The sequence below is a fragment of the Pongo abelii genome, chromosome 7 (assembly GCF_028885655.2).
Source record: "Pongo abelii isolate AG06213 chromosome 7, NHGRI_mPonAbe1-v2.0_pri, whole genome shotgun sequence".
Lineage (NCBI taxonomy): Eukaryota > Metazoa > Chordata > Mammalia > Primates > Hominidae > Pongo > Pongo abelii.
In genome coordinates this window covers 25,365,242-25,498,164 of record NC_071992.2, presented here as the reverse complement: position 1 = coordinate 25,498,164, position 132,923 = coordinate 25,365,242, and the positions used below count along the sequence as shown (strand labels likewise).

Here is a 132,923-nt window from a genome sequence, read left to right as displayed (position 1 = left end):
AAGCTGTTAAGAAAAGTTAACAGTGGCTTTTGTGTTATGTAATTTTCTCAAACTTAGATACAGAATTAATACCCACCATCACATGAGAATCTATGAAGTTTTAAATGTTAAAAGAGTCTTTTTCCATAAGCCATGAAAGAAAAAATTGGTGAACTGTTCTTTATCACATTTAAAACACCTGCTCATCAAAATACCCCGTTAAGAAATTGAAAAGCCTAACTACAGACTGGGAGATGATATTTGCAATACATCTATCTAACCAAAAAACTTATATACAAAATATACAGAGAACTCATAAATCAATAGGAGAAAAAGAATCCAATTAAAAATTGGCAAAAGATGTCAATAGACAGAAGATGTACAAATGGCTAATAAGTTCATGGAAAGACATCCAATACAGTTACTCCTCTGAGAAATACAAATTAAAAGTGTAGTAAGATGCCACCACATATCCACTAGCATTAGTGAGGACGAGGAGTAAGCAGAACTCTCAGACACTGCTGGTAATAATGTACAACCACTCACCAGCAGTGGTACAACCACTCTGGAAAATCTCACAGTTTCTTAAGAAGTTAAATATACACTTATATATGATGCAGCAATTCCATTCTTAGGCATTTACTCAAGATATAGGAAAACTATGTTCACACAAAGATTTGTGTATGAAAGTTCATTAGAAGCTTTGTTTGTAATAGAAAAAAAACAGAAGTCCATCAGGAGGTAAATGGATAAATAAATTGTGGTATATCCATACAATGGAAGAGTATTCAGCAGTAAAAAGAAACAAACTGTTGATTCATGGAGCAACACAGTTGAATCTCGAAAATATCATGCTAGGCAAAAGAAGCCAGACACAACAGAGGACATGCTATGTAATTCTATCTAGAAAAGAGGGTTAAGTGGCAGAAATCAGGCCATTCTTGTCCTTGGCTGCAGCGGAGGTGAGATTGATTGGCAAGAGGCACAAGGGAGCTTTCTGGGGCGATGGAAATGCTCTCCATTTTGATTGTGGAGGTGGTTACATGACTGTATTACTTGTCAATATTTACTAAACTATATATTTAAAATGAGTACATTTTATTGTATGTAAAGTATACCTCAATACAGTTGACTTCGAAAGTGTTTTTCTCACTCATTTTGACTTTCTTTACCCTAGACCAGAGAGGTCAAGAAACTCTGGACCACAAGGTAAATCCAGCCTGCCACCTGGATGACTGTGAGCTAAGAATGGTTCTGACATTTTTTAACGGCAGGAAAAAAAAAAGGCAAAAGAAAGACATTATTTCATGACACATAAAATATATGTGTCGTTCCAATAATAATAAAGTTTTATTGAAGCAGAACCACAGGCATGGCTTTCAGACTGCAGTGGCAGGAGACTATATGGCCTGCACAGCCTGAAATACTTACTGTCTGGCCCTTTCCAGAAAAGGTCTCCTGACCCCTGCTCCAAACAGTAATCTCTTCTCAATGACACCATCCCTTTGCAGGCTATAAGGAACAAAGGAGTGCTCCTGTTTGTACTTTTGAAACAAAAAAGAGGCAACATTTAGTGAGAAAAGCAACCAGGGTAAACCAGCAACAATTTTTTTTCTTGCCAGTGGCTTGGCTATTCGAAATTATGAGTGTTCTTTGGAGTTCTGTCACCTTTGTGAGAAATTGATCAGGCTTTGAGTGGCATTCCACAGACACAACATCCCCTCTTCTCCTTAGTCAGCTTTATGGGGCAGCCAACTGCTGGCCTTTGAGGGGAAGGACAATAGACTATTATACAGCTCCTCTCCAGGCCCGCTGTTTTCCGACACTTTCTTTTTCTCTTAGACCACCTGTGACTTGTGATTCAGAGACGCACTTCAGAAACAATCAGACACAAGACATCTTCACTCAGTCTTCTATGTCAGCTGCCTACCTTCAGAAGAGACTCCATTTTCCCCCATCAGTTCTCGTCTTAATGGAAGGAGCAGGAGCTAGAGCAGAGATTTGCTTTCTTGTCTCTCTTCCCCATCACAAGCCTGCTTGTGTCCCCAGGGCCCAAGCCTGTTCCAAGAGACTCCAAGGGTCAGAAGCAAATCGTGTCCCATTGCTCTCTGATCCTTCACCTCCACAATGTTTTTATTTAAGGGAATCCAGGTTCAATGATCTTCCAGGTAAGTTTAAAGGGGGAAAATAATCAAAACACACAGCTCAAGAGGTGTCTGTGAAAATAAGAAAAGACCATTAACTTTACCTCACTGATATATTCAGGTGGTTACAAGTTCATTATCTCATTGAAACCTGAGATCTTTTTTTTTCTTTTTCTCCTGGTGGTGACTTTCTCAATTCAGCGGCCACCTCTCTGTGTCAGGACCAAGGGTACTGATTCAGTTTTTCCTTCCTTAGGAGCATGTCTGTAAACTAACTCAGATTTATAGTCAGAGAAATGCTGCCTGCTGGTTGACAAAGTTAAAACCAGAAGCCTCAGCTCAGAAATGTTCTTGTGAAGCAAATGCCTCATCTCCTGCTAAAAACATTTTGTCTCCCATGAACCCACATGAGGAACAATTTGGTGAGGTGAGTGGGTCGTTTCCTTTGGCAAAGGAGGAGAAAGGACAAAAGGCTGGACGTCTTTGTATTTATTCTGATGTAAAGGTGACTTACTGCTTTGTTTACCTAATAAAATCTTTCTCCAGGTGAACACACTGAGATGGAAGTGTCTTATTTGCATGGCAGACCTATGGCATTGAATGCATAGCCCTGTTCACATAAACCCCTTTTCAAAGAAACACAGGAGAGGAGGACTTCAAATAGAATGAAAACAAGCTCACAATGAGAGATGATACTGAATCATATGCTATTGGCTGGAACTGCGACTTGGAACCCATAAACTGCAATAAAAACTGCTCTTGTTATTTCTTTAGGGATACATCTTCCTCTGAGTACTACATTTTCTATAGGAGAGAATGAGAATGGGACCTATCTGTGGTTCCTGGAAGACCTACCAGAGCAGACTCATCATCTGAAGGAGTCCCACCTCCAACTGGAAACTCAAAGTCACACTATCGGCCTGGCGTGGTGGCTCATGCCTGTAATCCCAGCACTTTGGGAGGCCGAGGTGGGCAGATCACCTGAGGTTAGGAGTTCGAGACCAGCTTGGCCACCATGGTGAAATCCCGTCTCTACTAAAACAGAAAAATTAGCCAGGCGTGGTGGCACGTGCCTGTAATCCCAGCTACTAAGGAGGCTGAGGCAGGAGAATTGCTTGAACAACCTGGGAGGCAAAGGTTGCCGTGAGCCAAGATCATGCCACTGCACTCCAGCCTGGACAACAAGAGTAAGACTCCGTCTCAAAAAAAAAAAGTCACACTATCTAACGTTCATGAAAAATGCCAATGGAAGATCAGATGTTTGTAATTCATTGCCATCTTCTTGACTTTCTTCTAATACACTAACATACAGGGGTGCCAGTAGGCCACGCTTATACTGACTTACAAATTTGCTCACTTGGGAGTCTGCTTCCCACATACCCCAAACTCTTTTCTGCTTCCTTTTTTCCCCCATATCCAATATCCACAGCTGCCCAGCGCATAAATAAGATCATGCTGACTGGTGTTTCCCTATAAATGAATACGTATTATGGTGTTAGGACTCAATATGTAACTCCTCACATTTTAAAGGTATTACTAAGGAGCATTTTTAAAAATGCAACTTGAAGACGGCAATGATAGATTAGAGGAACGAATCTTCAGAATCTTCAGTCTTCTGAAAGTGGAATTTCAGGCATTAGTGGAGGATCTATTCAAATACAGTAGGGAGGAACTTTCCTGGTGACTTTAAGTCACCCCTAGCTCTTCCTAGAAGCTGAGTTCATAGCCTCTCTAACTGCTGCTGTTGAACTCATGTTCAACCACCATTTTTGAATGGCTACTGCGTGCTAGGCACTGTAATAAGTACTTTCCAACATCCTACTTGGTTAATTTAAAATAGACATTTTAATTTAAATTTTATGGACATAGAGGTCAAGTAAATTACCCAAAGTCACCCACAGAAAGAAAGAAAGAGAGAGAGAGAAAGAGAGAGAGAGAGAAAGAAGGAAGGAAGGAAGGAAAGAGAAGGAAAGAAAGAAAGAAAGAAAGAAAGAAAGAAAGAAAGAAAGAAAGAAAGAGAGAGAGAGAGAGAGAGAGAGAGAGAGGGAGGGAGGGAGGGAGGGAGGGAGGGAAGGAAGGAAGGAAGGAAGGAAGGAAGGAAGGAAGGAAGGAAGGAAGGAAGGAAGGAAAGGAAGGAAGGAAGGAAGGAAGGAAGGAAGGAAGGAAGGAAGGAAGGAAGGAAGGAAGGAAGGAAGGAAAGAAGAGAAAGGAGCATGATTGGTCATGAAGTCAAAAGACCGGTATCTGATTGATGTTTCCAGTGTGCTGTTTCCACAACGGTCAGCTCCACTATCCAGAGCCCTAAAGGTCCAGGGATAGTAAACAAATATGTTCTGAGGCATTGTTTATTATGGCCATTGTCAAACGCTAAGTGGTAAGGTGAGACCTTTAATACAGAAAATTGGGGCTTTATAAATAGAAAATTCTGAGTTGAGAGTAATGCTCTAATTAAAAAGAAATTAACTCATTTCCCACACCTGCAGGTCAAGCAGAGCTTTATGCATGGTCCCGAAACTCAGAACACAGCCCCCTCACACAGTCTCAAGACAGGCAGCAAAACCTGATGGGATGGATTCACATTCAATCAACCAATACATATTTATTGAGCAACTAGTATATGTTCATCAGAGATCTAGGTACTGGGGGAGATATAACAAGCCTAAGACTCAGTTCCTGTTCACAGCTTATTTGGAAACCAAACCATACATTTTAAAAAGATAACTAAGAGATAAAGTGGAATACTAAATTGGGGGATGGGGGCAGAAAATCAGCACTACAGGGGTTTAAAAGAAACACAAATCTCTTGAAGTTGGAGCAATTAGGAAAGTCTTCAAATAGCTATTTGGGGTTGGATTAGAGGGGGTTAAAAGGGAAAAGGGGTGGGGTGTGGTGGCTCACACCTGTAATCCCAGCACTTTGGGAGGCCAAGGTAGGTAGATTGCCTAAGGTCAGACCAGCCTGGCCAACATGGCGAAAGCCCGTCTCTACTAAAAACACAAAAAATTAACTGGGTGTGGTGGTGCATGCCTGTAATCCCAGCTACTAGGGAGGCTGAGGCAGGAGAATCGCTTGAACCTGGGAGGCTGAGGTTGCAGTGAGCCAAGATTGTGCCACTGCACTCCAGCCTGGGTTACAGAGTGAGACTCCATCTTAAAAAAAGAAAAAGGCAGGAGGAGAAGGACTCACTGAAAGGAAGTCTGTGGGTGGGGAGCTATTGCAATGATCTGGCATGGGACAATAAAAAACAAAAAACTAAGAGAATTTAGTAACTCACTGGATGTGGGCAACAAGGCAAAAGCCTCTAGACTCGAAAGTAGCACCAGGGTTTCTCCAGAAATAAGAAGTTGGGAAGATTTGGAAGTTTGATTGAGGATCAACTGAGTTGGAAGTGGCATTCGAGTGTCCTAGATGTCCAGGGCAGAGATAGAGGATTCTAGTTCTCTGGAGGAAGGCTGGAGCCACAGTTAAAGATCTTGGCGTCCTGTGCCTAGAGGCATGGGAGTAGATAAGGCTGCAGAGAAACCAAGTACAATAATCTAATTCATGTTTACAAGGCACAGTCTATGTTCTAAGCATTGTGTTTAACACTTTAAAAGAGTCACCTGAGTTATCCTCACAGCCCCACTAGGTAGACAGAGTACCCTAGAACCATTATGACTCGTGTTTTTATAGATACACACACTGAGTCTTAGAGAGTTTTTATTTTTATACTTTTTAAAGCATTTTATCACATGGACACATAGAAGGGAACAACACACATTGGGGCCCATCGGAGAGTGGAGGGTGGGAGGAGGGAGAGGATCAGGAAAAATAACTCATGGGTATGAGGCTTCATACCTGGGTGATGAAATAATCTGCACAACAAACCCCCATGACACGAGTTTACCTCTGTAACAATCTGCACATGTACCCCTGAACTTAAAAGTTCAAAAATAAAAATAATTAATTATGCTTTATTATCTTAGCCAGAGATGTTTCCACTGAATGTGTGGATTAAACTTAGCTTCCTGGTTTGACAGACTTATATAATTCAAAAATATTATTAATGATTTAATAGCCTCTAATTAAAGTACAAAGTTAGCTAAACAAAAACAATAAGCTCATCTGATTGGGATAAGAGTAAATATAGGTAAGAATGACCAATTTGTTAATTATTCTTATATCTGGCTTATGACTTATTGTTTCTATTAAAAATGTAAAGCAACTAAAGGTTTAGTCCATTTTTTTCTTGTCAGGGAAATAAAAACAAATAGAGCAAAAAAACCATTTTATTGTATTTATTATTTTTAACTTTTTTATTTCAATAGCTTTAGGTGTGTACGTGGTTTTGGCTACACATATGAATAGTCTGGTGAAGTCTGGGCTTTTCATGTACCTGTCACCCAAATAGCATGCCCAATTATTGTACCCAAGAGAGAGTTTTTATTAATATAATTTTCCCAAAGTCACTCGGTAGATAAGCAAATGATGGAGGTGGGGTTAGAGGCCAATTTCTCTGACTCCAAACTCATAGTCTTCAATAGAACATTCTCCTGCAAGGCAGAAGATGAGATGAGCTGGCTCACTGATGACTATCAAGGCTGTGGGAGATTGCCAAGGCCAGAGAAGATGGGAAGGGTGGGAAGAGGACCAAGCCCTCCAACACCTGGCAAGTGCCTCCCTCCTAGCTGAGCACCAGCAAAACTTCTTTTGCTAAGAACACATGCCCACGCCAGAGGGTTGAACCTATCATATCGAGGTCATCTTGATCCCCTCTGTTTATCTTCTCTCTTAGGCACTTCCTGAGCAAACTTGCTTACTTACCCTATATAGCCTCATGTACTTTTGAACCGATCACCTCCCTCCCAAATCCCTAGATGCTCTTTGCCAGTCTCCCAGATTGGCTTTACCATTGAACTGGGCTCATGATTTCTGCTTGAAACCTTGTTCGTCTTCTGTGAGTAAACTAAGGCAGCATAGTATGACCTAAGAGTCAATAAGAAAAGTGTCTTGGGCAAGATCCAAGCCAAGCCTAACAAAATTGTGAGGTGGAGAAAATTTGCCTTTTTCATCTGACCTTTTTGTCTTTTCTCCTGAACTCACTCATGTTCAGGCTTTTGATCCAATTTATTTGGGGGGGAGGAAGAGTTCAGATTCTTTATACCCACTTCTTCCTTTATAACCCCTTTGACAAAACTCTCCCATAGAAAAAGACACGATACACTCATTTACTTTAATATATAAATGACTGATATTGATTCTATACATGAGCTCTACCAGGTATTTAACTCAACACAAAGCCATTTGATTTATGCCAAAGGGATAAAGCTCTAATGATAAACATCTGAAATCCAAGTCAAAGGGGAATCCTTAAAGAAGGAAAATTGGGCAACTTTAATTTGTAGAGTAGAAATTCCCCAAGATAAAATTCCAAAGAATGAACTGGGCTCATGACAATCAATATGACAGTAAAAATTACAAAACACACAAGAAAATAAGCAATCGTGAGTGACATCAAGCACACACAACACACAGCTAAATCAGATCTGAAACGATTGTCAGAGTTGAAAAAGAACAAACTACAACTTCAAGAAATAAAAATTTCATGACAAAATTAAAATTTAATAAATCAGATTACAGCATATTGAAAGCAACTGGAGACAGATTTGTTTAACTTAGATCTTAAAAATTATCCAAATACAGCACAAGGACTCAAAGGGATGGAAAATACAAAAGAGAGATCAAAAGACATGGAGGAAGAAGTATGAAGATTTAACAGATGTGTCATCAGAGTTCAAAGAGAAGAGGACAGAGATAATGGGAGAGAGCCAGCATCTGAAGGAATAAAGTCTAAGAATTTTTCAGAACTTATACAAAGGCCCTAGTCCAAATAATTCAGGATAAAAAAGAATCAGAAGAAATAAAAAGAAATCTACACCCAAGTACAACATGAGCGAACTGCCGAAACCAAAGACAAAGAGAAGATTATAAAAGCAGCCAGAAAAAGAATAAAGTGGGAAGCAGATTGCCTTCAAATAAAGCTGACAGCTGACTTCTCAACAAAAATAGGAGTGCAAAAGCCAATGAATGACTACCTTTAATATGCTAAGGGGAACACAACACTTTCTTCGTAAAAATAATTCTAAAGGGTGTAATTCAGGCAGAAAGAAATCCTGAATAGAAATTCTGAGATGCAAAAAGAATGATGAGTAAAGAATGCAATCATGTGGGTAAATCACACCACTGATTAAAACAGTAATAATAATGTCAGTGGGCTTTAAACAAAATAGTAAAATAAAGGCAATAATGTCTTACTAGTCAGGATTGAAGTTGAATGAGTGTTCTAAGGTTCTTATATTGATGTGGAGGATGGCAAAGAATGATTAACTTTAGACCTTGCAAGTTACATTATGCATCTTAATTTTACAGGGTAATATCTAAAAGAATGGAAATAGTATACAATTTCCAAATAATGAGGGTGTGGGGAGAGAGAGAGAGAGAGATGGAGGGAATACATTTAAAATATAAAAGAAACAAAAAATGTAAGACACAGTAAGCACATAATAAGATAGTAGATTTAAATTCAAATGTACTAGTAATTTCAATAAATATAAAAGAAATAAATCTTTCAGTTAAAATTTTATATTTTTCAAACTGTATTATAAAAAATGTTATCCATAGATAATATGCTTATCTATGTAGAAAACCCTAAGGTACACACAAATCATTAGAATTATAGAAAATTTAGTAATGTTGTTGGATACTAAGTCAATGTTCAAAAATCAGTTATACCATCCACACAAAAACCTGCATGTGAATGCTTATAGCAACTTTATTTATAATTGTCTAAATGTAGAAGCAATGAAGATGCTCTTCAGTAAGTGAATGGATAAATACATTGTGATGCATCCAGACAATGGAATATTATTCGGTGCTGGAAAGAAATGAGCTAATAAGCCATGAAAAGACATGGAGAAACCTTAAGTACATATTACTGAGTGAAAGAAGCCAATCTGAAATGGCTATCTATTGTATGATTCCAGTTATATGACATTCTGAAAAAGGCACAAGTGGAGACAGACAGTTAACAAAAAAAAAAAAAAAAAAATCTGTGGTTGCCAGGGGTTGTGGGGAGGAAAGGATAAATAGGGGAAGCCCAGGGGATTTTTAGAGCAGTGAAACTACTCTGTATGATGCTGTAATAATGAACATATATCAAAATACATTTTTCCAAACCTATAGAATGTACAACACCAAGAGTAAACTGTAACGTAAACTATGGATTTGGGGTGGTAATGATGTGTTGATGTAGGTTCATTGACTGTGATAAATGCACCACTCTGGTGGGGGATGTTGACGGTGGCAGAGGCGGTGCCTGTGTGGGAACAGGGGTAGAAAGGAGCTCTCTGTATCGTCTGCTCAATTTTGCTGTGAACCTAAAACTGCTCTAAAAATTGAAGTCCATTTAATAAATCAGTTATACACCCGAAATCTTTGAGTCAAAAATAACTATAATTCTATATATCAGCAGCAAACAGATAGGAGATATAATTTTTTAAAAGAGATAACATTTACCATAGCCTAAAAAACATAAAGATATACCTATGAATACAAAAGATGTCCATTCTCTTGTAAAGAAAAATAAAAAAGAGAAATACTACTGATAGACACTAAAGAAGGCCTACATTAGTAGAGAGATATACTATATTTGTGGAGAGAAAGAGTTAATCTTACAAAAGTGTTAGCTACCTTCAAATTTAATGAAATCATTCTAAAACATCAATGGATGAGCAAAGAACCAATAATAGCCAGCAAACTCTTGAAGAAGAACAAAGTAGAAGAAGTTGTGTCTACTCCTAATTCTTAGATATCAAGAATTAATATAGAGCTATAATATTTAAGGCAGTGGATGGACAAATTGACAAAGAAAACAGAATAGTGAAAATTTGATTTATAACAGAACTGGCCCTGCAGATCAATGGAGACTGGATAGAAAATTTGATATCCTATAGAAAAACTGAAATTGTACCCCTATTGCACACAATTCACAAAAATCAATTCCAGCTAGATTAAAGACTTATATGTGAAGGGCAAAACGATAATAGTTTCAGAGGTTCATATAGGCTAATATATTTATTATCTTGGGGTGGGAAAGGATTTCTTTTTTTTTTTTTTTTTTGTCTCTCTTTTTTTTTTTTTTCTTTTATTATTATTATTATTATTATACTTTAGGTTTTATGGTACATGTGCGCAATGTGCAGGTAAGTTACATATGTATACATGTGCCATGCTGGTGCGCTGCACCCACCAACTCGTCATCTCGCATTAGGTATATCTCCCAATGCTATCCCTCCCCCCTCCCCCCACCCCACAACAGTCCCCAGAGTGTGATGTTCCCCTTCCTGTGTCCATGTGTTCTCATTGTTCAATTCCCACCTATGAGTGAGAATATGCGGTGTTTGGTTTTTTGTTCTTGCGATAGTTTACTGAGAATGATGATTTCCAATTTCATCCATGTCCCTACAAAGGACGTGAACTCATCATTTTTTATGGCTGCATAGTATTCCATGGTGTATATGTGCCACATTTTCTTAATCCAGTCTATCATTGTTGGACATTTGGGTTGGTTCCAAGTCTTTGCTATTGTGAATAATGCCGCAATAAACATACGTGTGCATGTGTCTTTATAGCAGCATGATTTACAGTCCTTTGGGTATATACCCAGTAATGGGATGGCTGGGTCGAATGGAATTTCTAGTTCTAGATCCCTGAGGAATCGCCACACTGACTTCCACAAGGGTTGAACTAGTTTACAGTCCCACCAACAGTGTAAAAGTGTTCCTATTTCTCCACATCCTCTCCAGCACCTGTTGTTTCCTGACTTTTTAATGATTGCCATTCTAACTGGTGTGAGATGGTATCTCATTGTGGTTTTGATTTGCATTTCTCTGATGGCCAGTGATGGTGAGCATTTTTTCATGTGTTTTTTGGCTGCATAAATGTCTTCTTTTGAGAAGTGTCTGTTCATGTCCTTCGCCCACTTTTTCATGGGGTTGTTTGTTTTTTTCTTGTAAATTTGTTGGAGTTCATTGTAGATTCTGGATATTAGCCCTTTGTCAGATGAGTAGGTTGCAAAAATTTTCTCCCATTTTGTAGGTTTCCTGTTCACTCTGATGGTAGTTTCTTTTGCTGTGCAGAAGCTCTTGAGTTTAATTAGATCCCATTTGTCAATTTTGGCTTTTGTTGCCATTGCTTTTGGTGTTTTAGACATGAAGTCCTTGCCCATGCCTATGTCCTGAATGGTAATGCCTAGGTTTTCTTCTAGGGTTTTTATGGTTTTAGGTCTAACATTTAAGTCTTTAATCCATCTTGAATTGATTTTTGTATAAGGTGTAAGGAAGGGATCCAGTTTCAGCTTTCTACATATGGCTAGCCAGTTTTCCCAGCACCATTTATTAAATAGGGAATCCTTTCCCCATTTCTTGTTTTTGTCAGGTTTGTCAAAGATCAGATACTTGTAGATATGTGGCATTATTTCTGATGGCTCTGTTCTGTTCCATTGATCTATATCTCTGTTTTGGTACCAGTACCATGCTGTTTTGGTTACTGTAGCCTTGTAGTATAGTTTGAAGTCAGGTAGTGTGATGCCTCCAGCTTTGTTCTTTTGGCTTAGGATTGACTTGGCGATGCGGGCTCTTTTTTGGTTCCATATGAACTTTAGAGTAGTTTTTTCCAATTCTGTGAAGAAAGTCATTGGTAGCTTGATGGGGATGGCATTGAATCTGTAAATTACCTTGGGAAGGATGGCCATTTTCATGATATTGATTCTTCCTACCCATGAGCATGGAATGTTCTTCCATTTGTTTGTATCCTCTTTTATTTCCTTGAGCAGTGGTTTGTAGTTCTCCTTGAAGAGGTCCTTCACATCCCTTGTAAGTTGGATTCCTAGGTATTTTATTCTCTTTGAAGCAATTGTGAATGGGAGTTCACTCATGATTTGGCTCTCTGTTTGTCTGTTATTGATGTATACGAATGCTTGTGATTTTTGCACATTGATTTTGTATCCTGAGACTTTGCTGAAGTTGCTTATCAGCTTAAGGAGATTTTGGGCTGAGACAATGGGGTTTTCTAGATATACTATCATGTCATCTGCAAACAGGGACAATTTGACTTCCTCTTTTCCTAATTGAATACCCTTGATTTCCTTCTCCTGCCTAATTGCCCTGGCCAGAACTTCCAACACTATGTTGAATAGAAGTGGTGAGAGAGGGCATCCCTGTCTTGTGCCAGTTTTCAAAGGGAATGCTTCCAGTTTTTGCCCATTCAGTATGATATTGGCTGTGGGTTTGTCATAAATAGCTCTTATTATTTTGAGATACATCCCATCAATTCCTAATTTATTGAGAGTTTTTAGCATGAAGGGTTGTTGAATTTTGTCAAAGGCCTTTTCTGCATCTATTGAGATAATCACGTGGTTTTTGTCTTTCGTTCTGTTTATATGCTGGATTACATTTATTGATTTGCGTATATTGAACCAGCCTTGCATCCCAGGGATGAAGCCCACTTGATCAGGGTGGATAAGCTTTTTGATGTGCTGCTGGATTCTGTTTGCCAGTATTTTATTGAGGATTTTTGCATCAATGTTCATCAAGGATATTGGTCTAAAATTCTCTTTTTTTGTTGTGTCTCTGCCAGGCTTTGGTATCAGGATGATGCTGGCCTCACATAACCCAGGGATGCGTAGGAAAGAATGGCATAGGAGACATCTCTCAGGGCAACAAAGCAGAAATAACACATCTCCCTCAACAATGTTATTAATTAAAATATTATTATATGTGATTTTCTTAAAGTACTTCATTGCAGAGAAGCAACTGAATTACAATTACATGCCACAACAAGGTTGAATTTTTGGGAACATAATATTAAGCAAGAAAAGCAAGTCAAGAATAGAATTATAGTTGCTGGGGATAGGAAGGATGAATAAATAAGGAGTTGCTAATCAATAGGTATGAAGTTTCAGTTATGCAAGATAAATATGGTCTGAGCTCCACTGTATGCTATTGGACCAATAGTTAACCAAACTGTATTGTCTACTTTAAAAATCTGTTAAGAGGGCACATCTCACATTAAGTGTTCTTACCACAATAGAATAAAAATAATAATAAAAGAGAAATTAATGTTAAAAAAGAAAAGTGAATCTAAAGAGAATGCCTACAGTATCATGTAATGATGTACATATACACAAATATACATATATACTACATATACAACAAACAAGCATAAATCTGAATATTATATTGTTTAGGAACGCTAACATATCTGGTAAAACTGAAGAAAAGCAAAGAAATGATGAAATAAAAATGCAAGGTTCCTCTCTGAGTGGTAAGAAAACAGGATATAATTGAAGGAGGTACACAGAGGTCTTCAAAGGTGACAGTTATGTTATTTTTTAGTAAACTAGTTAGTGGATACAGTATTTATTGTATTGATATTTATATCTAGATATTATTGTTCATCTATTTCATGTTCAGTTACAGCAATTAAAAAAAAAAAGCATTCATTCAACAAATATATATTGAGTCACTACTATGGCTCTGGCACTGTTCTAGAGGCTTAGGATACACCAGTGAATGAAACCAATGAAGTCCTTCCCTGCTTACCTGCCAGCTGGAGGGCAGTGGCATATCATTACAAATGATAAACAATAAACATAATAGTAAGCAAACCATATAGCATGTTAGAATATGATAAGTGCTATAAAGAAAAAAAAAAAGAAAATGTTGAGCCAGGTAAATGAGAATGGTAGGGTGCGATGGACAGTTTTACCAAGAAAATATCTGGGAGATGAGTAACCTAGGTAAAAAGTTAGAGCCAAGCAAAGGCTCCAGGGCAGGAAGACGTCTTGAAGTATAAAGAACTGCTAGGAGGCTTGTGTGGTTGAGATCAAGTGATCAAAGAGGGGAAAGACTAGAACATGTGCTCAGGGAGGTACTGGATGGAGGGAGAGAAGAAGAGGGAGGAGGAGGAGAAGTGGGACTACAGATTATGTACGGATTTTGAGCCAAAGAATGATATATAAATTTCCCATTGCTGCTGCAACAAATTACCACAAACAGTGGTTCTAAGAAATTTGGATTTATTATCTTATAGTTCTAGAGGTAAGATGTTCAAAATCAGTCTCCCTGGAGGCTGCAGGAGAGAATCTGCTTTCTTGCCTTTTCCACCTTCTCGAGTCAGTCCTCATGCCTTGGCTCAGGGTTCCTTCCTCCATCTTTTTTTTTTTTTTTTTTTTTTTTGAGACAGAGTTTCACTCTTGTTGCCCAGGCTGGAACGCAATGGCGCGATCTTGGCTCACTGCAACCTCTGCCTCCCGGGTTCAAGCGATTCTCCTGCCTCAGCCTCCTGAGTAGCTGGGATTACAGGTGCTCACCACTATGCCTGGCTAATTTTTGGTATTTTTAGTAGAGATGGGGTTTCACCATGTTGGCCAGGCTGGTCTCGAACTCCCGACCTCAGGTGATCTGCCCACTTCAGCCTCCCAAAGTACTGGGATTACAGGCATAAACCACCACACCGGGTCCCCTTCTTCCATCTTTAAAGCCAGCTATGTGGTATCTTCAAGCCTCTCTCTGCTTTCGTCATGAAGCTGTCCTCTCTCTCAGCATCTGTCTACTGCTTGCCTCTTATATGGGCCCTTGTGGGTCTACTTAGAACACTCCCCATCTGCAAAGTCCCTTTTGCCATATAAGCAACATATTCACAGATTCCAGGGATTAGGATGTGGATATCTGGGAGAGAGGGACATGTTTCAACCTACTGCAAGGAACATAATTAAATTTTTCCTTTTCTTTTCTTTTCTTTTCTTTTTTTTTTTTTTGAGATGGGGTCTTGCTATGTTGCCCAGGTTGGTCTTGAACTCCTTGGCTCAAGCAGTCTTCCCACCTTCACCTCCCAAGTAGCTGGGATTACAGGCATGAGTCACCATGCCCAGCTGAATATTTTTCTCAAAGGAGGATTTTGCAAGGGTGGAAGTAAGAAAAGCAATTAGGGAGCTATCTCAATAATCCAAGTGAGAGTTTATGGTGGTTCCCATCCAACCCATAGCAGTGGGGGTAGTTAGAAGTGGTAGGACACTGGATATAGTTCTGATATAGTGTGAACATTATCTCATAATGGGTAGGGTGTGGGATTTGAGAGAAAGAGAAAAGTTAAGAATAAATCCAAAGTTTTTCACTTGAGCAACCAGAAACCTCAAAATCCCATCAATTTAGATGGGGATGAACAGGAACAACACATTTTTAGGGGTAAGTTTAGGAGTTCCGTTTTGTACATTGAGGGAGATTGCAAAAAATGACCACAACTTTTTTTCTCATCCCTCTATGCAGGCCTCTTTGCAATGTGGTTTTACTGCTCATGCCATGAAGAGGTGACAGCTATTTCTCCATCTCTTGAATCTGGAAGAGTCTTGTTACTTGCTTTGACCAACAGAATGTTGCAGAGGTGACACTAGGTGACTTTCAAGCCCAAGTCTCAATAGCCTGTACTCCCACTACCTTGGAAAGCTTCCCTGATACTCCATCCTGATCTAGAGGATGAGAGACCAAATGGAGCGGAGATGAGTTGTCCCGGTGAGATCCTCCAGATCAGCCAGCCAACAGCCAGCAGCAACCACTAGATCTGGGAATGAGCCATCCTAGACTACCCAGCCCCAGGTGAGTTTCCAGTGAACTCATACTGTTCATCTACCTTTGCAACTTCTTTTTTCCTCATTCAGTATTGTTTTTAAGATGTATCTGTAAATAAAGAGATCCACTTCAGTAATTTTTAACTACCCGGTAGAATCCAATATGTTGCATATTCATTCTCCTACAAAAGGGATGACAATCCTTGCATAGGTTCCCGTTTGTGAGTTTCTTAAGACAGGTACCAAGAAATGGAAGTGCTGAGTCCGAGGGGATGCTCATTATTCAACTGTATTAGGTGTTGTCAAATTCTTGTCCAAAGTGGTTCTTTCAGTACACCCACCCACCAGCAAAGGATGAAAATTCCTTTTTCCATACATCTTCCCTAACACTTTGTGTAATTAGACTTTCATTTTCTCAATCTTACAGGAATAAAATTGATCTCACTGTTATTCTAATTTTCTTATTCCAGATTGGTGTGAGGTAGAGAATAATTTTATAAATGTATTAGCCATTAGCATTAGGGATTCCCCTTCATATCATGCCTCTTCATGTCATTTGTCTATTTTTCTATTAGATTTTTTTGCTTTGCCTCATCTATTTTTAGTCATTCTCTGTGGATCCTAGTAACATGGATTACAAATTTCTTCTCCTGATCAGTGGATTTTCTTTCTTTGCACTTTATTTATGCTGTCCTTTGTTGAAGACATTTAAATTTTAATATAGCCTAATTTATTATTTTTGTCATTACAGTCAAATCTTTTTTCTTTTTTGCATGCACAAAATTTACTAAAGGCATTTTGTTTTTTGCTTATAGTCGAATCTTTTTTGTTTTGGCCTATCTGAAGTTAAAGATTTTCTCTACTTTATCCTACATGGTTCAGAGTTTGCTTTTCACATTTAAGTATTTAATCCATTTAGAGTTTCCTTTTGTGTAGGATATAAGGATCTGATTTTATAGCTCCACTTACAACCAATGTTTCAACACTATTATTGACTAATTCATCCTTTTCCATTAATTTTGATGCCTTGTCTGTCATATTTCAAGTGTCCACCTACTCATAAGCCTGTACCTAGGTCATTTGTCCTAGAAACCGTGTGTCAATATCAAAACTGTTCCAATAACCATAGATTTACAGCAAGTCTTGATATTTGATAGAGCAAGTTCTCCTCCATTTCTTCCCCCTTGTTTATTTTTAGTCTTTTATTCTTCAGTAGGATTTTATAATCAGCTTGTCAAGTTTGGAACCTGCACCAGTTTCCTAGAATGGCTGCAACAAAGCATCACAAACTGGATGGCTAAAAAACTACAGAAATTTGGCTAGACAAGGCAGTTGAGGAGGAGGGGGTGCTTGAGGCCGGGCTGGCCCGGCATGCACTCCACACCTCGGGGACGTTATTTCGCATGGAACAGCTGCTTTTGGAAGACAATTGCCCAGAAGAAAAGATGTTTGATTTTCATAAGCAAAAGATGTACCAAAGTATAGAAGGCTGGTGTATTTGCAGAGCTAAGTCCTCCAGCTCTCGATCCACTGACAGTAAATGCTATGAAAAGGACTTCCAGAGCCGTTTTGGGTTACATGAGACTTGCTCAGGAGATATCTGCAATGCCTGTGTCCTGCTTGTAAAAAGACGGAAGAAGGTGACAGCAAGATTAAAAACAAAAAAAAAAAAAACAGAAAAAAACTGGAATCATGTGGTAGTTACAAGGCCTGGACCCAGTATAAAGAGTACATTGAAACCAAAGAAAGTGAAAACTCTATCTGGGAACAGGATAAAAAGCATCCAGATTAGTAAACTGCAGAAGGAACTTGAACGTCATAATTCCGATGCTCACAATACCACCTCAAATGCGCCCCCAGCTCAATCTCCTTGTAACAGTAACCAGTTAGATGACAGCTCAGATACAGAAATGGTTTCTGGTTCTAAGAGAATGCCAGTTTTTTTCCTTTTTAGAGCTCACATACTGGAAAAGACAGAAGAGACATTGCGGGGTCATCTATAAAGGCTGTTTTGGGGAAGTCCTCATCAACACACATCTTTTCAAGCCTTGCTGCAGTCATAAGAAAGCAGCTGGGCCAGGCACCATGTCTCACGCCCATAATCCCAGCACTTTTCAAGGCCAAGGTGGGCAGATTATCTAAGGTCAGGAGTTTGAGACCAGCCTGACCAACATGGTGAAACCCCATCTCTTCTAAAAATACAAAAATTAGCTGGGCATAGTGGTGCACCTGTAATCCCAGCTACTCAGGAGGCTGAGGCAGCAGAATCAGTTAAACCCAGGAGGCGGAGGTTGCAGTGAGCTGAGATCATGCCACCTCACTCACTCCAGCCTAGGTGACAGAGTGAGATCTTGTCTAAGAAAGAAAGGAAGGAAGGGAAGGAAGGAAGGAAGGAAGGAAGGAAGGAAGGAAGGAAGGAAGGAAGGAAGGAAGGAAGGAAGGAAAGGAAGGAGCTGCTGAGAAGCCAGAGGAGCAGGGGCCAGAGCCTCTGTCCATCCCCACTCAGGAGTGGAGACTGAGGTTTTCATGTAAAAGGGGAACAAAAAAAATCTAAATTTTGAAAAGACCACAAAGCAACAATCTGACCCTCCTATTTTTAACTTGGATACCTGCTATTCTGCCAAAAGACAATTTCTAGAATAGTTTTGAATGGGTTGATTTTCCCTCAGTCCCACAAACTTTGAAGCCAGTGTCTAGCTCACTAAAAAAAAGAGTTGCACATAATATTTAAGATGCTATTTCATAGGAAAGCTGAATGCTGCTGTAAAGTGCTCTTTAAGTCTTTTTTTAAAATCCCCTTCTAATGAATGAAACTAGGGGAGTTTCGGGAGACAAAGACGGGATTTGTTTATGATAAACTGTAGTTTTTAGTCTTTCTGTATTGAGAAGCTGTGGTTGGGGCATTTTTTAAGATGGCTAACTACACTTGTTTTCCCTTATGATAATAAATTTGTCATAACTCGGTAACATGGACTTGCCCCTAGAAGTAGCTGTTAATAATTTTGAAATATTAAGGTCTTGCCTAGGTTCTGATGATTCAACCTGTATTACTGATTATTAAGCAGGACAGACTGAGCTTTCTGTTGCAAATATCTTGGAGGAGAAAGTAATTTCTCCATATATAGAGAGGTAACTTGACTGTATACGTTGCATCCTGTGCTACCTCCCTTCATATTACTATTTGACAAAGATTTTAATGTACGTGAACCTTCTAAAGCAGAAACAAAGCTTCTCTTGGGGAAATGGCAAGACAGGTGAGACCCTGCAGGAATAGTGCCAAGGCATTACCACATGGTAGAGAACACACCCTATTAAAAATGTTAAACTATCTGAAAAATACAATGTGCAAGTCTTCAGGATGGCACAAAACAAAGGTTAATGCTACCTGGGACACATTTCTTAGAGGGCTTGCTGAGTTTGTAAATAATCAACTTTTGCTTGTGTTTCATGACTTTGATGACTTCATTGAAAATCTGCACAATTCAGTTTCAGCTCTGGATTACTTCAGTTGACCTTTGTGAAGGCTTTTATCTGTGTAGAGCGAGTGTGTGACTTGTTTCAGCCTATTAGGTTTTTATTTTCTTTCACTCTGCATTAAAAGCAATTTTACTAAAAGAAAAGAGGTTTGTGTTCATGTTAAGTGGGTTGGTTTTGGTTTGGCTTCTTTTATTCAGGCTTTCTGAACATTGAGATAACTTGAACTTAGAGCCCTTCAGTCCTAAAATCCTCATGAAAAGCCTCTCAGAAACCAAAGCACCCTTACTGCCTCTTTCTAAATGTTCAGGAAAAATTATCACCATTTCAGCCTTTTCATAATGAGGGAGAAGCACTTACCTGCCTTGTAATAACAAGACTCAGTGCTTATTTTTTAAACTGTATTTTAAAAATCGGACAGTATAACAATAAGGAGCGAGCCACCTTTTATAGGCACCCTGTAGATTTATAGTTCTTAATCTAAACATTTTATATTTCCTTCTTTTGGAGAAAACCTACATGCTACAAGCCACCATATGCACAGACTATACAGTGAGCTGGGTCAGCTCTCCCCTAGTCTTTGAGGCGAATTACAAAATTCCAGCCATTATCATCCTCCTGAGTTATTTTGAAATTTTTTTTTTGTATATGTTGGCTGCAGTATTAGTGGTAGAATATACTATAGTATGGATCATCTCTACTCCTGTATTTATTTGTTTATTACTAGACCTCAACCACAGTCTCCTTCTTCCCCTTCCACTTCTCTTCGCCTGTAGGATGTACTATACGTAGTCATGCACTTTGTATTAATATATTAGAAATCTACAGACCTATTTTTTACTTTTTATACTGTTGGCTACTTATAATCAAAACTTTTACCAGGGAATTGAATAAGTCTAGTCTTATTAGAATTTTTTTTTAATACAGAAATTTGTTCTTTCACACTTCTGGAGGCCAGAAGTCCAAAAGGGTGTATCAGAAGGGTTGGTTCCTTCTGGGGACCAGGAGCAGGGAATCTGTTCCATGCTTCTCCCTGAGCTTCTGGTGGTTTCTAGCAATGGTTGGCATTCTTTGGCTTGTAGCTGTATCACTCCAATCTCTGTGTCCATCCTCACACAGCCAATATCACCCAGCCTTCTTCCCCGTGTGTGTCTCTGTGTCTTCCAATAAAGATTAGGGTGAGATCTAATATGACCTCATCTTAACTTGATTACATCTGTGAAGACTCTATGTCCAAATAAGGTCACATTCACAGATCCTGGGAGCTAGGACTTTACCTTACCTGTTAGGAATATACCATACAACCCTCAACAAAACCTTTGATTGCAATTACATTGCATTTGGGTGCCAGTCAAAACCACAATGGGATACCACCTTACTCCTGCAAGAATGGCCATAATAAAAAAATAATAGATGTTGGTGTGGATATGGTGAAAAGGTAACACTTCTACACTGCCATTGGGAATGTAAACTAGTACAATCACCATGGGAAACAGTGTGAAGATTCCTTAAAGAACTAAAAGTAGAACTGCCATCTGATCCAGCAATCTCACTCCTGGGTATCTACCCAGAGGACGAGAAGTCATTAGACAGAAACATTTCATTGCACACCCATGTTTATAGCAGCACAATTCACAATTGCTAAAATGTGGAACAAACCCAAATGCCCATCAATCAACGAGAGGATAAAGAAACTGTGAGATATATATATATATATGACTATTATTCCAAGTGAAGTAACTCAGGAATGGAAAACCAAACATTGGATGTTCTCACTCATAAGTGGGAGCTAAGCTACGAGGATGCAAAGGCATAAGAATGATACAATGGACTTTGGGGACTCGGTGGAGAAAGGGTGGGAAGCAGATGAGGGATAAAAGACTACAAATTGGGTTCAGTGTATACTGCTCGGGAGATGTGTGGACCAAAATCTCATAAATCACCACTAAAGAACTTATGTAGCCAAATACCACCTGGTCTCAAAAACCTATGGAAATAAAAACATAAAATAAAATAAAAAAGAAATTACATTGCATTTGGGGATTTGTTTAGGGGAGGATTGTCATTTTTACTTAATTTACTTGCATTTTACTTATTTCCTTCCAGAACATTTTATCCTTTTCTTCATAAGATTTTTAAACATCTTTTGTTAAATTTATTCCCAGGTACCTTATTGTTTTTTGTTATGCTTCGAAATGGTATCTTTTTTCAAATTGCATTTTGCTACTTCTGTGTTGCTGGTGTACAGAATGCTGTGTATTTGGGGGCAACTGACAAAATATTCAATAGTTATTATTCTTTCTAACAGTTTGTAGGAGTCGCTGGAATGCTTTGTGTATAGTCGTACTGTCTGCGTTGACAATTTTATTTTTTCCTTTCCAGTCTATATTCCCTTTATTTATACTCTTTAGCTCATTAAGTTGGTAGGACCTTCAGTAAAATGATTAATAAAAGTAGCAACTGGGGATATCCTTTACTTGTTTCCAATTATACAGAAATATTTTTACTGTTTGGCCATTCATTATGATGTTTGCTTTGACATTTTGTTTAAAATATTTTATCAAATTACTTTTTATTCATAATTGGGAAAAAACTATTTTGATTTTGTGTTTGCTTTCATCATGTATGATGTCAACTTTTTTTTTTTTAATGACTGTTTTTTTTTATTTTTTTATTTTTTTTATTTTTATTTTATTTTTATTTTTTATTATTATTACTATTATTATTATTATACTTTAGGCTCTATGGTACATGTGCGCAACGTGCAGGTAAGTTACATATGTATACATGTGCCATGCTGGTGCGCTGCACCCACCAACTCGTCATCTAGCATTAGGTATATCTCCCAATGCTATCCCTCCCCCCTCCCCCCACCCCACAACAGTCCCTGAAGTCTGATGTTCCCCTTCCTGTGTCCATGTGTTTTCATTGTTCAGTTCCCACCTATGAGTGAGAATATGCGGTGTTTGGTTTTTTGTTCTTGCGATAGTTTACTGAGAATGATGATTTCCAATTTCATCCATGTCCCTACAAAGGACACGAACTCATCATTTTTTATGGCTGCATAGTATTCCATGGTGTATATGTGCCACATTTTCTTAATCCAGTCTATCATTGTTGGACATTTGGGTTAGTTCCAAGTCTTTGCTATTGTGAATAATGCCGCAATAAACATACGTGTGCATGTGTCTTTATAGCAGCATGATTTATCGTCCTTTGGGTATATACCCAGTAATGGGATGGCTGGGTCGAATGGAATTTCTAGTTCTAGATCCCTGAGGAATCGCCACACTGACTTCCACAAGGGTTGAACTAGTTTACAGTCCCACCAACAGTGTAAAAGTGTTCCTATTTCTCCACATCCTCTCCAGCACCTGTTGTTTCCTGACTTTTTAATGATCGCCATTCTAACTGGTGTGAGATGGTATCTCATTGTGGTTTTGATTTGCATTTCTCTGATGGCCAGTGATGTTGAGCATTTTTTCATGCGTTTTTTGGCTGCATAAATGTCTTCTTTTGAGAAGTGTCTGTTCATGTCCTTTGCCCACTTTTTCATGGGGTTGTTTGTTTTTTTCTTGTAAATTTGTTGGAGTTCATTGTAGATTCTGGATATTAGCCCTTTGTCAGACGAGTAGGTTGCGAAAATTTTCTCCCATTTTGTAGGTTGCCTGTTCACTCTGATGGTAGTTTCCTTTGCTGTGCAGAAGCTCTTGAGTTTAATTAGATCCCATTTGTCAATTTTGGCTTTTGTTGCCATTGCTTTTGGTGTTTTAGACATGAAGTCCTTGCCCATGCCTATGTCCTGAATGGTAATGCCTAGGTTTTCTTCTAGGGTTTTTATGGTTTTAGGTCTAACATTTAAGTCTTTAATCCATCTTGAATTGATTTTTGTATAAGGTGTAAGGAAGGGATCCAGTTTCAGCTTTCTACATATGGCTAGCCAGTTTTCCCAGCACCATTTATTAAATAGGGAATCCTTTCCCCATTTCTTGTTTTTGTCAGGTTTGTCAAAGATCAGATACTTGTAGATATGTGGCATTATTTCTGACGGCTCTGTTCTGTTCCATTGATCTATATCTCTGTTTTGGTACCAGTACCATGCTGTTTTGGTTACTGTAGCCTTGTAGTATAGTTTGAAGTCAGGTAGTGTGATGCCTCCAGCTTTGTTCTTTTGGCTTAGGATTGACTTGGCGATGCGGGCTCTTTTTTGGTTCCATATGAACTTTAGAGTAGTTTTTTCCAATTCTGTGAAGAAAGTCATTGGTAACTTGATGGGGATGGCATTGAATCTGTAAATTACCTTGGGAAGGATGGCCATTTTCATGATATTGATTCTTCCTACCCATGAGCATGGAATGTTCTTCCATTTGTTTGTATCCTCTTTTATTTCCTTGAGCAGTGGTTTGTAGTTCTCCTTGAAGAGGTCCTTCACATCCCTTGTAAGTTGGATTCCTAGGTATTTTATTCTCTTTGAAGCAATTGTGAATGGGAGTTCACTCATGATTTGGCTCTCTGTTTGTCTGTTATTGATGTATACGAATGCTTGTGATTTTTGCACATTGATTTTGTATCCTGAGACTTTGCTGAAGTTGCTTATCAGCTTAAGGAGATTTTGGGCTGAGACAATGGGGTTTTCTAGATATACTATCATGTCATCTGCAAACAGGGACAATTTGACTTCCTCTTTTCCTACTTGAATACCCTTGATTTCCTTCTCCTGCCTAATTGCCCTGGCCAGAACTTCCAACACTATGTTGAATAGAAGTGGTGAGAGAGGGCATCCCTGTCTTGTGCCAGTTTTCAAAGGGAATGCTTCCAGTTTTTGCCCATTCAGTATGATATTGGCTGTGGGTTTGTCATAAATAGCTCTTATTATTTTGAGATACGTCCCATCAATACCTAATTTATTGAGAGTTTTTAGCATGAAGGGTTGTTGAATTTTGTCAAAGGCCTTTTCTGCATCTATTGAGATAATCATGTGGTTTTTGTCTTTGGTTCTGTTTATATGCTGGATTACATTTATTGATTTGCATATATTGAACCAGCCTTGCATCCCAGGGATGAAGCCCACTTGATCATGGTGGATAAGCTTTTTGATGTGCTGCTGGATTCTGTTTGCCAGTATTTTATTGAGGATTTTTGCATCAATGTTCATCAAGGATATTGGTCTAAAATTCTCTTTTTTTGTTGTGTCTCTGCCAGGCTTTGGTATCAGGATGATGTTGGCCTCATAAAATGAGTTAGGGAGGATTCCCTCTTTTTCTATTGATTGGAATAGTTTCAGAAGGAATGGTACCAGCTCCTCCTTGTACCTCTGGTAGAATTCGGCTGTGAACCCATCTGGTCCTGGACTTTTTTTGGTTGGTAAGCTATTGATTATTGCCACAATTTCAGCTCCTGTTATTGGTCTATTCAGAGATTCAACTTCTTCCTGGTTTAGTCTTGGGAGGGTGTATGTGTTGAGGAATTTATCCATTTCTTCTAGATTTTCTAGTTTATTTGCGTAGAGGTGCTTGTAATATTCTCTGATGGTAGTTTGTATTTCTGTGGGATTGGTGGTGATATCCCCTTTATCATTTTTTATTGCATCTATTTGATTCTTCTCTCTTTTTTTCTTTATTAGTCTTGCTAGTGGTCTATCAATTTTGTTGATCCTTTCAAAAAACCAGCTCCTGGATTCATTAATTTTTTGAAGGGTTTTATGTGTCTCTATTTCCTTCAGTTCTGCTCTGATTTTAGTTATTTCTTGCCTTCTGCTAGCTTTTGAGTGTGTTTGCTCTTGCTTTTCTAGTTCTTTTAATTGTGATGTTAGGGTGTCAATTTTGGATCTTTCCTGCTTTCTCTTGTGGGCATTTAGTGCTATCAATTTCCCTCTACACACTGCTTTGAATGCATCCCAGAGATTCTGGTATGTTGTGTCTTGGTTCTCATTGGTTTCAAAGAACATCTTTATTTCTGCCTTCATTTTGTTATGTACCCAGTAGTCATTCAGGAGCAGGTTATTCAGTTTCCATGTAGTTGAGTGGTTTTGAGTGAGATTCTTAATCCTGAGTTCTAGCTTGATTGCACTGTGATCTGAGAGAGAGTTTGTTATAATTTCTGTTCTTTTACATTTATTGAGGAGAGCTTTATTTCCAAGTATATGGTCAATTTTGGAATAGGTGTGGTGTGGTGCTGAAAAAAATGTATATTCTGTTGATTTGGGGTGGAGAGTTCTGTAGATGTCTATTAGGTCTGCTTGGTGCAGAGCTGAGTTCAATTCCTGGGTATCCTTGTTGACTTTCTGTCTCGTTGATCTGTCTAATGTTGACAGTGGGGTGTTAAAGTCTCCCATTATTAATGTATGGGAGTCTAAGTCTCTTTGTAGGTCACTCAGGACTTGCTTTATGAATCTGGGTGCTCCTGTATTGGGTGCATATATATTTAGGATAGTTAGCTCTTCTTGTTGAATTAATCCCTTTACCATTATGTAATGGCCTTCTTTGTCTCTTTTGATCTTTGTTGGTTTAAAGTCTGTTTTATCAGAGACTAGGATTGCAACCCCTGCCTTTTTTTGTTTTCCATTTGCTTGGTAGATCTTCCTCCATCCTTTTATTTTGAGCCTATGTGTGTCTCTGCATGTGAGATGGGTTTCCTGAATACAGCACACTGATGGGTCTTGAGTCTTTATCCAATTTGCCAGTCTGTGTCTTTTAATTGGAGCATTTAGTCCATTTACATTTAAAGTTAATATTGTTATGTGTGAATCTGATCCTGTCATTATGATGTTAGCTGGTTATTTTGCTCATTAGTTGATGCAGTCTCTTCCTAGTCTCGATGGTCTTTACATTTCGGTATGATTTTGCAGTGGCTGGTACCGATTGTGCCTTTCCATGTTTAGCGCTTCCTTCAGGAGCTCTTTTAGGGCAGGCCTGGTGGTGACAAAATCTCTCAGCATTTGCTTGTCTATAAAGTATTTTATTTCTCCTTCACTTATGAAGCTTAGTTTGGCAGGATATGAAATTCTGGGTTGAAAATTCTTTTCTTTAAGAATGTTGAATATTGGCCCCCACTCTCTTCTGGCTTGTAGGGTTTCTGCCGAGAGATCCGCTGTTAGTCTGATGGGCTTCCCTTTGATGGTAACCCGATCTTTCTCTCTGGCTGCCCTTAACATTTTTTCCTTCATTTCAACTTTGGTGAATCTGACAATTATGTGTCTTGGAGTTGCTCTTCTCGAAGAGTATCTTTGTGGCGTTCTCTGTATTTCCTGAATCTGAATGTTGGCCTGCCTTGCTAGATTGGGGAAGTTCTCCTGGATAATATCCTGCAGAGTGTTTTCCAACTTGTTTCCATTCTCCCCGTCACTTTCAGGTACACCAATCAGATGTAGATTTGGTCTTTTCACATAGTCCCACAGTTCTTGGAGGCTTTGCTCGTTTCTTTTTATTCTTTTTTCTCTAAACTTCCCTTCTCGCTTCATTTCATTCATTTCATCTTCCAGGGCTGATACCCTTTCTTCCATTTGATCGCATCGGCTCCTTAGGCTTCTGCATTCTTCACGTAGTTCTCGAGCCTTGGTTTTCAGCTCCATCAGCTCCTTTAAGCACTTCTCTGTATTGGTTATTCTAGTTATACATTCTTCTAAATTTTTTTCAAAGTTTTCAACTTCTTTGCCTTTGGTTTGAATATCCTCCCGTAGCTCGGAGTAATTTGATCATCTGAAGCCTTCTTCTCTCAGCTCGTCAAAGTCATTCTCCGTCCAGCTTTGTTCCGTTGCTGGTGAGGAACTGCGTTCCTTTGGAGGAGGAGAGGTACTCTGCTTTTTAGAGTTTCCAGTTTTTCTGCTCTGTTTTTTCCCCATCTTTGTGGTTTTATCTACTTTTGGTCTTGATGATGGTGATGTACAGATGGGTTTTTGGTGTGGATGTCCTCTCTGTTAGTTTTCCTTCTAACAGAAAGGACCCTCAGCTGCAGGTCTGTTGGAGTACCTGGCCAGCCGTGTGAGGTGTCAGTCTGCCCCTGCGGGGGGGTGCCTCCCAGTTAGGCTGCTCGGGGGTCAGGGGTCAGGGACCCACTTGAGGAGGCAGTCAGCCTGTTCTCAGATCTCCAGCTGTGTGCTGGGAGAACCACTGCTCTCCTCAAAGCTGTCAGACAGGGACATTTAAGTCTGCAGAGGTTACTGCTGTCTTTTTGTTTGTCTGTGCCCTGCCCCCAGAGGTGGAGCCTACAGAGGCAGGCAGGCCTCCTTGAGCTGTGGTGGGCTCCACCCAGTTCAAGCTTCCAGGCTGCTTTGTTTACCTAAGCGAGCCTGGGCAATGGCGGGCGCCCCTCCCCCAGCCTCGCTGCCAACTTGCTGTTTGATCTCAGACTGCTGTGCTAGCAATCAGCGAGACTCCATGGGCATAGGACCCTCTGAGCCAGGTCTGGGCTATACTCTCCTGGGGCACCGTTTCCTAAGCCCGTCGGAAAGGCACAGTATTCGGGTGGGAGTGGCCCGATTTTCCAGGTGCAGTCTGTCACCCCTGGAAATGGAACTCCCTGACCCCTTGCACTTCCCGAGTGAGGCAATGCCTCGCCCCTGCTTCGGCTGGCGCACGGTGCACTCACCCACTGACCTGCGCCCACTGTCTGGCACTCCCTAGTGAGATGAACACAGTACCTCAGATGGAAATGCAGAAATCACCCGTCTTCTGCGTCGCTCGCGCTGGGAGCTGTAGACCGGAGCTGTTCCTATTCGGCCATCTTGGCTCCTCCCCCGATGTCAACTTTTATACCAAAGTTTGATCAGAATCTATAAAAGTAATTATATGTTCTTTTGTCTTGTTCCATATGCTACTATGGTCAATTTCATTGGAGAATCTTTTAATGTTAAACAATTCCAACACTCCTGTAATAAACCATATTTAGTTGTGTTTTTCACTCCTTTTATCTTATTTATTATATCCTTGATTACAAAGTTATGATCACATTTTAAAATATTGTGTTGCATATCAAGGAAAATAGAAATAGTCACACATAAATATTTTTATATCTGTGTCTATCTCTCCTCAGTTAGGAAGCAGAAATACAACTGTATTTTTATCTACACAAATATCTGCTATCAGATCCCATGAGTGAAGCCCTGAGGTGTCCTGTCAAGGTGTTAGTGGATGGCAGAAGTTGTCCCCATGTGTATGCAGGGACACAGGCCCATAGGGTGTCCTCTAAGAGCTGCATCATCAGCTCACCTGGTACCAGTCACAGATGGAGCCACATAGGATCTCCAAACACCACTTTTTTCCTGGATGTCAGTGTTTGGGGTTGTTAATGTCTGAAAGGCCAAGAGTCATTGGAAATTCTATCAAGAAATAACAGGAGCTCTCTGAAGATCAGAGAAGGGCTGCAGATTCTAATTAGAAATACTACCACAAGGGAGACTGGGAAGTCAGCAGTGACTGGGACCTTCAGGAGGGCGTTGGTCCTTCTTGCTTCTGCTCTCTTGCTCTAAAAGACATGTATATTTCTGAAGCTCCCATGGGGAGCAGGATCTCCTTGATGATGCTTCCATACAAGAGTGGTTGCACTTCTGAGAGGTCACACCAAGATACATAACCACCAGTAATGCTGAACATGGCCCTTTAGGAGCCAGAAAAAGGGCTGCCCCATGCAAGGAGTTGTGGTGAGGGATTCCCCTGGGTGTCAGAAGACCAAACCTCTCCCTCTCTTTGGTTCCTGATCCACCCTAATTACATTGGACATCACACCTGTGATTATAAAGTAACTGTGGCTGCAATATCTTAAAATTACGTATAAGCTACCATAATTCACATATGTACAAGTTGTTGTGTACTTGTTAAAAGTTTCAGTTAGCCATAATCCTGCCTTAGATTAACTTCCTGGAATATGACACCAACGGAATATTTGTTAAAGGGAAGGTAGTCAGTGTAGGGTAGGGAGGTGGCAGCACCCTGAAAGAACACGATGGAAGACTTGGGCTCAAGGTATCCGCTCTGATTCCAACCCCAGACTAGTCACTTAACCTCTGGGACCTCATCTGCCAATGTGAAAACCATACTTGATGACTCTTCGAACTTTTTTTTTTTTTTTTTTTTTAGACAGAGTCTTGTTCTGTTGCCCAGGCTAGAGAGTGCAGTGGCACAATCTTGGCTCACTGCAACCTCCACCTCCCAGGTTCACGCCATTCTCCTGCCTCAGCCTCCCCAGCAGCTGGAACTACAGGCACCCGCCACAACGCCTGGCTTATTTTTTGTGTTTTTAGTAGAGACAGGGTTTCACCGTGATAGCCAGGATGATCTCAATCTCCTGACCTAGTGATCGGCTTGCCTCGGCCTCCCAAAGTGCTGGGATTACAGGAGTGAGCCGCCATGCCCGGCCGACTCTTCGAGCTTTTATGTGCTAGAATTTATTTTAATAAACCAGTTTTATAATCACATCTCATATATTACCTTGTGTTTCTTTCTTTTGTGAGTGTCTTGCTTTCATCAACAGCTTGAAACACATCGTGGGCAGAGATCCCATACACTCCTTCTTTTATATATTCCTTGTGGTCTAACCAGAGTTTACAATGTGACAGGAGCCAAGTAAGGGCTTTGCAGAGTGAATGTGTGAATGAATGACTTTGTATCTCCCTGTGATGGTGAATTTCACGTATTAACTCAACTGGGCCATAGCATGTCCAGATAGCTGGTAAAACATTATTTCTGGGTGTGTCCCTGAAGGTGTTTATAGAAGAGATTAGTATTTGAATCAATAGACTGAGTTAAGAAGATCCACCCTTACCAATGTGTCAAGGATTGAACAAAAAGGCAGAGGCAGAAGGAATTTGCTGTATCTTTTTGAGCTGGGACATCCATCTTCTCCTGCCCACCAACATCACCACTGCTGGTTACTTGGACCTTCAGACTCTGAATGGAATTGACCCTATTGTCTCCCCTGGCTCTGAGGCCTTTGAGCTTGAATTGGAATGATGCCACTGGTTTTCCTGGGCTGCCAGCTTGTAGACAGATGGCATATCAAGAGACTTCTTAGCCTCCACAATTGCTTGAACCAGTCCTTCATAATAAATATAGATAGATAGATAGATAGATAGATAGATAGATAGATAGATGATAGATAGATAGATAGATAGATAGATAGATAGATAGATAGACAGATAAATTTTTTTGAGACAGTCTCGCTCTGTCACCTAGCCTGGAGTGCAGTGGCACGATCTTGGCTCACTGCAACCTCTACCTCCTGGGTTCAAGCAATTCTCCTGCCTCAGCCTCCCGAGTAGCTGAGACTACAGGCGCATGCCTCCATGCCCAGCTAATTTTTGTATTTTTAGTAGAGATGGGGTTTTGCCATGTTGACCAGGCTGGTCTCCAACTCCTGACCTCAAGTGATCCACCTGCCTCGGCCTTCCAAAGTGCTGGGATTAAAGGCATAAGCCACCACACCAGGCCAATATCTGTATGTCTATAAAGATCCTATTGATTCTGTTTCTCTGGAGAAGCCTGACTAATACACTGCCTAAACTCTAGCTCATAGTAGCCAGACAAAAGTAAAATATTTTCTCCATACTCTCTATAGTCTGGGTAATACTGTATATAAGCTGAGCTTTAAGAAAACCACATGAACCAAAAATCTTACAAATATTGACAGCTGTCAATTATTCTTTGTCTTATAAATGGGGTCTGTATCATCAGGAGCCCTGCAAGAAGCACTCTCAAAATGGGCAGTGTGAGAGTTTAGTCAAGGAGCTATTTACAAAGGTGTGGGCAACCTGGCAGAGAAGGTGCCAGGGAAAGTAATATCTCAACTTTGTATTCCTCTGGCCCCCACACTTCAAACCCTCAAGATGCACCATTATGCCAGAAAGAGTTCTTTCAGTCACAACCCTCCTCCCTCCCAAGTCCCTACTGAAAGGTCAGAAAATATATTTTTGAAAGATCAGAACAATGACGGTGCTGGAAAATTTTTTAAATGAGATTGCATGGTCAGAGAAAGCAAAGCAGGAAAGTCACAAAACAAAATACCAGAAGCAAATGCAACCCCTTCCTAGAGAGTATCGGAGAAGCTCCAAACTTGGGGCAAGTAGGAAGAAAAATTGTGAGCCTTTGGGGGCGATTATGGGGGCACATAATGAAAGAGAATTAACTATTTTCTTGATTTCAGTTGATCCAGAAAGTTCTGAAATTTGGCTCACAGTTTCCTTGTAATATATTTCCCTGTGTTTCCATCAGTGATATATATTTTTCTTGCAATAGCTCTATGCCCCTTTGATTGGAAAATCTAGCTCTGGAGCTCTTCCTGGAATAACTGTGCCAGTTAAGCTCCTCCCACCCCCAGCCCCACTTCCATCCCTCTGGGCATCCTGTATGCCCAAGACGTAACTGCACTCTAAAAGCAGTGGGTGGGACAGACTAACGGAGCATCAGAGTAGCATTGAAAGGGACTCTAGTCTATTATACCACCTGCTGCAGCAGACATGGAGGAAAAAAGAAAGGAGGATCTCCTTCAAGGAAGGAAATACACAAATATCCAACACACCAGAGAACAGCCTTCCTTGTTGTGCCTGCATCTCATTTACGCAGTGAAGTACATCATGGTTGATAACATGTACCACCCTCAGCAAGAAGCCAGAGAGAAAACAGATGTATGTAACTAAAGAAGAAACCCATCCCAACTATTTATACAAACCAAACAAATGATGACGTGCTGTACACACCATTGCTTTCTTGTCCTATATTTCAACCTCGTTTTGGAAACTTTCCTGTTATCAGTATATAGAAAAGCTTTCTTATTTTTGGGGTGTTTTTTATTTTTCACTTTTTTGTTTACATCTGAATATTATTTCATTGTATTAATATATCATAATTTATTTAAACACACTCTTATTGGTAGATAATTTAGACTGTGTTATCAAACTTTCTGATCCTTGATAACCTTATAGGTGATAAGTGGTAGCCTTATAAAAATATATAAAATAGTTTTATTTTGCATCTATGTTATGACGAATGAAATTGAACATCTACTCATGTGTTCAAGAATCATTTGTATTTTCCTTTCTGTGTGCATTCCAGTCTGTTAATATCTTTTTTCTATTTGGTTTTGGTCTTTATTTTGAGAGAGATCATTTTTTTACTTACATCAGTTTGATTTATACACATTTGAATATTATTCAAATGACTGACTTGTTTCCAATATGAAAACTAAATTAAAAATAACTTGATCACTTTGTGTCAAACACAGCTGTTCATATACCATACTTCAACGCCATGGTCTTTTATTATCAGTAGGAATTCAACTTCTAAACTCGGGGGCCAAATAGCAATGAAATTAAAACTTCTTAAAGCTCCAAATCCATTATTTCTGAACTAAAATACATCATAACTAACTTTTACAAAGATATCCTCAGTTAAATAAATTAGATTACAAATTAGTCCATTGTTTCAAAATGCAGGGGTTTTTTTAACCCCATAAATTTAGCTTAACAGAAAATACAATGTTAAAGCCAAGAAATTTCATAGAGTATTACAACTTTAAAACTGGAAGGGATCTTTAAAGTTATTAATTCTATTGCATCTTTGTATAGCTATAACAGAAAATTCAAGCAAGTAGCCAGAGTTAATAGAACCTAACTCTCCAGATTCAGCACAGTGATCTTCCTATGCCACTTTGTTGCTCCTCTCAATCTGCTACTTAGACAAATCAGAATTTTCTGTCCTTGGCAGAAAGTTTCTTTTCAAGAGATATGTGAATAAGCAGCACCAAACCCTTCGAAGAAAGCTCAGGACAGCTGACCTCAAAGTTTTGCCGTGGGTGCTTCTCCTAACTGGGTCCACTGTTCTCCCAACCTTGACCTTAAGCTCCTATAAAGGAAAGAATTCGGCAACGCTGGGGAGACAAACACATATTTTTAAATTTCTCCCCAGTGATAGACAGGACAGAACAAGGCAGCCCACGCAGGGGTGTGGCTAAGAAAACCTTTCAGAGCTGGACACCTAGCTGAATGCTGCCATCCAAGGTAAACACCAAGCTCAGTGAAATCTCAAGCAATTGGCTATTTGCCTTTATGTCTGATCCCCTGTAAAGGAGGGGTAATATTTGAGGAAAAACAAAAGATCTGAGAAAACCACATAATCATCACGTACTGAGACTAGGTACAGGAGCTTAGTTGTTTAGATCCTGAATTAATAAATGATGTGAGATATTAAACCCCAGAGGCAAGATCTCCAGCAGAAGCAGTAGAGGGGATCAGCCATGTAGCCCTTAGAGAGAGCTCTGGGCTGAATAGGGGTACGTTGGAGAGTGAGAAACCAACGGCTTCTTTAAGTAGAGAAGGAATAAGTTCATTCCTACATGTCATTCTGGCAGTCTCTGAAAAACAAAGCAAAACAAAACAGGTATTTCTAAAAGAATGAGAGTTAGAATAAATGCCTTGATGGGCTTGGTTGAGTTGTGCTGTGAAGGAAGGAGAGTAGCAGAACATCTCAGATGGATCAGAAGCAAGGCTGTCTTCGCAATAGTCCAGGAGACATCTGTCTACGTGGTGAGGACCGCCATGTGCAGATGGGCAACTTGTTAACTACTCAAAGGCACTGTCCTAAGAAATGCAGGGGCTGAAATACTGCACATCACTAGTAAAACTTCACAGGAAAAGAATTCCTTTTACAAAGGCACCCACAGGGCTGCATCTACCCAGAGGGAGACACTTTTTCTAATTCAGGCAAAGGTGTTATGTAGGTTACTGGCAGCTCGGGATCTTATTATAAATGTAGGCCCCCAAGGCCTACCCCAGAACTGCTGAATCAGAATCTTCCCATTAGCAATATCCCTGGTACCTTGTATGCCCATTACAATTTGAGAAACACTGGCCTAAAACACAGGAAAATACATTTCTTTGCAGAAGGGGAAACAGATCCAGAAGACAGCACTTTGCTTAGAGAAGAGGTACAGGTTGCACTCAGGCCTCCCAAGTTCCAAGCTTCAACTTTTATTCCACACTAATAACTTTTTATTACCCTTGGTCTATTTTATCATGGTAGCACATAGACACATGGCCTGAATCCCTCACTGCTTTTAGAGTCCTGAGGCTCCTGGAACCCTCAAGACTTGTGACATATATTTTCAAGACCCTCTAGTTCACTTGTGAATGAGGATCATTGGATTATAGCTGTACTAGGGTAGTGGAGGTACCCCTGCCCCTGCTCAGAGCTCCAGTCCTTAGATTCTGGCTAGACTTCAGGTCTAGGAGTGTTAGAGAAGACTGGTGTGTGTATGTGTGTGCGTGTGTGCAAGTGTGTGTGTGTGTCACAGAGAGCACACAGGCATGAGGAGAGGGTGGGTAGAGCAGATAGAAATATCTTGCATGCAAACCTTGCTCTTCTTCTGCGTGGCTATTCATTTGGCGTTTTAGCATTCTTCTAAGAGTCCAAACCACCAGCTTAGCTTGTCATACACTCTCGAAGAATCTGTCCCCACATTTTCTTTGCATTCCTCATTTATGCAAACAGATTGCATGTCTAAACTCGGAGTGCCTTTCAACCTAAGTTGTTCCCTGATTGTTGATATGAGCTCTCTTACTCTCCCCGCTTCTCCTCTCTCAGTTTAATTGTGAAACCACCTTCCTAGTCCCTGCTAGATGGTACTCAGCCTATAGGAATAGAGAGAAAGTCTGGAAGCAAAAGTATCGAGGAGAGAATTCACAGTATAAAAGCCTGGTTACAATACATCCTTTTGGAGTAGCAAGCATCACCTCACATTGTAACTAGCAGCTTATCATGGTCAGAGAAAAGCTGCTAAGTTTTTCTCCTTAGGACTATCTATGTCTTTTATTCTGTGTGCCAGCTTTCTCGCTCTATCTCTGTCTCTCTCTCTCTCTCTCTGTCTGCTCCTCCTCCTCTCCCTCCCTATCTCATTTTCCCTTTCCATCGCTCTCCTCACCCTCCCACCAAGGAGGACCTCTTTTATCTTCTCCAAGCTAATTATGATTTTCCAAGTTCTCTCTCCTTCATGAGTCCCAGTAAAGAGAGAAAGAAGTGGAAAGAGGCGTTCACAGCGTGAGAGCTTCTTCTCAAACAGGGGCTCCTTCCTCTGCCACCTTCCTGCTCAAAGCAGGCTGCCTCCTATCCCCGCGCGGCTCCTTGGGGCTAGGGACCCTCCATGCTTGTGCACAAAGAGGCTGCGCAGTTTTTCCAGCTAACGAAGCTCTAATCAGCTGACTCTTCGTCAGATGCCACTAACTTCTGTCCCCGCTCACACTCACCCTTTCTCCTCTCCTCCCCAATTCTAGCCTTTTTTCAGGTAGGTGGAAGGATACTGAAGCAGTTTCCACTGGATACTTCTCACAAAAAAAAAAAAAAAAAAAAAAGGAGAAGAAACAGTCATCTCAGACTGCGGAATAGCTCATGGGGTCAGAAATTTAAGAAAAGTCGAAGTATTTCACTGTTATGCTGGAGGAAAAAAGCAAGGCCTGATTGAGGAAATAGGAAGGCTGAGTGGTTTTGCAACTTTCTTCCAGTTCCACTCACAGAAAAGACAGACTTTAGATTCATCCATTATCCCCTGCCTCCTCTCACTCATTGCAGGCGCCTTGCCTTGAGAGTAAGGAGTTTTATTTTGTTTTGTTTTGTTTTGTTTTGTTTTCCCAGAAGAACTCTTGGTTCATTACAAATCAAATTATAGAGAATGAGAATAAGAAGGAGAAGTTTTTCAATACAAGGTGCTGAGACTAGCCCAAGCCACCTGTCTCAGTATTTTGGCATGTCACTTCGCCGCTCTGGATCCTAATTCCCTTTGACATAAAATTAGGATAATACCATCAATCCAATCTACCACACAGGAAGGTTGAAAGAAGCATGCCAGATAATGTATGTGAAAGAATTTTTAAAAATATAAAGTTGCTCTAAGAGTAGAAGGTGCTATTGATATCAAATCACTGTTTTAAGTGCTTTGTGAGAAATAAGTTTGAGTAAGAATTCTTTACCAAAGAGTTACAATACAATTAGGGAGACAAGACATAGAGCAGATGACACAGTGCAGAACAGATGATAGTATCAGGTGGCCTATCGGTGGCGCAGGCGAAAGTTGGTGGCTGGAGACCTGCCAACTACACAAATGCAGAGTGAAGACTGATATTCAAGGGACGGGAGCTGTTTCAGGTAGCATATGACTTCCAAAAAGATATGTTAGATACTCAACCCCCAGTACCTCAGAATGCAACCTTATTTGGAAAATGGGGTCCTGCAGATGTAGTTAAGATAAAACCCTACTGGATTTGGGTGGGTGTTTAATCCAATGTGACTGCTGTCCTTACCAGAAGGGGAAAGAGAGAGACAAGGAAGAGAATGCCAAGCAAAGACATACATGCAGAGAATGACATAGGATAAAGGGAGGAGAGATTTAAACTGTGCACCTGCAAACCAAGAGGTAATGGGTGGCCAGCAAATCACCAGAAACTAGGAAAAGGCTACAGGGATCCTCCAATACAGGGTTTGTTTGTTTGTTTGTTTTCTGTTTTTTGCTTTGAAATGGAGTCTCACTCTGTTGCCCAGACTGGAGTGCAGTGGCATGATCTCGGCTCACTGCAACCTCTACCTCCCAGGTTCAAGCGATTCTCCTGCCTTAGCCTCCCGATTAGCTGGGACTACAGGTGCACACCAGCATGCCCAGCTAATTTTTGTATTTTTAGTAGAGGTTTTACCATGTTGGCCAGGCTGGTCTCAAACTCCTGACCTCAAGTGATGCGCCCACCTCAGCCTCCCAAAGTGCTGGGATTGTAGGCGTGAGCCACCAGGCCCAGACTCTCATACAGGTTTTAGAGGGAGTGTGGATGGCCCTATGGACACCTTGATTTCGGACTCCTGGCCTCCAGAATGGCAATAGAATACATTTCTGTCGTTTTTAGCCACGGAGTTTGTAATACTTTGTTACAGCAACCACAGGAAACTAATATAAAAGTTGAGCAGGGTCTTGTAAGCTATGCCATAGTCCCATAGTCACAGCTGGGGAGAGGCAATTACGCATGTCCTGTTATATCACAGTGAGGGATGAACTTCACCAGTCAAGTGAATCATTTCTCAATATGCTAGAATATATTGGAATAATATCTGTGTTCCCTCTGTCTAAAATCAGCAATTTCTACTTTACTATATAGTAACCGGTATTATCATAGCTTTGTTGCTTAATATATTTGATTTGGCTTCACAAACTCTTTTTTAATTTCTTCTCCTTGCCTATTATCTGTTTATTGCCCATGAAGAATCATGCTGACCGTGTTCTTTTTTTTTTTTTTTAATCAGTGTTTGGCTTTCACGTTTATTGATATTCAGATCTTAGTGGTCCGTACCCATGTCCTAATAATTTTTGACAAGGAGTTCTGAGGAGAGTATTCTGAAATGACCTCAGAAGCAACTCCTAAAGCACTGTGAGCCCTGTTTGATACTCCGTAGATTCTGCTTCAAGGAAATCCTGTTCCCTGAAGAAGTTGTTATGGTCTATTGGACCAGTATCATACCTTGAGAAAGATCTAAGAGCCGTATTTACACATATAGCTGTCAAAGATCCAAAGTAGCCATTAGAGATGATTAGGTAAATAGAACAATTTCAAATGTCCCTAAATACACATTTGCAGGATAATAGTCTATTGGATGAGGTGTTCCTCTTTTAATAGGCCCAGCTTTTAAAAATGAAACTCTGGTTGGGTTACAAGCCCGCTAGATAGCACTGCCCCATCTCTATGTGTTGCCAATTAATATATCATGGTTGTGTCTGATAATGTCTTAGCAATCTTTGGGCTCTCTAATAATGATGGGGAGTATGTAACATTCGTTCAATGCAGGGCTGAGGACACAAATCAGTATTCTAGTTTTAGAGCAGAGGCTTCTACATGGGTGCCCCCACAGGTAGTAATTGATGTCTATGTGCTATTTTAATTGTTTCAGAAAGTATCAGAAATTATTCATTTGCACTCAAACCACCACAAGGTCTAATTCAAGGGTCAATTGTGCATTATAAAGTTAAGAGTTTAGAGTCTGGAGCCAGACTGTCTGAATTTCATTCAGCATCACAATTCACCAGCTGTGAAACCTTGTCCAGTTTACTCAGCTTCCCTGAACCTCAGTTTCCTCATTGGTAAAATAGGGGTGATAACAGTACCTACAGCATAGGTTGCTTCTGAGGCTCACCTGATTTGATGCCGGGAAGGCACTTAGGGTAGTGCCTGACAGATAGTCAGTTCTCAAGAAATGCCTATTAAGACTTTTTGCTTTTAGCTAAATTTTATGAATTCCAACCAGATATTTTATGCTAACCAGAAACTCTGCTTTGCAATGGCATATGTCTCAAATTAATTCTTATTAATCATTAAATATTATTTATTTATAAGATGTCTCTTAAAGCCTGATTTTTGCAATGGAAAAAATAGACGGGGTCATTGGTGGTGACAATGCTGGGGATCATTTTTCCTTCTTTTTTTTTTAAGATTCTCTTGCTTGTTTTTAATGATTCTCATGTTGACACAGTATCCAAACCATGAAAGAATATCCAGAGAATCCAGTCCTGTAAGACACTGTAGTCTTTCTTTTTTGTTTTTCAGAGACAGGCTCTTGCTCTGTTGCCCAGGCTGGGGTGCAGTGGCACCATCATAGCTCACTGCAACCTCAAACTCCTGGGCTCAAGTGATACTCCTTCCTCAGCCTTTCAAGTAGCTAGGACTACAGGTGTGTGCCACCATACCTGATGATTTTCTTTTTTTTTGTAGAGACAAGTCTTACTATGCTATCCAGGTTGGTCTTGAACTTCTGAGGTCAAGTGACTCCCCCATCTCAGCCTCCCAACGTTCTGAGATTACAGGTGTGAGATGCTATGCCTGGATTGTAGTCTTAATATAATAGTAAAAATCACTTAGCAATTAGATGCAGCCTCTGATTCTGTCTCTCTCAATTTCCTGTTAAAATATGCAAGGAGATTCAGAAAAGTATGAGAATGAAAACTGCATGCTGATTGGTACTTTAATAACCAAATCGGGGAGGAATTTCCACAAGATAAAGCGGTTGGAGCAGACATGAAGGAAAAACCTACCCAGCATGATATAGAACTTAAAAATGTAAAGCACCAAAATTGAAACCCACACAGGAAGAAGTAAATAGCAGAATGAATACTACAGACATGGTCACCACCATTCAAGTCTCAGTTTAGGGGTCACCTTCTCTAAAAAGCGTTCCTGTAAACCCCCAAGCTGACCCAGGTGTCTCTTTGCCTGTTGTCTGAGTTCTCAGTGCAGCATCTGCATTCTTCTACCATATCACCCACACATCATGTTGATATTATCAGTTTCTAGATCTAAGTCTAAATCTAAATTGTATGGGCCACGTGCTAGTCCTGTTTGCATCTCCTGAAACTGGCAGAATGGCTGGTCCACTGCAGGTGATCCATTGGACCATTCTGTTATGGTCCAATAGATCATAACAGCTTCTTCAGAGAGGTCAATTGTTTCCTGAATTATCCAGTGTTTTGCCAAAAGCCAGGTACACTCTCTGTTGCACTTTCCTGAACTATGAATTTTGTAGTCCACCAAAAGAAAGGAATTTGGTTATTCATTTATTCACCCATTTTATCAGTATCCTCTGAGTTTCTACCATGTGACAGACATTACACATGTATTCTGCCTGATATGACTTATGTCTTTGGTCATAAGCTGATGCCTAGTATGGATAATTCCTTTTTTAGGTTCTCAGGAATAATTCCTCTAATAATTTATTCAGAGCCTAATACTTTAGAACCTTTCTAAGATCAATGTCAAGTTCATTGGTCTATAATGGGATCAACATATCTTCTTCATTGTTTCAAAATTTAGAACCACAGCTGTCTATCTCTAAACTTCTGATACCACTGTCATTGTTTATGGTCCTTCAAATATCACCAGCAACAAGAGCTGGACACTCTCAACCACAAGTTTTTCTACATGGCACATGATGTCATCTTTTAGGCTAGAAGACTTGCAGTCATTGAGAGAAGGTATCTTATATTTCCTCCTCTTCTTTAATTTTAATTTCTCTTAAAGTTTATGTAGGAAGATCATTGTCCCTGACAAAGATACAAGGATAGAAGGTAGAAGACACTGGACAGTCTTGCTTTCCTTGTTAACCTGTCTTTGGTAAACTAATGAAGTGAGGCCGTCAATACCAAAGTTTATTTATTTTTATTTATTTATTCATTTATTTATTTTTGAGATGGAGTGACCTTATTTTGAGACCTTGACCTTATTGCCCAGGCTGGAGTGCAGTGGTGCAATCTCAGCTCACTGCAACCTCCACCTCCAGGGTTCAAGCAATTCTCCTGCCTCAGACTCCCTAGTAGTAGCTGGGATTACAGGTGCCTGCCACCACGCCCAGCTAATTTTATGTATTTTTAGTAGAGACAGCGTTTCACTATGTTGGCTAGGCTGATCTCGAACTCGTGACCTCAGGCGATCCACCCGCCTTGGCCTCCCAAAGTGCTGGGATTACAGTCGTGAGCCACCACACCTAGCTAATACCAAAGTTTAAATCTGTCCAAATTGAAAATTAACTGCTATAGGAATTGGCTTTCTTCCAAAAATAATCAGAACACTGGACCAAACACATGAAACAACTGTTTCGGATATTGGACAACCGTTTTCAGATGCTGGACAACCATTTTCCGATATTGGACAACTGTTTTTAGATATTGGACAACTGCTTTCAGGTATTGGACAACCGTTTTTAGATATTGGACAACCGTTTCCAGGTGTCAGAATGGTGAAGATGTCAGATGTTAGAATAGTGCCCTGGGGGTATTCAGAGGTTTCTGCTTGAGCCTATGGCTGCTCCCTTAGTTGCACACGTGTGGAGTAAAACTCCATGAGGCTGCAGAAAGAACCACCAGAAAGCAACAACAGATGAAACAATTTCCAGAGTTTATGAAAAACTAGGAACATTTCATGTTTTGACCAGACAGGGTGGAGAGACCTCATACTATGTAGGCATTGGCAATGATGTACTGGGGCAGGTTTGTCCCCGTTTGAGACAGCTAATTGCTAAGTTTTCAGGTATTTTGAGAGCTGTTTGATGTCACATTGGTAGATGGAGACTGGCCATGATAGGAAGTCAGCAAATGTTACAAATAGGTTTTTATTTTTTCTGAGAACCAGTTGTTAAACATTTACCAGCACACCACTAGGCATTGGGTAGTCTTTAGAAGAATCATGCTTTAGTAGGAAGGATAAACTAATCCTAGAACAAAAGCTACGCTGAACCCACACCCTACAAAAGCACAAGAGCAAGACTCAAAAGGGTCAAACTCATCTATAAGCAACGTAACTTCAATGAAGGCCCAACACTTTTTTTTTTTTTTTTTAAGACAAAGTCTTGCTCTGTCACCCAGGCTGGAGTCAGTGGCGTGATCTTGGCTTACTGCAACCTCCTCCTCCTGGGTTCAAGCAATTCTCATGTCTGAGCCTCCCAAGTAGCTGGGACCACAAGCGTGCACCACCACACTTGGCTAATTTTTGTATTTTTAGTAGAGACAGGGTTTCGCCATGTTGGCCATGCTGGTCTTGAACTCCTGACCTCAAGTGATCCGCCCACCTGGGCCTCCCAAAGTGCTGAGATTACAGGCTCAGGCCCAACGCTTTTGAAAGTAACACAACAAAATCTAGCTTTTAACACTACAGTATTCTCCATAACATGAATAGCCTTACATCTATTAAATAAATGTAATTCATTATCAGAAATCATTCCAAAAAGAAAAAAAAAAAACAGACTCAGGATATTTTAGTGAATTCCGCAAAAATACTTAAGGAGGAAATAAACCCAAGTCTACATAAACTTTTCCAGAAAACAGAAGAGGAGGAAATACTTCCTATTTCAAATGTTATGGGTCCAGCATTACCCTGCTATCAAATCCAAAGACATATTACAAGAAAAGGACACTGCAGACCAATATCCTTCTTCAACATAGATAAAAATTCTTTAAAAATATTCACAAATAAAATCCATCAATTTAAGGATAACAATCCATTATGACCAAGTGTGGTTTATCCTAGGAAGGCAATGTTATTTTTGCCTTTGAAAATCAATTTATATCATTCACCTTATTAACACATTAATAAAAGAAACCAAAGATTCCATATTGTACGGTTCCATTTATGTGAAATTCTAGAAAAGGCAACACCTCAGTGGAAAGAAGCAGATCAATGACTGTCTGGGCCTGGGATGGAGGAAGAAGACTGGCTACAAACGAGGACAAGAAAACCTTGGGGGTTAATGGAAATATTACAATTCTTGAGAGTAAAAGTAGTTTTGTGACATTTGTCAAAATTTATCAAAACTGAACACTTAAAATGAGTGATTTCCATTGGATGTAAATTATACCTTTAATGTTGATTTTTTAAAATATTTGGCCCAAACGCCCTCATGGCAAAAGTAGTTTCCAACAACCATTTTCTTTCTATAGATCCCCTTTTCCCTTCCTTTGTTAGCCTGGTGATACCTTAGTGCAATATCAGCTCTGGATGGCTGGTCAAATGCTCTAGCCTGCCACTGCCAGAAATGGGAGTGAGTAATTGATTTTCTCAATGGGGGGTCTACAAGAGAAGATCAGAGCATGAGAGCCTTCGGCTTCCTCAGTAGATAGGGGGAACATAGGAGGCTTTGGTTGTGATGGTGGCATTTCTCTCCTTCCTTTCCTTCTTTTCTCATGTAAATAAATGTTTAAGTCTGGCTCTCCTGACACACTTTCCTTGGTTCAATTCAGAAGCATCTATTCATTTATCACTGATGATAAATACATCAAGTACAGGACTTAGAAGTAAAAAGACCAGGTCTTTAGAATTGGTTCTGCGTGAGATTGAAGAAGTGAACCACCAGCTTAACCTCTCTTGGCTTCAATGTCATCCTTCATAGATGAAGATCAACAATCCCTAAAGTGCTTGCAATAAAATCTGATTCCTTACTTTCCAGAGGAAACACTCCTCCACACCTGCTGCCCTTCTCTCATATTGCTGCTCAAAATTGTCCATCTGCTTTTCATACATAACTTCAAAAACTGTGCCTGTAATATTTTAGGGATGAGTAATATTCAGTTTAGTACAATAATGCTGCATCCATCTAGCAATCAGGTCTCTTTATTTCTTAATTCTCTAGAGTACAATCTAGGATCCAAAAATCAGCTTTAAAACAGGAAGGAAGAAAGGACTCTGAACAGCCTACCTATGAGGATGAGCATTTGCCTAAAAGGAGAAACTCTTGGACTTACTTAGAGTTAATTTTTTGGGAATTTTATATCCAAACCTAACAAGATTAGCTAGTTTGTTCTTAAGCCCATGATAGATAATTATCAGCAAATTAAAAGGTACATTCGCAAACCAATTACAAGGAGGAGATAGAAAAATCATAAAATACAGGTATAATAAAATACAAATAATTCTAGTGTAGAAAATAAATTATCTTATGTACATACTTCAGTAGGTCCTCAGTGAACTGCTGTATTGGAGCTAAGTACAACTGCAAATTTTATTAATGCTACGATCTTACGTTTTAAGAGACAATCTCTCAGATGTCCAGAAAACTCAACTCTCCAGAATGACTCAACCTTTGACAGTTCTGAAAAGCTGATGATGTTTGCTATAGTATCTTTTACCTATTTCATATGTGTAAATGTTCTGTTATTGATTATACAGAAGCTCCTTGAGACCAGGTCATGTACTTCTCTGTAACTTTCATACAATCATCGTCAACTGTATCATGAGACTAAGACACCACCCTCACATGAGCATAGTCTAGGTTAAAGACCAAAGTTCCTAGAGCCCATGCATAGTGCTCAACTAATGTGCCCAGCACACAGCTGATGCTTAACTAGTATCAGTCAAATAAATGATCTCAAAGCGTTGTGCAGCTCAAGGAGTACCTGAATTATTATTGATGTAGGGATCCCTGTGTCTTCTTCAAAGTTGTATTATATACATGGATGCCATCCTTTTTCTCTGGAAAATTTACTAATCTTCTCTCCACATAATTAAAATAATCTCTAAAATCCCACAAATTCCCAAAGATGTTCCTGATTATCCTGAAAAGATCTGATGGCTTCTCTTTGATCTCATGAAGATTGCAAACTCCCACAACCCTCATCCCTATTCTCTTCTCAAAATGCTGTTGCTCCCCTCTCTCAAAATTTTTCTGAATTCTGACTCATATTTGACATCAACAGTTTACAGAATTGGTTTAACATTTACATTTATTTTCCCTTTTCTCCTTCTATGTTCACATCCCCATGGTTGTCTTAGATTACATATTTTTAGTGTCTCGGTAGAAGGTGTCTTGCAATTATTTTTTGCAGTTTCCTACAGGCAATTAGGTGCTTAAAAATATCTTAAGAAATGTAAATCGGGGATTCAAGGATTCAAACACCTCCAAAAGAATGTTTTCATTGGGTGCTTTCCAAAAACAAAACGTTTTAAAATGGAAAAAAAAAAGAGTATTAATTTGTGATTAACTCTTCCATAAAATTCTGGAAAAGGCCAAGACTGTTGCATACCTCTTATTACAGCTAACATGGGGCTATGTGAGCTGGGAGGGGGGCAAAATGATAGAATTCAACAGAACAACAAAGGCATTTCATATACTTCGTTTGTCTTAGTATAAATACAATAATAAAATACATTTTTAATCTTGGAAAATTAAAAAAATAAGAAAACAGTATTGACATTTTCACTGCCCCAATGAGACCATTTGTATATAATTTAAACGTGTTAATTGGATACAGTACTTGGGTAGAAAACACATCACTACTCTGGAGGCTTTTTAAATCCTGGTGGGGGTAGACAAGACCACACATTTGAAGTTGTTAGGAAACAAAGTGAGACCACGTGTAATCCAGTGCCAAATGGAGGACTTACAAAGAAGAAAACAGAGCCTGTAGAATGTTTGCCTACAGGTCCTGTATCCAAAGTATGAGACAGTGTCCAGAAAACAAAACCCTCTATTCCAATGACCTGCTGGTTGAATGATAAGCATTGAGGAAATGTTCCTGATTCTAGCAATACTCACTGACCAGGTGGGAGACAAAGCTTCTCAGGCCATGAACCGTGATGCAACTAAACCTTCAAACCAGTTGGGTTATGGGGAGGCGGGGGCTTTGTGAAGCTTTAATCCTATCACACCCTCGCTTAGCTATGACCTGACACGAATGCAGGGTCTTGGCCAAAACAAACTCAACATTGGCCCTGAACACTTGAGCAGAAACTAAAACACCCCAGCCAATCAAGTCCTCATCGTTCCCCCAGAACAAATGACAGGCTGAGAAAAGCAGGCAGTCATGCATATTTGTGCTGAGAAATTCTTAAAATGTGCATTTTATTTGTGCAGGACAAATCCCCACAGTGAATGAAAAGCGTTGCCACCTATATGCTGTGCAGTGTTTTCTTTTGGTGAGATGGTGTGAGGACTGCTTTTTGTTCCAGGCACAAGAATCTATCATGGTCAGGATCTTCCCATTTACACCTGTGGTTTCCAGTTTTGAAAATCAAATTCCATGCAGTTTAAATATATTTTCATCACTCAAAATCAAGGTTAAAAAATGAATAAACAAATTAATAAATGTCAACTCTAATGTGGCTAATTCACTGGCCTAGGAATAAATCTTATATTCTTTCCAAATCACAACTATTATGACTTACTCTGGAATTCTAGAAAATGTATTAAAAAGTGGTTCTCTTGAAATACCTAGGATGGAATGGAATCATAGAATGTTAGAGCTGCACGTGAGTCTTGGAGATGAATCAGCCCCATTTCTTCATTGTCCAGCTGAGATTCTGACAGGTGAACAGATTATCAAGACAGCATAGTTAATTAATGATAGGATCTCTATAGCAGGCTGCCACATTTGTGAGCAGTCAACTGACATTTGTTGAGTGTTTCTGTATCAGGAACTTCCATGTTCTTGCCTCTGGATTTCCTAAGATGGAAAACCTTCTCAAGGAGTTTATATTCAAGCAGGTGCCGAACGCTCATAGGTATATCTCTTAAAAATGTTAAATAGTTAATATTTAATACTTTTGGTTAAAAAAAAAAACAATTAGATCTGCTATCCATACCACTCCCACTTTGTCTTAACCAACTCAATTGAAGGAGTATGGCCGTAATGTGCTTCAGATCCTAAAACCTAGAATAAAAGAACTGGAAGGCACTGCAGCTTTTATTCAGTCCACCCACTAAAAAAGATCCTCATTATCCAAGTGTCCAAGCTATGAAGCTATGTAAGGAAGCCAATATGATTTTAATAACAAAATGTTCACTAAATGAATTGTCACTTTTTAAAATGTGTACCCTCTCAAACATGCCACCTCACTCAGCACTGATGTTTACTTTCACCCTTTGAGTCAGCATCTTTGTTGGTCAGTCATTCCTTAATCATAATAAACATCAACACAATGCCAATTACTTTTAAAATAAAATTGAGTATCTTATGAAAAGAATCCATAAAGCCAATCGCATTGATGTCGAAGCATTATTCAATCACATGCAAAGCTGTTGATGAATGAAGGGCTGCTAGAAATAAAATAGTCAATGGAAGAAAAGAAAATTGCAAGGATGGTGACATAAGTTACTTCAAAGAAGAATGGGCTGATATCCTGGAATCAAGAGAGGCCCTTGGGCAAATTGATAAAGTTCTCAAATATTTTTCAAAAAATGATCATCACTGGAGTATGAAACTCAAACAAGAACTGGAGGCTACTGTATAATGCCAGCATATACTTTTGCCAGAAAAATCACACCCTCCCAAAAAATAATGAATATGTATGCTATTCTTTGTTCATTCTAAGAAAAAAAAAGTTTTAATTTAAATATATTTTTATATTCAAAATAGGAACTTATTTTACAACTCTTCAAAATACAGTCTCCTTTGCTTTATTACTATTATTTTTATTTTTTTATCTGTTTGGTTTTTATTCTTGCGGGTACCTAGTTTGTGTTTATGGCACACATGAGATATTTTGACATAGGCATGTAATCAGTAATAATCACGTCTGGAAGATGGGGTATCCATCCCCTCAAGCATTTATATTTTGTGTTACGAACAATCCAATTATGCTTTTAGTTATTCTCAAATGTACGATCAAATTATTATGGACTATATTCACCCTGTTGTGCTATCAAGTACTAGGTCTTATTCATTCTCTCTCTCTTTTTTTTTAGCCACTAACCATCCTTTTTAATCTGGATATGTGTTCTCAATTTTACATAGAATTTGTACCCAATAATGAAGACTGCCTGTAACTGCAGAGCTGAGGGACTGAGACCCAAAAAGGACAGCAACTTTTCTAACCTCACACATCTACTAGTGACAAAGCTAAATCACTTAACGCTCCCATCACCCAGAGATTGTTAATCTCTGTATAAAGAAGTAAAGAATTTGCCTTGCACTTAGCATGGCTTTTCAATCAAGGTAAGAATCTGATGGCAGGAGAAGAAGTAAAAGACACTGAGGAAAGATCTTATGAAAGATTAAATAAAAATCTGTTTTCCCTTCACTTTAGCTAAAGAAATGACATGTCTAAAACTGATCCTAATCCAAAACATACATTCCAGGGAGAAGACTTGCCCATTTTAAAGTGTGTTCTGGTACAATTAAGAGGTACACTTAAGATGGGGATTAATTTTAATGATTCTGTTTAGGGTTCTTTGTAAAGGAGAGAGTGCATAGAGGAAACCATAACACTCCCCAGAACCATCATCCCTGCTGCCTGGCTCCTTCCAGCAAGTGATGATATAAGGCTGAAAAGAGCTTCAAGGTATTATGGAATGAATCTTTGCGTCCCCTCAAAATCCATATGTTGAAGCCTTATGCCCCAATGTGATGGTCTTAGGAGGCGGGGCCTTGGGGAGATGATTAGATTTAGGTGAGGTCATGAGGGTGGGGCCCTGTCTTAGTGTGCTTATGCTTCTCCGACAAAATACCTGAGACTGGGTAATTTATAAACAAAAGAAATTTGTTTTCTTACAGTTCTAGAGGCTGGGAAGTCCAAGATTAAGGCATCAGTAGGTTTGTTGTCTGACAAAGGCTTGGTCTCTGCTTCCAAAATGGTGCCTTGAACACTCTATCCTCTGAAGAGGGGGAACACTGTGTCCTCACATGCCCAAAGACAGGAAGGTAAAAGGGGAGAACTCCCCCATCAAGTCTTTTTATAAGGGTACCTAATTCATGAGGGATAAGCTCTCATGGCCTAATCATCTTTCAAAGACCCCACCTCTTAATACTATTACATTGGCCTTGTCTGAATTTTGGAGGGGACACATACAAAATGTAGCAGGCCCCTCGAAGGGATTACTGTTCTAACCTAAGAAGAGGAAGAAGAAACCTAAGTGTTCTAACATAAGAAGAGAAAGAAAGACCAGAGCTCACTTGCTCACTCTCTCCCCTCACTTCTCACACAGTGAGAAGCAGCTGTCTATAGGCCAGGGAAAGGGAACCCTCATTAGGAACAAAATCTGTCAGCACCTTCGTCTTGGACTTCCCAACCTCCAGAACTGTAAGAAATAAATGTCTGGGCCAGGCGCGGTGGCTCACGCCTGTAATCCCAGCACTTTGGGAGGCCGAGGCGAGTGGATCACGAGGTCAGGAGATCGAGACCATCCTGGCTAACACGGTGAAACTCCGTCTCTACAGAAAAAATACAAAAAATTAGCTGGGCGTGGTGGTGGGCGCCTGTAGTCCCAGCTACTAGGGGGGCTGAGGCAGGAGAATGGCATGAACCCAGGAGGCGGAGCTTGCAGTGAGCCGAGATAGTGCCACTGCACTCCAGCCTGGGCGACAGAGCAAGACTCAGTCTCAAAAAAAAAAAAAAAAAGAAATGTCTGTTGTTTAAGCTACCTGGTCTATGGTATTTTGTTATGGCAGTCTGAGCTAAGACAAAAGATATCTGTATTAGCGTGCTCTAGAAAAACAGAACCAACAGGATATAGAGAGATATATAGAATAGATTTATTATGAAGGATTGGCTTACACAGTTATGGAGATTGAGAAGTTCCATGATCTGTCATCTGCAAGCTGGGGGCCCATGAAAGCAGTTGGTGCATTTCCAATCCAAGGACAAAGGCCCAAGAACCCAGGGAGCCAATGGTTTAAGTCCAAGCCCAAGTCTGAAGGCCTGAGAACCTGGCGGGGGTCTGGGCATTGTAAATAGTGTAAGTCTTGGTCTGAGTCCAAAGGCCTGGGAACCAGAAGCACTGATATCAGAGAGCAGCAACAGGATGGATGACCCACTTTAATGAGAAAGAGCAAATTCAAACTTCCTCCACCTTCTTGTTCTATTCACCCAGTAGTTGCTCAGTGTTATTTGATTAAAGTGCAGTTTAGTTGGACCTTAACAAATGAGATGGTCTAAGTAGGCAGAGAATAGAGACAATAATGGAGATTATTATAGTACTATTAGGGATAATACCAAGAAATTCCATTGTAGAAAATATTACATAATTCCAACATCCCAGACTTGACAAGTGGATTTTCTGACCTGCCACGCACAGATCATACAGGAGGCTTCCAAATGTGAATTCAGGAATGTGGCTGCAGCTGTTCTCTGGAACTGAGAGGCCCCAGATAGAAAGCTGAGTGGTGTGCACACAGATTCACCTAAAGGTGCACCTGTTATAGCTGAGTAGACTCAGAGTGAATGACAGGCTTAGAAGCAGCACTTTCAGACCATTCTTACCCCATACTACAGCCACCAAGAAGCAAGCCCCAATGGACTGGATTTCCATTCAGTGTGAATTCTTGAAAAGCTACATATGAAATGGCCCCAGTTACCCCCAACTTAGGATAAACCAGTTATTCCCAACTTAGGATGGCTCTGAAGGGTCATCCTAGTTTCAGGACTCCCCACAGGGTTCGTGATGGCTTCTTTTGGAACTGCATCACAGCTCAAGTTTTCCCTCACCCAATCATGTGTCCTCACTTCTTTAAGGGTTGATCTCCAAACCTCCTGCACATGAACCATTGCAGCCTCTGCCTTCCGGGGAACCCAGCTGTGCAACACTGCCCGAAGAAAGAAAAGGTAAGGTCCCTGATTTCAAGACTCAATTTAGCTAGAAATATCAAACGCAGTCACAGAAATCATTACAGTATAGCACAGATTATAGACTATAAACCTATTGAAGGTAGACATATTGCCTCATTGTTTTTAGTATTTTCAGAGCCCAGCAGCAATCCTGGTTGTAATCACTGTCTGTGGAATGGATGGAAGGATGGAAAACAAACGACAGAGTTACCACCCATGAGAAGGGCTATCAGAGCTCAGAGCAACACAAAGTCACCATGGAGTTTTGTTCTTGGGAAAGGCATCACTAAGGATGTAGCAATTAAGTAAGGGTCTTCTACACAGTAGGGAGAGAGAAACCCAATCTACTATGCAAGAATGAGACCACAAAAAACCAAGACTAGATTGAGAAGATGGAAACATTGATAACTGTCTAGACTGCCCATCTATAAGAGCCACTAAAATGTTACCAGAAACATAATCAAATGGATAATTGTGTGATTGTGTGTGCCCGTATTTCTTTCAAGGATGTAACTGGAAATAAAACTCTGATGATTCTATTGGAGTGAGGAGGAAACCCCAAAGACACATGCTCAAATAACAACACATGGCCCCTTGACTTCCTTTAAAAGGGCAGGGCTGTGTAAAAGCAGGTTTAGGTGAGAGCTGGATGGCTGAGGATGTTAGTCAGGGGGCTACTCTTGCCACTGCCATTCTTCTTCTTTGATTCTCTGAGTCCCCCACTTCATGCAGCCATCAGCCATTCCCCTAAACAGACACTGAAAAAAACATTTGAAGAATATTAGTTTTAAAAGACATCAAACTGATTCGCCTGCTTTGGCTGCCCACATGCCTCAATTAAGTCTTAAATCTAGAGATATGCAGTAAGAAGGGAAAAAAATGAGAAAGATATTCAAGATGTCAGGGATGAGTTCACCCCATGATTGTAACTAAAGCTGTTTGAGGCTGTTTGCATTTCTGCCAGTTCCATAAGTGTACAATTGTTGCATGCTTTGTGTGTGTTGTTTGTGTGCATGTGTGTGTATGTGTGTATTGAAACATCAGCAGGAAGGCCTAAGTCATGTTCTCACTGTAAATCCAGTGATGTCCAGACATCCCTGGAAGCTTTTTAATGCCTTCTTGACTCCCAGTTCCCAAGATCAAGACTCTTAACCCTTCTCTAATGAAAGCCTCCCCTTTACTCACTGGAAAGGTAAATGGATAAAAAAGGAACTCATCAGGGTCAGGGGCATGGTGAGGCTGAGGATCACAGCACTATTTCGGGGAAATGGCTGGAACTGGGGGGTGAGGTCATTTTAAATACAGCAAGGCATGCATTAGGATTATTCTCTCTGCCAGTCTTCAGTGACTGCTGCTGGGGGCCTAGGATTCCTAGGCCTCTCAGTGCTCATGGTGGGGCTCAAAGCTTGGCAGTCCTGTCACAATGAAAGGTTGTGAAGGTAGAAGGCAGTTTCCACACTTTAGCATTTACTTGTTGGAGTACAGAATGGAGGTGTCAAAAGGCCACAGAAATGCAAAGACTATTGGCAACTCCTCCTGTCGGGCCCCAGCAACACTGCAGGGTTCTGGGGAGGGGATTACTGTAGAGACACTGGAAGCTGCTTAATAAGATCGAACCACAGGGAGGACAAGATGGACAAATCCAGATGGCCATTCCTGAGCCCATAGGAGACCTCAGGAACTCTGAAGGACAAAAGGAAGGAATAAGGAGTTGGAATACCTGAAGTTTTGAGAAGGAGATTAAGCCCAAGAAAGACTGGTTTGTTGCAAATATTCAGGCTCTGTTGTACATCCCAACACCAGATGGTTATTCCTGGGAAACATGGGCGTGTGTGCAGATGACTGGATTTACTGAGTTCACCAAGAGGACATAGCCACTTCTAGACAGCTGGAAATCCCACTCCTGACTACTTATATTGTGGGTGGTTTCCTGAGCAGTGAAGAGAAGTAGCCAGCACACTCACCGTAGGAGCCCTCCTCTGCAACACTTGGAGAGGAATTTCGTCGATTTTCCTTTCCTGGGGTTTCCAGTCTTGATGGCATGTGGAATAACCAGCCTGGTGCAAAAGTGAAAACAGAACCTTCAAGAAGGCTGACTAAATACTTGTTGATATAATCAGAGGTTCTGAGTGCTAAGGGAAAGTCCCAGGACTTAAAAAGAATGTCTTCCATGCATGCTTCTGACAGATGCCTGAAGTTCTGCCATGACAGCCCCACTCTGTTTGCCTTCAGTGCTGTTCATGGCACTTTGGAGGATTTTATTGGGGAAAGAGCTTGTTTTTTTAATTTAAGTATTAAAATAGATTTTGCAGCCAGCTGTGGTAGCTTACGTCTATAATCCCAGTGCTTTGGGAGGCTGAGGCAGAAGACTCACTTGAGCCCAGGAGTTCAAGGCCAGCCTGGGTAACATAGCAAGACCCTGTTTCTTAAAAAAAATAAAATAAAAAATAAAAAAATAAAAAATGTACTGCATTCACATGACTCAAAAGTCACAGACCTAACTTTAGAATTGACTTATATATATGCACGGTCTCCCTTCCACACCTCACCTTCACCACCATTGCTGTCATAACCTCCCCTGGCCATTGTTGTGAGGGTTCTGTGTATCCTTTGAGGGTTTCTTTTTGCACAGATGAGCAATGTAAATATATATTCTTATCCCATCTTACCCAAAGATAGCATATTATAACACTCTTTTATTTTTTGTTTTTTATTTGTGTGAGTTTTTTAGTTTAAACAAAATTTAGCAATTTTTTTACTTAAAAAAAACAGGTGTGTTTGATACCTTTCTGTTTCAGATGTTTCCTTGTGATTCATTAATTTATTTTTATTTCCATAGGTTACTGGGGAACAGGTGATGTTTGGTTACATGGGTAAGTTCTTTAGCGGTGATTTGTGAGATTTTGGTGTGCCCATCACCCGAGCAGTATATACTGAACCCAATTTATAGTCTTTTATCTCTCACCCTCTTCCTACCATTTCCCCCTGAGTCCCCAAAGTCCATTGTGTCATTCTTATGCCTTTGCATCCTCATAGTTTAGCTTCCACTTATGAGTGAGAACATACGATGTTTAGTTTTCCATTCCAGAGTTACTTCACTTAGAATAATAGTCTCCAATCCATCCAGGCTGCTATGAATGCCATTAATTCATTCTTTTTTATGGCTGAGTAGTATTCCATTTTGTGTGTGTGTGTGTGTGTGTGTGTGTGTGTATCACAGTTTCTTTATCCACTCATTGATTGATGGGCATTTAGGTTTGTTCCACATTTTTGCAATTGTGAATTGTGCTGCTATAAACATGGGTGTGCAAGTATCTTTTTTGTATAATGACTTCTTTTCCTCTGGGTAGATACCCAGTAGTGGGATTGCTGGATCAAATGGTAGTTCTGCTTTTAGTTCTTTAGATGTTTCTTTGTAATTTAAACAAATGGACGGTATTCCATTATATGAATGTACCATAATTTTTTTATCAGTCCTTCGTAATCGTCATTTAGGTTTTATACAGTTTTCACCATTTCAAATAATCTGGCAAGGGTGGAGCCTGGAGAAGTTACCAAAATGGCCATTTTGCACATGTGCAAGTATATCTGGAAGATAAACTCCAGAAGTGGAAAGGATAAATTTTGTAATATTTGTAGATACTGTGTATGTGAGTGTATGTGAAAGTGTGCTTATGATTTTTTGTTTTGGAGGAATTTTAGATTTACAGAAAAGTTGCCAGCATAATCCAGAGTTTCTATATACACCTTATGATATTGCATTTTTTCGATATACAGACATTTACCATTTTTATGTTGTCACTCTACTTATGTTTTGCTTTGTAGTTTCTACCTTTGCAGAATAAAAATCCATTATTTTTGTTTAGTTTGGTTTGGTTTTATCTTTTACATCAATTTTTTAATTCATCTGAATTTGTTTCAGTATATGGTATAAGGTATGAGGTAGGAATATAACTTAATTTTAAAAATTGTTGGCCAGGCCTGGTGGCTCACACCTGTAATCCCAGCACTTTGGGAGGCCGAGGTGGGCAGATCATGAGGTCAAGAGATCAAGACCATCCTGGCCAATATGGTGAAACTCCATCTCTACTAAAAATACAAAAATTAGCTGGGCATGGTGGCGCACGCCCGTAGTCCCAGCTTCTAAGGAGGCTGAGGCAGAAGAATCACTTGAACCCAGGAGGTGGAGGTTGCAGTGAGTCAAGACTGCACCACTGCACTCTAGCCTGGCGACAGAGCGAGACTCTGTCTCAAAAACAAACAAACAAAAAAATTGTTAATGAAAATTCCCAATTATAGTATCTTTTGTTAAATAATTCTTCCCCCCAAGTATGAATATAAATTTAGTATACAGTAAAGGCAGAGTGCATACCAGGAGAGAAGTAAAGGGCAATTCTATTAAGTTGATCTTGCTTGTAAATATTAGTGCTTTGGGGACAACTTAATATTTCAATAAATTCATTATATGTTCCATTGGTCTTTCAGCTGATTTTTCTTGAATTTCTAGGTAAATCATTATATTTGTATTACGTTTTATAATAAGAATAATTTTGTCTCCTTTTAAATATTTTTTGCTCTTATTTTTTGTTTTAATTTCTTATTTTATTGCATTGGCCAGAACTGAGGAGATGGGCAAAGGATGGAATCAAGTGCACAAACAGAGGGGCCTCACTTTAGAAAGGGAGATAAACTTATCTTTCCATTGAAGCAAGAAGGAGAAAGGACAAAACTGTGCAAGGAAGTAGGAAATGAAGCACCCTCTTCTTGGGAGGAATGCAGAGGAGTAAGTGTCTTCAGGATAAGAACCTGGTTTTAATTAAGACAAGAAGGTAAAAAAGAGAACATTATGAGAAGAGGCTAGGATGTAGGGTAGTGTGTTCGCAGAGGGCAAAAGGGAATAGTTTAGAGTAAATGAAGAAATAGAAGTGTAGGTCATGGAGAGACAGCTCCAAGGCTTATGGACATGACAGTCTTAGAGATAGATGACCAGGGAGGCGTCCAACTGGAACCTGACCAAGGATAACAGAGCTGTGAGGCATGGACTTGCTGGTTGCTGCAAAGTTTCTAAAAGGAGCAGTGTCAGAATCCTCTAGAGCACAAACAACTGTGGCAATGGGGAGAAGTTGCCACGATGGGAATTGATTACCCTCCTAAGAGGGTTCCAATGCTGGAGGGCAGACAAGCAGTAAGACCAGCAAATGTTATAATTCAGCAGTTCAAGTACTTCCAGTGCTGGCTAAAATGGAGTAGGTTTACTACAGCCTGTATCTTCCATTAATTACAACAACAATTCTGAGGAATATAAAAACCAACTACTGAGGGCTCTAAAAAGTAAATAATAGCAGGTGGATTGGGGAGGAAAGATCAAATTTAAAGAATGACCAGGGGCCAGGCACGGTGGCTCATGCCTGTAATCTCAGCTCTTTGGGAGGCCGGGGAGGATGGATCACGAGGTCAGGAGTTTGAGACCAGCCTGATCAACATGGTGAAACCCCATCTCCACCAAAAATACAAAAATTAGCCAGGTGTGGTGGTGTGCACCTACAATCCCAGCTACTCAGGAGGCTGAGGCAGGAGAATTGCTTGAACCCAGGAGGCAGAGGTTGTAGTGAGCCGAGATTGCGCCACTGCACTCCAGCCTGGGTGACTAAGTGAGACTCTTCCTCAAAAAAAAAAAAAAAAAACAAAAAAAAACAATGAGTGACCAGTATGATGGTGAGTTTCTTTGTTTTTTGCTTTGCTTTGGTTTTGTTTGTTTGTCTCCCTCCTTTGCCTCCCAGCTTCAACCTGAAGGTGGACCACATTGCTGGAGGTGTATGCTTAATGCAGTTAGCAAAAACTGGGAGAAACTTCCTCTTTCTGGCCATACCAGGATAAAGGGTCCTGTAAGCCAGAAAGCATTGGAGTAATTCCCATTCTTTTCCCTTTTTCCCCCTTTCTTTTCTCTCTGCACTCTCTCCTGAGGCCAGCCCAGTTGCAGAACTGCACTGTCACTGCAGTGGCAAGGGCACATAAGACTGAAGAGAAAAGCTCCTGGCTGGGCATGGTGGCTCACACCTGTAATCCCAGCACTTTGAGAGGCTGAGGCAGGTGAATCACTTGAGGCCAGGAGTTCAAGACCAGCCTGGCCAACATGGCGAAACCCCATCTCTACTAAAAATACAAAAATTAGCCAGGTGTGGTGGCATGCACCTATAATCCCAGCTACTCGGGAGACTGAGACAGGAGAATCGCTTGAACGCAGGAGGAGGTTGCAGTGAGCTGAGATCATGCCACTGCACTCCAGCCTGGACAACAGAGCAAGACTCCATCTCAAAAAAGAAAAGAAAAGCTCCTGTGAGCTAAGAGTGGAGATGATTCCTACTATTTTTTTTCTACTATTTTTACCCTCCCTTTTCTCTCACCACTTTTCCTCTAGGATGGGGGCAGGGGCTAAAACTCTTAAAGAAACCCATACTTCTGGCCAGAGGAATCAGGAAAGAAACCCATAGGATCATACGGTATGTGGGAAATTATGTAGAGAAAAGAGCTGGAGAAGCAGATACCATAATTCTGTGTAGGAACTAACACAAATCTCAAGCTCACTATTGAACCTCACATGCATAGAACAGACCCAATGAAGCATAGTAAAGGCTTGAGAACTGAACTATGATACAAACCACTGAAAAGTCCAAACTAAACTCTGAGGCGCCATGCATGGGGCAGATTTACATAGCATAGGAAAGACTTTGAAAATTAAACTGACATTGGGCCCATCCCCAGAGGGTGAAACAGAACTTACGGTTCAAACACAATCAGGTTGATTGCCTGCTAAAACAAACAAACAAAAACATTCTCTAGAGTATTTTACTATAACTCAAAACTCTCATCACATAATATTCAAAGTGTTTAGAATACCATCCAAAGCTACTTAACATGCCAACAACCAGGAAAATGTCACCAAATCTCAAGAACAGACAATTAAAAATGCCAAATATGAGATAATCCAAATTATCTGACAAAGACTTTAAAGCAGTATTATAATCAAACACTATGAAATACAAATAAACACTTTTGACAAAAATGTAAAGATAAACATAGTCATCAGAGGAAAATTATCTTTTCAAAATGGAAAGTTTATAATTGAGAATATAATATCTGAAGTAAAGAATTCATTGCAAGGGCCCAAAAATAGATGGAAGATGATGAAAGAGTGAGTGAATCTGAATATAGATCACTCGTAAATTTCAAATCTGAAAAAGAGAGAAAAAAACGGATTATAAAACAAACAAACTGAGCCTTAGGAACTTGTGGGATGATATCAAAAATTCTAACATTCATCAAAAATTCCAACATTCATGTCACTGTCCCAGAATAAGAAAGAGATTGGTGCAGAAACAATATTTAAAGAAATAGGATGAAAAATTTCCAAATTTTGTGAAAGACAACGGTTTACAAATTTTAAAATCTCAGTGAATCTCAAGCAAGACAAACTCAACAAAAAGCAACAAATTATAATCAAACTGATAAAAACCAAATATGAAGGGGAAAAAAAACCTTGAAAACAGCCACAGAAAAATGACACATTACATGTAGGAGACATCAATTCAAATGACTGCAGATTTCTCATCCGGAACCATGGAGGCTAGAAGACAATGGAACAGGATCTCTAACATGCTGACAGAGAATTGTCAACCCAGGCTGTTCCAGAATGAAAAAGAAAGACATTTTCAGAGGAAGGAGAACTAGGAATTTGCCACCAGATGATCTGCTCTAAAATAAATGGGGAAGGAAGTTCTTCAGACTGAAGGAAAATGATACCAAAGGGAAACCTATAACTTTAGTAATTTTGTAAAAATGAAGAGCAACAGCAATTATTTTAAATGGATAAAAATAATAGACTTTTTTGTTCTTAAGTTTTTTCAAATATGTATGATTATTGAAAACAAGAATTGTTTAGCTTTGCGTAGTGGCAGTATCATAGCCAATGAGGTTTATCCAAGGCACAATTATTGCTGGTTATTGGTAATTATCCTACAGAAATGAAAACTTACATTCACACAAACGTGTGTGCAGATAACAAGAGTAGCTTGATTCATAATCACCAAAAACTAGAAACAATCTAAATGCCCTTTGTTGCTGAATGAATAAACAAACTGTGGTACATTCATAGAATAGAAAATAGTCTACAATTTATGTGACATTTATGACATTCTGAAAAAGGCTAAACTATAGAGATGGAGAACTGTTTGTCAAGGGTTAGGAATGGCGGGAGGAGGTGACTATAAAAGAGCAGCATGGCCAGGCATGGTGGTTCGTGCCTGTAATCCCAGCTCGTGGGGAGGCTGAGGCAGGTGAATCGTTAGGTCAGGAGATCAAGACAATCCTGGCCAACATGGTGAAACCCCGTTTCTACTAAAAATACAAAAAAAAAATTAGCTGAGCGTGGCGGTGCATGCCTGTAATCCCAGCTACTCAGGAGGAGAGTAGCTGAGTAGCTGAGAGTACTGAGGCAGGAGAATTGCTTGAACCAGAGAGTTGGAGGTTTCAGTGAGCTGAGATAACACCACTGCACTCCAGCCTAGCGACAGAGCAAGACCCCAACCAAAAAAAAAAAAAAAAAAAAAACAGCATGAGGAAATTTGGGGAAGTGGTAATGGAACTATTGTGAACCTGATTATTGTGGTGATTACATGACTATGCATTTCTCAAAACTCAGAACTGAACACCAACACAATAATTGTTCTTTACATAATTTTAGACATTATTAAAAATGTAGTCATCTGTTAAATTTTCAATTTCATGTGTCCCTCCCTTAAGTCAATATATACAGTATCTAAAAGCTGAATGGAAATTGAATTCTTGTAAATCTAAATATTTGAAAATTCACCAGGGGAGCTTAACTTTTAAGAGAATCATAGAAAACTTGGTTAGCACACCTGATACCTGCTACTATCTATGTAAAGTAGAGTTTTGGATTTCATCATCTCTTTAAAGTGAGATGGCAGAGCTGGAAGAAAAAGAGTGGGAGCCCTGCAGGGCAGTTCAAATCCCTCAGGACCTGCCACCAGAGAAACATAACATCCTCCCCTGATTTAGTGAAAAGGATACCGGGAGATGGGGCTTGCACACCCAGGTGCACTGTAACTTGCCTTTTTTTAGATTGGGCTCACAGCTGAAGGTCACTGGGGCCTGAGTCCCCATAAGCCAGATCACAACCACATCCCTCTCTCACACTGCCAGCCTAAGAATACCCTGATGTCAAGAGCAAACAGCAACACCATGAGAAGGAGGAAGTTGCCTTTGTCTCAGCTTCGTGTTTAGTGATGTATGTCAGAGATGACACCTGTTCAATAAGCCAGGTAAACTTTACGCTCCTTGTTCTTGGCTTCTTTCTAGCTCTGCAGTTAGCTCAGGTGCTCCATTCAGCGAGTTTGCACATCCTGCTCACATTTCCACAGGCCTCACTTTCCTAAGCTGTGTTTCAGGTTCAGTAGTCTTTCAAAAAAATCACAGACAACTCTGCCTTGCCCCTCCTAGGAAGGTGAGGAACACCTTTGCTCAATAACTTCCTGAAAAAACAATGGATGCAAAACTCATTGTTATCAATCATGGGGCATAATAAATGCCTAAGGAAGTTTCTTATAAAGCAAGCCTAGTGTGGCTTATTCTACAAATTGAAGTCTCCTTTTGAAAAGAACCAAATCCCATCCCCCTCCTGAGCCACACACATATATACACACACACACTTGCCAATTTCTCTAGCTACTAAATCCACATTGGACATAATGTGGTTTTTGTTTTTTTTTTTTTTTTTTGACTGGTGAACATTCTAGCAGTTATTCTCCTGAGTCTCTTAAAAATACAAATGCTTTCATCCAGTATTTCTGAGAGGAATAAGCTTGAACTGAATTGCTGGATATCCAAACCACTTCTGGGAGCCTCAAACTCCCAACAGAAGCATTTCCTCTTCTTTCCATACCAGGGGCTGCTTCTGTTTCTTTTTCTTTTTTTTTTTTCCCAGTTCCAACCAGTACCCCCTACTGGTTTATCTAGCACTCCCCACTGACAGGATGCGTCTTTCACAGAAGAAGATGGCGCTATACATAACTCAACACAAGGGGATGATATACTTAAAGTATGCATTTAGTAAATAAGAAGAGATTGGGCCAAGCACTGTAGCTCATGTCTGTAATTCCAGCACTTAGGGAGGCTGAGGCAGGTGGATCACCTGAGTTCAGGAGTTCAAGACCAGCCTGGCCATCATGTTGAAACACTGTCTCTACTAAAAATACAAAAATTACCCAGGTGTGGTGGCACACACCTGTAATCCCAGCTACTAGGGAGGCTGAGGCAGGAGAATTGCTTGAACCCAGGAGGCAGAAGTTGCAGAGGGCTGAGCTAGGACCACTGCACCACAGCCTGGGAGACAAAGTGAGACTCCATCTCAAAAAAAAAAAAAAAAGAGATGTTAAGTTGTAACACAAATGTCCTCTCCTATTGCCAAAATACTGCAAGAGTTCATTTTCTTTCTCTAGGGCTCTTGCTGCAACTGGAAGGGATCAGTGAATACTGCTAAAATTTAAAATAAAGTTAAGCATAAATCAAAGTTAAGTCATTAATTGTCTTACTACTGAAAAACCAAAGAGCATCCACTAACAAGAAAGAGTTCATGGACTCCTGGTCCAGTTCATCCCTCAGTCTCTGCCAGGCTCCCTTCTCTGGCCTGAATGTTTGTGTCTCCCCAAATTGCCTATGTTAAAATCCTAACCCTGATGATATTAGGAGGTGCAGCCTCTGGGCCAATTAGGTCATGAGGGTGGTATCCTCATGAATGGGCTTAGTACCCTTAAAACAAAGGCCTGAAAGAGACCTATTGCCTCTTCCACCATGTGAGGACACAGCAAGAAGGCATCATCTATGAACCAAAGAGCTGGCCTCCGCCAGACATTGAATCTGCCAGTGTCTTGTTCTTGGACTTTCCAGCCTCCAGAACTGTAAGAAATAAATTTCTACTGTTTATAAGTTGCTCGGTTTATGGTATTTTGGTGTAGCAGCCCAATAAGACACTCATCCTATGCTATCTGATTTTCTATCAAAGGAGAGTAACAGGTCAGGGGGACCAATGAATACCCCTCAGACCCTGCCTCACCTGGCATGCCATGCTGTGGCTCATTTCTTAAGGATTCCATGACCATACCAGCCATAGAAGCAGAGCTATTTTAGGAACGTCATAGGCCTGGGGCTTTCCTACTTTTGTAGTTCTCATCCCATATTAAATAAAAATTTTAAAATTTGCCAGTACACCAAAATCAAAATGCTTTGCATTACCCTTGAGCTGCAGGCTAGAAAACTATATGGTCACTCATGAGTTTCTAGTTATGCCAGAATGTCCAGCTCCTTTATTGGGATGGGACTTCCTAGCCACCCTTGGAGCCACTTTACATTTATGAGGCCCTGGGGAGCTTTATTGTTAGTGATTGTTGTTTCTAAGCCAGCCTGAGAAAAACAAGAGATCCACCTCCTCGAAATAAGGTCCCAAAGAGCCCCACAAGTATGGGATCAAAAAACCCCTGGGAAAGCAATACAGGTTCAGCCAATGAGCCCCTCTTTAGAAGACAAAAATAATTTCCCATAGAAGCATCAATATCTCCTCAAACCAAAAGCCAGGCAAAGACGGGCTGCAACTGAGAAGTTTTTAAAACATGGCCTCCTGGTTCCATGTCAGTCTCCTTGCAATATTCCTGTCCTCTCTGTTCAGAAACCAAAGAATATCATCTAGTTCAAGATTTATCAGCCATTGATGAGACCATAATTCCCTTACATCCTATAGTGTCTAATACTTATAATTACCCAAATACTGGGAGACACCAATTGGTTCACGATATTAGATCTTAAGGATGCTTTCTTTTGTATCCCTTTGCTCCCCAGCTCTCAATATTCTCTCAATTGTTTGCTTTTGAGTGACCCTATTCTGAAACTAGTATTTCCCAGCAGTACGCCTGAACGGTACTGCCTCAGGGCTTTAGGGATACCCCTAATTTGTTCTGAAACATCTTGGCATGAGAATTAAGGGAGCTAGAGTTAGACAGGGGAGCAAATACTCCAATATGTAGATGACATCCTGGTATGCAGTCCCACTAAAGAGAACCCAGATAAGAATGGCATTCAAGTCTTTGACTTCCTAGGAGAAAGAGTACTCATCTCTCCATCCAAGGCCCAGATTTCTAAACCAGAGGCAAAATATCTGAGGTACATCCTAAGACCAGAAAATCAGACCTTGTCTATCAAACAAAAGGAGGTTGTCTAAAAGGTGACACCTCCACAAATGAAGAAATAATTCAGAGCCTTCCTGGGTATGACAGGATTTTGCAGGATTTGAATCCTAGGATTTAGGTTTATTTATAAGTCACTGTATGAGGCCCTGACAGGGCCAGAGCATGAACCTCTCAGAGGGGTTTGCATAGTAATAAACCACACATGTTGTTCTTATATTAACAATTCAGGATTTAGTTGAACTGCAAGTTCAAAAGACTTACCAATAGGCTACCTGGCCTCATAATTTCAATAACCCCACTGCTCAAACTATCTGGATTCCATCAAAGGATATCTACCAAGAGTGACATGGTACCCACCTTTCCTGGGACCTTTAATTGCTATCATATTATGGCTACTCTTTGGTCTTTCTTTAACCTCCTTGCAAAGTTTGTGTCTTCCAGGTTGCAACAGTTCCACATCAAAACTATGGTTATGCTAGGATTCCAGCCAGTTCCTGCCTTGGATTCAGACTGATGATCCACCCTTGGGACCCTTAGACAGGTAGCCAGAAATTTCTATGTCCTCACTATGCAGGGTCAATGCCCCTGATCAACAGGAAGTAGATTCAGAAGACTGACTTCCTCCCTCATCAATTCCTAAGAATAAGGTATGGAATCTCTGGGAGCGGGTAGGAAAAATGAGACAGAAATAATACAGGGTGGTCACACCTGTATGATTAAAGGCTATGGGCTGATAAAACCCTGAAAACCAGGGTGTGGACCAAGCTGACTAAGAGCAACTAGACCCAACATGGTGCTGAATTTGACCCAGATTTCACCTAGGACCTTTTTATATGCTCATTAACACACAAAATCCTATATACATTAGCGCCATGACAGTTCCAGGAGCACCCATATTTGGTGTAAAAATGAGTGGCACCGCAGTTCCAACAAATGCTCATCTTCTTCCAGGAATTTTCATGAATATTCCACCCTTTGGTTTAAAAAAAAACCATAAAGATAGAAACCCCAAACCCCATTGCAAGACTCTGTCTTAAGTACATCTGCACTCCACTTTCTTAAGTGTGTACTTTTTACTTTGCAAAAAATCTCTACTCTCATTAAAAAATAAAATAAATAAAATAAAATTTGCCAGCATGTCACATTAAATATAATTTATACATGGCTACATAAGCATTAGAAGCAATTAACTAGTTGATACAGTTTTGTAAACATCTAACTGGGTATTCATTAATTTCTGTTTTCTTTTGTTTTCCTTTCATGTTTTGAGATCAATGCATTTCTTTTGGGTTTTCAAACATTCCCATTGTCCCCTGTAAAGCTGGTACACGTAAGGAGTTGATTATCTTGTGCTTAATGGATACAATGGCCTTGCACAGAGGGACACAGGAATGGCACCTCCTGGCCAAACCCATGGTACACCAAACTCAAGATGCTTTTACCACCCATGGCCCAAAATATTTGAAGAGAGGAGGAACCCAGAGTTCTAACACCATCAGTCAGTTTCACTTGTATTAGTCATTCCATATTCACAACCACTTTTTGAGCTTGAAATTAGTATCCTCATGTTCCAGACAGGGAAAATAACCACAAAAGTTCTCAGCAACTTGCCCAATGTCCCATCTCTAGAAAGTGGGCTTTTGAACCCAGGTCTCATGGCTCTGAATTCCACCATCTTCAGCTTAGTCATGACTCCTGCAGGCACAGCAGAAAGTCATGGCTGTCTTTCCTGGCATTTAAAGTTAGATAAATATTGGCAAACTTCAATGATTATTTAATGTTCTGCCATTCTTAGATTTGTTTATATCATTTAGGAGATACTCATTCTTTTTATGTCTGTATCTTCTTGCCCAAAATGGCCCTTATTCAAGGTGTAAAAGGCACTCCCATGTAAGTGCTGTTTATTTTGCTTTTTTTTTTTTAACTACTTTCTGTGTTCCTTCTTAGCCTTGCCTATCAGAAGCAATCTCTCCTCTTTATGCCTAGATGACATGCCATCTGTAGAATTCACTTGGCACTTGGAACCCAATGTCTCCTTTTCATTCCTGCTGATCTGGTCTCTCTCAAACAGCACTCTGGGATCCCCCAAGCAAAGATTGAATCTTATGCTTCTTGCTGTCTCCCTTAGCAGTGTGGTCTAATAGTAAATGGGTCCTGGTTTCCGGATCCCCCTCTGATGCTAGCCAGTTATGTGATCTTGGGCAAGTCACCAAACATCTCAGTCTCTTTATTCATGAAATGGAAAAAATAATTGTCCTGCTTACCTCACAGGATTATTACAGAGATGAGACAGCAAGTCAATGTCTAGGTAAGTGCTTTGCAACCTAGAAATATTATGCAATTATACAAGGTTATTAGCCAAAAGTATTGCTGAGTGATACTGGGAGGAGTAGGTCGCTAGGGTCTCCTGCCAAACAAAGGAGTTTATAAACTATGACAGGGACCACTACTGCACTAGGCTTCCCAAGATCACAGCAGGTACATGAACCAATGGATAGGATTTGATGTGACAGCTGATTTGGCAGTCAGCCTTCTAGGAGAGCAAGGAAAAATTACCAGGCAGTGACACTCTTGTGAGCCAGCAGATCTCCTGGTCCCTTCAAAAACTCCATCCCTGAGTGGAACCATTGGATCACCAGACACCTAGAATATACCAAGGGCTATTGCCAGCACTCAAGCACTTACCTTAACAAAACATCAAAGGTGCAAGCACAGATGCTGGTACATGGAAAAGGCACTTTGCCAAATCTTTTCTTAAAGCCCTAAATTGTCAAGGTGAAGAAGCTGTGAGAGCAGAATGGGCTAAAGCACAATGAGTAGTTCTGGAGGAAGCTGAGGCTGGGGAGAGACTGAGAGGGAAGGAGGCTCCAAGCCCAGGATGAGGGGCAAGAAGGGAAAAATCAGATGCTTCAACTAGTAAATCGGGTCTTAACAATTCACTGGGGAAATGCTTGCTATGGAAAAGGAATAGTACATTCCTTTTCCACATACTGAGCTATTCCACAGTATAGCTCAAAATGGAAGCAAAGCCACCACCTGTAATAAATTGCAAGCAAAGAAAGACACCTGGACTGTCAAGATCTAACATCACCAAGGCTAGCCCACCACTCCAAGTCTAAAACCTATCTCCCTGTCCCCTAGTCTAATACCTCCTATGGCCAGCAGGCCTCTTCATTCTCTCAGCTCTTTCCAAAGCCCCTAGCTTTTGTTCACAACAGTCCATCCATCTTTCCTAGAATGGCCCTGCCTTGGTATATCCCACTCAAAGCCAGTATGGCTGCACTTGACAACTGGGTAAGTCTCTCCTCCTGCACAAAGCCTACTCCATCCACCCGAGTACCTTGGAATGCCCCACTCCGCTGAGATCATAGAAGACTTGGTGCATACATCTCTTGTAGAGCAAGCTTTTCTAGAAGCACAAGTGAGCAAATGTGCATGTGTTTCTAGTTTGAATTCCCTAAAAATCAGAGCCTGAGTCAAGGACATGGGTCAAGGACTTCAGTGAAGGCTGTTTATTTGGAAGACGATGCCAGAAAGCAGAGGAGTATACGATGTGAGACAGGGAAGAAGGAACCAAGCAAGGATGCATTATTAATGGTCTACATCTTGAGCAACTGGGCCTCAACCACATTGGAATCCTCTGAGGAACCACATAGAATGTGCCTGGGAATTGTCCTAACTGAAGACAGGTGGCTGGATCACATGGCCATGGTCTTGCCTTCATTGTTAGGGTTGCCTTTGGAGGCTTTATCTTGCCCCTCTTTTTGTGCTTTCAGGTCACAACTCACACAATGGTGTATGTCACCTCTTTGGTGTGACATACCTCCTTGGGCTTCAGAGAAAGCCCTGAGGCTGCAAATCCATGGGAATCAGTTTGATGCACCACAAGTCACCCCAAGATCTGCTGCAGTGAGCATGCACATGCTTCCTCTTGGCAACCAGATCATAAGCTCCTGGAGTGCAAAGATCATAAAAGGAGAAAGAAAACCAGGCAGATGGCTCCAACTGTAGACTGACATTATTTTGGCTAAAATCTTGAGATAGTTTGCTCTTGGTTGTTTTCAATTGATGGCATTTTATCAGTCCCTTTCCCCTATGTTCTCACTGAGGAATAAAACCATAGCATTATATGGCAAAACCATAGCATTATATGGCAAAATCATATAAGGAAATAATACAGGAAAAGCTGTGCCTTCATTCATAGTAGCAGCAACTGTGTCTATCACCATCTTTAATTCAGAAGAAAAGTGGGAGAAATCTCACCTTTTTCCATTAGATCCTTTGCTGGCCCCCATCTTGCCCGTCCTTCAAGAGGCAGGGTCAGACCCAAATGACCAGACTGACTCTGGGGAAGTCAAGTCATTTAACCTCTCTGAGCCTGAACGTCCCCATGTGTAAACCAGGGACAGTAACTGTGCTGACACCACAGGGATAATGTGAGCATCACATACGGTAATGTTTGAAAAGACTTTGCAAACTGTAAACAGACATTCAAATGTCAGTTATTATTATGGCAGATTTGGGTCCCAGATACTTGCCCTGCAGCAATCCCTGCTGTGCCAGCTGGACAGGATCTTGCTTCCTTCTCTGAAAAATCCAGCTCAAGTTTTATATACCTCAGGACACATGTCCCATGCTGCCCAGGGTATTATTTATGCAGGCGCCTTGTGTGTTTTTCAGTGTCCCCCACTGACCACAGGGCTTTGTGCTTTGCTTTTTTTTTTTTTCAGATGAATTTTAGACTCACACTTTTTAAAAAATCCATAAGAATGGTTCTCAACTTCCCCTGGGGAAAGTACAGGCACCTCAGCATGACCTCAGGGCCCTGCCCAGGTGGAGACCTGGCTACCTCAGTGCAGGCCAGACCACTCTCCTCCTCCTACACTCTGGCCTCCTCACACTGTTCCTGTGCCTCCTGCACCCTCTCTCTCCAAGTTGCAATGCCTCCTGCTTGACTTCCTCCATCCAACTCACACTCAACATTTTCAACTTAGTTTTACCCCATTCTTCCATGAAACCTTTCTTAGGCCTCTTCATACACTCATTCCGTAGGTTTTTGTTTGTTTGTTTGTTTTTAATTTTTGTTTTAGAGACAGGGTCTCACTCTGTCACCCAGGCTGGAATGCAGTGGCACAATCATAGCTCACTGTAGCCTCGACCTCCTGGGCTCACACAATCCTCTCACCTCAGCCTCCTGAGTAGCTAGGACTACAGGCATGCGTCACCACAGCTGGCTGATTCTATTTCTTATTTTTGTAGAGACAGGGTCTCACTATATTATCCAGGCTGGTCTCAAACTTCTGGCTTCAAGCCACTCTCCTGCCTCAGTCTTCCAAAGTGCTGGGATTACAGATATAAGCCACTGTGCCTGGCCAATATATATATATATATATTTAGTATCTAGTATGTGCCAGTGCTGTGCAAGTGTTGTGCAATGGTGAACCTATCTCTCTTAATGCCTTTTCTCACAGATCTAGAGACCTTACTCATAATACTGGTCTGAGACTTAGACAATATGCCTGTGAGTTTTTCCTTTATGGCTATTTTATGCATGCGCTTTGCGTCTACCCCACTTAAAAGCTAGATCTTTGAAGAGGGCTCCTTTGTGCCTTCCTACTAACAAGCAAAACAACATGCAGCATAGGATAGGCATATGTTTAAAAAGTGCATGACCCCACTCTCAGCCATAAGGGAAAGAAATACATGGGAAAAGCTGACTATGATAAATTTTCTACACAATGATCAATTAAAAACATTAAAAACGTAGGAGCATGCCTTGACACAAACATGACTTAACTAAATACAAGAAGGTTTAGTTCTAGGCCCCTAGACAAACATAAGTTAATGTAATTTCCTTTACAAATGCTGCCATGGGGGCAAAAATCTGTTACAATAAGAGTCCAGAAGTTGAGACAGATGGAAGTTTCCAGTTTGAGAAGTGAAGGGGTGTGGCTCCTGTATTAATGAAAATCAGATGCCACCTTGTGGCCAAAAATCAAAATTCAGGGATTTCGCTGGGGAAAAGAATTGAGTGCTGTGAGAATCAAATAAAAAATTGCACTCCACAAGGAACACAGATTATCCCAGTGAGGACACTGTATACTCACATTTACCCTCAAAAGACTTCTTTGCTGTAATCTATGACCTTCTTATAGCCATAATCCTTAAGTCAAACACGTACTACACTCAAAAGCCTCCAAAAGCCCTGCTCTAATCGATAGGACCAGTTGTCACCTCAGCTAAAATGCAGTGGTGATTTATCCCAACAAACTCTCAGGGAAATATTGATCTCTGAAAGAGTAAAGATGACATCACACCTATTTTCAGGGAAATTGGGTGAAACACAATTTTCTTTCAAGAGCAAATAAACTCTCAGAGACAAGAGAATGAATATTTTGCAAAAAGTTGGCTATATGAAATCATTTTTAACCAATATTTCATAGGCATATATAAGTGACCAATTTTGACAGTACTGGGAAGTTTAGGATTTCTCACAAACTAAGAGCTACTGAATAGAAAAGATCAAAATAAACATAATCATGCCTTATTGCAGATATCTAAACTTTTTTAAAACTACAGACCAATACTCTCATGAACATAGAGGCAAAAATCCTCAACAAAATATTAACAAATCAAATCCAACAACATGAAAAGAATATGCACCATAAACAAGTGGGATTTATCCCAGGTGTGCAAGGCTGGCTCAACATTTACAAATCAGTTAATGTAATCCAGCACATTAAAGGCTAAAGAAGAAAAATCACAGAATCATATCAATAGATACAGAAACAGCATTTAACAAAATTACACCCATTCATGATCAACATTCTAAATAAACTAGTAATAGAGGAAAACTTCCTCAACTTGATAAAGAATCAACAAAAAACCTACAGCTAATATCATATTTAATGATGAGGAACTAGAAGCTTTCCAAATAAAATCAGGAATAAGGCAAGGCTGTCCCTTCCCACCACTCCTTTTCAACATTGTGTTGGCTGGAAGTCCTAGTGAATGCAATAAGACAAGAAAAGAATAGAAAACCAAAAGCTATACTGATTGAGAAGGAAGAAATAAAACTGTCTCTGTTCACAGATGACATAATTGTTGATGTAGAAAATCTAAAAAAATCAACAAGAAAACACCCTGGAATAAATAAGTTATTAAAGCAAGGTTGCAAGACATAAGGTTAATATACAAAAGTCAAACATATTCCTATATAGCACCAACAAACAAATAAAATATGAAATTAGAAACACAAAACCATTACATTAGCATCTGCCAAAATAAAATACTTAGGTATAAATCGAACAAAACACATACAAAATCTAAATGAGAACTGCAAAACTCTGATGAAAGAAATTTAAAAAGAACTATATAAATGAAGAGATATTTCAAGTTCTTGGATAGGAATGTTTTATACTGTCAAGATGTTAGTTCTCCCCAGATTGATCTATAAATTCAGTGCAATTCCAATTAAAATCTCAGCAAGTTATTTTGTGGATGTCAACAAACTGATTCTAAAGTTTACGTGGCGAAAATAAAGATCCAGAATAGCCAACTCAATATTGAAATATTGAAGGAAAAGGGCTGGATGCAGTGGCTCACGCCTGAATCCTAGCACTTAAGGAGGCCAAGGCAGGCAGATCACGAAGTCAGGAGTTCAAGACCATCCTGGCCAACATGGTAAAACCCCGTCTCTACTAAAAATACAAAAATTAGCCGGGCATGGTGGCACGTGCCGGTAGTTCCAGCTACTCGGGAGGCTGAGGCAGGAGAACCGCTTGAACGTGGGAGGTGGAGGTTGCAGTGAGCCAAGATTGTACCACTGCACTCCAGCCTGGGTGACAGAGTGACACTTTGTCTCAAAAAAAATAAATTAAGTTAAATTAAATTTAAAAAAAAACGAAATATTGAAGGAAAAGAACAAAGTCAGAGGACGGTCATGATGCAAATTCTAGTGTTATTAATAATACAGTCATCAAGACAGTAAAAGCACTCTTTCACCAAGTGGTATTGGTGAAAGAATAAACAAATAGATCAATGGAACAGAATAGAGCCCAGAAACAGATCCACATAAATACAGGCAGACCTTGTCTTACTGCACTTCACTTTACTGTGCTTTGCAGAGGTTGTGTTTTTTATAATTGAAGGTTTGCGGCAACCTTGCATGCAGCAAGTCTATCAGTGTCATTTTCCCAACAGTATGTGCTCCCGTTATGTCTCCGTGTCACATTTTGGTAATTCTCACAATATTTCCAATTTTTTCATTATTATCATCGCTGTTATGGTTAGCTGTGATCAGCGATCTTTGATATTACTATGGTAATTACTGACCTATGTCCATATAAGATGGCAAACTTAATTGAGAAATATTACATGTATTCTGACTGCTTCACTGACCGGCCATTCCCCAATCTCGTCTCCCTCTCCTCATGCCTCCCTATTCCCTGAGACATAACAATATTGAAATTAGACCAGTTAATAACCCTACAAAAGCCTGTAAGTGTTGAAATGAAAAGAAGAGTTGCGCATCTCCCACTTCAAGTCAAAACATAGAAATGATTAAGCTTAGTGAGAAAGGAACGTCAAACGCCAAGGTACGCCCAAAGATATGCCTCTTGTGTCCAACAGTTAGCCAAGTTGTGAGTGCAAAGGAAAAGTTCTTGAAGGAAATTTAAAGTGCTGTTCAAGTGAATACACAAATGATAAGAAAGCAAACAGCCTTATTGCTGATATGAAGAAAGTTTTAGTGGTCTGGATAGATCAAACCAGCAACACCATTCCCATAAATCAAAGCTTAATTCAGAGCAAGGCTGTAACTCTCTTCCATTCTATGAAGGCTTAAAATTGTGAGGAAGCTGCAGAAGAAAAGCTTAAAGCTAGCAGACGTTGGTTCCTGGGGTTTAGAGAAGAAGCCGTCTTCATAACATAAAAGGGCAAGATAAAGCAACCAGTGTTGATGTAGAAGCTGCAGCAAGTTATCCAGAAGATCTAGCTAAAATAATTGATGAAGGTTGCAACACTAAACAGCAGATTTTCAATGTAGATGAAACAGCCTTCTTTTGGAAGATGCCGTCTAGGACTTTTAAAGCTATAGAGGAGAGTCAACGCCTGCCTTCAAAGCCTTCAAAAGACAGCCTGACTTTCTTGTTAGGAGCTAACGCAGCTGGTGTCTTTAAATTGAAGTCAATGCTCATTTATGATTTCAAAAATTCTAGGGTCTGTAAGAATTATGCTAAATCTACTCTGCCTATGCTCTATAAATGAGACAACAAAGCCTGGATGATAGCACATCTGTTTATAGCATGGTTTACTGAAGGTATTAAGCCCACTGTTGAGACCTACTGCTCAGGAAAAAAAGATTTATTTCAAACTATTACTGCTCATTGGCAATGCGCCTAGTCACCCAAAAGCTTTGATGGAGGTGTACAAGGATATTAATATTTTACGCCTGCTAATACAACATCCATTCTGCAGCCGATGGGTTAAGGAGTAATTTCAATTTTCAAGTCTTATTATTTAAGAAATACATTTCATAAGGCTATAACTGCTATAGATAGTAATTCCTTGATGGATCTGGGCAAAGTAAATTGAAAGCCTTCTGGAAAGGATTTGCCATTCTAGATACCACTGAGAATATTTGGGATTCATGAAAAGATTTTGAAGTGTCAATATGAACAGGAGTTTGGAAGAAGTTGATTCCACTCCCAGGGATGACCTTCAGGGGTTCAAGACTTCAGTGGAGGAAGTCACTGAAGATATAGTGGAAACAGCAAGAGAACTAGAATTAGAAGTGAAGCCTAAAGATGTAACTGAATTGCTGCAACTTCATGATAAAACTTTACTGGATGAGAAGTTGTTTCTGTTTTTTTTTTTTTCTTTTTCTTTTTTTAGACGGAGTCTTGCTCTGTCGCCCAGGCTGGAGTGCGTTGGTGTGATCTTGGCTCACTGCAACCTCCACCTCACAGCTTCAAGCGATTATCCCGCCTCAGCCTCCCGAGTAGCTGGGACTACAGGCACATGCCATCACACCTGGCTAATTTTTTGTATTTTTAGTAGAGACGGGGTTTCACCATGTTAGCCAGGACATGTCTCCATCTCCTGACCTCGTGATCCACCCACCTCAGCCTCCCAAAGTGCTGGGATTACAGGCGTGAGCCACCATGCCCAGCCAAGAAGTTGCTTCTTATGGATTAGCAAAGGAAGTGGTTTCTTGAGATGGAATAGTCTACTCCTGTTAAAGATGCTATGAACATTGTTGAAATAAAAACAAAGAATTTAGATATCTTACACAAACTTAGTTGATAAGGCAGCAGCAAGATTTGAGAGAACTGACCCCAATTGTGAAAGAAATTCTACTTGTGGGTAAATGCTATCAAACAGCATTGCCTACTACAGAGAAATCTTTCATGAAAGGAAGAGTCAATTGATGCAGCAAACTCTATTGTTGTCTTTTTTTTTTAAGAAATTGACACGACCATCCCAATCTTCAGCAACTGCCACCCTGATTAGTCAGCAGCCATCGGTATGAAAGCAAGACTTTCCACCTCCAAAAAGATTGTGACTCCCTGAAGACTCAGATGATCACTAACACTTTCAGCAATAAAATATTTTAAATTAAGGGGTGTACATTGTTTTTTAGACATAAGGCTATTGTACACTTAATAGACTGCAGTATAGTATAAATATAACTTTTATATGTACTGGGAAAGCAAAAAATTTGTTTGACTCACTTTACTGCAATATATGCTTTATTATGGTGGCCTGGAATCAAATCTGCCATATCTTTGAGGTATGACTCTATAGCCAACTGATCTCAGACAAAGGAGCAAAGCCAATACAATAGAAAAAAGTAGTGCTTTCAACAAATGGTGCTGGAACAACTGGACATCCACAAGCAAAAAAAAAAAAAAATGAATCTAGTCACAGACCTATGCCCTTTACAAAAATTAACTCAAAATGGATCACAGTCCTAAATGTAATATGAGAAACTACAACATTCCTAGAAGATGACATAGAAGAAAATGTAGATGACCTTGGGGTTGGCAATGCCTTTTTAGATAAAAACCAAAGGCAGGATCCAAGAAAGAAATGATAAGCTGGACTTTATTAAAATAAAAATTTCTGTTCTGCAAAAGACACTGTTAAGAGAATGAAAACCCAAGCCATAGACTGGGAGAAAATATTTGCAAAAACATACTTGATAAAGAACTACGATCCAAAATATACAAAGAACATTTAAAACTCAACAATAAGAAAACAAACAACCCAATTAAAAAATGGGCCAAAGACCTTAGCGGACACCTCACCATGAAGATGTACACGTGGCAAACACACATATGAACAGATGCTGCACATCATATGTCCTCAGGGAAATACAAATAGAATAATGAGATCCCAGTACAAACCTATTAGATGGCCACAATCCAGAACACTGATGACACCCAGTGCTGGTGAGGATGTAGAACAACAGGAACTCCCATTAGCTGTTGATGGGAAAACAAAATGACACAGTCATTTTGAAAGACAGTTTTGGCAGGGTTTTGTTTTTTTTTTTTTTTTGAGACAGAGTCTCGCTCTGTTACCCAGGCTGGAGTGCAGTGGCGTGATCTCGGCTCACTGCAACCTCTGCCTCCCGGGTTCAAGCGATTCTCATGCCTCAGCCTCCCAAGTAGCTGGGATTACAGGCGTGCACCACCACACCCAGATAATTTTTTATATTTTTAATAGAGACAGGGTTTGGCCATGTTGCCTAGGCTGTCTCAAACTCATGGGCTCAGGCAATTTGCCTGCCTTGACCTCCCAAAGTGCTAGGATTACAGGTGTGAACCACCGCACCCAGCCCGGCAGTTTCTTATAAAGCTAAGCAGACTTACCTATGATCCAGCAATTGCCCTCCTTAGCATTTCCCAAAGGAGGTGAAAATCTATGCTCACACAGGAGCTACACATGGATGTTTATAGCAGCTTCATTTGTAATTGCCAAAACTTGAAAGCAACCAAGATGTCCTTCAGTAGGTGAATGAATACATGGATTACATCCAGACCCGGGAACATTATTCAACACCAAAAAGAAATAAGCTATCAAGCCATGAAAGGACATGGAGGAATTGTAAATGCACGTTACTAAGCTAAAGAAGCCAATCTGAAAAGACTACGTACTTTGTATGTTTCCAACTACCTGACAGTCTGGAAAAGGCCAAACAATAGAAACAATAAAATGATCAGTAGTTGCCAAGGGCTACCAGGAAGGAGGAAAGAATAAACAGACTGCAGAGGATTTTTAGGACAGTGAAACTATTCTGAATGATAGTACAGTGATGGATACATGCCATTATATTTTTGTCCAAATACATAAAATGTACAACACCAAGAATGAACCCTAATGGAAACCATGGACTTGGAGTGATAACGATGTGTCAATATAGGTTCATCAGGTATAACAAATGCATCGGTCTGATGAGGGATGTTGCCAATGGGGGGATGATGCATACATGGGGATGCATTATGGAAAAAATCTAGTATCTGCTTATCAGTTTTGCTGTGAACTCAAAACTGCTGTAACAAAATAAAGTCTATTTTTTAAAAAAGTTTTAGACATATAGACCCTACAATAAAAAACATCATGGAGGCCAGGCACACTGGCTCACTCCTGTAATCCCAGCACTTTGGGAGTCCAAGGCAGGTGGATCACAAGGTCAAGAGATCGAGACCATCCTGGCCAACATGGTAAAACCCCGTCTCTACTAAAAATACAAAAATTAGCTGGGCGTGGTGGCACACACCTGCAGTCCCAGCTACTCAGGAGGTTGAGGCAGGAGAATCGCTTGAACCCGGGAGGCGGAGGTTGCAGTGAGCTGAGATTGCACCACTGCACTCCAGCCTGGCAATAGAATGAGACTCCTTCTCAAAAAAAAAAAAATCATGGAAAATATACAATGTGCCTTCCTATAGTAACGGACTGTGGGAAAATAAGGGCATCACATTCCATGAGCTGCTGGCACACAAGACCCATTTTGTTTCAAGCACTAGGCTGGAGGGCTTGGACTGTACCAGAGACCAACAGTCCCCATTCAGAGTTTAGAAAGACATATAGGAAAATAAATTATTTACTTGCAAGTGCACAGAAACATAGCAATTAAAAACATATTAAAGAAAAGGATGTGAAATAGTCACATCCATCATTCTCCTATATCAAGTTCCTGGATTTTAGTCTTTATTTGTAGAGTAGTTTAGGAAGAGGGAAGTGAGAAGAAGTAAAGCAAAATGGTAATGAATGATTCTTTATGGTAGGTAAGTTAAAAGGCCTGTGAGATTTTCCTTCTAATTTCATCTAAAAAGCATGTAATCATATTTTAATCATAGACTTAGAGGCTAGATAGAGCCTGTACTCTGTGGACATTATTACAGGCTAGAGATGCTAGAGGAGCTATTATTACACGTCATCTGGCCCAACCCTTTCATTTTGCAGCTGAGGAAACTGCAGACCAGAGAGATTAAGTGATATACCCAACATCACCCAAGATCACTCAACCAGTTTAGTGACCTGCAGGACTAGCATCTAGGCCTCTGACCCATCTGTTATATGCTCAATGGTTAAAATGGACCAGAGCAAACAAATCACTTCATTATATGAACAAATAAGAAAATTATCCTTGCATTGGAATCCTCTCAAAGGTAATTGTATGCTTTTCAAATGTGGCTTTGAGAAACTTGCTGATCTTAAAAACAAAAGAGTTATAGAAGCCAAGGTGGACATTCAAGAGAGCATCAAGAAACAAAGATTTTGATGGAAGTCAAAATCAGCAAAAATAATCTCTTCAAGATAGGAAGCTGGATCAGATTACGTGTGACAGTAAGAGTCTAAGGACGTTTGTTAAATGAGTGCTCTTGACAACCCAAGCTCATTGGAACACCAGGAGGCTTAGAACCTCATGTTCCATTCTGTGTAAAGGAAGTTTTTCTACCATGATGAATACTAGGCCCAGGGTTTAGTTCATTCTTCCCATCTAGAACATTCTTTTCTCCTGGCTGCTCTTCCCAGTATGACTGCCTCTCAGTCTCATTAACCATGACCCCCTTCATGTGTAATTTACCCAGATTTTACTCATTTGTGAGCTTGAGGAGAAATGTGAGAGGGAGTCATGCAGGACAATTTGCCCTCAGACCTTGGACCCTACCTAAAGATTGTGAAATGACCATGGAGTTCCATTGTTATGGATATACACGAAACCCTGAATGGATCACTGGATGTGCTAGAGACTACGCAAAAACCCAAGGAAGCTCCTAGCACTTAGGTATTACCAGTTTCCAGGCTGGTGATGTTCTTGTAGTCTTAGACCAAAGCCGCTGAAGCTTGGGCATTGGCCTTGAGTCCTCAGGTTTTTCTGTTGCGGTCAAGGACTCTCAATGTCGAAAGTGCTAATAGAAAGCAGCACCTATTAAAGTCTCATGAAGCCCAGAGCTACAGACAGACATTATGAATATCCATAACTATTTACATTAAAATTTGCACATTGATATGGTTTGGGACTGGGCGGGGTGGCTCACACCTGTAATCCCAGCATTTTGGGACGCCAAGGTGGGCGGATCATTTGAGGTCAGGAGTTTGAGACCAGCCTGGCCAACATGGTGAAACCCCGTCTCTACTAAAAATACAAAAATTAGCCAGGCGTGGTGGCACAAACCTATAGTCCCAGCTACTTGGGAGGCTGAGGCAGGAGAATCGCTTGAACCCAGGAGACGGAGGTTGCAGTGAGCCGAGATCATGCCACTGCACTCCCGCCTGGGCAAGAGTGAGACTCCATCTCAAAAAAAAAAAAAAAAAAAAAAAAATATATATATATATATATATATGTATATATATATATACATATATATATATATATTTGGTTTGGATTTGTGTTCCCACCCAAATATCATGTTAAATTTTAATCCTCAATGTTGGAAGTGGGGCCTGGTAGTAGGTGACTGGATCATAGGGGCAGATTTCCCCTTTGGTGTTGTTCTCATGATAGTGAGCTATTACGAGATCTGGTTGATTAAAAGTGTGTAGTGCCTCCCACCTCATTCTTTCTTCCACCTGCTCTGGCCGTGTAAGACAAGTCTGCTTCCCTTTTACCTTTCACCATGATTGTAGCTTTCCTGAGGCCTCCCTGGCTATGCTTCCTGTACAGCCTGTGGAACTGTGAGCCAATTAAACCTCCTTTCTTTATAAGTTACCAGTCTCAGGTATTTCTTTATAGCAGTCAGTGCGAGAATGAACTAATACACACATTATTTATTTCTAAACTTTATGCAGACACAATCGGGGAAAGATTCAGGATGTGCTGGTATATTTCACCAGCTGGTTGCATTAGGCTCAACATAGAAATCTTGGGATATATATTTGTCACCTGTCAACCCAAGCTAAAGGTGTCCAACAAGAGAATATTTTCACTGTTCAGCAGGCAGCAAGAACTCCTTCCACAAACTCACATACTGATGAGGACAAACACCCCTGGTACATATCTCCCTTTGTTCTTTTTAAACCCCCTCTTCCCTTAAAGGCAGCCAGCCACCCCAAGGGGCAGCATGACAATAATGAAGAAGCCAGATGTCCACAGTCCCTCTTTCTGTAGCTCTGAGCTTCATGAGGTTGCAGTCGGGTGCCCTTTCAACACTGAGGGTACTTCACAACAATAGAAATACACAAGGACTCCACGGCGATACCCAAGCTTCAACTGCCTCAGGTTGCAGACTAAAACATCGCTGGTATGATTTTGATTTATACTTTTTGTTGTCACAGATGAGTTTCTGATGACAGTGGACAGGGGTTGGGCTGTCTGTCTCTGCTAAAGTGGCCCTTGTGTCCTCTTAGCAGTAGTGCTGGGGGCTCTGCCCAGAGTCTCACTTACTATGGAAAATGAAACATCAAAGCTACCATAGGTAAGTATCAGCATAAGCAAAGAAGAGCTTCTTAAAGAAGCTATGGCAAGAGGAACTTGGAAGTCTGGAATTGTGTTATATCCATGGCTTCACAAAAGAGAGGTCACATGTTTACCAAAGTAACATTACCTTTAGGAGGCAAGGCCAGAGAAATGGGGAAGCTTGGAAGTATCCTAAATTTGATAAATGTATTGGGAATACAGATTTTACGGTATGTTGCTGGGGACCCTTAAAGAAATTATTTTACTACAAAAATACCAGGACAGCCGGGATGGTCTATAAATCATTTAACTTCTTAATAGATACCTAGTTTGTTTTCCAGCTTTTCACTTTCATGAACAAGCCTGGGATGTGCAGTTTTGAGTGTTTGTCTAATTATTGCCTTTAGGTAGCCTCTGAAATATTATGCTAGATACAGTAGGAATGGTGCTGGGTGCATGGGGTCAGGGGACAGGGAGGTGTGGAAGCAGCTGAACTTGGTGAAGGTGACATTTAAAAGGGAATCCAAAAAGGCAAGAGAGTAAGTGTAGGGAAAAACAAACCAGGAACAAAGAAGACAAGAGCAGGGAGAGACAATGTAGGTTTTTTTTAAATAGCTTTAGTTGCTAATATTTCACACCTAAGCTTGTAGAACTGATGACTACCCCTCCTTTGTAAAAGCCTCACCTCTTGGTTACTTCATAACTCTCTGACCACTCCAGCCTCTCCTGGTTCCCATTTCTCTCTTCACTATTAAATGTAAGCCTTCCACGAGATTGTTTTTCTCCCTAGGGACTCTCCTCTGCCCATGGCTTTGGCCATCACATCCCTTGGCCTACATGCCAGGTCCTTTGTTCCAGTTCCAGCCTTTCTCCTGACCACCAATATTGCATTTCCTTCTGGGGGTCTCCACCTGGATGTCCCACAGGAGTTTCAAGCTTAACAGGACATCAGAAGTTTGTTACATACAATGAACAATAACTGTCACTCTTAAGCAGAATGTGGGAAACAGTAGGCTGGAGGGCTATGGAGAAAACGGGAGTGAATAAACCACAGTCTCTGCCCTCACTGGGCACATCATTCTGGGCAGAAGGCAGCAAAAATGCAAAGTGAGGTCATCCATGGCAGGTTGGAGGCCTGTCAAAGAGGCTGTAGATACTGACAAAGAGGAGAGAAAGATCACATAGACAGGCAAATTAGGAGGAGCGCCACAATGCGGTAGTAAATGCTATCTTCAAGGCAGCCTGAAAAAGGGGACTTGAATGAGCAGAGAGGAGGTGGCAGGAAAGGAAGACATTCCAATGGGAACAAAGTTCTGGAAAGAGCACAGCACCACCCTGTTAAGAAGATTAAGACCTCAGGGTCTTACACAACCATCCTGCTGACCTATTCTGCTTCTCTCTAGTCATTACCTTACACACGAAGCTAAACTTGGAACGGCCATATGCAGGAAAGCCTATTAAATTCAATCAACAATGAAGAGCCCTTGAAGGTCTTAAGCAACTGAGTAACATGGTAAGCCTCTGGCAGCAAGGGGGGATAGTCTCTTGAGAATGAAGGACAAGTTGAGATCCAAGAGATCTCCAGCAGGTCACTGGACATTGAAATCTGGAGTTCGGGAGAAGAATTGGGGTGCTACAGCCCCACATCTAAGAATCATCTTCCCAGAGGAGGGCAGATCAGCACCAAGGGGGTGTGGAGAGACAGGATCCCCAGCGGCAGAACCTTTCCAAGCAGCTATACTTTAGGTGGCCCGGAAAGGAGCTGAAGCTGGTGAGGGGCCAGAGAAGGTAGTCATAGAGGTGGGAGGCCAGCAGGAAGCAGGGAAATGGAAGTCAAGTAGGGGAGCTAAAGAGAGAGCCCTCAAGTGTTGTGCATGCTCAAGGAGAAAGACTAGGGAGGGACCCGTGGACTTAGAGATGTGGTGTCTATGCCCAAGGAGGAGGAGGACTAAAGACAGACTCATGGACTTGGAGATCAGGCATCTACGCCAAGAAGGAGCAGGACTAAGGAGAAACCCATGGACTCGAGATGAGTTTTCCATGCCCAAAGAAGAGGAGGACTAAGGAGAGACCCATGGACTTAGAGATGAGGGATCTTCTCTGCCACCATGTATTAGTCCTCTCCGCCAGGTCTTCCTACTCCTGTCAGACAGCCCAGCCTGTTCTCAGCCTGCCCTAGAGTCCTGCACCCCCAGGCCTCTGTTGACTTCACCTCTACACTCTCATCGATCCAGTCTCTCTCATTCTGTTTCAGTTTCCTTCACCTTTCTCTTAGTCATACCTCTTCTGGACAATTTCACTGTGACACAGAACTGACCATCTCCTGGCCTCCTCCATATTTCTTCTTCATTTGGTCCTGTACACTTTAGCCAGATGAGTTTCCCTAGAACCAAGCTCCAATCATGGTGTCCCCTGCTCAAATACTCTTGATAAGACTCCCCATTACCTACTGCTTAAAGGTCAAACTTCTTACAATGGCAGTCAAAGCTCTTATGTGCAGCTAACTTACCATGAGGGTGTCTCCTACAAAGCCCTTATGGATGCAAACCAAGCTTTTTTCTCCCAAATTGCTCTTATTTCTCTTAGACCACTCACTGCATTCAGACTTAGACCAGAGGCAATGCTTTGTTCCCTTGCAAGCAATCATAACCCACCTCCACATCTGCCCAGTTGGCTGTGTATTTCTCTTGTACAAGACTAGGCTCATTACTTCTTCTCCGAAATGTTTGTCACATTAAGTCCCCTCCTTGGGTAGGAGCAGAGGTCTCTCCTGGAAGAGGTAGCTGATAACTAGAAAACACGGAACTCAGTAAGGAGACCTTGCCCCCAGAGGAAAGGTATACCTTCCTTTCATGGCCTTTTTAGGGCTGGAATTTGAATGTGGTCGTGCTGGAGAGGGCTCTTAAGTGATAGAAAGATGCCTCCATGAGGAGGCAGGTGGCAAACTAAGAGGGACACCACAGAAGGTCCCCCCAGGTTGACGCTGGGTTCTACTTTTCATATTTTCCTCTCAGCAAATCTCCACTGAACACCTAGCACATACCAAGCACTATGCTATGTGCCAGCAGTGGTGTGCTGATAAACCAGCCATTGGAAAAGCAAAGGCCTTGATAAGTAGTGCTTGACAATTTCTGTGGTGTAAATATTCCCACTGTTGCTGATTTCAAGCTACCAACATGGTAATATGGAATGTGAAGCTGGGAAGGAATGTGTGCTGTACAACCTAGAGAGCTGGTACAGGGCCAGCCCCAGCACACCACTGGCTGGAAATAAAGCAGCAAATAGGACAGACAAGGCCACTGTCTCATGAAGCTTGGTCTAATGGGCACAAAGCTACTGTTTTGCTTCCATGGCTGACTTTGCTACCATCTTGATGGGTCAAGATCTGATTGTCTTAAGGAGTTTGCATCTCCCCTTGTACTCTTCTACTAGGCTATAAGGCCTTCGAGGACAGGGACCACATCATATACTTCATTCTGTCCCCAGCACCTGCATGAGGCTCTGCTCATGGGAGGCACAGCCAATTTGTTGGCTGACTGATTCCATGGTGGAGAGAGAGGGGCGATATCTGTTGAATGAATCCATATCTACTGGAAGCAGATCAGCTGTGCCGCCTACCCCAGAGGAGGGGAAGCAACCACAAGTTGGAGTAGCACAGCATTGGCCACAGGTAAATTACAAAACAGGGAGTTTATCCCAACTCTCCCCATTCACTAACCACCACCCCTTTCTACCTCCGGGCACCCCTGCATTGGCCAGTTCTCAGGCCTGACCTCAATTCTGACCCTGCACCATAGCAGGCCAAGGGCTTCAGTGGTCATACTGAAGGTGGGTGCTCAGACTTTCAAAATTGTGGGAACCATCAGAGTCATCCCTGGCTTCTCAAAGGGGTCCAAACCTTCCCTCCTCCCACCTCCAAAAGCGGTCACGTTCTCTGGCTTAAGCTGATGTGTAAGACAGAGAAAACAGGCATGAGCACAGCACGTTCCAAAGAACCACTTGTAGGCTGCCACACACAGCCAGGCTCTCACAATAAGAAAGAAAAGTGCCACCCTCCCCAGCATGGTGAGCCAAGCCAGTGGGAGGGCTCCCGCTCCTGCCCAGCAAGACAATGCAAACACCACCATCAATCTGCTTGCCCTGGGGAAATGGGGTTGCAGGGGCTGCTCCTATCAAAGCTGCAGACCTTGGTCCTTAGTGCTCAAGAGGAACAGGCATAGGCCCCGTGAAGGACGTCCCCTCTTGCCATCCACTCCCTTCTCATTTCAGGATTCCCACCACAGAGCCCACAACACTTCCAAGATCAGTACTTTATTTTCTCTAGCTCCAGTGTTTTGCAACTGTAGCAGCATATCGGAAACATCCCCACACAAAAACACACAATTCTCCCCTTCTTCAAAGAACTGGCAACAATTGAGAGGCAGAAACAATAGTTACTACAGGCATTTGAGAAATTTAAGAAATAACACTTTCTCACCCTTAAAACATACATTGTGCGTCTTGCAGGTAGGAAGCAGCAGTACATTTGTCATTCAAAGACACAATCATCCTTAAATAAAGTTAAATAAAACCTTATTGGCATAACAATGTGTTGGAGATGCAGCTTTATGGGGAGTTTGGAGGAAGGTGCTTGGAATAAGACATAAGCATTTTAAAAGAAAAAAAAAAATGAAGAAAGCAAACTACACATAGAATGTAACCCAGTAAATAGATTCAATGCAAAGTTAGTCATGGGGAGATTTCACCCATTTGGAAAAAATCACTTTATTGTTCTAAAATAAAGCTGTGATTTACAGGTAGTTGAACCTCAAATCATGGTTTGGGCAGAAGAGCTACTCACACACATCACGTACAAGTACGAGTGCTGTACTCAGGTGGCACTGACTGGCTGCAGATGTCACTCCAAAGACACCAATGACTGAGTACATGCAACGGTTATACTGAGTTGGTCACCAGGGTGGGATAGTGGAGTGGGGAGGCCTCTTCCTATTTCGCACTTTGCAATGTCAAAGTCACAATAAGAAACCGGACTGCAGTCTGCATGGGGCAATAATACCAACTTTGGAGATAAAGGCCAGAGGGGAAAGTTAATTTCTACAAAATTAACAAACACTTGTATCTGCTCAGTGCTTCACAACTTTCAAGGCTTTCCTCAACCTCCTGATGACCAGGCATGCAGGCTGGCCAAGTGGCTGCCCGAGCTGACTCATCCCTCATCACACAGGGAGGGGCCGGCAATCAGGGCCCACAGAACTCCAGGGTCCGGTTTTTGCCTTTCCATTTTTTTTTTTTTTTTTTTTTTTTTTTTGAGACAGAGTCACTCTGTCGCCCAGGCTCAAGTGCAGTGGCACAATCTCAGCTCACTGAAACCTCCACCTCCTGGGTTCAAGCAATTCTCCTGCCTCAGCCTCCCAAGTAACTGGGACTACAGGTGCCTGCCACCACGCCCAGCTAATTTTTTGTATTTTTAGTAGAGATGGGTTTTCATCATGTTGGCCAGGCTGGTCTCAAACTACTGGCCTCAAGTGATCCGCCTGCCTCGGCCTCCCCAAAGTGCTGGGATTACAGGCGTGAGCCACCACACCCCACCTTCACCTCTCCTTCTTGCATCCCCCTAACCAAAGGAGTGCTCCTAGAGAAATCAAGTTTATTTTCTAAACACCAGTGAAAGCAAAATCCAGTAGGAAATAACTTGCTTCAGTGTGGCATATCTTAAGTGGACCAAAAGGGGTGGGAGGATAATTTTTTTACAAATTTGCTTTAAATTCTACTTTGAAATTTAAGAATTTGATTTTTTTCTCCTCCATTTGCAGAATTTAACACCATTTAACATGAACCCAAGGCAGGTTGAGAGCGGAGATGTAAACATTTTCAACAGCAGCGTGGACTTCACGGCTTTCTACATCCCCATGTGGGTTGAGGCTGCAACTGGTTTTGGGGAGTGGGGGGCAGAGCAGGGAGAAGGCGTTAACCCCCAGATGGGACAGGGCAGCAGCCAAGCCCCACAGCCCAGCTGCAAGGGGCTGTTCACGGGGCACACGTGGGAGGTACCCAGTTTGGCTCTTTCCCATCCCTGATCTGAAAAAGGAAGTCAACTGACTGATAAAATTCCTCATCGCTATTAGGGCAAAATCTACTCCCCAAGGCACTGTGTGCATGGTCCCAAGATGGAAATTCTCCACGTGTTACTTCCTAGGCAGTAGCACCACTCAAAAGAATCCAGGCCTGAGCCTCCTTGGTGAGAGGCACCACACTGACCGTGGTGGGTGGCGGCAGGTCAGGACCCGGCTCACTGAAATGCAAACACACATGAGCTTCCTGCTCATTTTTAAAGACAAGCTCCAGTGAGGGCTCCAAATCAGAGACAGTGCAGCTCGTCTCATCGGTATTCCCTTGCACGGCAGCCTGGCAGAGCACCAAATGGCACGGCCAGGGAAAACGGGCTTGTATTTTCTGAGCGGCAATCTGACTCGGCACACACCATTTCAGAAAGCGAGGCTGCAAAGCCTGTGTTCTCAGGTGACGCAGAGCAGACAAGGATGCAGAATAGCTTCTGGAGAGGGGTCTTCCGACTCCGGCATAAGGGTCCAGCTCAGACCTCAGCCGCAGGGCCCTAGCAGATAGGCCTGGCTCTTGTCACATGCAGTGAGAAGCTGTGACATGAGAATTAATAGTTGGGACAAGACAGGGGGACAGAAAAAGACCGGAGACATGCTTCCCTAGACTGCACAGGGAAACACAGGAGATGAGATTCAGTCAAAACACACATAGATCACGTTACCTGAAGTGCCTGAGTTAAAAGGCTGATGCAGAAATAAGTCCTAGGATGAAGGTAGGATTTATCCCAAACACCTGCCCCACAAGTCGCCACATGCTGCCTATCAAGGGCTTCTAAGTGCTGACCCGGGAAGGCAGGCATTCACGTCACTCACAACCCGGGGAGGAAGCGGTCTCAGCAGGTTTATGCCCAGCCACCCCAATTCTACTGGGCTCCACCACCCTCCAGCGGGCGAGATCCTGCCACCCGGCATGTGTGCGTGTGTGTACACAGCAAGAGAAAATAGGCCAGGGCCAGATCTCTGGTCCTGGAATTTTGGGGAAAGACAAAGGAAAAAGGCACATGAAGGTGGCTGATTGAATTTAAAAGCAAAAAAAAAAAAAAGGTAGCTGCAAGTGACATATCATTATTTTGATTTTTTTAACGTACCTTTTCTCCCCCATGAAAAGAGAAATTCAAAATATAAACTTTATTATTTTACATTCAAGTGAAACTTCCATCTGGAGGGGCTAAACACAGCTGCAGGCCACATTCACTGATGTATTACTTTGGTGCCTTTTTCGTTCACCTGATGGAAGAATTCAACCCTCTTATTTAAAAACATAACAACAACAACAACAAAAACAGCTGGAGAGTCCCAGCCGTAATACTAGGTGTAGACACGCACAAGCACACACACAAATTCAAAAACTTCTACATAGAAAAATAAAGGATAAACATTATCCATCTATTTTGTACTGTGTAATGGAACTTTTATATACATAAATTTTTTTTTTTTTTTTTTTTTTTTTTTTTTACTGTTTTCGGTCACTGCAAATTTTCTTCCCTCCTCTGGGATCTAAGGATCCAGGGAGGAGGCTGCCACAGTGAAGCAGAAAAGCTACATTCTGCCCAGGGAGGAAGAGAAAAAGCAATTTCTCGCTCCCCTTCCCAAGTCTTTCCTGTCCACCACCACCTCGGATGTCCCTGCAGACAGCCTTCCGGTGAGCGGCCGTCCCGTCCCCTCCTCTCTCTAAGGCATTGGGGAGCAGAGGGCCCATAGGCAGCACCCTGCAAAAACAAAAATGATCTAGGTGTGAGGAGAGGGCAAGGGGCTGGATGCAGGGAGAGAATGACTTTAAGAAAAGATTCTATGATCCCTTCCCACAGACTGTTCCTTTAGTATGGAGCTCGATTTTCCAGCTGGCGCTTGGTGAGGAAGTACTTGAAGAACTCATAGACAGACCAAGAAATGGCGGTGGAGGGCATCTGGTAGATGACACGCGCCTGGATGCCTTTGAAGTAGCCGGCCAGGCCGTTGAGCTGGTACACCGTCCGGAAGGCATTGGCCATGCCCGACAGCCGGCCGCTGATGTTGGCCAGCGAGAGGGCCACGTTCTCCTGAGTGTTGAGAAGGGTCTTACAGACGTCCAGGGGGGTCGTGGCGGCCGCGGCGAGGGCCCCGGCCAGCCCGCCTGAGATGATGTGGGACTGCGGGTTGTAGGTCCGGTGGGGGTTGACCTGCTCCTGCAGGAACTCGTAGGTGATGAAGTGGATGGACTGGAAGGGGATGTTCATGGTCAGCTGTGTGGTGTAGCTCCGGTAGAAGGCCCCCAACCCCTCGGTCCTCCACACCGTCCGGATGCAGCTGATTGCTGACCGGTGCTGCGAGTTGTACATCTGCAAGCGCTGCTTCACCACTGTGGTTGGAACCGCGGGGCAGGCCAGACGGACAGCCAGTGGGCAGTGGGTTGGATGTGGCCCCACCCCAGGTCGGAATGAAGCCAAGCCATAAAGAGAAACAAGCCAGTTAGACACCGGAAACAGGCAAGAGCCAGCACACACAGCCCTAGTCTGAGCAGCCGCAGAGGGCCAGCTCCTGGCAGTCCTGGGTTAAAATCCATTTTTATCTCCAGGACTCACGCCTGGAAGGTGGCTATTTCCGTAAGTCTCTCCTGCCTGAATCTTGCTGAAGGCAGCCCCCGAACCAGGCAGCCACTTCAGGCTAGAGTCGCTGATCTATTTCCCAGATCCTGGCTACCCCTGGTAGGAACCCTCAGGACCCAACACAAAGCTGAATCCTGTCCCCTGTCCCCTCTGCCCTCCTCCTTCCCCAACACATCTACTGGAAGCATGTCCCCTCGGGTATTCTCAGGGGTTTGTGCCTCTAATGGTAATTCTAGCTTCTGTGACACAGTGTGTTTGGAACAGACGCTAGAATTATGTCTACCCAAGTTCAATAACATTCTAACTGGAGTTCACAGGACAAGAGGCAAATGAGACTAACAGTGGTACCTTAGGCTCAGGGTTTTAATGGCCTCATGTATTGCCAAATAAATACATACAATGTGCTTTACTTTTAAACAAATAAAGACTGTAAACCAATAGTTATGACAAAGAGAAAGAGAGTTTGAGCCTCACTTTTTTCTCCTTTAAAAAAGATAAACAAAACCCTTGCTTGGTTACACAAAGTTAACTACCTGTTTACTGACCAGGTCCCTGAATGAACCACCATAAAAAGAAACCCAAGATATAGAATACGTAAGCGAATATTTACTTGGGCATTTTTAGGTTTTTCATTGAACTACTTCCAAGAAGGGTTTCCTCTCCACGCACCCCCCCCCACCCCCCCGCCGCCGCTTACCTAAGAATGCCTCTTTCCTGCACCCAAAACACTCTATCTTGAACGCATTCATTACAGGACAAGCCATGAAGGCAGGTCAGTTTACTTAAGGACATCACATCTCTTGAGAAAGATAATGTGTAAAAAACAAAACAGAATACGAGCTGTCTGTCTTTGTAAATAAACAAAGTAGAGAGCTGAGAAAAGGGGGAAAGGTGTGTGTCCCTCCAGCATGCCTCGTGCGGCACACGATAAAGAAATCAATGGGAATGGAGAAGGTGATTTTCTTCACCTGCCCATCGGGTCAACCTCAGCACTCAGACCACAGAGACTCCCCGCCCACCTCCCAACCTGCCCCATCACAACCCTGAAGGTCAGACCAAGTCCTCTATCTGCTAGGACATGGAAGGTAGCTGAGAGCAAATTTAATAGCTTCACCTTGAAAGACAAAAGATAGGCAAACTTATAGCATGAGACTTAAAATGAAACTTTTCTCTCCAATTCTCCCTTCTGGCCAGGAACTATTTTCAGATGAGGCAAAAAGGTGAAAAGAGCTCCACAGCTCACCTAAAGCCACTGCCAGGTAGAGAATGACCCAGCTGAAGGCCTGCCCAGTGCCAGGCCCAAAAGGTACTCACTATTCAGACACGAGCTGGCTAAGACGCCGGGATATATAAAAAGGGAAAAGACTCTGGTCTGCCCAGCTGAGGCTTGCTTCATATTACCCCCGAAATTTAAAAGAACAAAAAGAAGATAATGTGGAAAGAGATGGCTGAAACAAAATGACCCAATGTTAATTTCTGAAGCACAGTGATGGACACATTGGGGTTCATCATACTATTCTCTCCACATTCACATCTGTTTGAAATGTGATCCATAATCTTCATATTAAAAACAGTCAAATTGAACACCAGCCCTAAAGAATAGCCTCTGATGGGTTCCCCGTACATTTGTCTAGGATTGATAAGGGTTAATAAGGGCTAAGAGAGTGAGTGTGTGTGTATGCACACATAGGTTTTAGAATAGTGCAAAAGCATGCAACAGAATCACCAAGAAACAGATTCTGGTCCCTAGCTCCAGGGATTCTGATCCAGTAGGCTCAGTGTAGAGCCTGAGAATTAGCCTTTGTTTTCTTTTCTGTTGTGAGGCAGTCTTGCTCTGTCGCCCTGGCGGAGTGCAGTGGTGCAATCATGACTCACTGTAGCCTCAACCTCCCAGACTCAAGCAATTCTTCCACCTCAGCCTCCTGAACAGCTGGGACTACAGGCACGCACCACCACACCTGGCTAATTTTTGTATTTTTCATAGAGACGAGGTCTCATTATGCTGCCCACGCTGGTCTTGAACTCCTGGGTTCAAGAGATCTGCCTGCCTTGGCCTCCCAAAGTGCTGGGATTACAGTTTTAAACCACCATGCCGGCCAGAATTAGCATTTTTCTTTTTTTTTTTTTTTCTTTTGAGATGGAGTCTGGCTCTGTGGCCCAGGCTGGAGTACAGTGGTGTGCTCTTGGTGCACTGCAACCTCTGTCTGCTGGGTTCAAGCGATCCTCCCACCTCGGCCACCCCAGTAGCTGGGATTACAGGTGCACACACCACACTAGGCTAATTTTTGTATTTTTAGTAGAGATGGGGTTTCTCCATGTTGGCCAGGCTGGTCTCGAACTCCTGACCTCAAGGGACCCGCCCACCTCGGCCTCCCAAAATGCTGGGATTACAGGCATGAGCCACTGCACCCGGCCTCAGAATTAGCATTTCCAACACCCCTCAAGATGTCTGATGCTGCTGGTCTGTAGAACACACTTTGAGTAGCTCCGAGCACAGGTATACCAAAAACTCATATGTTCACGTCCCTTCTTGAGGCCTTTCCTGTCTGCTCTGACTGGAGACCAGGAGCCGCCCTGCCCACCTTCAGTCCTCTCCACTCCCCCACCACCATTTTTTGTGCCCCTTTGCATATCCCCTACTGCCCCTCCCTGGGACCATGAAACATTACCTTCTGCTGGATTCATTACCGCATCGTGGAGCAGGGTGGCCATACTCCCAGCTATCCCTGCAAAACAAACTCCAGAAAATTACCCTCTGCGATCGGGTGTTCTCAGGAAGTTCCTGGAACCTAAAATCAGACGGAACCCAGGACTTAGCTTTCTAAGAAGCAAAATGTACTACCAGCTCCGCCCAGGTGAGCACTGACTCTTAAAACCCTAAAGTGATGCTGGAAATATGATAAAAATGGGGATGGTTAATTTAGGCACACTCACCCACATTTTAATCTTGCAAAAATATGGTTTTCTTTCTTGTAGTCAACCCTGGGAAAAACCTAAACCTGCAAGTGTTGGTGGTTCCCAGAAACCACACACCATGGCTTTTTCCACTGTCTAGATGTTAACTCTCTCTCGTCCCTTGCCTTTGTCTACACATTAACTCACTTTGCCCTTAAGCTGGGGCCCTGAAAGGAGATAATATCATATCTACAGCTGAGAAGGGGGAAAAAAGAAAATCTGGTTAAAATCCAGGCTTTAAAAAAAAAAAAAAAAAAAACTGGGCAAGAGAAGAGGAAATCAGGAGAATCTGCATTTTGTAGATTTCCAGGGTCAGTCTGCAAAGCGACGGGACTGACCCCATCTGAGAGTCGGGTCAGGCCTGGCTTCAAGAACCAGGAACCTCAAAAGCCAGAATCAGGCCTGGAATTTTGCTTTTGGCTTTGAGTTTCCTCCCTTTGCGGTGACACTGCCCCGTAATTAAAATGACCACGGGAAGGGGGAGGAATGAGGAACACCAGGATGACTCTTCAGCAATGCATGTAATACCCACTCCCCCACCACACACACACTTATAATCATTCCCAGCGAGATCACCACAGCATACACCACACATTGCAGAAACAGCGCAGGGCAGCACTTGGCATAAAATGGATTCCGTCAAATCTCTTTCAAGGAGCGAAACCGTTACATAAGGCAGTTTCAGCAAAAGAAGGGCCCCAATGTCATAGAATCAGGGGTAGGTCAGGGCATAGCTCTTTAGAGATCATCTCAATAAATGCACTAATGGCCAATTTTTACAAAGCAAAACAAGTATCTGCAAACCAGCCAGGCACACTTATGACCAAGGTTGGGTAATGGGAGGAGAGATGCTTTTTGAGCAGAGTAAAAAGAGAGGGGGAGAAGTTATTGTTGGTCATATCTATGTCTCCATTGTTGAAAAAAATGAATTTTGTCAAAATAAAAGTACTTTATGCTGCTATCCATATTTCCATTCCAAACCCAAACAAGAAACAACAAAAGCCAACCCCACTGGAGAGGAGAAAATAAAAGCTCAGCCCTCCCCAATAAAACAGGCCTTATGTAAGAGCTGCTGGCAGATTTGCACCCCCCCACCCCGCCTCTCTCCCTCAAAACAACCAAACAAAATGATTTCAGCCCTTGCTTGCAGAGAGATGAGACTCAGACAAACAGAAGAGAATGGGGGTAAAATTCCCAAATCCCCGGAAGCTTAAGGTGGGAAAGGCCTTCTGCGTTGCACGAGTCCTTTGTCAGCCATAAAACTTCTTGACCTTTTAAAGCTTAGTTAGATCTTGGCGTTGTAGAGACCTGTTGTACCAGTTTTTAAATAGTCTCAAAGAAGCTGTCCAGATAACTTTTTTTTTTTTTTGAATCCAGCATTCAAAAGTTTTGTTTCTATTCAGGGTTTCTCCTATGTCTGATCATTAATTGCTTTTGAATGTTTAAAAACAAAACAAACAAAAAAATAGAAAAGAAAACCCGCATAACAGTAAAACCAAAACACCTCTGTCACTGATTTCTCCCCAGGCTTCAGAAAGCGGAGGGGAACAGAAAAAACCATGTGTGTGCGCGCGCGTGTGTGTGCGTGTGTCTGGGTGTGCGTTGCACACACAACTCTGAGTTCTTTATTCGTGAGCAAGCGGGCCGAAGTCGAGGCGGCTGGGTCACAGGGAGGAACACCCTGGGGAGGGACGTGTTGAAGAAGAGAACTTTCTAACTCCAGACAAATGCTTTCAAAATACCGTTGGCTAGGTGGCTGTTTCCTTGGTGGTGGAAAACGTCATTTAAAGTCCTTTTCATGTTTTCATAGCAGGCAAAATACATGGCGTGGGCCGGCCCTGCACCCATGATCATGACGTTGACGCCCCGCAAGGGCCTCCAGAAGCCTTCAGTCCGCATGATTTTCTTGAGGGCTCCGTAGATACTTGTATACCGGGCTTTGGGATCTGGACTCAAACTCTGCATTCGTGTCTGGGAGCGGGCAAGAAGAGAAAACAAACAAACAAAAAATAGAGTTAATCAGGATGGTAAAGAAGGAAAATAAAACGTGGAGAAGGAGATCGAGAAAACAATGTTCATAGTTTCACAGGATTTCTCTAGGAAGGAAACGTATTTGAAATCAAAATGAATTCTACATGGACATAATGAAATCTACATGAATGTGTGCACGTAGATTTCACTATGCTCCATAAAGGCAGAAAGAGAGAGAAGGCTGTGGAAGAGGAAGACCTTCCCCTGCCACTGGCAAGTTGTCTGGCCTCTGGGGAATCCCTTAACTTCTCTGGGCCTTAAGACCTTCAGTTAAAATAACAGGTTTGTTGCAAGCAGCAAACCAAACAATGCATATGGAAACCCTTCAAAAACTCAGAGTCCTAGATAGATGTAGAATTGTCCTGTGGTGCCCACACTGGTTGTGAAGACTTCTGTGTCCTCACTTATCTGAAACCTCCATGTTCTGGAAGCTCCTATTCAGTCCCAACACCATGAAATCTCCCCAAATCCTCCAGCCCTCACTTGCCTTGTCACCTCTAAATACCTTTTTACATTTCCTAAGTTGGCACTTAAATATAAATGGTCTTGTTCTTAATTTCTTTTTTTTTTTGAGTAAAAGCAAGTTTGTTAAGAAAGTAAAGGAATAAAAGAATGGCTACTCCACAGACACAGCAGCATTCTTAATTTCTTCATATGCATAATTTTGTCTCCTTGAAGCAGAGACCTGGCTTTCCCCTCCTCTGCCATCCCTAGGACACCACCCAGGAGGGAAAAGCTCTTGCACAGGTGTGATGGTTAATTTTATGGGTCAGCCTGGATGAGCCACAGTACCCAGATATTTGATCTAACACTAGTTTAAATGTATGTATGAAGGGATTTTCTAAATGAGATTAACATTTAAATCAGTAGACTCTGAATAAAGTAGATTAACCTGTATACTGTGGGTACATACACCTCATTTAATCAGCTGAAGGCCTCGTGAGAAAAAAACTGGGTCTCTCTCCAGGAAGAAATTCTGCCTCCAGACTGCCTTCGGACTCAAACTGTAACATCAGCTCTCCCTAAATCTCTAGCCTGTAGATTTTGGACTTGCTAGTCCCCACAATCATGTGGGCCAATCCTCAAAGTAAATCTCTCGATTTCTAGGTAGGTAGGTAGGTAGATCAGACAGATAGGTAGGTAGGAAGGTAGATCAGATAGATAGGTAGGTAGGTAGGTAGGTAGGTAGACAGACAGACAGACAGACAGACAGAGATAGGTAGGTAGGTAGGCAGACAGACAGACAGAGATAGAGAACAGGCAGAGAGTTAGACAGATAACCTCTGTAGCCGGATATAGATGTCTCTGTCTCTCCTGGTTTCTGTCTGCTAGGACCCAAGGAAGGTCTTCAACCAAAGGCTGGTCTTACAAACCCAAGTAGACTTTACACATCCTATTACCTGTTTCTCTGGAGAACTCTGACTAGTACAGTAGGTAAGAAATACTTGCCAAGTAGAAGATCCACCACGGCTCAGTCCCACCAAAGTAACCACATTCCTTCCCTCCTTCTTCCTCCCTCTCACCCTCTCTTCCTCCCTCCCTCCCTTCCTCCCTTCCTTCTTTCCTGCCTCCCTCCTTTCCTTCCTTCCACCCTTCCCTTCCTCCCTCCCTCCCCGACTCCCTCCCTCCCCTACTCCCCCCCAACACACATCCTAGAGGAGAAGCTTTTCAACTTTTGGCAGGGGTATCCTTTAATCTCCAAACAAAATCATACAAAAAATCTAATCCTATATATAAAAAAGGAAGGCTTCTCTGATTGAAGATGGGCAAAGGACTCTCTGGGGCTCCCTCTCACTCCCCGGGACAGAGAGCCCCAGGTACCCCAGGGCTTGGAGGAACAGTGAAAACCAATCAGCTGAATTAGTGGTCATTTTCAGAGTTCAGATTTCACCAGCTATTAAAACCACAAAGCAAATGGACACACCAAGGCCAACTTTTTATTTTGCCCAGAAAGGACACAAAAACAATAACAATATAAGCAACAATCACCACCGCCCTCTACCACAAACATCATTTCCTAAAAGAAAGGGCATTTTTAATGCTTAAAAAAAAGTAAGGAAGACTACCTCTGATTATAAAATGGTATCTTAAATTAGATTTAGCTTTATTTTTATTTTTTTCTTTGATACAGAGTCTCACACTGTAGCCCAGGCTGGAGTGCAGTGGCGCAATCTCAGCTCAGTGCAACCTCCGCCTCCCACGTTCAAGCGATTCTCCTGCCTCAACCTCCTGAGTAGCTGGGATTACAGGCACCCTCCACCACGCCCAGCTAATTTTTTATATTTTTAGTAGAGATGGGGTTTCACTATGTTGGCCAGGCTGGTCTCAAACTCATGACCTCGAGATCCACTTGCCTCGGCCTCCCAAAGTGCTGGGATTACAGGCGTGAGCCACTGCACCCAGCCAGATTTAGCTTTATTAAAAACTCGCTACTCTGCTCCCTTTTTCCTACCACAGACTGGTGAAAACATCTTCTGGCCCAGCCCAAGGCAGCTGCCAAGACACCTGGGCCCCACGGTCCTGGGGAGGGTAGCCCTGCACCCTTTTCTTTTTTAAAGTGATTTCAATTTTAAGTCTTTTCAAAAAGGATTTGATCTGATTTAATAAGATGATACATTAGGCTAGGTGTGATGGCTCACACCTGTAATCCTGGCGCTTTGGGAGGCCAAGACAGGAGGATCGCTTGAGGCCAGGAGTTTGAGACCAACCTGGGCAACATACTGAGACCTCATTTCAACAAAAAAATTAGAAATTAGCCAGGCATGGTGGCACACCTCTGTAGCCTTGGCTATTTGGGAGGCTAAGGTGGGAGAATCCCTTGAGCCCAGGAGTTTGAGGCTGCAGTGAGCTATGTTTGTGCCACTGCACTCCAGCCTAGGTGACAGAACAAGACCCTGTCTTAAAAAAAAATTAAAAAAGGGATACATTATAAGCAAGAAAGACCAAGGGAAGGACAAGCAAGTGCATGTGCCAACCAAGAATGTATCTGAAGCAAGAGAATACCCAGGCCATGGTCACAACACCTCATTCAGCTCCCGATGGCCTGTTGGCCAGACCAAATGAAGATGTACACACCATGCCAAGTGTTCACGCTGGGAAGGAAGAGGCAAAACTCCTCCTTTAGGACATATGAAATCGCTCAAGTTTTAGAGCAAATAAAGCTTCGCGTGTCACCTGGCTTCTTCTTATACTTGCCCCTGACAAAAAGCAAGGGTACCAGGTGGTACAACGTGGCTGTCAAGAACCCCAGCTTTGGAATCGGAGAGAACTGGGGCTGAATTCAGATTCCATCACTCATGGTGTGACCCTGGGCAAGGTCATTAAACTCTCTAAGTTTGAGTTTCCCCACTTGAGAGAATGGTTGGGAAAATTAAATGGGATAATATGTGTCTAAAACCATCAATATTGTCAGTAATAACACAAGAGTCCCCTGTCGAGGGGCTACCTGACGGTGATTCATGGAGAGGCCAAGTGATAGGGTTCTAGTGTGTGATCTTCCAGGGTTGTGCAGGCCACAGAGGTGGGGTTGTGTTTGTCTTGTTCACAGCAGATCTCCAAGGACCAGTAAGATGATTTATTGGGAACCCAATAAATATTTGTTGAATGAATGAATTGATGAACAAACTAACCCAACTTAGAATACCCACCGGTGTGAAAGGGTACTGTGTCTCGTCTCTTAGACCACCACCCCTAAATAGGAGCCACAATTTCTTGGACTTAGCTGTGCTTGCCACCACCTTTAATTTGGACCTTTTCATATCAATGCAAAGTTCACGTGTCACCGCATTTCTCAAGCCTGGGTGTGATCTGCAGAACCACATATGGAGCCAAGGCAACCTGTCCCGGGGGGCCTAACATGGGCCTGTGAACAAGAAGTGGCTCCAGGCAGCGCCCTTCAGGGGAGAGGCCCCCACACCTTGGAGAATAGCAGTGCAGCTTCTTGGGGATGAGCCCTGGCTGGAGCCCTGAGGTTTCCAGCCTAGGTCAAGGTCCTACCAAGGTTTTGCAAGCCCAGCCTATGGTCAAAGGCCTTCCTTAAGTTCCAGAGCCCCATTGAGCAGGGGTGGCAGTCTGAGCAAACACAGAGCATGGAGAACTGGCTACTGAGATCGCACTTTGGACCTGATGCTGGCTCTGGCTACAACCCAGTGGCCTTGGCCACGGCATCTCATCTCTCTGGTCCCCAGTGTCCTTGACTGGAAAATGAAAGGGAGGATCAGAGCAGGGGCTGAAGATCAGAATTACCTGGGAAATGTTTGAAAATACCTATCCATAGACACCACCCTGGCACACACTGATTCAAGTCTTCTTTTTCTTTTTAAAATTCCCCAGATGATTTCGATCAGGACTCAGTTTGGGGAACCACTAAGTGACCAGATATCTAGACCCCCTTCCAGCCCCAGCCCTCTGCCTGGGCAGTAGGGAATTACCCCTGGTTACCTATGGAGGGAGTGGCTGAGTGAGGGCAGAGGGCACAGAGGGTGCCCAGGCTGTACAGCCACCCAGCCCGAGGTTGTCAATCTCAATTCCAGCTCTGGGACCTCAAGCAGGTTCCTTAACCTTAAGGCATGGCCATCCTTGGCTGGAATAATCGCCCAGAGAGCTGCTGGGAAACACTTGGCACAGGCTGGCTGTCAACAATGACTGTCCCCATCCCACCCCACGATATACATGAAGCCATCAAGAGGGTCTCTCCTTTACAAAACTGCTCATGTCAGCCAGTTGGAGGCTGGCATCACACCAAAACTTACAGGGACATTTGGGACTGATTTCTCATCCCCTCCCCTCTTTAAATTAGGGGTAGAGCAGTTGGAGGAAACATTACTGAACCAAAATGCATCATTCTCTTATGGAAAAAAAAGGTCAACTGGGTATCTTTGTGCTGTGAAAGAAAAATAAAACCTCAGGGCCCTAAACTCACTATGTCAAAGGAAAAGAAAGTTAAGCTTGGGAAGTGAGTCATGCAAAAACTGACCTTCTTTTTGTTCCCAAACAGACAGCTGTAATTTCATAAGCTTACTTTATCTTATGTAAAACGTAGATTTACTGAGTGCAAGACCATGATTCACTTTCCCCAACTCCCTTCTTTTCACATGTAAAATGCAGATTCGCTCAGTGCTAATCAGAGCCTCACAAGAATGGTACCACTTGCCTAATGCCTACCCTTCCTCCTTTTATTTTTCTTCTCTCCCTCCTGCTTGCTCTTTCCCCTTTAAATACTGATGTTCCCAGAGCCCTCTTTGGAAAAAGCACAGGACACAGATCCTACTGTAACTTGTGTTTCTTTTTCCCGGTGCATCCGCAACCTTGACAGAATAAACCTCTAAAAGATTGAGTTCTGCCTCAGTCACCACACCTCAGTGGACTTCTCTGTCCTCAGCGTGGTTTACTCAAGGGCAGGCCATAGTTAATGACACAAGCCCCAGACAGAGGCAAGTGGCCCATGAGTGCAGAGATGGGCCTGGTCAGGCCCCTGCTGGGACCACTGCAGCCACAGCAGCCAAGTTTGGGGCCAGAGCCTCATTCATCCTGCAGCACCATCATTTCTTCCACCTGCCTGCAGGGAGCACCCACTGAGGTTGGCACCAGGATACAGAGGAGAAAAAACGATGGGGCAAAACAAGGAAAGTATATGATAAGAAGAGGAGGAAACGAACCACCAGGGTGCCTCGAAGGAGTGTAGGGAAGAGACAAGGAGGGATCAACCCTGCAGCAGCCTCAGGAGAGGCAAGAGAGGCAGAAGGCAGGCGGCTAGGAAGGCAGGCACAAGTGGCCACAGCCAAAGAGACAATAATCGATTTAGTCTCTTTTTTATTTTTTATTTTTATTTTTTTAAGACAGGGTCTCACCTATCACCTAGGCTAGACTGCAGTGGCACGATCATAGCTCACTGCAGCCTGAGCCTCCTGGGCTCAAGTAATCCTCCCACCTCAGCCTCCTGAGTAGCTCAGACTACAGGTGCACGCCACCAGCTGATTTTTGTAGAGACTGGGTCTTACTATGTTGCCCAGGCTGGTCTCAAACTCTTGGACTCAAGTGATGCTCCTATCTGTGCCTCCCAAAGTACTCTCTTTTTTAAAGCTCCACTACCTGTAAAATGTAAAAATGAAGGCTGGGCATTTTCTATTCCTTCAGGATCAGAGAGGGGAAAAAACGTCTGGGAGTGAGTGGAAGCAACTGAAGTGTCCATCACCAGATGAAGGGATAAACACAATGTAATATATCCATACAGTGGAATATTATTCAGCCTTAAAAAAGGAAAGAAAATTCTGACACAGGCTACAACATAGATAGTTCTTGACAACAGCATGCTAAGTGAAATGAGCCAGTCACAAAAAGACAAATACTGTATGATTCCACTGATATGAGGTGCCTAGAGTAATCAAATTTGTAGACAAAAAGTGGAATGGTGGTAGCCAGGGGCTGGGGTGAGGAGGGAACAGGACGGCGAGTTCTTGTTTTATGGGTACAGGAGTTTGAGTTTTGCAAGATGAGGAGAGTTCTGTGGATGGATGATGCTGATGGTTGTGTAATAGTATGAACATACTTAATGCCACTGGACTGTATGCTTAAAAATGGGTAAGATGAGAAATTTTGTTATGTATATTTTACTACAATTTTTAAAAATACAAAAAAAGGAAGTGAGGGTAGAGAGGAGAAAAAAGGAAATGAATGAATCAGGATGCACAGAGACAGGGCAGAGATTAAAAATAAACACACACACACGCACACACACACACACTGGAGACAGAGAATTTCACAAATTTCTTTTCCTGTCCAGGTTTCAGTTCCTGCCCAAGACCTAGCTGCTAGTCTCCTCTTGTTCGGTAAACTCAGTTTGCATGTTTGCATTTTAGTTCTCCCCTCTTGGAAATTCATAAGCACATTAGCATACTAAAGCCTCTGGGAAATCCTTCAGGAAAGAAACCTGTTTCACTTGGTTTTCTGAGGCACTTCCTAAACCTCTGTCTTTAGCAATGCAAGCCTTGTCTCATTTAATAACCAGAGACACCTGACCAAACACACGTGTGAAAACACAGCCGTAGCCAATGGGAGCCTAAGCCCTTGAAGCAGCAAGTGCCGAGAACATCCAGGTGTCAGACAGAGTCAGAAAGACCCCTCTGGCAACTGTGTGGGGAGCAGGCTGGAGGCAGGTGGTTGTGTGGCTGGCCCCTGGAGGGGACAGAGGGTGCCAAATAAGCAGCTGAGAGGAGCCCTCACGTGCTGCCTGTGAACAAGCATTCCTCCTCTGCACCTGCCTGCAGGATGGAGAAACGTGTCCTGCCCGGGGAATCAAGAGACAAGGGTTTCTGGCCTGACTCTGCCACTCCCAGTGCGACCTGAGCAAGTCCCCTCCAGCTCCAGAACTGCTCCAGGACAGTGAAACTCCCAATGATATGAACTCTGTATCTGCATCCACTGGCTCCACAAACTCCTAGCAAGGCTAGAACAAAGTGAAGGGTCAGCCCCTGACACCAACTCTCCCCTAAGATGATAAAACAGGAAAGGCCTGTCTCACTGGCCTGTTCTCTCACTGCCGGGAGAAGGGAGAGTGGAAAATGCACTTTCTGTCCCAGGTGAGCTGGCGGGATCATGTAACAGGAGCAACAATGGCCCTAGGGAGACCGCATCCAGCCCAGCCCCCGCCTTTTCAGATGGGAAACTGAGGCCCAAGAAGGAAAATGACTTGTCCAAGATCCTGTGGGTAAGGAGCCTCCGATCCAGGCCTAGGACCAAAAAAGAAAAGAGAAGGGGGCAAGCTGAGCCTGGTAGGGGGCCTCAGGCCCTTCTGGGGGTCCTGCAGAGGTCATGCCACCCAAGCCAGCCCCCTGTAGCATCAGAAACTCAGCCACTGACTCCCTGCCTGACCTGGAGACAGCCTGTGACTCCCGCCTCTCCAATTTCTCAAAAATAAAAAACTTTCCATGTTCGAAGTTCACGTGGCATTTCTAGGACTGAGGAGACGATCATGTGAAATCTACTCACTGGCTCTTTCTAAAGCATTTGCCTTACACCTACCTTGAGCCAGGTGCAATGGGGATACAAACAGGAAACAAGCACCGTGATACCATGAGCAGCACAACTCCAGGGGGGCCCAGGGCTGAGCCCTAGAGGCTGCTCTGCACCGTCTCTGTTCCAGACTTTCTCCCAGAGAAAGGAAATAAGGCTCGGGCACCTCAAAAGTTTAGGATAAATGCCAAATGTTAGCCTCTGCTGCCCAATGTCTGCTTCAGAATTCAAAATCAAACAGGTGTTTTCTCTTGTCTGTCAACTGTCCCCAGCTAGCACTGACATTCACTAAATAAACCACAGTAAAATGCGGGGCCAAGCCCAGCCCCCTCCCTGTTTTCCAAGCCTCACCCTGCAGCCCCCTGGCCAGCAGCTCTCCCATGTCCACCATGAGCCCATCCAGAGCTCTATGCTCCTGCTTCACTGGGGTCTGCTGAGGACACTCTCAAGACACCAAGAAGCCAACTCCCATCCACAATTGTCCAGAAAGGATCAGACCAAGGAGCTGGTTCCTGCAGAGCCCTCCCTCACTGAAACTGCACGCCACAAATCACAGCGGGAGGCCCAGGAGGAAGAGGCTTTTTTGGCACCATGCTTTATGGAAAGGATTGTCTTTCTAAGTAAAGCCACACACCCTATCTAGGCCTTGGAAAGCCCTGTCTCACCTTCCAGCATCCTTAGACAGCACACACTACAAATGCAGAAACCCAAACCACATCAAGGAGCACCACACACACTAAAACCGTTGGCGCTCCCCGTCCAAAACCACCCATTCCCCGTCCAAAACCACCAGCCTTCCTCACTCAAACCTGCTCCCTTCCTAGGCTCCTTGACAGAAGAGGGACTCTTAACAGGGCTTTGGATAGTCCCATCCTGGCCCTTTGAAAAGCCATGTAAAAATCATGCAAAATTGGCCAAGCGTGGTGGCTCACACCTGTAATCCCAGCACTTTGGGAGGCTGAGGTGGGCGGATTACCTGAGGTCAGGAGTTCGAGACCAGCCTGGCCAACATGGCAAAATCTCATCTCTACTAAAAATATAAAAATTAGCCAGGTGTAGTGGCACAGGCCTGTAATCCCAGCTACTCAGGAGGCTGAGGCAGGAGAATCACTTGAACTCAGGAGGCGGAGGTTGCAGTGAGCCAAGATCGTACCATTGCACTCTAGCCTGGGTGACAGAGTGAGACTCTGTCTCAAAAAGACATCACTCAGCATCATTCCCACACATCACAGGCAAGAGCACAGCAGCACAAATAATCCTTTAACTGCAGCTCTCAGAGCACAACTAAGTTTATCCCTAAGTTGAAGATTCCAAATCATGTCTTTTTCTAACATCTCCCAAACTGGCAAAAATAAATACACAAAGAGAATATACATATAATACATATACACACACATATATATACACATATATACATATACACACATATATACACATGCATATATACATATGTATATACATACATATACATATATGTATGTTTTTAATGAAAAGGAAAATTTGAGCTGGGTGCAGTGGCTCACACCTGTAATCCCAGCACTTTGGAAGGCCGAGGCAGGTGGATCACTTGCTGCCAGGAATTCAAGCCCAGTCTGGACAACATAGCGAGACCCCGTCTCTTCAGAAAATAATTTTTTTTAAAAATTAGCCAGGCATGGTGGGTGCCAGTAGTCTTAGCTACTTGGGAGGCTAAGGTGAGAGGATCACTTGAGCCCAGGAGACTGAGGCTGCAGTGAGCTATGATCATGTCACCGCACTTCCGCCTGAGAGAGAAAGACTCTGTCGCAAAAAAAAAAAAATTGGTTCTCTTAATGTTTTGAAACCAGCAAGAGAAAAACGATTCCCCTAAAGGTAGTCATTGCCCCCACCTCAAAAAAGGGGGGGTGGGAAAACAATTGCCTATCAGAATCACACGGTGGGGGACTCAAGCAGAGTTAGAGGAACATACATTCTGACAAAAGCTTCCTGCTCATCTGAAAAGTCTCTGGTGAAAACTACCATTTTGGAACAAGCAAAGAGCCCAACCAGCTTGCTAGAAAGTCAGCCAGAAAAGCTATATACCAAGACAAAATGAAGAGTTGAGACCTGGTGGAAAACACTTGTCCAACTGAATCAGGTCTACGTAGCTTTCCCTGCCTCACCTACAGGAAGGCCTAGACTTCCTTCGGCGTTCAGGTCACCCTGATGTTGGAGGGGGGAGAAAGTGGGTTCATATGTGTGAGAACAGACCACAAAGGCTCCTCGGTCTTTCCACCGGTGTCCCCGAATGGTCCCAGTTTTCAGAAAGGTTACATTTGTCCTTCTGAAAAGACCAGCCACAGTCTGACCTCCTGGTCATCTGCCGCCTCTGAAGTGGACCACAGAGGATTCCTGCCACCTGTCACTGATGCTCTCCAGACACAGTCCTGAAACCTTCAGGGTCTACTGGGGCTTCAGGAGGCACTGCTATTGCTAGGGGCAAAAGACTCAGTGAAGAGTTTTCATTGCACATTTGGTAGAAAGTAACAATTCCACTAAGATAGCAATAACCAAGTTCCTCAGCCTCCCAGGAGAGAAGCCACAGCACCAAACCCCCCTTCTCCTTGGAATAGGTCATAGCAGGACATGCTATAGGGTAAAGATCCAGAGTCCAGATCACATCCAACCTGGAGAAGGTGGCTGGAAGGAAGCCATTTGAACAGCCACCTAGAAAAAGAAGAGTATGTCAAGCTGTAAGAATTAGAGCTGTCACTACAATCTCTTCTACACTATTTCATTTTGTGACTATGTACATATGTTACTTTGACTGGAAAAGAAAAATGCAAATTTGGCATGGAGAGGAAGAAAACAATTCTCACTGCAGGAGGATGCGAACATGCTAGTGCATCCGGGGAATGAGGACCTGTGGCTGGAGGGTCTGGTGTGCAGAGAAGACAGCAGTCAGGTGAGGGTAGAGAGGCAGCCTCAGACTTAGGAGAGCAGCTGCCACCTTAGATGATCAATTAATGTTTGCTGGAAGAAAGGTAGGATGGAGCTAGACCATGCGAGGCCCTGAATACCTTGCTGGAGTGTGTGGAATTTACCTTATGACCAGGTGTCTACCATGGCTATGAATCGCACCCAACAGCAATATGATGGGAGCTATGAAAAGCCATGCAGTAAGCAAGACAGATGGGCTCTTCAATATCTGGGAGAAAGCAACAGGCCGTGCAACAGAAGCCTTCCCTACCGGGCCCCTGGACAGGCTGGCCGCTCTCTCCAAAGCTGCAGCTGCTTGCCAGGCCACCTTAACATCACGTACCAGTTAGATTTCCCTCTCCGCCCACTGGCAGCAGCTCCCGGCCTTGCCTGTGGTTCAGAGGGTGCCATTCCCACATCCCCTGACCCTGGGAACCCAATCTGGTCTCCACCCCTTCTCTAGAAAAGCCTCCAATGGATGGAAGGGTCTGTGCCTGGCCCATGCCCAGTGTACCCAGAACACACTCAGAATATCCCATATGTGGCCCACCAAAAAGGATTAAGTTATCTCTGCCCTACAGGTGGGGCAAATTCCAAAGATGCCAGATAACAGGACTAAGATTTCATGGGTGCAACTGGTGACCTCACTGCGAGACAGAAAGGGAAGGGACAACCCTGGACTGGAGGGGGAACTGAGCTGCCAGTCTCTCCTGCCCAGCTGCCCTGCCCTGCCCTGGTAAGAGGGACAGGGCCTGAGTCACAGTTCTTTCTCATCCTGCACCTGGCACTGATACATTGTATGGCCTCAGGTCAATCAACTTGCTTCTCTGAGCCTTCAACCCTTCTATTTACAAAATAATTATAACAATAAAAACAGCAATATTAGCAACCAGTTATCCCCATTCTACAAATGGGGAAACTGAGGCACAGAGCCCAAATGACTTGCCTCAAGGTCACAAAGTACAGAAGCAAGATTAGAAAGAAGCCAGGTGGTCGGCCAGAGTCATGCTGTTAAACCACTAGGCTATCCTATCTCTCACAAAGGGATGGACGCTAAAGGATCCCAGGTGATCTTCAACTTCCTTCTGTCCCAATATGATCTGTTTCTACAACATGCTGAGTCCCATGGATGCCACCTCCTATGTGCCTGACCTTGGGGCAGACCCTATGTCAGAGTCACCTAAATCCTTACTTGTTAATGTCCACAAAACCCCTGGGGGCTCTATGCCCCGCTGCAAGAGTGTAACTTACAGGCAAAGTCAACAGCCCTGACCCATGGAGGTCACACAACTTATCTGTTCCACAACCCTGGTCATCACGAGACTGGGCAATAATGGTTGGTTCAATACAAACCCATTCTGTCTCCTAAAGAAGCACTTGAGACATTAACCAGCTGAGGTCACAGAGAGGCATCTTGACAGACGAAAGCCTGGCACTCCGTCAGTATTCAAAGGCTAAGGCTGAAATACTCCAACAGTCATGGTGCTTTCAAGAGACAATTGAATTCACTGCTAGTAAGCTGGACTACCCGGGGCCTCCCCTTGACTCTGCCAGCCTTGTCAATGTCAGCCATAAACATCCCACTCATAAGTAAGGAAGAAATGCCTCATCCTCAAAACTGTTTTTTTTGTTTTTTGTTTTTTTGTTTTTTGAGACAGAGTCTCATTCTGTTGCCCAGGCTGGAGTGCAATGGCGTGAACTCGGCTCACTGCAACTTCCACCCCCCGGGTTCAAGCAATCTCCTGCCTCAGCCTCCTGAGTAGCTGGGATTACAGGTGCATGCTACCACGCATGGCTAATTTTTGTGTTTTTTGGTACGGACTGGGTTTCACCATGTTGTCCAGGCTGGTCTCAAACTCCCAACCTCAGGTGATCCACTCACCTTGGCCTCCCAAAGTGCTGGGATTACAGGCATGAGCCACCTCACCCAGCCAAAATTGTTTTCCTTTTGTATATAGACACACTCACTGAAGCGTCACAAAGCTGCACAGAAGAACAAATTTAACACAAGAGTCCACATCAAAGCACCGTAGATGCACATCAACCCATGTGCAGGGAGATAAGAGGAGTATCCAGGCACCTAGAGAATGTTCACAGACTCCACACAAGGCTCCCGCCCCGCTCCATGCTGCAGCCCAGCAGCTCTGCCATCATCGGTTTTGCACGATGGGGCTCCCCATGAGCTTTCTTTTGCTTTCAGTTCCCCTACCCCTCCAACCTCCCCAACTTTGTTCTGCCAGTGAGCAAACAGTTAGACTTGCCCGGGTTCCCACTGCCAGACTCACCCCTCTGACCAACTTGCTACCATATTTTGCTGAAAATCCCAATCACAGAATCTCAAAGAAACTGAGTTCAACCACCCACCCAATGCTCAAAGACCGTCTCTGCCCATAAGAAATGTAGGTTCTGGTTGGGGAAACTAGGTGCCATGGGGAAGGGGTTGGGATAGGATGGGAAGGGCGTCAAACAGTCAATAAAGACCTCCTAGGTAAGACAGCGTTCCTTCTGGGCACGTGGCCTGGGGTAGCAGGAAAAGCCAGAGGGACCAGCTTTGAAGTTCATCCAGTCACTCAACCATTATATAGACAGCTTCTACTCCACGCCAGCCACATGCCTGAGAGCACAAAGATGACCCCGGTCCCCACCTACCACAAGGTCGAAATCCTATTCTATTTTTCAGCTATAAGAACTTGGATAAGTAACTTAACTTCTCTGAACTTCAGTTCCCTAGTCGGTAAAATCCCCTAACCATGCTTCCTGAGATGAACGAGAAATCCCTGTATTCACCTAGTGGAGTACAGTAGGTACTCAATAAATGTTTATCTTCACCAGAACTATTTTTAGAAAGGCTCCAGTATATTCCCTACCTGGTAGGGAGAAAACCACCACCTAGGTTAATCAAAATGGCTTAAATTGTCATTAAGAACCACAGAACTAGATTAATCTTGCTAGAAGGTGTGGGTGTTTTTCTCTACTTGCTGATAAATGCCATTTGGCCCAAAGAACAGCATTGCAGGTTTGAATTGAATCCCTCCCATCAGACTACAGAAGAAAATGGCTAAATCAAACAATAGATCCTGGAGTCCCAGGAGGAGGCCACCAGCCATAGGGCACTGGTGTTGGGAACTCCAGGTCACAGTCCCTGCAGCATCACAAGGAAGGGACAGAAATAAAACCCCATCCTGACCCTAGGTCCCCCCCCAACACACCTTTCAGTTTCTGATGGAATATATAGGCCCAGGACCTCAAAGCTGGAAGGACAGGCTTGGAGACCCCTCTGTATCTAAATCCTAGCTCTGTGGCTTCCTCCTCAATGTGTGTCCTTGGGCAACTCACTTCAGTTCTCCGCCCCTGTTTTCTTATCTGTAAGTGGGGCTCCTAATGGCACCCACTGCCTAAAGTCTCTGTGAGGATTCAAGGAAAAGCCCTTTGCATGGGGTCTGGTGGACAACTGCCTGCTGCTTTTATTTCTGCTTTTTTCTCCCCCCCGCCTTTGGATAAACAGCAAAAAAGACGTCACTCTTGCAATGACATCATTTTTACCAATTCCTTCCTAAGACTCACTGCCTAGGAGCAGGATCTGCCCTGGTTGGGAGCACTGTCACCTGTACTCACTACACCCACTAGGATGTGGCAGGACCACCTGAGCAGCCCTTCCCTTCAGCTGCCCCAACTCACAGAACGGAAACCAAGGCCCCAAAGAGCAAGGGGACTCGCACATGGTGGCCCCCTAAGGGACTCTGACCCCTCCCCATTCACCTTGCTTCACTAACCATTTCTAAATGGATGGACTAGGCTACTTAAATTAATCCTGATTATGTAACAAAGAAAACTTAGATAGCTGGTAGACAGGTGGGGGAGGGCAATCACTATTATCAGTTTACACTGGCACAGAGGCCCAGACAAAAGTGCTCTGGGAAGTTCACTCACCTGCTCAGAGCCCAGGGCAGCTCTGGGGACCTTTGACCAGTGCCGAAGTCCAGGGCCAGGGCTAGGCAGGGACCTTGAGGGCCAAGATTCCTGACACTGCTGACTGGTCTGGTGCGGCCAAGTTCATACTATGGAAAAGGCCCTCCCTGCTGCTGAGAGCTGGCTTGCCTCTGAACTATAGGGAGACCAGCCCTGCGGGCAACAGCCAGAGGCCGCCCAAGTTCAGCTACAGGACTGGGCACCAAGAAGCCCATGCTCCACAGTAGCTCTGGAGGACCTGGGCTCCCCCCAGCCCGTGGGTGCGGGCACGCTCTCTGGTCCCTTGGAACCTAGGTGCAACAGGGCACAAATATTTACACCAAGTGTGTCTCACTAGACCAAACAGCAGTGCTCCCCAAACTGTACACCTAGGTGAGATGGACACAGCCCTGTTCCAAGTTAGAAGACCTAAATTCTGTCCAACTCTGCCACCCAATCCCTGAGCAACTGCACAATCATTTCACCTAGCTGTGCATAAGCTGTCCACACTGGACAGGCCAGGGAGTCAGGCACCTCAGAAGCCCATGCCGTCTCCCAAGCCGGGTGTGGTCCTCCCAGCTTCTACAAATCCAGTTCCCACGCCCTTGGCGGAGGCCACACCTTCTAAAGCACACCCCGCTATTAGCCTATTATCCACAGAAGAAAGGATTTTTAAAGCAGCCCCGTCGCCAGCCTCCTCTTGCTCATTCCTCCACGTATAATTACACCAAGTGATGCGTCTGCATGTGATTCCCATGAAAGGTCAGAGAAACGTGAAGGAGGGCGGCAGCACTGTGATCTCGGATCCAGCGCCATGCTCAATAAATGACTACCACGGATTCAGGGATGAACTCAATTCCACCCACAGGCAGGTAACAAAGCGGGTTTTTGTTTTTTTGTTTCTTTGTGGGTTGTTTTTTTTTTTTTGGAGACAGAATTTCGCTCTTGTTGCCCAGGCTGGAGTGCAGTGGCTCGATCTCGGCTCACCACAACCTCTGCCTCCTGGGTTCAAGCGATTCTCCTGCCTCAGCCTCCCGAGTAGCTGGGATTACAGGCATGTGCCACCGCGCCCAACTAATTTTGTATTTTTAGTAAAGACAGGGTTTCTCCAATGTTGGTCAGACTGGTCTCGAACTCCCGACCTTAGGTGATCTGCCTGCCTTGGCCTCCCAAAGCAGGTATTTTAAGTCCTCCTCAAATTCTGCCTGCTGTGGATCTGTCTCCCCTAGTGCAATGCACCTGGCCACAGTCTGGGGCCGACCCCACGGGTTAACAGCTGGGGATGTAAGCCCCATCAAAGCTGGGCTCCGGAATTTAGAGATGCCAGGGGTCCAAATTTCCCAGATCCTACCAAAGCCAGATTTCCCACAAAGGCTACTAACTTGATAGTGACTAACCACGTGGTGCCAAGTCACAGCTCTAAGCCACAGCTCGAAGGGATGTTCTTTCTCCACACTGATGACAATCACAGAGAAAGATGACAGGACACCAGACGCACCAGGCTTGCTGTTCTAAGGGTCTCAGGGAGAAACACCAGAGGAAACAACCGCAAGACTCGACTTTCAGCCTCTGGGACCCACTTGCTGAATTTATGCTAGACAATATGTACAAATTACTTCCAAAGCTTTTGGAGGAGTCACTTTAAGTCGTATTGGATACAAAAGGTAATAGCAGGAACCTTCCATCATGAGTGAGATTTTTAGGCTGAAACCCTCTCCCTGGAAACCAAGAGCTCTGGCATATAATTTAAACCAAAGCCATCTGGCCAGAAGGGTTTCCAAAAGTGAGAGGAGGTGGCAGGGACCAGAGATGAGTGACTCCCCGGACCACAGAAGTCTCAGCTGGTAAAACTACAGGATCGTTCTACAAGAAAACACTGCCACTACCTAAATGTCAGCACAGTGCTAGGGGCTGCTGGACCTGAGGGAGCAGGTGTCATCTTTGCCTTCAAGGAGTTTATAGTCTAGTACAGGAGAGAGAAAGTACTAAAAATTCTATCGATAAAAAATTCCAAACTCTAAATGCCATGAAGCAAAAGTAGAAGGTGCAATGAGGACAAACGCAGGGGGACCTCATTTAGATTTGGGGAGGGGTCCTGGCAGTGACCACTGAAGGTGAAGTTAGGGCAGAGGTAGTGACAGGTGGGATGTGGACAGAGGCTCCGAGAAGGCTGGTGTCACCTGAAGATGAGCCTGAAATGAAGTATAGGACATACAGCCCATGCTGGGCCCTGAACACCAGAAAGAGCAGAGGGAGGGTGTTTTACCCTTAATGCTGTGTTTCCATCTATATGGTCTTCATCTCTTGCCTTTGGCCAGGCGCAGTGACTCATGCCTGTAATCCCAGCACTTTAGGAGGCTGAGGCAGGCAGATCACCTGAGGTCGGGAATTTGAGACCAGCCTGACCAACAATGGAGAAACCCCGTCTCTACTAAAACTACAAAATCAGCCGGGTGTGGTGGTGTATGCCTGCAATCCCTGCTACTTGGGAGGCTGAGGCAGTAGCATCGCTTGAACCCAGGAGGTGGAAGGTTACAGTGAGCCGATATTGCGCCACTGCACTCCAGCCTGGGGGGGCAACAAGTCTAAAAAAAAAAAAAGAAGGCTGGGCTTGGTGGTTCACGCCTGTAATCCCAGCACTTTGGGAGGCCGAGGCGGGTGGATCACAAGGTCAGGAGATCGAGACCATCCTGACCAACATGGTGAAATCCCATCTCTACTGAGAATACAAAAAATTAGCTGGGCGTGGTGGCACGTGCCTGTAGTCCCAGCTACTCAGGAGGCTGAGGCAGGAGAATCGCTTGAACCCGGGAGGCAGAGGTTGCAGTGAACCGAGATCGCGCCACTGCAGTCCAGCCTGGTGACAGAGAGAGACTCCATCTCAAAAAATAAGAAAGAAAGAGAGAAGAAATGAAGTGAATATAAGAGGAGACCGTTTCTCACTGCGAAATCTACAGGAAGTGCAAAACACCATGGCGGGGAGATGCTGCAGGGACGCTCCCCAGCTCCCCAACCCCATCATTCCCACGGATGCTCCTCTGGAATGATGGGCTAACCCCATCTGTGCTGCTGGCAGAGCGGGGTGACCTTGGCCATGCCGGCTGACCCCTGGATGACTCAGCTTCCTGGTAGTGAACTTGTGAAAGGTTCTGGCAGGAAGGAGTCAGAGAGCTGTAAACAGAGCCTTCCAGAAGCATCTGCCACACTTCTCCCCTTGATTCCAGGGTGGGGCTGTGGCCATTCAGCATTTCTGTAATTGCCCGGATGGATGATTTGCAGTCTTGAAGTGTTGTCGTTGGAAGTTTCAAGTATGTTAAATAAACTATCATTTATTTCTAGGCAGGCACCTTGGAATGCAGGGGCCCAACATGGTACATGGGCCACTGGTCCTTCCCACCACTGCTCAGCCCCCTGCAAAATTCCACAGCAGGGTCTTCCTAGCTTCCGCTGCAAAGCAAAAGTGCTTGTGAACCTATACTTTACATCCAAAGTTGAAACAGGGAGTTAAAGTTATACTGCCCTGTGAAAATAAGGAGTGGAAATTTTAGAACTGATGAGTTCCTGAGAGAATCATGTAGTGTTAGTTCAATCTTGACATTTTATAGACAAAGAAACTAAGATGTAGACAAGTGTTTTTCCCAGAGTCGCTTGATTGGTGGGCCCCTGGTCATCTCAAGCTCATTACAATTCACCCTAAAATGCAAATCCAAGCCTCATATGTGTGTATCTACAGAAAGATCTCCTTTCGCCTTGCTTCTAGTCCTTTCTTTCCCTGCCCGGCGGTCAAGCAACACCATGAATGGCTGGTTCTGGATTGACAAATGTTCTCCATGGCTCTCCCAGTCCCCTCCTTACACTCAAGCTACTCAGGTGAGATCCAAAATCTGTTTTCAATTTCAAGTCACTCACTTCTGGAAGAAGCCCAACTTTGCAGTAACTTGTGGGTTGTAGGGTCTGAAAGAGAATTTCAGAAACTTCCTTATGATTGATTTATCAGAAAAAATGCAAAAGATTCTTGGAAGAGACCTCAAGGGAATTTGAAAACAAGAATTCTTATCCAAGGTCAGGCAAAGCGTCACCAACCAGCCCACTCCCAGCTCCCAGAAGCCTGTGGGGGGAGCAGTGCTAATTCCAAGGATAAACGGAACCTGCCACCACCTAACATTGTACTAATACGCACTGCACCCCAACCCCCATAGCAAATTACAGTTCTAACTCCTTCTCTACTTCCTTCCAAAATTTGAAAAAAAAAATTTAAAAACAAATAAGTAGCTAAGAGTCATTCCAACTTGTAGATGAATTTTTTTCTTGTGATTTTATCACCTGCACAATTAAAAGTCATTTCTGAGCTGATATTTTTGAAGCTCTAAGGGCTAAATACAAATCTACCTTAATTTTCTAAGTAAGGCAATTTAACACTTCACCCTTCCTGGCCCAAATATATACATATATACACACACATATATATACACAAACATATATATATATATACACACACACACACACACATTAAAATTCAGTTATTGCCTGAGAAGCCAAGGGTCAAGAAAAAAAAAATTTTAAGCACAATTTCATTAACAGAGAGATCTCCAGTCTTACTTACATACACCTGAGGTTTCTAACTCCTTTCACAGATAACCCTTCTCCCCACACAGGGCATTTTCTGTTCTTTTATTTATTTATTTTAATTTTTTTAGAGACAGGATCTTGCTCTGTCACCCAGGCTAGAGTACAGTAGCATGATCACGGCTCACTGCAACCTCAAACTCCTGGGCTCAAGCAATCTTCCCACCTTAGCCTCCTGAGTAGCTGGGACTACAGGTGTGCACCACCACACAAAGCCAATTTTTTTTTTCTTTTTTTTTCTTGAGACAGAGTCTTGCTCTTGTTGCCCGGCCTGGAGTGCAATGGCACGATCTCAGCTCAATACAACCTCTGCCTCCTGGGTTCAAGTGATTCTCCCGCCTCAGCCTCTCAAGTAGCTGAGATTACAGGCAACCGCTACCACACCCAGCTAATTTTTGTATTTTTAGTAGAGACGGGGTTTCACCATGTTGGCCAGGCTGGTCTAGAACTCCTGACCTCGTGATCCGCCCGTCTCGGCCTCACAGAGTGCTGGAATTACAGACGTGAGCCACCGCGCCCAGCCTATTTTTTTATTTTTATTTTTATTTTTAGAGGCAGGGTCTTGCTCTGCTGCTGAGGCTGGTCTCGAACTGCTGTCTGCCAGCAATCCACCCGCCTCAGCCTCCTGAGTAACTGGGATTACAGGTGTGAGCCAGAACACTCATCTACATTTCCACAGAGCATTTTCTATGCTTCTATCCTGACCATTTCTTCTGAGTGACAGCTTGGCATTGTCTAACGACCCTGAAAAAGGCCCACACACGTGCTCCTTCAAAGCACCCAGCAAAGAGATTTGTAACAAAGAGTCCCTGTGCCAGGGAATCAGTAGACACACAAATAAAGAGGATAGCAGGTCTGTGCCCCTGTCACCGCACTGGCCTGTTGGAGAAACAGGACTTGGTTTCCAAAGCTGCGAGATCCAAGAGCTTCTGTCTACACCCTGGACTATCATGGACTCCAGCGGGAAAGTCCCCAAGCTCTCATCTCAGGCCCTTTACCAAGCCCAGCTGACTGTGCCCTTGGCATTTGATAGCAGGCCACCTCTGAGAGAGGAAAGCTACAAGGAAAGAGAGAGGACAGGAAAGTGTCCAGCTCTCCAGTTACCTTTCAAAAGAGACAAGAAGTGACACACGAATCTGAGCCTCCAGAGCAGGCCCTGGCACTACAAGATCCCAGGTCCATCTCTGACCTTTGGAAGGCACAGTTGTCGCCTACACCATCCTCAAGTCTCTCTTTGCCCTACAAGTTGTGACCTGGACCAGGAAAGGTCACTCAGGCAAACCCTAAACCTGCACACGTCACATGAGCATGTTTTATTTTTAGCAACTTACCTGGCCACTGCTCCACCAGCCACTACTGCCACCTATTATGATTCAACGATGAGCAGAAATGCCTCTGATGTGACCGCTTAGCCTTCCTTCCTCCTGTTTCCACCCTCCTTGGGTCCTTAGTTCGACAGTGAAAGTTCCCACCTGGGAGGAGGCTGGGCTTCTCTGAAAGCCACCAGGCAGTCAAACAGCGAATTAAGATTTCAGAACAGAGAGAAGAGCTGCCTCCTGATGACCCCAAACCACAGACACTTTCTCAGCTCAGAGCAGAACCCCAGATTAGAGTGTCAGCGGCATGCAGGCACCCTGGGGATGGCCAGGCACCTTGGAAACAGGCCATGATGTTCTCAGGGACAGAGAGAATCATACAGTTTAGTTGTAACATCCACATCTCCTTCAGGTCTAGATAGAGATACTGAGATATTCCTTCCTCGGGGGGCCTTTCCCAACTCCTCCCCATGAGGTGCAGGATCCCTGAAGACAGAGCTCATCACTCCTGAAAGGAATGATTCATTGGACATCTGTCCTTCCTGCCACACAGGGGCTCCCATGGGGAATGCCTGGATTGTGTCAAGCCTCCGTCTCCTTAGTGCCCAGCACTCATGGTCATACCCCATAGGCCCCATTCCTTAATTACAGTCACACATCACAAATGATAGGGATATGTTCTGAGACATGCATTGTTCGGCGACTTCGTCCTTGTGTGAACATCACAGAGTGTACTTACACAAACTGAAAGGGGATAGCTACTGCACACCTAGGCTGTACGCTATAGCCTGTTGCTCCTAGGCTACAAACCTGTAGAGCATGCTACTGTACTGAATACTGCAGGCAACTGGAATACCATGGTATTTGTTATCTAAATGAATTTAAATATAGCAAAAGTACAGTGAAGGCTGGGCACGGTGACTCATGCCTATAATCCCAGCACTTTGGGAGGTTGGGAGTTCGAGACCAGCCTGGCCAACATGGTAAAACCCCGTCTCTACTAAAAATACAAAATTAGCCAGGCGTGGTGGCACACACCTGTAATCCCAGCTACTCGGGAGGCTGAGGCAGGAGAATTGCTTGAACCCAGTAGACAGAGGTTGCGGTGAGCCGAGATTGTGCCACTGCATTCCAGCCTGGGCAACAAAAGTGAAACTCCATCTCAAAAAAAAAAAAAAAGTACAGTGAAAATACCATATAAAAGTTTGTTTTTTGCTGGGCGCGGTGGCTCACGCCTGTAATCCCAGCACCTTGGGAGGCCGAGGCAAGCAGATCACAACAAGGTCAGGAGATGGAGACCATACTGGCTAACACAGTGAAGTCCCATCTCTACTAAAAATACAAAAATTAGCTGGGCGTGGTGGCGGGCGCCTGTAGTCCCAACGACTGGGGAAGCTGGGGCAGGAGAATGGCGTGAACCCAGGAGGTGGGATTACAGGCATGAGCCACCACACCCAGCCAAAATATTTTTTTTAATGGTACCCCTGTATAGGGCATCTACCATGAATGGAGCTTGCGGAACTGGAAGTTGCTCTGCATGAGTCTGAGTGAGTCGTGGTGAGGGAATGTGAAGGCCTAGGACATCCCTGTGCACTACTGTAGACTTTATAAACACTGTACACTTCGGCTACACTAAATTTATTTTTTAAACTTTTGCTTTCTTCCATAATAAATTAAATTTCAAGGTTGGGCATAGTGACTCATACCTGTAATCCTAGCACTTTAGGAGGTCGAGGCAGGAGGACTGCTTGAGGCCAAGAGCTTAAGACCACCTGGCCAACATTGCGAAACTCCATCACTACACCAATTTAAAAATTAGCTGTGTGGTGGTGCGCACCTGTAATCCCAGCTACCCAGGAGGCTGAGGAGGGAGGACTCCTTGTACTCAGGAGTTCGAGGCTGCAGTAAACTATGATCTCAACACTGCACTCCAGCCTAGGCGACAAAGGAAGACCCTGTCTCTAAAAAAAAATAAATAAATAAAATTAATTAATTACATTTAGCTTACTGTAATGTTTTTATTTTATAAATTTCAATTTTTTGATTTTTGGTTCTTGTAATAACACTTGGCTTAAAATACAAAACACATTGTACAGCTGTACAAAAATATTTTTTCTCTATATCCTTATTCTATAAGCTTTTCCTTTTAACATTTTTTATTTTTTTACTTTTTAAACTTTTTTCTTACACACATTAGCCTAGGCTTACAGAGGGTCAGGATCATCAATATCACCATATTCCACCTCCACATCTTGTCCCAGTGCAGCTGGCACCTCCTGTGATCGCAATGCCTTCTTCTGGAATCCCTCCTGAAGGACCTGCCTGAGGCTGTTTTACAGTTAACATAAAAAAAAAAAAAAAGGCCAGGGGTGGTGGCTCACACCTGTAATCCCAACACTCTGGGAGGCTGAGGAGGGCAGGTCACCTAAGGTCAGGAGTTGGTGACCAGCCTGGCCAACATGGTGAAACACTGTCTCTACCAAAAATACAAAATTAGCTGTGCGTGGCGGTGCATGCCTGTAATCTCAGCTACTCTGGGAAGCTGAGGCAGGAGAATCGCTTGAACCCAGGAGGTGGAGGTTGCAGTGAGCCGAGATCGTGCCACTTCGCTCCAGCCTACGCGACAAGAGTGAAACTCCATCTCAAAAAAAAAAAAAAAAGTAGAAGTACACTCTAAAGTAATGACAAAAAGTATAGCATAGTAAATACATAAACCAGTAGCAGAGTCTTTCATTATTATTTGCAAGCATTACCTACTAATTGTGTGTGCTATACTTTTACATGACTGGCAGCATAGTAGGTTTACACCAGCATCATCCCAAACACGGGTGAAATGCAGTGCGTTGTGATGCCCCTAGGTAATAGGAATTTTTCAGCTCCATTATAATCTATGGGATCACTGTCTCGTCACATATGGAGTCCATAGTTGACCGAAACATCGTTATGTGGTGCTGACTGTAATTCAGTCATTCAATCAAGGGCAGGGGATGAAGCTACATTTTCACAAATACTATTTGAATCTTCCTAGGGAGCCACATTACTGTGAATCAGGCTAATGCAAGCCAACATTTAGCAAATGAACCACAGAGGCGGGTGACTAAGGAAAGCAGCTTTCTTGACTCTTCAGTTAAAGACACACCCTGGGTTTACCCCTTCTGTCCTCATATGTATATACACGCACTGGCAGCATCTTCTTGCCTTTGAAAAGATGTCTCCACCTCTGGTCTGACTCCCTGGATCTGATCATCAGCCGGCCACTCAGCAACTTTAATCCAGGCTCCAAACAGCCCTAGGACACCCGTGATCCACAGGAGGGCAGAGAAAGTGGGGAGGGGAGCACTGCACATCAAGGACACGCTGTGAGTCAGAAGCAGTGCCTGCGGGTCCTGCTGCCCAGCAGGTCTGGCTGGCCAGCTTCCTGCAGGCTGCAACCTCTCTCTCCATGTTCTGCTTCTAAAGCCAGGCCTTGGGCAATGCAAGGCGCCCGCAAAACCCTCAAGATGGGCACCTTGGGGACCCCGAGACAAAGGCACTTGTGTGTGTTACCTCCTTCTCCTCTTAAGCAAGTGAGGAAAACAGTGACGGGAAAGGCCAAAGTGGGGAAGAGCCCAGGCATCTGCAAACACACACAGTCATTCTTCCGGGATCATTAGTCACCTTCCTGCTCCTGGGGGACCCCTCCTCACAGTGTCCCCAGACTCATCTGCCTGGTGCTCAAAGGGACAGACTTTCTTGGAAAATAAGAGTAAGGATATAAAATCCCACAGATGTCCTCAAACTAACAGCCCTGGGTACACCTCCCTGAAGGCGGGCTCATCCTGTCCTACCCTGCTGGTTTCTGCTACACACAGCCACTACTATCCCCTGTCTACATTACCATGAAATAAATGAGCATGCTCTGAGCAGCACTGGCTCTTCCTCATTAGCCAGCCAAAGGGACGGCAGCAGACAGCCACCCTGTCTTGGCTCAACAGATGGGAGACACTGTAAGGAGAGAGGTTAAGTGCCCAAGGCCAGGCAGCTGCACTGAGTCCTAGTGCTGGAATGAGAGCCTGGATTTTCCATTCCAATGAGCTAACCCTACCCCTCCCACAGGATCCCAGTGTGATAATAAATACCATGACCTAGCACCTGCACAGAGCTTTATGCTTTTAAAGCAGTGTTCCCTGCAAGGCTGCCTGTATTTTCTCACTACATGCATAAGCGGACCTGCCACGGGAGGCAGGATGGGCACCATTACCCTTCCTTATTTCAGATAAGAAAACTGCAGCCTTAGTGGACCACAGAACTATGATGTAGTGCTCTTCCCAGTAAGTCACTTATATACATATACTGTGATCTGGAAAGGAATCTTCAAGACTAGTCCGAATTCAAAACACTAGATTAAATGCAACTTCGTCTCACTGCTGAAATGAGAAGGTGTCACAGCAGCTGCAATTTGTTCCAGTGAGAGAAGCCAGACGCAGCCAAAAATATCCTGTGGCAATAACCATATGTCATCATCCTTTTTCCTTGCTTGCTGGAGTATTTGCCCAAAGAACTCCTAACTATACGTTAGAGCCCTGCATTCTGTGCCACGCTTTCTGGGTGCCACGATTTCCTGGAGTTACTCCCTCGACTCAACTCTGGCTCCTCCGTCCCAACAATGCAGCTGGGCCCCATCATCAATCTCAGCCCTTTCTCATATTCTAGAATCCAGCTCAAGGGCTCTGCTGCCATTAACATCTGAGTCTGCATCCAACATCCTACTGGCTTGCTCCAGCCTAATTCCCTTCCTCTCTTCTCTCGCTTTTAGCTCTGGAGCAGAAAAAGGCCCGAGTTCTAGGGCATGTAATTTTTCTGAAGTTCAGTTTTCTCAAATATGAAATGAGAAACAACACCTGCCTTTTCTTACCTTCAAAGGAGAGCTGAGGATCAAATGACCAAATAAAAGCTAACAATACAAAAATAATATAATTAACAATTGCAACAGCAATACACAAACATACCCAGGGATTCAAGTAATACTTTTAGAAATAACAAGAGAAGCTGATATTAATGGAGCATTTGCCATGTGCCTTAACATTCTAGGTGTATCATCTCAATTAATTCTCACAGCAACACTGAAATGGGTAAAGTTATTAGCCCCATCTTATAGATGAGAAAAACAAGGCAGAGAGAGGTTTCAGAAACTTGACCAGGTGCCACTCCAGGCAGTCTGGCCCCAGAGGTTGTGCTGTTAACCTAAACAGCTCTAATAATCAAGCACATTGCCTCTGATACAATCTGTCATTAGCTTTGCGTGTTAAGGTTTGCAAGAGTCATTCACAAATCTATCTCACCTAAGCTTCCCAACAGCCCTGTCAAAAAGGTGAAGTAGATGACACTAGTCTAGATTCACAAGGAGAAAATCAGCCCAGAGAAATGATTAGCCCAAGGTTTCCAAGCTGGTTAATGGCAGGACCAGGACTTAAATTCACGGGGCCTGCATCCCGCCCCAGTTTAGTGACCTTTCTAGGGCCTCAACACCAGCGTAAGTCTGACACGCAAACATCCTCCGGGTCCCCCACCCACAGCAGTGTCTCAAATGCACCCTTTCTGGCCATGCCAGGGAATAAACAATCTTGGCTAAATAACAGCCAGGGTCTCTCTTTCACCAGCCACAGCCATCACAGACCACGTGGCCAGCCAGACCTCAGGGTCCCAGAGCCTTCCAAGTGGCTCTCTGGATGGATCTGATGGATCCAGAGGCTCAGTGGACCCGGAAGAAGTTCCCTCAGTGACACAAGGCTGCAGTCCCTCAACTTGACCCACATGGCCAGACGTTTCCTAGACCTGTTATGCAACCCTTGCTTCAAGCAAGCTGCTGCTGGGATTTCTCCCTATTTCAACATGTTTTGTTTTCTCTTCAGAGAGAAAGCACGAATGCGAAACCATAACACCTCTTAGTACCCGACAACGGCCCTTCCTGACTGTCTGGGGTTACGAGGAGGGTGGGGGATGTTTTCAAGAGCACCTTCTGTGAGCCAACTTGAGCCTCCAGAATGACTAACCACCGTGGGAGGGAGGGTGAGGATGGTGGGGAGGGAACACAACTGAGGACCACTGTCTCTTGCAGGAGAAGGAACAAATTCCAGAGCGCCCAGCAAAGAAACTAGAACGACGCTACCCTGTAGGCTGTAGACCTGTAAGACGGCAGCAGCTTGAGCAGTCCAGAGTCCATAGACCCCAGACCTTGTTCCCCAGCCCATTTGAAAGTCCATCAAGACAGGTGACTCTTGTCTTGAAAGGGAGCTGGTTCTGTCGCCTTAGCTCAGGGTCTAATTATAGGAAGCATGCTTACTTTGAGAACGGGGACCAGGCATTCTTATTTTTGTAGCCCAGTGTCTAGCACAGTGCCTAGCCAAGAGGGCACTCAGGAAACATGGAATGACATGAGGGGCCAAATGAAGACATTGCCTCATCGGGGTATAGCTGCTACTTGCTGGGTTCTCCACACACACAAACACACACACACACACACACGCGCGCGACAACGGAGCCAAGAAAGTCTTTGTGGCCATAACATGCATGGATTCAAAACCAATGCAAAACAAAAATCAAAACTGGAATTTGTTTAATAGCAAGTTTCTCTCTCTCTCTTTTTTTTTTTTTTTTTTTTTTTTTTTTTGAGATGAAGTCTCGCTCTGTTATCCAGGCTGGAGTGCAACGGCGCGATCTCAGCTCACCGCAACCTCCGCCTCCCAGGTTCAAGTGATTCTCCTGCCTCAGCCTCCCAAGTAGCTGGGATTATAGGTGCCCGCCACTGTGCCCAGCTAATTTTTGTATTTTTAGTAGAGACGGGGTTTTACCATGTTGGCCAAGCTGGTCTCAAACTCCTGACCTCAGGTGATCTGCCCACCTAGGCCTCCCAAAGTGCTGGGATTATAGGTGTGAGCCACCTGCCCAGCCAATAGCAAGTTTTAAAGCTTTTCATAACTTTTTTTTTCATCTTTTTTAAAAAGCTGTGCCTTCCTTCATTCAACCAATATCCACAGAATACTTCTTTGTCATTCTGTGGATGAGTCCAAGAAAGGCTGGAGGAGGAAAGAGTTTCAGTCTGTGTGCCTGCCATGCAAAGGTCGGGCTTTACATGCAAGGCAAACAGAAGTATTAAGGGATTATCAGGTGGGGAGAGACACAGGTGTGAACTGCAGAAAGACGTGGCTACCCCCTGTCTTTCTGCAGGCTTGCAGGCTTGCAGGCTCTGCGGCAGGCACCATGAAGAACGAGCTGGATCTTCCACTCCAATCAGCTAAACTTACCTCTCCCGCAGGATCCCAGTGTGACAATAAACACCATGACCTAGCACCTGCACTGAGCTTTATACTTTGAAAACTGTGTTCCCTGCAAACCTGCCTGTATTTTCCACCTAGATGCACTAAAAAGACCTGCAAGGGAGGCAGAATCGGCACTGCTACTCTTCTCTATTTCCAATGAGAAAACTGCAGCCCACCAGGAAGCTGCTGGGCTTGGAGGCTGAAGAGCAGGACCAGCCACAACTGAAGTGCAGAATGAACTGCAGAAGCTCCTCCATCAAATACTTACCGAGCACCTACTGTGTTTTTGGCAATGGGAATACAGTGGTGAACAGAAGAGCATACATCCCTGCCCACTTGAAGCCTACATTCTGATGAGGGAAGACAGACCATAAACAATACAAATAATATTATAAATATAAGTAAAATATGTAAATAAACGATGGTGTGTGTTAAGAAGTAACAACTGCTGGGGAGAAAAACAAAGCAGAAATGGGCAATAGGGAAATGTGAGGCAGGGGAAAGTAAACTCATTTTTTTTTTTTTTTTGAGACATGGTCTTGCTCTGTTGCCCAGGCTGGAGTGCGGTGGTCCAGTCATAGCTCACTACAGCCTCGACCTCCCAGGCTGAAGCAATCCCCCCACCTCAGCCTCCCAAGGAGCTGAGACCACTGGCGCATGCTACTGTGCCAAGCTAATGTTTTTACTTTTTGTACATATTGGGTCTCGCTATGTTGCCCAGTCTGGTCTCCAACTCCTGGCCTCAAGTGATCCTCCCACCTCGGCCTCTCAAGGTATTGGGATTACAGGCGTGAGCCACTGAGCTCGGCCTAAACTCACTTTTAACTTGGGCAGTCTGGGATCTCAAGGAAGAGGAGACATCCAGGTCCCTGAACCAAGGCAGTAAGTAGCTGTGGGGAGGGAGAGAAGGAAACACATTCAAGAAGTATTACAGATACAGCCACAGGCAGGCCTTCCCTGCATACAGGGCAGCGGCGGGAGAAAAGCTGACGATCATCCCAGGGTGCAGAAGGAGGCAGAAGGGCAGGCCCGAGGGGAAGCCAGGACCACCATTCTGGCCACACTGAGTCTGAGGAGGCTCCGAGGCAACTGGAGATTCAGCTCCAGAAAGTCTGGGCCCAAGATAGTGATCTGGGAGCCATCAGGTCCCAGGAGGAAACTGAGGCACGTGTGCTGGGGAGAAATGAGGTGGAAGGGCACATTCCTGAGGAAAAGCCATGCCCAAAGAGGAAAACTGAGGATCGCAGGGCCAACCACCTCTCGGAGGTGCCCCTGGCAGGGACAGAGGCAGCAGGGTTGGCCAGGAAGATGATGGGTAGCCAGAAGTCTCTATGAGGCAGTGGCTGGGCAGTGCAAAAGCCAGGAAGCAGAGGTGGCAGTGAGGAAGTAGAGACCAGTGTCAACACTTCTTTCAGAACATTTGTTGTTTCAAGGAGGAAAAAAAGGGGCAACAGTTTGTTTATGGGAAGAAATATTGGGGGTGCATGTGAGGTCAAGGTAAGAAGTCTGGGGTTTGTTTAAGACAGGACGGGCTTGGATCTGTAGAAACACTTTTGGGAAAAACTCAATGGAGCAGGAAGGCTAAAGATCCTGGAACTGAGTCACTCAAGGGTGAGAGGACAAAAATGACATACCATCACCATTTATTGACAACGTACGCACCACGCACTGCGGCAAGAACTTTACATATGTTGCCTCATTTAATTCTTACAACAACCCTTTAAAATAGCTCTTGGTATTTGATATGGTTTGGCTGTGTCCTCACTCAAATCTCACCTTGAATTGTAGCTCCCATAATTCCCACGTGTTATGGGAGGCACTAGGTGGGAGGTAATTGAATCATGGGGGCGGTTTCCCCCACACTGTTCTCATGGTAGTGAATAAGTCTCACGAGATCTGATGATTTTATATGGGGAAAACCCCTTTCACTGGGTTCTGTCCTCTCTCGTCTGTTACCAAGTGAGATGTGCATTTCGCCTTCCGCCATGACTGTGAGGCCTCCCCAGCCACGTGGAACTGTGAGTCCATTAAACCTCTCTTTCTGTATAAATTACGCAGTCTCGGGTATGTCTTTATCAGCAGCTTGAAAACAGACTAATACAGTATTCATATCCCCACTTTGCAGAGAAGGAACCTGAGCTTAAAGAGGTTAGGTAATGTGCCCAGGTGTGCAGTCAGTATTCAAATCCTGGTGTCAAGGTGGTTTGTATACATCTCCCTTCTCTGCCACATTGATATACCTTAAAGGAATGAAGACACCTGTTCCCTTACAGTGGGGGTGGAAGGCAAGAGAGTTTGGAAGGACAGTGACAGGAAGATGGGTTTGATTGAGGTCCTGGTTTCCCTATGACATGGAAGCAAGATGCCAGGCTGAGGCTGACAACAATAGGGTGGGGAGCTGAGGGGCAACAGGACCCCTGTGAAGGATGCAAGCAGCTGCCCAGACATGTGGAGCTGAGGCCAGGGAGCATGCGCATTGGAGGCAGTGTGAATGTCCCCTGAAGGGCTTCGCCGCCCAAGGGACAGATGGGCTGTCCAGGACCCAGGTGGGGCAAGCCAGGGTTGGAAGGACCAAAGGCAGAGAAACTAAAGGCCCCAGCAGCTGCAGCAGTCAATCTTGGGGTCCAGGCTATAATAATCTGGATTTAAGATCTCAGGAAGGTTCTGAGTTAGGTCAAGGCACCATGGAGGTGAAGGCCATTGACTCAGAGGTGTAAGGAATAGAGCGATTTGGACTTGAGTCGGGTGGGGACAAAGAGGGGCCATCTTCAGGGTGAGGACAGGATCTGTGGAGGTGAAGTCTGTGCATCAGATGCCAGAGTCCTCAGGGAATGAGAGAAAGTGATGGCAATCATGCTGATGATGATGAAGATAAAGATGAGAGCAGACAACAGAGAGTATCAACTGTTCTGTGCGTGTACCAGGCACGTGAAGTGCAGCGAGGGCTTAACCCTCACAACCATCCTGGGAGATTGGTACCATCTCTTCTCCTTTTTACAGATAGGGAAACAGCACAGACAGGTTAAGAAACTTGCCCAAGGTCACACCTAACTGGGAAATGGGACCCGGTCCCAGGGATTTGGACTCAAGGGTCCATGCTCCCAACCCTTAGCAAGAGGAGCTGGATTTCCATCAGGAGGGGGGAGTGAAAGAAACATTTGGTAAAGAGGGGAAGATGTAAGGGAGTTTGTTAACAAGGAACTTCCACAAGGCCCACTGGAAAAATGAGGGAAGTGGGAAAGAAGCAATGGAAAGCTGGGTCAAGAAAGAGAAAGCAGGAAGAAAATCAGGATCCCCATTTTACAAGTAAGGACATGAAGAAGCTAAGTGTCCTGCCCAACCAGTAAGTCAAAGACTGGAATTTGAACCCCAAGATAGTTCTCTCTAAGGGTGGGAAATCCATCTCAGTAGGAACTTGAGGGAAGGTTGAGGGAACTTTAGGGAAGCTTTCCAGTTCAACAAAAAGAAAGAGGCTGGGCATGGTGATTCATGCCTGTAATCCCAGCACTTTGGAAGGCCAAGGTGGGAGGATCGCTTGAGCTCAGGAGTTCAAGACCAGTCTGGGCAACAAATTGAGGCCCCCATCTCTACAAAAAAAAAAAAATACAAAAAATTAGCCAGGCATGGTGGCATGTGCCTGTAGTCCCAGCTACTCAGGAGGCTGAGCTGGGAGGATCACTCAAGCCCTGGGAGGTCAAGGCTGCAGTGAGCTGCGATCACACCACTACTCTCCAATCTGGGTGACAGACCGAGACCGTGTCTCAAAAAAAAAAAAAAAAAAGAGAGAAGGAGAAAAAAAAAGAGAAAGAGATTGGATATACCCCTCCTATGACAAACGCCAGACACAACATTCAAGGTGTGCATGGGAGTGGCAAAGCCATGCCTCCTGGCGTGGTCCAGCCAACACCATGATCACAGGGGTATGTCTGTGGCCAGCATGGATGGGACATGACAGCCGGTATTTCGGATTAAAAACAAAAACAAAAACACAAATTCTTTGACAAGAAAAGGTTCTGTACTAGTGGAGACACGAAAAGAGCCAGAAAGCTCTGGGGTTCAAGAAAGATGCTGAAGGCTTCCACGCCAGCAGGTGAGTTCATCCGATGAGTCAGAGGAAGGAAACCCCTGAAGTCAGAGAGAGTCAGAAGCCCAAGACTGAAAAACAGAGAAAGTGGGACTGGTTCCCCAAGACTGGTCACTGCTGCAAGACAGGACAAAACTCATCTTCAATGAGATGGCCACATGCAGCTGAAATGTGCCCAAGTGGAAGCCAGGAAAAGGTTTGGGAAGCACATTCCTCCCTTCCAGGTGATACACACATCCCCCACCCCAGGTGCACACCCCTGTATAGTTTACGCAAAGCAGCTGATTAAATCCTCCCATGCAACCCCAAATAACTCTCCCTACTAAAAAGCTGAGGCCCCCTTTGCTGTTCACAGTACTCCTGGGCACCCGCCTCCAAACCACACCCCAGCCTGGCCCTCAAACCACGCTCCAGCCTGCCACTCCCCAATTTAGGGCAGAGAAAAGTGGATGAGGTTCTCACCCTCCTCAGGGTAGGCCTGAGGGGTGCAGGCCATGGCTGCCTGGGGGTTCATGAAACAATGAACAGGACTGCGGCTCACGAATACCGCTTTTTGGATTCCTCGCTCCGAACTCACCTTTTAAGAAAATCGCCTCTCATCAAAGGACAGAAAAGAAGGGAGCAGGGGGATGTGAGGGAGAGGAGACAAGAAGGGAGAGAGAAAAATCATTATAATTTTGTCCCAGGAACTAGAGCAATTTGGGATTTCACGCCCTTCTGAAGCTGAATGGCATGGACCGAATTGCACTTTGTTTGGAAAGCAATGAAGTGGGTGGGAGGGGACTCTGGCAGCTGCCTGCACTGCCCCCCAGCACCCTTCCTACCAGTCCGCCTGCAGCCAGGAGAAAACTCAGAAGAGGAGAAAAGTCACAAGTTGAGGTAATGCTCTGCTGAGCTGGGCAGGCTGGCTGTGCACGCCATAAGGTCAGCCAGGAGGCTCCTAGAGTGAATGCTCTGTGGTGCACCAACCTGGAAAGGAGGGCTCATCCTAGGAGAGTCACAGGCAGGGTTTCCCCCAACAAGCAAAGCAAAAGAAGGGTTGTGAAAGGGTCAGCGGAAGTCCCCTGGCTTCAAATCTTTCCTGTTTCCTTCTGCCCCTGCTTTCCCCAGGCGGGACTCGGCATGGTCTCCGAGTGGTGTGCCTAATCTGGTTGGAATTTCCTCCTCCACCCACCTGGCATGCTCTTCAAGTCTTGAGCTCTCCTGACCAGACCAGGGGTTCTTGTATCCACCCCAAGTGCCCCCTGCCACTCTGGAACACCAGAAAGAGGCTCATGGAAAACCTGCCACCAGGCCCCGCCTAGAGAGGAGTAAGTCATTGCCACCATCCGGTGAGAGCCCTGCAGAGACCCTATACTCCCTCCCTGGGTATCACTTTGCTGCTCACTGTCATCGCAGGGGCAGCCAAAGGTCCCAGTAGACTGGCCCTTTATGGATGAATGAGCGCTCACATCCCACCATGGGAGGACCAAGGGAAAGAAGACGACACAGGAAGCAGCAGGAAAATTGCCAAAGGTCTTCCAAATACCCATTTCATAATCTCAGTGTTGCCTGCTGGGGCTCCAGAGATATTTTCTCAGGTTCAGTGGTTTTCATATTTGTTTGACCAGAACTCCCAGCCAGAAGTACATTTTACACGTCTGTAAAATGCACTCAGAGACACACACACAACCCAAACAGAATTTCAACATTTCTCCCACTGCATGCCAGGCACACCCGTATTTTTACACTCTCGCTAATAACTTATTTTATTTATTTATTTATTTTTAAATGCAGAGCCCACTAATGGGTCACAGCCCACCATGTAAAAAACACTAGTTATTAAAGTGACACTAGGGATGTGAGGTGTGACCTCATGAAGAAGCAAATTTAGTATTGTAATGGGAAGCATCCACCAGGCCAACTTTGCAGTTAGAACTGCAAAATAAGTAGCATCAGGTTCAGGGTTGAAAGTGACCAGCACAGAGTTCCACAGTCCACATTACCTAGGATATAAAAAAGCCAGCCGATTCAACATTCTTATTTGTCATTACAAGATCGGAGTTAAAAATGGTGCCTTTCAAAATTGGAGAAAGCTTTCTCTCTTTCAAGATCCGATTTACATAGATTTGTTTTCAGCTGTAATAATTCTTTTGATATTTCAAGTAACATAAAAGAGGACGATGGGTGTTGTGTGTTCAGAGAAACGGGGCATAGGTTAAAAATGTGGAGAGGGACTGAGCAGGTCCACTGTCCCCACTTTATGGTGACAAAACTAAGGCAAAGAACAGTGCCCAAGGCATGAAGCAAGTGAGAGCAGGGCTTGAAGCCCAACCCAGGTCTCTTGACTCAGTTACTCCCGGTCTTTGCCATCATCCAAAATACTTAAGAGGAACACAGGTGTGGTCTCCCCCAAGCCTTTCCATGATGGAGGATGCACCCCTGACTCCTCATGCTGGAGAGACAACTGTGCTGATGTTGGCAGACCTTGGCACCCAGTGGCAGCCTCAAAACCGACCCTGCACACTTCAGCATGGAAGGGCCCCTAAGGGTCAGTTATAATCCCAGAACCTAGAAGACTTCACTGATTAGCTAACCCACGCCTTGTTTTACAGACTTGTCTAGGAAAACCAGACCGGCTCCTTCTACCATTCACACCACGTTAACCTGTCCACAGGTGAAAACTGCTATGGAAAGTAATACTAAGTACACAGGTGACATCTGAACCAAAACATATCAACATCTATGGGGCAGGGAGAAACTAAACACAGATCACACAATTTAAACATGTGAGAAACGCCTCTTGAGAGTGTCAAAGGGTGCTCAGAAGGCACAACTAATTATTTCTAATCCTAAAAATTAGCTAAAATGATGCTCTGAAGTGAACTCACCGTGGGGTTCCCGAATAGAACATTCATCTCAAGACACCAGCAGGACTAAGGCCTGCTCAAATAACACCTCCCTGCTCCTAACTTTCCCCAGGCTCTGCCCAGGGCAGTTGAGACAACAGCTTCAATCATAGAGAATTTTATTACATTTGAGGGATTCTTTCCCATACAAATGCCACCTGGTATCAGTCCAGTGTCTTTCCTGGAGATGAGAACCATTCCTCTAACTCCCCACTGGGACACTGGAAGGACAGATGGGTGATGGCTCAGGCTTAGGTCCAGCAGCACCTTGGAAGCCCATGTCTTTCCTCACTGGACTTCTGCCTGGCCAGACACTGACTGCTGGCTCCAAGCGAGCTCCCCAGAGCCGGGAAAACCCTCTGAGCTATACTTTCTGGCCTTCATACCTGCTCATGCAGGACCAGCATCAGCAACAAGATAAAGCTGCTGGGGATGCCTTGCAAAATAATTGCCACCTAGAGAGGCCTCCGAATCCCTCAAAGCACACTGCAGCTGCAGCCAGAGGACAGGAGGTGGTGTACAAGCCTGGGCAAGGTAATCGGTTCGCCTCTCTGCGCCTCAGTTTCTTCATCTGTTAACCCCCAGGGCTGTTGCATGAATTAGATGAGGTATGCCTATAAAAGTGCAACGTGTAACAGTCAATACTGGCATTACTTCCTGCACCACTCTATCCTGGCCCTGGGGTGTTCTGGGCAGGCTGACAGAGGGCAGCTCTCAGTCTACCAGGCAAAATGCACCTACTAACGCTGCCTCTTTACAGAGATGCAGTTAAAACTACCGGGGCAAGTGACAGACGGTTTAAAGGAAACCGAGTGCCTCTCACACAATCCACAGCAAGGGCTGTAAGGCACAAGCCCACCCACCTCCCGGTAAGCAAAAGGAGAAGGCAAACGTCATTGCCTCCCGGCGGCTCGGCGACCCAAAGTCGGGGGAAGAAGTGCAGGAACCCTCAGAAAGGGGATCCCACCGGCCGCTGTCGAACCAGTAAAGAGCTGCCACTAGTCGAGAGAAGTCTTGCCGGCCCCAAGTTCCCGAAATAACCCGGGAAGCAGCAGCCACACACCAAGTCCCGAGGGCGCGCGGCCGGGCCAGGGCCACACGTTTCTCAGCTCCAGCGTGGTGAGGGCTTCCCCTGCGGGGAGCTCCCTCGGAAACCGCGCACGTGTGGGCGGCCCCAGCCAGCCCGAACGGCCAGCGTGGTAAGACTGTGCAGAGCTTCAGCGATCGCGTCCCCCGGGAGCCCAGTCGCCGCCGAAGCCAGCGGTGCTCGCCACTCCTCCCCCGCCTCAGCGCCGCCAGCAACCGGGGCCGGGCACGCGGCTGGAGCAGCGGGCAGTGCGAGGCGAGGACTGGGCACCCTCGCGGGGTCGGCGGAAGGCGCGGCGCCCAGGCTGCGCGCAGCTGCTCCTGGGGAGACCCCGGCCAGCCGCGGTCCTGGGGAGAGCTCGGTTTCGGGACGCTGCCCCGAGGCTGCCGGCGCGCGGGATGCAAATGCGCGCGCGCGCGCTCCTCCTCCGCTCGTTGCGTCCCCGAAGTCCCCCCGCGCCTCACCTTCACCGAGTCCACCGGGTACATGACCGAGTGCTCCAGGATCCCGGCCATCGCTCCGGCTGTCATGTGGGTGGACACGGAGGCGCTGGTCGGCAGGTTCTCGTAGTCCTCCGACCCGGTGGCGTCCTTGCCGCCGCCGCCATCTCGGCTGTCCCCATCCATCCTCCGCGCCACCGCCTGGCTGCCCACGCTCCCGCTGCGCAGCTCCATCCGCCAGCTCGGCGGGGCGCAGGAGGCTGCAGGAGGTGGGCAGGGAGGGGGAGGGGCGCAAAACTTCACTTCTTAAAGTGGGAGCCACCTCCCCGGGGCCGCGGCGCCTGACGCCATGGCGGGCTGGGGTGGAGCGCAGCGGCCCGAGACACCAATAGCCGGGAACCGAGAGGCGGGCGGCCGCCGCGCCATTGGTGTGAGGGACAGTGGGGACCCGCCTCCCTGTGTGACGTCACCGTCCCGTGCATATTTCCAAGCAACCGGACGGGGGCGAGAGGAGACGTGGGGTGTCCCGGAAAGTTGTACTATCTTGAGGATGGGCTGGTCCGCGAGGGGCAGGGGAGGTCATTGGGGAGGGGCCGCAGTGGGGTCTGCCCAGAGCTGGAGGCATGGGTGACAGTGTCTCGGGGGAAATCCGCCCCCGGGGCCGGTGGGTTTGCAAACAGAATCGCTCAGCGAGCTTTGGCATTCCTAAGGCCTGAATTTAAAACTCAGGGGCCCGTTCTAGACTGCTTTGTTGGAGAGACCCCCATTCATTCGAAATTGTTTCTCTCAACCTAAATACATAATGCAGAGCTAAATGTGTTCCTCTTGTTCTCACCGAGAGGACGAACCTACCCTGCCCTGGACCGAGCAAGGCTATAAGGAGTGACCAGGAGGGAGCCCCTCTGAGTAGGCACCTCCAGGAAATTTTCTTTGGGTTTGATACGCCCATAAGGTCTGTAGAGGCCTGATCTCACAGTAGGAGTGTGAACTGGCTGAGAGTAAAATCTTACAGCCTTGCCCCTGCCTGTCTTAAGACTGTGGTCACCTAGTTCTTAAAGTCGTCCTAAGCTGGCCTCTTCAGTAAAGTGTAACCCAGGCTGTTTTAATATTGTTTTGCTCCCGTCTGGGGGAAAAGGGAGAAATCAGAAAGTAGGGGAGGGATCTGTCTGCCTCTGGAAGTGTCCATCTAAATTGCATGTTCCAGGGCTTAAGATGACTTGGGTTGATCAACTTCTAGGCACCAGGGCCTCCCTGCTTTATCTAGACAAGGCTTCTCATAAGGAAAGCTGGATCCTGAGATATGAAAGGGTGGGGAAGACCCTGAAGAGGCTGAGCCTACTCTCTGCCCTCACCGTGATCAGCATCCCAAGCAGCTCTTAGGGATTTGAGATGCAGTAATGTGAGCATGGGTAGAGGTCAATAGAGGCGTCAGGGCCAAGAGCACTGTTTCCCTAGTTTTGGTAGCTGCAGATAGTAGCTGGCAAGCTGAGTGCTAAGGATGTGATAAGTAAAAACAGGCTCTGTGTTTTTACTTAGCCATCTCTGTAATGGCTAGAGAAAACTCTATTTTTCCAAGGTCGTTTTTAAGAAATACTGATCAGAAGCTGTTGATCCTTATTTTTAAGTGGATGCCCTTTAAGCATTAAGTCTATAAGAACCCATTGCCCCACTTCTGGGAATGTAACAAAAACCCAAATACACATGAAGCTCTTCTTCAAAGCATTCCTTATAGCAGTAAATCATTGGAAACAACCTAAATGGTCAACCAGAAGGGAATGGCTAAGGAAATTATGATGTGTGCCTAATATTAGTGAAATATTATGCAGCCTTTACAAGTGGAATTTACATTACACAACATGGACGATGATTATAATGTAATGTTAGGTGAAAAAACAAAACAAAATTCTATAACCATTACATTCACAAAGATGTAAATGTGCTCAGGAAAAGAATCGCATGGTTACTGTGCTAGTGATGGAGGATTATAGGCAACTGCTTTGACTTTATTTTTCAGACTTTAAATAATACTTATATTATTTCTGTAATTTAAAAATAAAAAACCATTCTTTTTAGGAAATATATACCATATATACACATACACACATCTATATATAGAAGTATATATGTATAGGATATAGATATGTGCATATATATAAGATATATAGATAGGATATAGAATATATAGATATGTACATATATAAAATACGTTGATATGTGTATATAAATATATAGATATATGTGTATATATAAAATGTATTTTTAAATTAGCCTCAGCATTCATATACGTGTGTATATAAAATATATATACATTTTATGTATAAATATATACATTTTATATATATAAATTTTATATTTTATATAAATTTTATAATTTATATAAATTTTATATTTTATATAAATTTTATATTTTATATATGATATATACATATGTCTATATATTTTATACATATTTAATATATTCCTATGTTTATATGATATATACACCTAGGTATACATATATACATCTATGTACATAGACATACCTGTTATATATGTATGTATATTATATATACACCTATATTATATATAATACATATGTATAAGATTTACACACACACACACACACACACACACACACACACACACACGCCTCCTAATGGATGAGAAACCCTCTGAACTTTGCAATGGCGATACCAGTGGAAAGAAGTTGCCTTTTGATGGTTAAGAGAATTCTTAGCAAATGTGAATATGCCCATAATCTTCACAGACGTGATTTTTGTTTAATTTCATTAAATAAATGTTAGAAACAGTTGAAAATCTTTGGAACATTGATTATTTAAAAGAATTCAATATTTTTTTCTCCCCATATATGGTAGATATGGTGGTTTGGCACTTAGCATCTTACACTCCTCCTTGGACTGCAGTGGCCAGAGCATGTAAAGCCACATTTCTCAGACTTTCTTGCAGCCAAGGGTCTAGCCATGAATTATATTCTGGCAATAGATGAATTAGAAAGATCTGGAAAGTGAACATGAGCTGAAGCTCCCTTCCTGCTCTTTGATGTTTTCTGCTGCCTAGCAAGGTCAGAGACACTTGAGGCAGGAACAGTTGGGGCGGACAGTGGGTTCCCTACTGCAACAGCATGGCAGTGTTTGGTCACCAGATTCATGGATGCTGAGAGGTATTTATGGAATTAGGGGGTGCAGCAGTGATAAGTGGCAGCCTCCCGATCCCTGCACCATGACTTTGTAGGTGGCCTTCTGATTCCTTGCCTTTGAGGCCATGGCAGAGGTAGCCAGTCCCTTGGGAAGCCAGTTTGGCATTGTGGGTCTGTGCCTAAACCCCTCCCCACAGTATTGTGCGTAGCAGCGAAAGGGCATAGTAATGAAGGAGCCATCCCAGATATCACAAGGCAGCAGCCGGTCCAGCTCCGAGACCTCTAGGGAAGGCATGCTGCGAGAGGGTGGCATCCCAGACAGCATAACCCAGTGCTTAGGCCACACTGCCATCAGGAAGGGAGCAGCTCTGTCTTTGAAAGGCAAGAACATGGCGACCAGGAACAGAGGAGTGGCAGCTCATTTGGTCCTCTCCCATGGGGCAGGACAGGAAGCTCAGAATGACTTGTCGCTTCTATCGGAGTCTTTCGTAAAGTTCCTGAACGTTGTAGTTCTGAAGATGTCATCATGCAGCCCTGGCCTAACTGGAAGCCAAGCTCCATTTAGAAAGAGGAAGCTGTAGAATGTGCAGGGCAAGAAGCACCTGACTTGGAGGCATGGACCTGTGCAAGCCCTGCTTCCAGTGTTCACTAGCTGAGTGGCTCTGGCCTGTTTCTGGCAAGCTTCCTCCTCTGTAGACTTTGGTCATTCCTACTACATGGTGAACAAAATATACAGGAAAATAAACTCTATATTTGGAAGAGTATATATCTGAATTATATATGCTTCACCATGGAAGCTCATGAAGTTTAGATATAATTTTGGAGAGTTGGGAGAAAAGAGGACAGAAAATGAGGGGTGCAGAGGGAAGAGGTTCAGGCTTTCTCCCAAATCCTGCTTTTTTTCATAAGAATTACTCTAGCCCTGACATCCATCTGCTCCATGCAACACACAGGTGCATTACTACCCTACTTATAATTTAGCCAGTGCTGGGTGTCTCCCTGGGTC

General features: G+C 43.4%; 1 protein-coding gene and 2 pseudogenes across 6 annotated transcripts; 2 read left to right on the top strand and 1 right to left on the bottom strand.

Annotated features, from left to right (window-relative positions):
• The first annotated feature begins 17,222 nt into the window (after positions 1–17,222).
• On the top strand, positions 17,223–18,503 carry LOC100435890 (SIN3-HDAC complex-associated factor-like; annotated as a pseudogene).
• Positions 18,504–49,249: 30,746 nt separating this feature from the next.
• On the top strand, positions 49,250–73,141 carry LOC134761812 (tigger transposable element-derived protein 1-like; annotated as a pseudogene).
• A 9,611-nt stretch (positions 73,142–82,752) lies between these two features.
• On the bottom strand, positions 82,753–129,246 carry SLC25A37 (solute carrier family 25 member 37). 6 transcript variants are annotated; one of them, XM_054561360.2, is made up of 5 exons: positions 128,806–128,929; positions 121,102–121,172; positions 91,859–92,087; positions 89,831–89,887; positions 82,753–86,914 (listed from the first exon to the last, which is right to left on the bottom strand). In XM_054561360.2, exons 3-5 carry the CDS (start codon positions 92,079–92,081, stop codon positions 86,394–86,396), a joined length of 801 nt encoding a protein of 266 aa, XP_054417335.1. In that variant the 5' UTR covers positions 92,082–92,087; positions 121,102–121,172; positions 128,806–128,929; the 3' UTR covers positions 82,753–86,393. The 6 variants fall into 6 exon arrangements, with proteins under 6 accessions (XP_054417335.1, XP_063582665.1, XP_054417333.1 ...); XM_063726595.1 differs by lacking the exon at positions 128,806–128,929 and adding an exon at positions 114,822–114,945 and having other exon boundaries at positions 121,102–121,116; XM_054561358.2 differs by lacking the exons at positions 121,102–121,172; positions 128,806–128,929 and adding exons at positions 114,023–114,145; positions 114,822–114,945.
• Positions 129,247–132,923: the final 3,677 nt, after the last annotated feature.

Bases quoted from the DNA above. Each gene is read 5' to 3' on its own strand.
- SLC25A37 (XM_002818905.6), bottom strand. From the start codon at position 129,015: ATGGAGCTGCGCAGCGGGAGCGTGGGCAGCCAGGCGGTGGCGCGGAGG. The intron at 92,088-128,805 runs GTGAGGCGCGGG...GCCCGCTCCCAG, and splicing joins ACCCGGTGGACTCGGTGAAG to ACACGAATGCAGAGTTTGAG. The intron at 89,888-91,858 runs GTATTTTGAAAG...TTTGTTTTGCAG, and splicing joins AAACAGCCACCTAGCCAACG to GGATAGCTGGGAGTATGGCC.